Source organism: Musca domestica, unplaced genomic scaffold (assembly GCF_030504385.1).
Source record: "Musca domestica strain aabys unplaced genomic scaffold, Musca_domestica.polishedcontigs.V.1.1 272, whole genome shotgun sequence".
Classification (NCBI taxonomy): Eukaryota; Metazoa; Arthropoda; class Insecta; order Diptera; family Muscidae; genus Musca; species Musca domestica.
Genome location: NW_026712288.1, coordinates 488448 through 607361, shown reverse-complemented (window position 1 = coordinate 607361; position 118914 = coordinate 488448). Strand labels below are relative to the sequence as shown.

Below are 118914 nucleotides of genomic sequence, written 5' to 3'. Positions count from 1 at the left end.
CTAGTAAAGTCACTCGACTTCGAAAAAAAACAAGTAAATAGTATCGGTCGGCTTTGCCGACAGATGTATACCCTCAGCCCTCTTCACCCTCTATGGAGTGGGTTTTTAAAGAATGGGTCAATATTGTCAATTTCGTATCGGACCTACATAATATGATATAAATATTATTATAGCAGATGGATATAGCAATTGTAAAGAATCACTGAGTTCTTTCGCTATTTATGACAGATAAAAATATTGAAAATGTGCCTCTTTGTGGGTGATGGTACCAGAAGGTGTTCGCAGATATATAGGATCATCTTCAAAACAGATCTGGTGTTAGCAAAAATAATTTGTATGTGTGAAATTTGAAAAGAGTTGAATCCTTATTTCGCTTCCTTTGAGCGTTATGTTTTTCAAAATTAGATTATTGCTTCCTTTCTGTGCAGAAAATATATATCTCAAAATTTCGCCCATTTGTGGGGAAGGTACCATAAGATGTGGACCGATATACTTCATCTTACACCAGAGCTTGGGTTAATATAATATTGGGATGTGTAAAATTTTAAGACAATCGGACACTTACATCACATTTTATGAGAGTTGTAATTATTCAAAATTTTTACCATTTGTGGGGGAGGCACTTGATAGAGTGAACCGATATTGTCCATTTTTACATCTAACGTAGAACTGATGCAAATATTAGGATTTGCAAAGTGAGAGCAAAATCGGATTATCCTTTCTCTTTTTGTGCAAATAAATATTTTTTGCAAATTTCGACCTTTTGTGGGGGAGGTACCAGAAGGAGTGGACCGATATATTCTATCTTAACATCAGATCTTGGGTTAATGTAAATATTGGGATGTGTGAAATTTCAAGACAATCAGACTCTTACATCACATTTTATGAGAGTTGTGATTATTTAAAGTTTTGACCCTTTGTGGGGGAGGTACCAGAAGGAGTGGATCGATATTCTCCATTTTCGCACCAGACCTAGCAATGATGCAAATATTAGGATTTGCAAAGTTGGAACATAATCGGATTAGTCTTTCTCTTTCTGTGCAAAAAAATATTTTTTTTTTTGAAAATTTCGACCTTTTGTGGGGGAGGTACCAGAAGGAATGGACAGATATATTCCATCTTAACACCAGACCTTGGGTTAATATAAATATTGGGATGTGTAAAATTTTAAGACAATCGGACACTTACATCACATTTTATGAGAGTTGTAATTATTCAAAATTTTTATCATTTGTGGGGGAGGTACTTGATGGAGTGGGCCGATATTTTCCATTTTCACACCCGACCTCACACTGACGCAAATATTAGGATTTCAAAGTTGGAGCAAAATCGGACTATAATTTCTCTTTCTGTGCAAAAAATAAATTTTTTGAAAATTTCGAACTTTTGTGGGGGAGGTACCAGAAGGAGTGGACCGATATTGCCCATCTCCGAACTCGATCTAAGTTTGACAAAAATATTACGATGTACCAAGTTTGGACCAAATTGGATACTCCCTTCGAGAGTTATCGTACGCACCAGCCAGCCAGATAGACAGAGAGACAGACGGACGGACGGACATCGCTAGATCGACTCCAATGTTCTGAACGGATTTGGTCCAAAGAGACCTAGGGTCTAAAACCGTTATTTCGACTAGGCACGTTTTGACCGTATCAAATGATATATACCCTCTGTAGCCATATGGCTGAGGGTATAATTATTCACTTTTCTGCTATTTAAGTTATATGTTTTAATGTTTCATGTTTCGGATAATGTAATGTTTGATGTTTCGGATGTATAATGTTTTATGTTTCGAATAATGTAAATGTAAGCAAAGTCACTATTTCATTTTGAATTGATAAATAATAAGAAATTATAAAAATATTCAATATTTTGTATTTTGAGAGAATTGAGTGAATAGGCTTATGCTCTCTAACAGATGAGACAACTTTTTAGTCTATACATTTATTTGTCTATGATGAAACTACAAATATTACTGTTTTCTGAGAGAGAGAGCAAAAAATAGAATCAGAGAATTTCGTTTTATGAGCAAATGGTATTCATCTTCGGCAATTTCATTAAAATTTATTTTTTTCTTTTACCTATTTGTTTATGAATTTTTTATTGCAATATCAGACTTTAAACAAGTAAAAAAGCATTAAGTTCGACCGGAAACCTCTATAGACATAATTAATACTTCACAGATTGTCATCTACCAAATCCTCTTAAATACCGAATTTGAAACAATTTTGTTGGTAAATGTGACTAGGACATCAAAATACTGAATATCGGTGGGTATCGTGATATTGGGGCTATACCAAAATGTGGTTCTATATATACAATATTCCAGAGCTAGAACCCATTTTGACATGCAAATACCAATTTTTGGACAAATCTGTGGGAAAATATGGCAAAAGTCATCAAAACACCGAATATCCAAAACGTGGACCGATATATCTCATTTTCAATACCAACCATTCTAGACACAATACAAATTGTCCTCCAAATTTTTAAGATCTACGTCAAATAATGTCAACAGACAAATGGATAGACAGACGGTCATCAATAAATTGACTTAGAATTTTATGCTGATTATGAATATATATGCTTTATGGGGTCTACGACGAATATTTGGGGATGTTACAAACGGAATGACAACGTTAATATACCATCCTTTTCAAGTTGGAGGGTATAAAAATATTGGTATGGACAAAATTACAAGAAAATCGAACATTTAAATCCAATGTTACGCGAAATCATAAATTCCATATTCATCTCAGGATTCTGGTTGAGAGAAATATTTAGATATAGGAGTTGTTAAGAATTGCTAACTTGTTTCGCAAGTTATGACAGAAAAAAGTATTGGAAATTGCCACCCTTTTTTGTTGAGGCACCAGAAGAGGTTCGCAGATATATATCATCTTCATAACAGATCTTGTGTCCGCAAAAATGTTTGTGTGAAATTTGAAGAGAGTAGGATGCTTATTTCGGCTTTTAAAAGCATTTTGGTTAAATGTTTAAACTTTGTAGGGGAGGTATCTAAAGGAATGGCTCGATCTCTACCATCTTTATAACATATCTTATGTTAATGGAAATATTGAGATGTACCAAGTCTGAATGGATGTTCATTTCGCGTTATATGAGCTTCACAGATATTCAAAATTTTAACCCTTTGTGGGTGAGGTACCAGAAGGAGTGGACCGATATATCCATCTTTACAGCAGATCTTGTGTTTAATAGAAATAATGGGATGTCTGAAATATGAAGAGAAGTGTATTCTTATTTCGGATTTTATAATCGTTTTGCTTACTCAAATTTTTAACCCTATGGGGGAGGTATCTGAGGAAAGGGCTCGATCTCTACCATGTTTTTAACAGATTTTGTGTTGATGGAAATATTGAGATGTACCAAGCTGAATGGAATTGGATGTTAATTTCGCGTTTTTTAAACTTCATGAATATTGAAATTTTTGACTCTTTTGTGGGGGTGGTGCCAAAACGAGTGAACCGATAGACTCCATCTTCCACCAGACCTTGGCCTTGACCTTGGCCTTGACCTTGGCTTAATAAAAAATTGTGATGTATGTAGTTTGCATCACATTTAACATATAAGTTATACTTATTTAAAATTTTGACCCTTTGGGGAGGAAGTACTTGATGAGGTGGACCGATGCTGTCCGTTTTTGCACCTGACGTAGCACTGATGGAAATATTTACAAAGTTGGAGCAAAATCAGATCATCCTTTCTGACTCTGTGCAGTAAATATATATTTTTTGTTTGAAAATTCCGACCAGAAGGAGTGGACCGATATTGCCCATCTCTGAATTTGATCTAAGTTTGATAATAATATTACGATGTATCAAGTTTGGATCAAATTGTATGCTACCTTCGAGAGTTATCGGGCGCAACAGAAGTATGGACATCGCTAGATCGACTCCAAATGTCATTTGTTCCATATCTCAGGAAACACACTCTGTGGTACAGGTAGTTCCTTGTGCACAAAATGCGTAATATCAGTCCGAGTCAAATGAATTTTAGCACACACGGCCAGGTTCAGTCCGGAAGTATGTCTGGCAATTTGGGTAAAAATAGGCTCAGAGTACTTACCAATATTTCCTAATTTGCTGCAAATTTTCTTAAATTTAACTGTGCATCATTGATTTAATATGGATTATGTATGTCCATTTTTCCTTTGTTGTCATATTGTCCATATAATTTTGACAACTTTTTGGTGTTTTTTAATTCTAAACATAAAGAAACATTTCTTGCAGAATATTATCGATATATGTTGACGTTTTGGTATAACCCTTACATAAATATATCCAATGGTAGAAGAATACATTGATATGTCAACATTTTTTTAATTTTTTTGTCAAAAATAAGTAGATATATGTTTTTTATACGAAACCAATTAGAAGTTGTTATGGTACGCATTGTTCAACAATTTTAACGAATTTGAATATTTTTCATTCAAAATGTTCATTTTCAAAATTTCTTTGACAGTTTTTGGTCCCAGCAGCTATGTTGTATTCTTCTTCCATAATAAATCATTTAATCATGGTACCCTAATTTTAATTATTTCGAGGATCTTGGACATATTTTTCAACTGATTTGGCTGTAACATGCATTCTCAGGGCGTAGAATGCCTCTTCGATGTAAGCAATTTAAATGATTACTTTATTTCCTTTTAACTCGCTCTCTTTCTCTCTCTAAAACAAAATGCGAAACAGAACGTTTAAACACGTGATTAAGCTGGCCAATTTTTGATTATATGTCAAATAAATAACAAATCTTCTTAAAATGCGTAGCTTTGGAGTCGGGGTAAGGCAATCGTAATACCCTTTAAAAATACCAACAACCTTCCAGCACTAAAATATTAATTTTCACTCCCAAAACCTTTAATATTTGACCTAAAACTCGTATAACTACGAATTTGAGAAGCAAAATTAATTTGAACTTCAAACCTGTTTGTAAGCCATAATATTTTGTAAATAAAAAAATTAGAAGAAGCCAGCAAATGTAAGATATTAATATTACGTTTTTTATGTTTATTATTTTCACATTTACATATAAATCATTTGACAATTTAACTTATCAGATAGAGCCAGCAGCGTGTGGCCCCCTGTTTTGTCTTTATAACCCGCCTTAGAGGGCGTAGATAAATTTCCATGAAATATATAACTTTATTGGCTTGTTTGTAAACAACGGAGGCAACTTCTGTCAACGGCATTTAGTGGCAAATTAAAAAACAAAAAGGTTTTTTTTTTGGTTCCGTGTTAAATTTGCATTCATCATTTAAACATTGTCTAATTAGACTAGACAATTGTTATAGTTGCTGTAAAACTAAATATTTGCAAATTATTAAAATACAGCAAATAATAATTCCTGCAAAAACATTGCAAAGTTTATGTAATGATAAAAATATTAGGTGCGATTGTTAGAATTTGATGAAAAATTATTCTATACAGGGTGAGATGGAAAAACTGCAACCAACTTCAGTCTGCTGCCACTTCTAAGCCACTCATCCGACAGCTGTTACAATTAATACAGTGACAGCTCATTATATTGCTTACAAACGTACAAAAGCATTTTGGTTCCAGAAAAAAAGTTATTCGTGACGGAATTCAAGCGTGATAGTGTGATTTCTTTATATTTTGCTGGAAAACCACAAGTGGCTATCGTAAGATCACTCCAGCATTTAAATGTGAATAAATCTTTTGTGTCTCGTACGATCACTCGTTACTCGGTCAGTGATACTGGTAGCGTAGCCCGACGTCAAGGAAGTGAATGGAAGAAAACACCAAGATCAGCAGAAATGGTTCGTGAGTTGAACATATCGTAATACCCCATTCGGTAAATTTTGAAAAATGAGTTCGGGGTAAAGCCATTGAAATTCCAAAAAATGCAAGAACTTATACCGCAACAAAAAGTAAAAGACTTAAAAGAGCTAAAGAGTTGTTTCACTTGGCCGAAAGTGGTGAACTGCCGAATTTGAATTTGATTTCCTCCGCTCCGATGAGAAAACATTCGTTGTCCAGCAGTTTGTAAACAAACAAAATGGTAGCATTCACTTGCCAAAGAGGAAAGCTGAAAATGTGCACCTTCGGTTGGCCACCAGAACTCAAGCGCCGGCCATGGTGATGGTGTGGGCCGCCATAACAGCTGATGGTCGCTCTCTGTTCGTATTAATCGACCGTGGCATCAGAATAAATGCCGAATATTATCGCAAAAATATTGTCGAGGGTGTATTAAAGCCTTGGGCACGCAAACATTTTGGCCGCAGACCTTGGACATTCCAACAGGACTCAGCACGCCACCGCCACCCAAAAATGGTTACAAAAATAAGGTTCCTCGCTTAATTTCCAGCGCACAATGGCCACCGAAATCTCCGGATACCAATCCGTTGGACTATTTTGTCTGGAGTATTTTAAGAAAGCAAGGTTGACACTAAAAAATACCAAAGTGTCGATCACCTCAAGCAAGCGCTTCGCCGGAAATGGGCCAATGGGCCAAAATACCGCAAAGCAACATTCGGACAGCGTGTGACGATTTCATTGGTCATTTGAAGGTCATAATTCGTGCCAAAGGTGACCAATTCGAACATATCTAAACTTATTCTAAAACTTGATTATATTTCCGACATTTTTGGCTTTCATTCAATAAAATTAAAAAAAAAAATTAAAAATTATGGTGTTTGACTTTGTTGCTGTTGTTTTTATCTCACCCTGTATATGGGAGCTATATTCAAATCTCATGTGATCTCGATAAAATCTGGCAATGGTATTTCCGAGATCTACAAGATATCCGGTATCAATGTTAATGTTAATGTATATTACGAATGTGAGGGACTTAAACACCTAATCGAATGAACCACATATATGTAGCTAAAGCTATATCTGAACCGATTATCACCAAATTTGAGGTATTTGCTTCTAGACCTAATTCGGTCGAATGTACCAAAATTCCGGTCATTTGAACTTATATTGGTGGACCATTAACCCGAAATCGGTTGAAGATATCTATGGGAGCTATATCCAAATCTGAACCGATCTTGAAAAGATTTGGCAGAGTTTTCCCGAGCTCTATATAATATCTGGTATCAAATATCATTGTCCCTAAATGTTTATTAAGGATTTAAGAGACTTAAAACCCAAAATCGGATGAAACATTTATAAGGGAGCTATAGCTATATCTGAACCGATTTTCACCAAATTTTATGTAATTGCTTCTAGACTAAACTCGGTCGGATCTGCAAAAATTCAGGTAATTTGGACTGATATTGGCCATTTGGGGCACAATTAACCCGAAATCGGTTGAATATATACATATATGGGACCTATATCCAAATCTAAACCGATCTTGACAAAATTTGATACGCTTACTTCAGAGCTGTATCTGATTTCCGGTACCAAATATCATCCTTCTTGAGTGCATATTACGCATAAAAACCTCAAATCGGATAAAGTAGCTATATCTAAACCCAATTTCTACAAATTTGATTTACTCGCTTCTAGATTGAATTCGGTGGGATGTACCAAAATACAGGTTTTTTGGACTTATATTAACCATGTGGTGCACAATTAACCCGAAATCGTTTGAAATATATGGGAGCTATATATAAATCCGATCCGATTATCAGCAATTTCAATAGTGTTCGTCCTTGGGCCAAACAAATATTGTCAGGAAAATTTCAGCCCAATCGGATAATAAATGCGATCTGCATTTTATTCACAAGAATACATTGACAGACGAATGGACAGACGGACTGACATGCATAACTCAACTCAGAAAATGATTCTATGAAAATCCTCAAAAGTAACTATGGATCTATCTCGCTTCCTTCTCCATGTTACAAACAAATGCACAAAGACATAATACCCTGGTGTAGGGTATAAACAGGTATCAACAATTCTAGCATGCGTCTCCCATTTCTTTGAAATGAATTGGAAGATTGATTGCAGATTTCCTTCCATTGTGTAGCAAGTTTCAAAGTTTATTGACACCACACTGTCGGTGCTTCCTCTGGGATTTACCTTTTTATTTATTTATAATTTTGAAACACTTTCATCACTTTCAATTGCATTTTGTCTAAAACAAAGAGGAAACACCTTAATTCATTTATTTTGGAAAAATGTTTATCTTCAAAATTTCACTGGAATTTACCTGTTATTGCTCAAAATAATATGCAGTTATCTCCTTCCTTTGGATTACAGCTGAGTGTTCCATGGACATGTGTTAGCATGAACACTCATTCCATGCATTAGTTCAATGATTCATTTCCGACTATCGACCGTTATCATTTCAATGGCAATCGGTGAGAGCGCTCACTCACTATTTGTCAACATTATCGAAAGGTTAGGATTCCTAAAAAAGAGAAAAACTAATTGTGTAATTATTACTAAATTTAGTTAATTTTACTTTCAATTGATGATTGGAATAGATAACAACGAAAATGGCAGAGTGATAAACAAAAAAATAAAAAGTAAAATTTAAGGTAAAACATTTTTTAGAAAAATGCAGATATAATTCTATAGGTGGAAGTATATAAAGACCTTTGTGACTGGCACAAGTCATCGGCTGGCTTCTTCGTAGAGGACAATGAACTGTCAAACCCAATTTGGAACTGACAGTTTTGAATGAAAAATCATTCAAATTTGTAAAAAAAAAATTGAAAAACGCATATTATTGACGTCTTATAAGAAAACATATAAAAATATACTTATATTTGAGAAAACCTTTCAAAATAATTTGACATATCAATACAATGGGTGCTAGGAATCACAGATACGACTTAAAAGATCTTATTTAAATTTTAAATAATTTTATATCGATCTTTTCATAGGGGGATTATGAATTTTCTCTGAATAAGATTTGAAAAGAACCAGTGGCGTCCCCATGACCTATACAGGGTGAGATAAAAAACTGCAACAAAGTCAAACGCCATAATTTTTACATTTCTTTAGATTTTTTTGAATAAAAGCAAAAACTGTCGGAAATAGCATCAAATTTTCGAATAAGTTTGTTCGAATTGGTCACCTTTTGCACGAATTATGGAACACACGCTACCCGGTCAGTCACAAAAGATTTATTAACATTTAAATGCTGGACTACTTGTGAAACCGTCACACGATGCCCGAATGTTGCTCTGCGGTATTTTGGCCCATTACCGGCGAAGCGCTTGCTTGAGGTGATCCGCACTTTGGTATTTTTCAGTGCCAACCTTACTTTCCAAAATACTCCAGACACAATTGTCCAACGGATTGTTATCCGGAGATTTTGCTGGCCATTATGAGCTGGAAATGAAGCAAGGAGCCTCATTTTGTAACTATTCTTGGGTGGCGCGTGCTGAGTGCGATGGTGCTGAGTCCTGTTGGAATATCTAAGGTCTGCGAAAATGTTTACGTTCCCAAGGCTTTAATACACCCTCCAGAATAATATTCGGCGTTTATTTTAATGCCACGATCGATTAATACGAGCGTAGAGCGACCATCGGCTGTTATGGCGGCCTACACCATCACCATGGCCGGCTCTTGATTTCTTGTGGCCAACCGAAAGTGCACATTTTCAGCTGACCTCTTTGGCTATTAAACACGATCATTTTGTTTGTTTACAAACTGCTGGAAAACGAATGTTTTCTCATCGGAACAGAGAAAAAGAAATTCGACAGTTCACCACTTTCGGCCAAGCGAAGCAACTCTAGCTCTGTCACGGCAACGAGCGATGGTACGAGTCACAAAATATTTATTCACATTTAAATGCTGGAGTGCTCTAACGATAGCCACCACCTGTGGTTTTCCAGCCAAATATAAAAAAAATCGCAATATCACGCTTATATTCCATCACGAATAATTTTTTTTTTTGGAAAATTCTCACAAAAATGCTTTTGTACGCTTGTAAACAATATAATGAGCTGTCACTGGAATAATTTTAATAGCTGTCGGATGAGTGGCTTAGAAATGACAGCAGTCCGAAGTTGGTTGCAGTTTTTTCATCTCACCCTGTATATATGGCCATCCAATAAGACCAGCTAATTTCGTATTTGTAAACTTCATGTAATCGTTAAATAAACGTAGGGTTCTTCACGACATGTTTAATGGGCCTTGGGTGTTCCCATAGATGTCCTCTCTAAGAATAGATTACATTTCAAACATTGAACGAATAAAATTTCTCTGAGTTTAAAAGTTAACAGGAACCAGCTGTTAATCGATAAAAATAATTTCTAAAAACAACAACAACAAAAGGCGATTTAATTCATTAGTTGTTTGACAATATTTGGCATTAAAAATCCCGCAATTCACAATCAATGAAATTAATTTCTTAAACAATTAAAAAAAATCTAGCAATGATATCGGGATGGGGAAACGAACACGAAATCCACGAGATCAAATGGATGCTCAGACAGAGAGGAGAGACAAATGCAAAACAAAAACGATTTTTTTTTCAAAACGCATTTATTTGTTTCGTAATCGGTGAGAGATCCCAAACAAACACACACACACCAACGAAAATGTGCCAGACGCGTTCATTGATCGATATATTTCTAATTTATTGTGTATACAAAACAAATGCTTTATTTAGAAAATTGATTTTTTTGCCACTTACAGCCATTAGTATAACAATACGTACTCCTTGCTCTCTCTCTGTCTCTCTTTCTCTCCGCCGCTATTTAATTCAACTCCATTACAATGTAAACATGTAGTGCTTAATATGTAAGTAGCTTGGACTTAACCATTATCAGGCTTTATTTAATCATTCTGATACTATAATAAATAGTAAAAAAACTTGTGATTGAAAAACGATGCCATAACTTGGACATCATTAGGAAGCCTCACTCACACCCATTCGCACTTAGCAATTTTTTTTTTCATTGCAACAATGGACATTTTATGTTCCTTGTTTTTGTTTTTCTCATTCGCATTATTTTCATTGGGAATTTGTATTTTTCATGTACAGTGGGTGATAAAAGTGAGTTTAACTGGAAAAGCCTCATACTCTTTCAGCTCTTAAAGATAATATCCGTCAAGAATGTAAGGATCTATCGCCGGAAGTTTTGGACAAAGTGATGGAAAATGCCATAAAAAGGGCCCAAATAATAATAAACTGTGGCAGCCGCCATTAACATGACATCATAATCTCGACTTGATGAAAAAAAAAACTAAAAGACCAAATAACAAGTAAAATAGTTTTTCCGACAGACGGTATACGCAGCCTTGATCATTCAAATTTGTTGACCCTTATGGGGGAGGTTCCGAAGCAGTTGGTCAATATTGACCAATTCGTATCTGACAAAAGACTGATATAAATATTACAACGTGCCAGATTTGAGCTATATCGACTACTTCTAACACTTTATATGAGATATGTGAAAATTTTGGGGAAATGTGGAAATATGTGTGATGTAACAGATATAGCGGACCATATTAGAATGTGCAATATTTGAAAGAAATCGAACATTTATATCCAATTTTATGCGAAATCATAAATTTCGACGAATTTTATATTAGATTTGTGGTTAAGAGAAACATTTAGATATAGCAAATTATAATATAATCGCCGACTTGTTTTGCAAGTTATGACATATATAAGTATTGAAAATTGTGAACCTTTGTGGTACCAGAAGGGGTTCGCAGATATATATCATCTTCACAACAAATCTTGCGTTAGCAAAAATATTTAGATGTGTGAAATTTAAAGAGAGTTGAATGCTTATTTTCTTTGAGCGTTTTTTTCACCTTTGTGGGGGAGGTACCAGAAGGAGTTAACCGATATATTCAATCTTCACACCTGACCTTTGTTTAAAAAAATATTGTGATGTGTGAAGACAATCGAACACTTATATCACATTTTGTTTGAGTTAAAATAATTCAAAATTTTGGCCCTTTGTGGGGGAGGTACTTGATGGAGTGGACCGATATGGTCCATTTTCCCCCCTGACGTAGCACTAATGCAAATATTAGGATTCGCAAAATTGGAGCATAATCGGATTATCCTTTCTCTTTCTGTGAAGCAATTATGTTTTTTCTTTGAAAATGTTGACATTTTGTGTGGGAGGTACCAGAAGAAGTGTGCCGATATTGTTCATCTCCGTACTCGGCCTAAGCTTGATAAGTTCGTACCAAGTTTGGACCAAATCGGATACTTCCTTCGATAGTTTTCGTGCGCACCAGCCAGACAGACAGACGAACGGACATCGCTAGATCGACTCCAAATGAAACTGAAACGGATTTGGTCCAAAGAGACCTATGTTCTTACATCGTTATTTCGATGAGGCACGTTTTGGCCGTATCAAATTGTATATACCCTCTGTAGCCAAATGGCTGAGGGTATAAAAATATATGTAAAACCCTTAACATCTGATAACAGCTTTACTTGCGAATCCCCATAAAAACGACAGAAAACTCTTATGTAAACCTGCTATTAGATAAAATAAAAACATAAAGTTATTGCCGATTTTTTTATATTTTGGCCTCATAAAAATTATTATATTTTTTAAAAAACGAATTCTACTCCCTCAAGTACCCGAAAATAATACTTAGGTTATTGAAGACTGAATATTTTTCTTATCCTAAAAATGGATCGCTACGGATTTTGTCAAAAAATATATCGTCTTTCTGCCCAGAGTCTTTTCAATTAAATTAGACCCTGTAGTTATTGCGATCGACACCTCAAATCCCATCACTTGTTCTGTGTTTCGAAAGGAAAGTAGATTTTCTTAAAAAGTAAGGTAAACAAATCTAAACTTAACATAACCAGACAGGTATCCATTACTGAAACACATATTTAAAATATATTATGCAGACAGAATACGTAATGTGTTCAATGGCGTAATAAAATTGATAGTTTGTGCCCAGTGTTGTTGTATCCATGAATAAGAATTAAGAAGGTAACCTCTCTGCATTTTTTTTTTTTTTGTAATTTACCATACCAAATTAAACTGAATGGAATACAAGTTCTATATATGATAAGAGTGTATGTAAATACCAAAGGTTAAACATCTAGACGCATTAAACCCCTGTGTTAATCTTCAATAGTATAAACGCGCTATAAAACAGATGGAATAAATGGATGGAGTCGCTCCTTCACGCTATGGAATCCATCCCCTAGGAGGGCCACTATAGTTTTTCAGATTAGCAGCACTGAATGGCAGTTGCGACCATGGTAGAAGAATACAGGTAGATGCATGAAGACTTCGAAACATTGATATGCCAAAATTTTTAAGATTTTTTTTTTCAAAAATAAGTAAATTTTTATATGTTCTCTTATACGATGCCAATCGGAGGTTGTTATGACTTGTATTTTCCAAAAAAAAAAAAAAAAGAATACAAATTTGAATAATTTTTCATTCATAAATTTCAATTTAAAACTGGTTTGACAGTTCCCAGCAGCTGCGTCAATGCATTCTTCTGTATTCTTCTATCATGGTTGCGAAACAAACATTGTATACGAAAGTGTAAAATCGTCTGTAGCATCCATGCCAGAAGAATACAGGTAGATGCATCAACGCTTGGGAGCATTGATATGTCAAAAAATTTTAAATGTTTTTCTTTAAATATAAGTAGATTTTTTATATGTTTTCTTATACTACGTCATTTGGAGGCTATTATAATTTGCGTTTTTCAACAATTTTTACAAATTTAAATAATTTTTCATTCAACATTTTCAATTCCAAAATTGGTTTGACAGTTCTTTGTCCCAGCAGCTGTGTCGACGCGTCTAACCATATTCTTCTACCATGGTAGCATTTTTACCGCAGATGGACTTATTTAGACTTGGTCATTATATGGTTTAAATGAGACAGCCTCCATCTCTTGTTGCAGTGCACAATAAACGTAATAATAATCTTAGAACCACACATGCAAACTGGTAAAACTATTATAATATAATTTTAGTTATTCGAAGTCATACAAAGTTATATAGAGTCACCCTTGTGACTAATCGGAAACTTCGCGGAAATAAGTACCTACATCGTTCCAATGAATAGAGATATCTTTATATTGAACCTCATTGATCCCTCTCTTTCAATGATAAGATTTTTGCCTTATCTGAATGAATAATAAATCAACCTCATACTTATTTTTGACTCTCGCTGTATGTGGTTCAATAAATTTTTGTATTTTGTTTTTATTTTTTATGGATTAAAAATTCAAAAATATGTCAAAAAAAATCAGTTTTATTTAGTTGAGATGTAGTGGCATCTATTCCTCTCGCATTTACGCTCTCTCTTTCACTATTTCTCCGATTCTCTCAATATCACAATTTCACTGAGCTAAGACCGTTATCTGTGTTAGCATCAGGGTTACCGTTGTGCGACTAAAGTTGCAATTTGCAACCTTTTTGATGATCTGTGACTATATGTGCAACTTTTTTATTATCTTCTAATTTTGCCACTTTTTAAACTTTGTGCGACCTTTTTGCGACTTTTTTATTGCTCAACAATATAAGTTCTATTCTTTTTTATTTGGTATAGTGCATTTATATTGTACTGGATTTAGTGTACAGTATTTCACATATATGTCAAATAAATCATCATAGATGAGGTAAACCCTGTAAAAGTTCAAATGTACATGCCGTTCAAATTCAAACTAATTTCACGTCGCTATTGCTAACGCCGTACGCTGCAATTATGCGACACAGTAGTTTGATCAGTTGTTTGTGTTACCTTTTGATCATTATTCTTTGAAAAACGAAAACAACGACATTGGCGAAAGAGGAGTGCAATTAAATATATAATTAAAAATAAAGAGTACAGCATTAAATTGAATTCAGTGAAGTAAATAATTAGTATTTTGTGTTATTTTGAAAACAATATTCAGTTTTTAGACGCTTGTGCTCATTTTATATTAAAAACAAGTGTTTGTAAAAATCTTCTATGGACAGGTAAATATTTGTTTTTTTTTTTTTAATTTTTCAAATATTAATGTTTAAACTTAATAGATTTATTGTTAGATCAAAAAGAAAGGCTGACGATGAATCTCCCAACAAAGCAAGGCTGACCCTGGGCAAAGGAGCTGACACGATAATTGAAACAAGTTCAGAATCTGAAAAGAACACCGAGTCCGAATCGGAAAATGATGAAGAACCTTCATGTTCCTCCAAAAAACGCAATATTTCCCGGTATTATTCCAAGGAATGGGAGATGCAATACAGGTGGCTTAAGCAAGATGGTGAGACAAAGCGGCCCCTGTGCATTGTTTGTAAACAACTTTTGTCAAACCAAAAAAACCATCTTCGACGACATGCTGAAACAAAGAAACATCTTAGTAACATAACCAAAACATCTGAAAATGCGAAAATACAACTGACTGATTATTTGCCACATCGAAATACAGACTTACGAAAACATGTCGCTATTGCTGAAATTAAGTTGGTGTTACGTGCAATTACAAAAAACCAATCTTTCAATTCTATGGACGGACTTGGTAAATTCAATTCCATGATTTTTCCTGATTCAAATATAGCTAAATTGGTATGTAAACATATTTTGGTACCAAAAGCAATAGGTATATATATTGTTTAATTATTAAGGTATCATGTGGTCGTACAAAATCAACTGCAATTGCACAGTTTCTCGGTAAAGAAGGTCAACTCGCTATAGTCTCTAAAATGCAAAAACAACAATTTAGCCTCATTATAGACGAGACAACCGACATTTCCATCAATAAATGTCTAGTAATGGTAGTGAGGCAATTCAACAAGGACCGAGGAAAGACTGAAGATAATTTTTTTCAATTAGTACAACCAGAAAATGGAAAAGGCGAAACAATTTGTAATGCCGTTATTGAATCACTAGAAAATAATAAGATTCCCTTAGAAAATTTTATCGGGTTTGCAACTGACAACGCTTCCAGTATGGTTGGGAAAAACATTGGGGTGTCTAGTTTATTAAAAAAGAAAATCCCCCACCTGTTCCATCTTGGTTGCGTTTGTCATTCTGTAAATCTTATGAATATTTCAGCTTTGAAATGTATACCAGAAGAAGTTGAAAAGTTACCCAAGAACATTTATAATTTTTTCAAAAGTTCAAACAGGCGAGTAGATTTTTCAGAATTGCAGGATATGTTCAATGTCCCAGAACACAAGCTTTTAAGTCTTTCGGATACTAGATGGCTTTCGTTCGAGTCGGTGGCAAAACGAATTGTAGAACAATGGACGATATTACAACATTATTTCCTTCGGGCTCAATGTGAAGAAAAATGTCCAAGGACAATGGATAAAATACGTGCAATTCAAGATGGATTGTCGTCTGAAAACCTCATTTATTTAAAATTCTTGGTATATATTTTGGGTCTTATGAATAAATTTAACAAATGCTTTCAAAGCGAGTCATCACAAATAGTATACCTGATTACATATACAAAGGAAATTTTACTCCAAATTTTACAAAATTTCCTGAAGAAGGAACATATATCGGTCACAAAGCTAGAAAGTATAAATTTTAAAGATACACATAATATAAAAGATGTTTTAAATATATATATAGGTCATGAAGCTGAAACAGAAATGCAAGCTAAAAATATACTTGATGTTGAATGCATAACTATAAAAAACAATATTTTAAAATTTTACCAAAAACTTTGTGACGAGATACTGTCAAGGATAAATATAAACGATAAACAATTAAATGTTTTAAGAGTTTTGCAACCAACATTTTTTACCTCAAACGAAGACTTTAATTATATTGATCTCATATATGAATTTAATTATATTATAAGTGAACCTGAAGCTTTTATTAGCGAATTCAAACTATTAGAAAGTAAAGTTAATGATAAGTCATACAAACACATTTTTAACATTAAAAATGTTGAGATTTTTTGGCATACTATAGGTAGTTTAAAAAATGCTTTAAACGAACCTTTATATTTACACCTATACGATTTTGCCGCACATGTATTAACCCTGCCCCATAGCAGCGCTTCTGCGGAAAGAATTTTTTCTAAATTAGGACTAATGAAAACAAAATTAACTAATAGATTAAATGTAACAACTTGTGGATCCATGCTATCAGCTCTAAATTTGCTAGATGCAGGAATAGAGGAATGGAATCCCAGTGATGATCTCGTACAAAAATACAGAAACGAAGTTTCAAAAAAATGAAATTATAATTTAATTTTGTATTATTTTTTATTGAATTGTTATTTAGTTTTATGTTTTTTATGTTTTATGTTCTTTGTTTGAATAAAAATCTTCAAAATTAATCTGTGCGACTTTTTATTGAAATTCTGACTTTTCTGTGCGACTTTTTTGTATGAAAATGACTTTTTGTGCAACTTTTTCAAAATTCCCAGCGGTAACACTGGTTAGCATTCGTATTTCGAGTACTGTGAGAATGGCCGGCAAGGCGACGGGTGGCAGGTAGCATTTTTGTGGGAAACAAGAAGAGTAAAAATAAGCAGCAGAGTCATTTGTATTGTTGTTTTTGGTTTATTGGTTCTGTAAGTGTTGCTGGCTGTTTGGTTGATTGCTTGAACTGGCGGCTAGCTATTCGAAAGCGCCGAACCAACAAGCATTTCAGTCGGTGTTTTTCTTTGGTTGTGCGGACAGGCAGAAAAAAAAGATTCGAAAACAAAATTTTGAAAATAGTAAACCAAAAATAGAAATAACAAAGAAAAAATACGAATATAAAATGCTGGAGCATTGAAACGGGAGTGAAATAAAATTTGTTAACAAAAAGTGCATGTTTAATGAGAAATAAAAGAAGTAATACCAAATAAAATACGAAGTTAAAGAAACCACCAACAATGGCGGCAGTGTTGTTTATTGTTACTATACCCACTGAGGCGGAGGAACAACGTCTGAAACAGGATATTCTGGCCCACACTAAATACGATGGAAAATCGGAGAAAGCCGAAACAGCCACCCTGGCTGGTATTTCCCTAAAAAGTGCTACTGGCGTTGTGGCGGCACCAAGTATTAACAGCAGAACTCCCTCAACGGCTGTTTTGACTCAAACACCCACTGCCACAAGGAAAACAAATAGCAGTGACTCGAACACAGGGGGTGATACAGGAAGTGTTTCAATTGCATTGGAACAACAACAAACCATATCGGTAAATTCCGATAATAACACCACCACCAATGATAATAACACAACACCAAATCAATTTGGTACATTTCCCAAACGCCGAAGAAAATCGGAATATGTCATCAAAACCCATGAGGGAAGTTCACTGAAATCCAATGGCATTGGTGGCAGTTTAAAGAGTATTAATAAAATTCATACTCCTGTAAGTTAGGTCATCATCCATTTGGTAATCTCTAGCTCCGCTTATCGTGACTCTCTAAAAACTATTGCAGAATTTCCTGAAAGAAAGACTTGCCTCTGGCCAGGATGGTTCAGGAAAAACGAAATCCATCAAAAAGAAGGAGCCCACCCCCGACATGGAATTGACCTATGACACATGTATGGAGACCGTGTTGAGGGTCATACTTAAACGCTGTCAAATATCCAATGCCATGTGGGCAAAGGACGAGAATGGTCGTATGTATCAGGTAAACAAACACAAACTGCACACAATAACAAATTACAGTAGAATCCCGATAATTTGCAATTGCAACAGACTAGAAATGTATAACCTATCAAGATTTTTAACTGAGCGGGATAAATTTGTTTATTATATGTATTCATTTCTAACGACTTCTTGAGATTTCGAAAAATACAGATTCCACTGTTACTTGAAGAGCAAAGAAACATTTGTTGGGGGGTAATGTCAGACTTCATAACTTAATTACCTATTTGCGTTTTTCCATTGGTTTTTCAAATCCCCAACCAAAAATAAAGAAACCATTTACAAATGTGGCGGTTATTTATGTTGAGATTACCGCTCTGTGTGAATTAGACCAAAACAAACCGCAAACCAAAGAGGAAAATCAAAACTAATCAGTCAGTAGGTAACGACTTACATATTTTTTGCTCGTTTATTTTTGTACAAGTTTTTTTTTTTTTTTCTTTTCTGTTAGTTGTCGGTATATCCTCCCATAATTGTCCACCTCTCCTCCTACCCACATAATGATGTCATCCCAAATGTCGTCATTTTGCACAAAAATTCATCGAAAAAAGTGCGCTCCGCTGAATTGGTTTCAGGGTCATCGGCAACAAGCATGAAAAACCATTTTCCCACAAAAAGAAAACAAAAAATAAAACATAACAACAAATGGCGGGCGATAGACTATTTTGAAATTCCATAAATTTTGTCACCGTACCTACTTGTTGGTATGTTTGGATGTTATGGCTAAAAAAGAAACTACGACAACAAACAACATCGTACTGAAGATAACAAATGCAATGTTTATAATCCTCTAAAATCTTTTAATACCTATTTCTTTGAAGAACTATTAACGTTTTTAATACGTTTTTGCGCTACTATCGGAGCTTATTCAGAATATTTGAATATTTATTTGGGGGCCTACTAGATTGATAATTTTTATGGGACTTTCTGAGCTATAATAGTGGATTTTTAAGGCTATAAAAGTTGTTTTTTGAAATATATATTTCTAGGACTAAAAGTACTCCAATAGAATATTTTCAAATGAATGTTTTATAGGACGGTTAGAGCTGGAACTATAATTAGGTATATTCGAGAATTTTTTTTTAAGTAGTTATTTTACAGGACTAATAGAGCCATACTCGTGGATATGTTTAAAACTATGACAGCTATTATCGTGGAATTGGAATGCATATTCTTATAAAACTGTAAGGGCTATAATTGTGGGTGTTTAAAGAATATTTTTATAGAACAAGCTGAGAATTGTGGATTTTGTTTTAAGAATATTTTGAAAACTCTTATCGCCGAGTTCTAAATAATATTTTTAAGACTTTAATCATTAATGATCATTTTTATTAAATAAGCATAGCTTTAATCGGGGATAATTATAAAAACTGTTAGAGCTTTAAGTTTTTTTTTTTTAAAGAAAATTTTTATAAAAATATCGGAGCTATAATCGTTGATTTTTATACCCTACACCACAAGGTGGTCAGGGTATTATGTCTTTATGCATTTGTTTGTAACAGGCAGAAGAAAACGAGATAGACCCATCTTTTCTTTTGATGATATGCATAGAATCACATTCTGAGTCGATTTATGCATGCCCGATTCAGACGAAATTTTGCACAAATACTTTGTTTCACCCAAAGACGAACCCTATTGAAATTGAAGATAATCGGTCAAAATTTAGGTATAGCTCCCATATATATTTTCGTTCTATTTGCCTTATATTGTGCACCAAACTTGTAATATCAGCCCAAATAGTATGGAATTTTGCACATACGACCAAATTAGGCCTGGAAATAAGTATACCAAATTTGATCGAAATCGATTCATATATAGATATAGCTCCCATATATATTGTTCATCCGATTTGTTATTTTTGTCCTCCGCAGCTGTAATATGCACTCTGAAACAACGATATTTGGGGAAATATATGAAATACAACTCAGAAATACCCTTGCTAAATTTTATTGAGATCAGTTAATATTTGGATATAGCTCCCGTATATATCTTCGGCCGATTTGAATTTTTATTGTGCACCAAACGTGTAATATTAGTCCGAATGGAATGGAATTTCGTACTTACTACCAAAATTGAGTCTAGAAACCAGTATGTCAAATTTGATCGAAATCGATTCATATATAGATATAGCTCCCATATATATTGTTCAACCGATTTGTTATTTTTGTCCTCCGCAGCTGTAATATGCACTCTGAAACAACGATATTTGGGGAAATATATCAAATATAACTCAAAAATACCCTTGCTAAATTTTATCGAGATCGGTTAATGGATATAGCTCCGATATATATCTTCGTCGGATTTGCATTTTTATTGTGCACCAAACATGTAATTTTAGTCCAAATGGAATAGAATTTGGTACTTACGACCAAATTGAGTCTAGAAACCAGTATGTCAAATTTGGTGAGAATCGGTTCAGATATAGCTATGGCTCCCATATATATTGTTCATTCGATTTGTTATTTTTGTCCTCCGCAGCCGTAATATCCACTCTGTAACAACGATATTTGGAGAAATATATCAAATACAGCTCAGAAATACCTTTGGCAAAATTTTATCGTGATCGGCTCAGATTTAGATATAGCTCTCATATATATCTATCCGATTTCAAGTTAATTGTGCAGCATATGGATAATAAAAGCCCGAATTTAAAAGGCACAAATACATCGACAAATTTAGGGATATAGAGGATATTCCTCCCATATATTAGTTCCTTTGGACTTTTAATTATTACTATAATCATAGTTGGTATTATTTAAATCTCACAAATTACCCATTACAACTTTTATTTGTTATGTAAAGCTCTACTAAATATGTAAAGTGGTGTAGGGTATCATAAAGTCGGCCCCGCCCGACTTTAGGACTTTCTTTACTGATTTCAGCATGTTTTTATAGAACTACAAAAGCTATTATCGTAGATTATTTAAAGAATATTTTTATAAAATTCTTATAAAAGCTATCTGAGCTATTATTAAGAATTTTTTAAAGAATATTTTTATAATAGTGGATTTTTAAAGGCTACTTATATTAGATTGTAGTTATTCAACCTTGGGTTTATTAAAGCATATTTTTATAGGGCAAGCAGAGCAGGAAATTACTCGTGAGTTATTAAGGAATATTTTATGTTTCAGATCTGTAATTAAGAGATTTTTAAGATGACTTCCTTAAAGAACATGAGTTTTAATCGTGGATTTTAAAAGAATATTTCCATAATTAGAATTATAGGAGCAATGATATTGAAGTTTTAAAGAATATTTTTGAGTGATTATAGGATATGAAAGCATGAATTTTAGGTATGATGTCTTAATTATTATTATTATTTTTTTTTTTTTTTTGAATATTAGAGGTGGAATAATTGTTATTAGTATACCGATATATCACATTTTCAATACCAACCACCCTAGACAGAATACAAATTGTTCTGCCAAACTTTGAAGCACTACATCAATTGATGTGAGCTGTATCGTTATTTCAACAGACAGACGGACATCGTTAGATCGACTTAGAATAAAATGCTGATCATGAATATATACACTTTATGGGGTCTACGGCGAATGTTTAAGGATGTTACAAACGGAATGAAAAATGACAGCTAATAGACCCTCCTTTTCAAGGTGGAGGGTATAAAATATCATTAATTTTGGTTTATTGGGCCCATTTGAGCCCCGTTTTTACAAATAAAATATAATGACATACATTTCACAGTATTTAATAATATAAGCTCTAAAATGTTATAGAAAACTTTAGGTTACATCAAGAATCATTGATTTAAAATAATTGTTATAAAATTTGGAGACCCACAGAATATAAATAACCGATTTTAAAGACTTCCACTTATGGCTTCATCTATTAAAAGATTATTTATAAAAGTTGATTTGTTTGTTATCTTTTTTTGATTTTGCTCTTATTCAGAACATCATCAATTTTGGTTTATTGAACTCATTTATTTATTTCAACAAGTTTACCCCGTTTTCCAAATTCTTCCAAACCATACACAAAGCTACCTCAACATTTTGGGCTACATTTCGTAATATTTACTATGGACCTATGAAATGTTATAGAACACTTTAGTTTCAAGAATCATCCACATGACCTTCTAGCTATAGAATACGCTTAAATATCTACATCTACACATGTTAAAGGATTTTTTATAAAAGTTGATTTGTTTGTTAAATTTTTTGACGTGATTCAGACATGTTCCTGGATTTTTAAATTCGTAACACTTGAAATGAAAAAAACGCAACTTAATATGGCAACAAATTATTCGTCTATTTATGGACATATTTTTATTAATTAGCTGGCATTTGCTACATTTTTTCTAAAAACGCCAAAAACTGTCTATCTTTAAAATGTTTAGAGAACAAACCACACAATTTCTCGAGTACCTGTCACATTTCCCAGAAATAAACACACAAAAACAATAAAGAAACCCCCAAAAATATCAATACAACAAACATTGAACTTGAAATACAAAAAAATAAACTCGTTGATGTTGATTATCGCCAAATTAAAGTTTTTTTTAGTAGTAGTCAGCAATAATTGATATTTCTGTGTGTTCCATTATGTACATATGTTTGTATGTATGATTTATGTGTATGCATGTGGATCTGATTATAAAACAACCGACCTAAGGAAAAAAATCAATCAGCCAACTAACCTGTTTATCATTTCTCTGCAGAGCGTTATAACAATTTTCGATTCTCACTCGGAAACAGCAACATATTCAAATGTCTCCAAATGTTATTAACATGCATGGCCGGGATTTGTCAGACTATTTAAGTTTAAATTAACAAAAATATGTTAATTGTGGCTTTTTTATTTTTATTTTCATTTATAGTTTATTTTTTCCGTTACAATTTGTAGGTGACAAATATTTAGTTGTTTAAGAAAAAAAAACAATGTTTTCGTTTTGTTTTGCCAATGGAGCACAAATGATCTCTCCCAAGAATAAAGAGCTCTGTACTCTCTTTGCAAAATTAAGAGAACATTTGATATCATCTTCATTGTTGCAAAATTTAGTATACATTCGTTTTTATGGTGAAAGTTGGATTTTATTGTTATAACTTTTTTGTTTCTAAATAAACATCTGCCTTTTGATATGGGCCAGCAGAGCGCACAGTGCAAAGATCTCATAATAACATGGCCAAAAAAGAAGTAATAGATTGAGGTGGATAACAATTGGCCGATATGTTTCTTCGTTTTAAAGAACTTTAAATATTTCAATTCCATCAAGGGTGGCTTGGAACTATTCCTTTTAATTGGTATGACACAAATGTAGTTAGCTACGGCACTTTAAATGTATGTATATCCTGAACTGTTTTACATTAATGTCACAAGGTCGTTTGTATAAAATCATTTTGGATTCCGTATAATTTGTTTCAAATTTGGATTGGTATTTTAATTAAAATTCTGTTGAACACGATAATTGTAAAAGTGAAATGCATTTTCGCCGCCTCATTACACTGAAAACAAAATAAAAGTTGCAGTTCCTCGTTTTCCTTATTTTTTGTTGTCTTGCCTTTTTCGGCATCAGCGCAACAATTTGTGTGACCATTATGTTGCATGTCGGTCTTTGATTTGGGTTTTGTGTGATTTTAACAAAAAATAAAACTTTGGTTTACGTTTCCAATTAATGTAGTATTCAGCACGACAATGTTAAATATGAAAAATGATTTTTATGAATTACACTCAAAACAAAATGACTATTTTAATACAAATGTTTGGTCTAACTTGGGACATTATTCCAGTTTTGCATTTGACCCAGACCGATAGTCATTTCAAAACGGCTCTTTTTTGGGGGTTTGAGGAGCAAGGAAAATATATATCCAAAGTTAAAAGATTCTACATAAGAAAATCAAAGCCGAACATTTAACAAAATATAGTCCTTGATATTAAGGAGAGACTTACTTATTTATACCATCCACTATACATAGTATGGAGGGTATATTAAGTTTGTCATTCCGTTTGTAACTCATCGAAATAATATTTTTAGACCTAACAAAGTATATCATCGTAAAATTCCAAGACGATTTCGTCCTGTACGTCCGTCCGACTGTCCGCCTGTTGCAATCACGCTAGAGTCAAAACGAATTAAGATAGGAATCTAGAATATAGCACAGATCAGTCTTTTGTCTGCAGGCAGGTCAAGTTCGCTATATCGGTCCACGATATCAATAGCCCCCACATAACAGCTATTTTCGATATTTTGATGATTGTAGACACATTTTTCAATGGAATTGTCTGAAAATCCACACAAGGAGTTCCCTCTTAATACTTTAACCCCTGGAAGAGAATTGGCTATATAGATCCACGATATCGTATATCCCCCATATAACGATATCTCCCTATATTCTTGATGATTTTAGCTACATTTTTTAATGGAATTGACTGAAAATCCACACAAGGAGTTCCCTCAGAATACTTTACCCCCTGGAAGTGAATTGTTTTTATAGGACCACAATATCGTATAGCCCCCATACAACGGTATCAATCGATATTCGGTATTTTGATGATTTTACTTACATTATTCACCGGAATTGATTCAAATTTCGTATTATAACTTTATAATGGGTACTGCAGCCTAATTGCGAATGCAGGTACAGGTCTTCGTATAGCCATATATCCTATAACCATATATCTTTTCTGTACTTTGATGATTTTAGCGACATTATTCACCATTTCTAATAGGTACTACAGCCTGTGACACCATATTGTCTATGCATGTACAGGTCTTCGAATACCCCCAATTTAGCGGTATCTTCCTATATTCCGTATTATGATAATTTTAGGTACAATTTCGGATTTGCAGTTCCAAATAGGTAATGTAGCCTGTGACAGTATGTTATCAATGCAGGTTCAGGTCTTCGTACCCTAATGGCCGTTATGTACATTCTATAACAACTATATTCTGGAACATATATAAAATACCTCTGTTAAATTTTATATATAAGTTCGATTCAGATTTAATATATTTTTATACGATTTGAAGTTCATCGTGCGCTAAATGTGTGATATAAGACTGTATTGAATGCATTTTGGCACATATGACCGAATTTAGTCTGCAAGGAATTTTTTTCAAACTTGATAAAAAATCTGTTCAGGCTCCATACATATATTTCATCCAATTCTGTTTTTAAGACTCCCACGCCCGTAAAATGAACTCCACAACAACGTCATTGGGTTGGGTACAGAAATACCACTGCTATATTTATTATAGGTCGGTTCAGATTTGCATATAGTTCCCACATATATCTTCATCCGATTTATGTTTATTGTGCACCAAAAGTGTAATGTCAGCTCTAAACCGATGGATTTTTAGTAAAAATCGATTCAGATTTCAGTTCAGTTTTAATTTATGTGTTCTCAAAGTCGGGAGATACAAATGCCTTTGTAAAAATTGGAAGAGATGTGTTAAGCACTTTTAAGTATTGAGGAAATAGGATCAAAATTGCCATTTTTTGTCAATTGCATGCTTTTTATATTAAAAATAATTAAAATGTATGCATTGTTGAAGGTTTTTTTTTAACATTTTCTCATCCAGAAGACATCTGATTTTCTATCAACATATGATACTAAAATAATTCCTCCTGAGAGAATTTTCCAAATTGCTCTCTTCACTCGTTCTCATTTTAAAAATAATTATCTTAAAAATAATTTATTATCTTAAAAATAATTTAAATTTATGCATTGTCGAAGGTTTTTTTAACATTTTCTCATCCAGAAGACATCTGATTTTCTATCAACATATGATACTAAGATAATTCCTCCTGAGAGAATTTTCCAAATTGCTCTCTTCACTCGTTCTCATCGGTTGGACTGGACTTTTGGGTAACAAATCACCTAATGTCAATTGACGATAAGGGCGCTTTTAGCAATTCCATTGCGAATATCTGCCAATATAACAACACCAATTATTATCCATTATCAGTATATCGTAATCAATTTGATCGGAAACAAGAAATATCATTTGTATATGGTGTTTCATATCAAAATCCATATTTTGTGGCATTTTTTCTGTTAGCCGAGATACTTGGTGGTATCGAGATATTTAAGTGCTTGTTTTGCATGACGTATATTAAATGTCATTAATTCGCCAGATTGTCTAAAATGTTCTGGTTTTCTGGTATTTTTTTTCGGTTGAATGTCGTACGTGTGGTGTTTATCAAAGAGGCGGCTGTTGATTTATGATCTGTTAACGATTAGGGAAATATACCTACTTTTGTTTCAAGCATTTTTTGGATGTGGGGTTTGTTTTTAGCGGGAACTCAAGTGATGCTTGTTGAAAGTTGATAAAATATGAAAGTAAAAATTTTCGGCATATGAATTTAATAAATCCAAATATACATTGTTAAAAAATTTGGATACGGTTATAATTGTCGCACTGTGTGACAAAATTATTTTTTCCAGTAATTATAGAAAAAATTGCCAGGATATGAAATTAAAGCTTAAAATAAAAGACACGTATATAGGCGTTTTTAAAGTTCATATCGTAAATTGACCTCAATAAAGGGGGCAAATTCCTCCCTCTTCCACTTTTTTATAACCTTGGCTACAGAGGGTATATACCATTTAATACGGTCAAAACGTGCCTTATTAAAATAACGGTTTTGGACCCAAATCCGTTTTGGACATTTGCGCCAAATCCGATTGAGGACATTTGGAGTCGATCTAGCGATGTCCGTCCGTCCGTCAGCCAGACAGACGGCTTCAGAGCTAGGTCAGGTGATGGACAATATTGGCCCACTCCATGAAGTACCTCTCCTACAAACTTTTGAATATTATAGCTCTTATAAAATGTGAAGTAGAAGGCCGATTGTCTTCAAATTATACACATCACAATATTTTTATTTACCCAAGGTGGTGTGAAGATGGATGGTCCACTTCTCTGGTACCTCATCCATAAAGGGTCAACATTTTGAATATCCATATATCATATCATAAAACGCGAAATTTATATCCGATTCCATTCAGAATTGATGCATTTCAATATTTCCGTCAACACAATATCTGTTATAAAGATAGCAGAGATCGGACCAAAGTTTTGAATAACCATCCAAATAAGCATCCGGTTCTCTTCATATTTCATACATTTCATTATTTCTACCAACACAAGATCTCCTATGAATATGTGATATATCGATCCACTCCTTCTGGTACCTTCGCCACAAAAGCGTCAACATTTTCAATATCCATGAAGCTCATAAAACATGAGGGTATACAGGGTGAGATAAAAAACTGCAACAAAGTCAAATGCCATAATTTTTACATTTTGTTTTTTTTAAATTTTATTGAATGAAAGCAAAAAATGTCGGAAATGGCATTAAATTTTAGAATACGTTTAGATTTGTTCGAATTGGTCCCCTCTGGCACGAATTATAACCTTAAAACGGCCAATGAAACCGTCCCACACACGCTGCCCGAATGTTGCTCTGCGGTATTTTGCCCCATTCCCGTCGAAGCGATTGCTTGAGGTGATCGACACTTTGGTGTTTTTTTGTGTCAACCTTGCTTTGCAAAATACTCCAGAGACAATAGTCCAACGGATTGGTATCCGGAGATTTCGGTGGCCATTGTGCGCTGGAAATGAAGCGAGGAACCTCATTTTCTAAACATTCTTGGGTGGCGCGTGCCTGAGTGCGAAAGGTCTACGGCCAAAATGTTTGCGTGTCCAAGGCTTTAATACACCCTCCAGAATATTTTCGCGAAAATATACGGCATTTATTCTGATGACACGGTCGATTAATACGAGCTGAGAGCGACCATCGGCTGTTATAGCGGCCCACACCATCATCATGGCCGGCGCTTGAGTTCTGTTGGCCAACCGAATTTGAACATTTTCAGCTGACCTCTTTGGCAAGTAATCACGATCATTTAGTTTGTTTACAAACTGCTGGACAACGAATGTTTTCTCATCGGAGCGCAGAAAACCAAATTCGGAAGTTCACCACTTTCGGCAAAGCGAAGCAACTCTTTAGCATTTTGGAATTTATTTTCTTTACGCTACGGTGTAAGTTCTTGCACTTCTTGTAATTTCAATGGCTTTACCACGAGCTCATCTTTCAATATTTGCCGAATGGAATATTGCGATATGTTCAGCTCAAGAGCCAACGATAGCCACTTGTGGTTTTCCAGCCAAATATAAAGAAATCACACTATCACGCTTGATTTCCATCGCGAATAACTTTTTTTCTGGAAAATTCTCACCAAAATGCTTTTGTAAATAATATAATGAGTTGTCACTGGAATAATTTTAACAGCTGTCGGACGAGTGGCTTAGAAATAACAGCAGTCTGAATTTGGTTGAAGGTTTTTCATCTCACCCTGTATAACTGTCGGCTAAACCGACTTATACTTTTTAACTTGTTTTATGAATTTTAAGGATTACTATTCATTGGTATAAAGTATCTTCGGCAATATTACAGATAACAATACGAGGATGTTTTTGAACAAAAAATTTAACCCAAAAGTTACTTTTTTTAAATATGGTTTAAAACTCCCTTTGAGACCAGATCTTTTAAATTTTTTATATACGTTTTAAACTATTACAATTTAACAAATACCACATTTTCTAAATCTTTTCCAGGTATCTTTCACGGTGGAATTCAATGAAATCTATGAGAAAATATTGGACGATTTCAATGAATGGGGTATTGGTGATCGTGAAGGTTCTTCCGTTTCGGTTATGAATTGTATTGCCTCCAAGGCATTTTCAACCAAAGACGAAGATGATGAAGATAATGACGAAAATGCTGAGTAAGTCTACCAACAACAATATACCAAAGTAGATCACTAATCTTTATTCTCATTACAGCAATTACGACAAAAAACAAAGCGCCTGGGAGCGTTTTATGAACTCCGTCCGTAGTCGTTTGAATGTAACACAGATTGTGCGAAATGTACGCGAAGATGCCTCAATTACATTTGATTTTGTGGTATTATTGATCTCAGCGGCGTAAGTTTGTGGAATTGTGAACATTTTGATTTTATTTTGTGATTTAATAAAAATTCCTTTTCCAGAGTCCTAGCTGCCTTTGGTTTAATCGAGAACAGTACAATATTCTTGGCCTCCAGCATGTTGGTATCACCGCTAATGGGTCCCATTATTGCCACCATCTTTGGCACCGTAATCAAGGATAAATCCCTGTTCCGCTTGGGCATGATCAATGAATTGTTTGGCATTTGTACGGCCGTCTTAGTTGGTTTCATCTTTGGCATTGTTGTCTGCACCACCGATGAAAGGTATAGCATTGGCGAGGGTCTCACCGATGAAATCCTATCGAGATGTGAATTACATTCACTTATTGTGGGTGTATTTACGGCGATACCATCGGGTGCTGCGGCCGCTATTGGTATTTTGGGTGGCAATATTGGCTCGCTGGTTGGTGTGGCAATTTCCGCCTCGCTGTTGCCGCCGGCTGTAAACTCGGTAAGATTTAATAAATGTAAATTGAGATTACAATTCATATGTAGTTATCTAACTTCTAAAGGCCTTCTATAATCATGGGTCATCTATCCACAGGAAAGCTTATTTTTTTTAATTCCCTTTTAAGATCTTCTGCCTTTTGAAGATTCTGAATTAATAGACGATCATTTAAAAGTCTTTGGTTTAATAAAACCCTTTATATTCATAGGGCTTCTATCTATAGGAACGCTTATAAAGGTTCTCTTTTTTTTAAATCCCTTTTAAGATCTTCTGCGTTTTTAAGATTCTCAATTGATAGATGATCATTTAAAAGTCTTCGGTTTAAAGAATAGAATATGACCTTTTTTTAACACTATCCTAGAACAGACTTCATAGTTATAGTATAGATGTAATATCGAAGATTTCTGGTCCATATAATGAAGGTATTTTAATGTCCTCCATCCTCCTCCGCGGGCCTTTAGTCGGCTGACGACTTAACCGTTTTTATACTCTCCACCATAGTATGGAGGATATATTGAGTTTGTAATTCTGTTTGAAATACTTCGAAATATTAATTGTAAATTGTCGTAATGGATACTACAGCCTATGACAGAAAATTGTTTGTGTAGGTTCACATCTTCGTATAGCCCCCATATAACGGTACCTCCCGATATTCGGTATTTTGATGATTTTAGCGACATTATTCACCGGAATTGTTTCAAATTTGGTATTTGAAGTTCGTAATGGATACTGCAGCCTATGACAGAAAATTGTCTGCGCAGGTCCCCGTTTTGGTAAAGCCCCCATATAATGGTACCTCCCGATATTCGGTATTATAATGATTTTAGCGACATAATTCACAGGAATTATTTCAAAATTGGTATTTGAAGTTCGTAATGGCTACTACAGCCTATGGCAGAAAATTGTCTGTGCAGGTCCACGTCTTCGTATAGCTCCCATATAACGTTACCTCCTGATATTCGGTATTTTGATGATTTTATCGACATTATTCACCGGAATTGTTTAAAATTTGGCATTTGAAGTTCGTAATGGCTACTACAGCCGAAAAGGAAAACTGTCTGTGCAGGTCCACGTTTTGGTATAGCCTCCATATAACGTTACCTCCCGATATTTGGTATTGTAATGATTATAGCCACATAATTCACAGGAATTGCTTCAAATATGGTATTTGAAGTTCATAATGGATGCTACATCCTATGAGAGAAAATTATCTGTGCGGGTCCAAGTTTTGGTATAGCCCCCATATAATGGTACCACCCGATATTCGGCATTTTGAGTATTTTAGCGACATTATTCACCGGAATTGTTTCAAATTTCGTATTTGAAGTTCGTAATGGATACTACATTCTATGACAGAAAATTATCTGTGCGGGTCCAAGTTTTGGTATAGCCCCATGTTTGGTATTTTGCTGATTTTAGCTACATTATTCACCGATTTTTTTCAAGTTTCGCATTTGAATATTGTAATGACTTATAACAAAAGTTGCCTATGCAGGTCCACGTCATCGTATAGACCCTAATATAACGGCTACATTCGGTATTTTTGCGATTTTAACAGAATTTTTAACGGATTTATTTATTTATTTATTTATTTATTTATTTTTTTTTTTTTTTTGAAAATTGCCAAATTCATTACAATGGGTGGAGGGAATTAAAAGTTCGGCCCGGCCGAACTTACAGCTTTTTTATTTGTTATGAGTAAAAATCGTCCAAAGGTCTTTTATAAATATGACATTCCTGGGGGTCTTCAATTGATATATTACATAAATATATTTTTTGAGTAAAAATCCTCTAAAGGTTTTCCAAAAATAAAGGACCCTTGAGTGGTCTTACTAAGATCAGGAAACCTTTTTTTATGAATCAAAGTCTTTTTAACATTCTTCCTATAAATAGAAGACATTCTAAATGAAGAAAACTAAATTACAAAACTCTTTTTTTTTAGGGTCTCCTCTGGGCCATAGCATTAATTTACAAATGCTATGAAAATGATGAATCCAAGTTCCCACAAGTGGTGAAGACCACTCAATATTCCGAAAATCAAGCCAACGAATTAGCTGTCTTGGCCACAATTAGCATGTGCTTGACCATATCGAATATCCTTTGTATCTATGTTATGGGTATATTGGTATTGAAGTTGAAAGAAATCGCTCCCGTATCGGGTACTAATCGTGAATTTTGGAAACATGATATTAAAATTGCCCGTCATCTTAAGCGTCGTCGTCTCGACAGCGATAATGTTATTATGGATGAATATGCTCACCTGCCGCAAGAGGATCAAAAGGCGTTGGGTATTAATTACGACATGCTGAGAACGATACAAATGGATGATGCTGCATATCAGAATACATGGTCACCGGTGGGTACGCGGCATCCATTTGAAACGTCGTATGAACCAATGCGTGGTAACTATTCGACGGTACATCAAATTGATCAACTCTATGCTACGATAACACATCAGACAACGATGAAGGAGAAAATGTAGGAAATATTTTAATTTTTTCTTGAAAGTTGGCACAATTTATTATAATTTGTTTTTCATTCAATTTCAGGCATAGATTTGGTTTGGGACGCCGACCTACAGGGCGTATGGTGGACTTTGCTTCCTCGTATAAATTGCTAAGTGAAAACGTAAGTTGAAACGAAAAAGAGGCACAATCACAAAGTATATCTACAAATCTACGTCAGAATATACAGAGATCATAATGAACATCTACAGATTTTCTAGAAGAGGACCTACAGATCTTCTATGAGAAGATCTACGGATCTTCTATGAGGAGATCTTCAGATCTTCTAGGAGAAGATCTACAGATTTTCTTTGAAAAGATCTACAGATCTTCTATGAGAAGATCTACAGATCTTCCATGAGAAGATCTACAGATCTTCCATGAGAAGATCTACAGATCTTCTATGAGAAAATCTACGGATCTTCTATGAGATGACCTACAGATCTTCTACGAAAAGACCTACAGATCTTCTACGAAAAGACCTACAGATCTTCTATGAGAAGACCTACAGATCTTTTATGAGAAGAATGACAGATCTTCTATAAGAAAATCTACAGTTCTATGAGAAGATCTACAGATCTTCTATGAGATGTTCTACAGATCTTCTATGAGATGTTCCACAGATCTTCTATGAGAAGACCTATAGATCTTCTATGAGAAGACCTACAGATCTTTTATGAGAAGACCTATAGATCATCTATGAGAAGACCTATAGATCTTCTATGAGAAGATCTACAGATCTTCTATGAGAAGATCGACAGATCATCTATGAGAAGATCTACAGATCTTCTATGAGAACATCTTCTATGAGAAGATCTACAGATCTTCTATGAGAAGATCTACAGATCTTCTATGAGAAGATCTACAGATCTTCTATGAGAAGATCTAGAGATCTTCTATGAGAAGATCTACAGATCTTCTATGAGAAGATCTACAGATCTTCTATGAGAAGATCTACAGATCTTCTATGAGAAGATCTAAAGATCCTCTTTGAAGATCTACAGTCCTTCTATGAGAAGATCTACAGATCTCCTTTGAGAAGATCTACAGATCTTCTATGGGAAGATCTAAAGATCTTCTATGAGAAGATCTAAAGATCTTCTATGAGAAGATCTAAAGATCTTCTATGAGAAGATCTACAGATCTTCTATGAGATGTACAGATATTTTAAAGATGATCTACAGACCTTCAAAACTTTCACGACTCCTTCAAACATCCCCCCAAATTTTGTCGTAAAATTAATTGATTTTTCTCTCTTCAGCTACCCCGTTCCCGTTGCTCAACAATGCCGTCCAAGGTCAATCCGCCTACCGTCAAAATAGTCACTCCCGATTCCTCGCAATTCAACTCCTGCACGAATACACCGTCCATGGCTGCAGAGAAAAATCGACGAAAATTCATTGTGACACCAGCTGAAGATGATCCATTGCAACCATTGAATCCATCGGATGCATAAATCTATATTTATTTGTATATAGAAATATATAATTAGTAGAGTATGGGTCTAGGCGTGCGTGCGTGTGACTTACATCATCATCGATCAGTATACTTAAAGGTATCACTTTTCAACTTAGGTAGTTAATAACTAAACAAATAAATCGTTAAAAGAAAAAGAAACTAGTTTATATGTATACACACACTCACATACTCTATTTATTTATAGATATATAGAAATAACAATTTACAATTATTGTATAATTTGTATTGTTATAATTCATTTATAATGTCGTTTTTTTTTTCTAGGATATATATTAGCGAACAAACAAAACTAAAAAAAAGAACAACAAAAAAAATTAAAAGAAAACAAAACTAACAACAATTTACAAAACATAACATTTATTATTATTATTATGATAATCTTTTGTTTAAATGTTTTTTTAATATACATATCTGCCATTTTAGTTTTCCACTCGTCGTCCTCTTTTTTTCTCTCTGTGTATAGATAATTGTTGTTTGTTTAGTTAAAATTTTGTTTTATATATATATTTTTTGGCTAGTACCTATGTTGTTAGTAACTGATTCTTGTAACTTGGCTTTTTGTAACTACGCCAAAAACAAAGAAACTACACAAATAAAATATGTACTTGATTTCCCTCAGGTGTTTTCAATTGAGAATATCTCGTTGTTTTATTTTTCTTCTTCTTTTGTACAAATAACAACACGGGTTTTTAAGGATAATAACAGAAAATAATCAAATATTCATATTGCTTTATAAATCAGCTATTGAGGGTCCTTGGCGATCAGCTTTGGTCTGTGATCTTTGACGTTTTTGAAAGAGACGTTCACGGGCAGCTTTCTCTTGTCTGTAAATGGAAAAAAATGATACATGTATAAATTTCAAGAAAATAATGTACTTTGTGACAAATTCGACTTAAGACAAAATAATATCAGTATCTGAAAAATAAGATAGGAAACATAACTTGCCATCAGATGAATACACTCAGCCAATTACCGTATAAGTATTGGAATCAATAGAACAAATCTGTCAATATCTAAAAATTTTATTCAGCACAATTGATTTTTATACCCTCAGCCATATGGCTTCAGAGGGTATATATCATTTGATACGGGCAAAACGTGCCTCATCGAAATAACGGTTTTAGACCCAAGATCTCTTTGGACCAAATCTGTTTCAGGACATTTGGAGTCGATCAAGCGATGTCCGTCTGTCTGGTGTGCACGATAGCTCTCGAAGGGATTATCCGATTTGATCCAAATTTTGTACATCGTAATATTATTGTTAAACTTAGATCGAGTCCACAAATGGGCAATATCCGTCCACTCCTTTTGGTACCTCCCACACAAAATATCAACATTTTCAAATAAAATAATTTACTGCACAGAAAGAGAAAAGATAATCCGATTTTGCTCTAACTTTGTGAATCCTAATATTTGCATCATTGCTAGGTCAGGTGCGAAAATGGGCAATACCGATTCACTTCATCAAGTACCTTCCCCACAAAGGGCCAAAATTTTGAATATTTATGAAGCTCATAAAACACGAAACTAACATCCGAGTCCATGCAGACTTGGCACATCTGAATATTTCCATCAACACAAGATCTGTTATAAAGACAGTAGAGATCGGATCATTTCTTTTGGTACTTCCCCCACAAGTGGTCAAAGTTTTGAATAATCAAACCGATCATAAAATCCGTTATAAGCATCCGGTTCTCTTCCAATTGAACACATCAGAATATTTTTGTTATGGGATATATCGGACCACACCTTTCGGTACCTCACCCACAAAGGGTCACAATTTCCAATACTTACAGGGTGAGATGAAAAAACTGCAACCAATTTCAGACTGCTGTCATTTCTAAGCCACTCTTCCGTCAGCTGTTAAAATTATTCCAGCGACAACTCATTATATTGTTTACAAGCGTACAAAAGCATTTTGGTCAGAATTGTCCCGAAAAAAAGTTATTCGTGATGGAATTCAAGCGTGATAATGTGATTTCTTTATATATGGCTGGAAAACCACAAGTGGCTATCGTTAGAGCTCTCCAGAATTAAGAAATTAATTTGAATAAATTCTTTGTGTCTCATCATCGTACCATTGCTCGTTACTCGGTCGGTGATACTGGTAGCGTAGCCCTATGTCAAGGAAGTGGACGGAAGAAAACTGCAACATCAGCAGAAATGGTTCGAAATGTAAAGAAGCGATTTGATCGAAACCCGCGTCGCAGTGGCTGAAAAAATGGATGAAAATATCGCAATATTCTATTCGTCAAATATTGAAAAATGCCCCGAGCTCGGGGTAAAGCCATTAAAATTCCAAAAACTGCAAGAGCTTACACCGCAGCAGAATGAAAATAGACTCAAAAGAGCTAAAGAGTTGCTTCGCTTTGCCGAAAGTGGTGAACTGCCGAATTTGGTTTCCTCCGCTCCGATGTGAAAACATTCGTTGCCCAGCAGTTTTTAAACAAACAAAATTATCGTGTTTACTAGCCAAAGAGGTCTGCTGAAAATGTGCACCTTTTGTTGGCCACCAGAACTCAAGCACCGGTCATGGTGATGGTGTGGGCCGCCATAACAGACGATTGTCACTCTCCGCTCGTATTAATCGACCGTGGCATAAGAATAAATGCGGAATATTATCGCAAAAATATTCTGTAGCGTGTATTAAAGCCTCAGGCACGCAAACATTTTGGCTGCAGACCTTGGACATTCCAACAGGACTCAGCACCATCGCACTCAGCACCCCACCGCCACCCAAGAATGGCAAAATGAGGTTCCTCGCTTCATTTCCAGCGCACAATGGCCACCAAAAACTACGGATACCAATCCGTTGGACTATTGTGTCTGAGGTATTTTGAAAAGCAAGGTTATCACCAAAAAATACCAAAGTGTCGATCACATCAAGCCAGGCTTCGCCGGGAATGGGCCAAAATACCACAGACCAACATTCGTGCAGCGTGTGAAGGTTTCATTGGCGGTTTAAAGAAACTGATTTGTGCCAAACGTGACCATTTCGAACAAATCTAATATTGTGAGGAATGAATTGGCTGACAAACTCGAGGTGGCTCCCAGTCGATTAATCTACCGATTGATAAAACTGTCAAACTACCAATAAGCTATTCAAAAAGGCTCTCATCGAAGATGATACGTGGAAACCGGTTGCATGGTATCTAGGTCTATCTGGCCGACAATCTTGAGAAAAAGAACCTACTCCCTTCTATCAATCAAATGGTCCGATTTAAAAATCCGAGTGGGAATATTGACTGACCAGGTGGGATGGCATAACGGTGGTCCTGACTACTGCAGACTATGTGAGAGCGAAGAAGAGTTGGAGAAGTTTGAACGTATACTATGCGGATGTCGTAAATTGTCAAGCAAGAGAAATGTGGTGTTCGGTAGGTGGAAGACAGAAACTCTAATGTTCTTCTCAGATGTAGATTTTATAGTATCCAAGATATTTCTATCCCTTCCTTGTTTCTCAATTATATCTTTCTCAATTTATATTCGTATCTTGTGGGGAGCATGAACTATTTGCACACATTTTGGAACAATCTGATCTGGTTGACTCAGCACAACAGTGGCCACATATTCTTCTCAGAAAACAAAATGCTGAAATGTTTGATTTTCTTAAATCAGCGCACTTACCTTTTACGTAATTTTTCCAAAGTTTCTTCGGATGGTGGTGGAGCCTCAATTTCATATTCTCTAATTAGTGCGCGCAATTTCTCTAAGGCATCGGCCAAATTCATTTGTTGTGACCGGGTCAAATCACTCTTGACTACATAGTAACCTTCTTTGGTTATTTTATTTTGCAGCTGAAAGAAAATAAAGAATTAATGTTCAGAAATCAATAGTAAAAGGGACGTGTCCACTCAAGTTGCTATGATCACAGTGATGTAAAACACACGACTTTTATATGATATTTTTAATGAGGCTAAATCTGTACATGTTTCAGTTTTTGTCCTCCCGTTACAACTGTGATCTAAGCAAGTTCTACAAGAGTTAAGGCTCTAGAACAATTCCATTGGAGTCCTTGACTTGAAAAAGAAGTCTCTGGAACGTACCGAATTTAAAAGCTTTTGGCGTGTTTTTTCTGGAATCCAATCAGCCTCGGCCAATTTGAAGCGTACGTCAACCTTTGTGTTCACCGTATTGACATGCTGACCACCGGGACCCGAACTGCGGCTGTAGGTGATTTCCAATTTATTTATTGGTATAAAGCCGGAAAATTTGTCATCCTTGTTGGAGGGCTATTTGGGAAAAAGGGAAACGATAATATTACAATGAATATTCTAAATTTCAGAATGTGTGCTCACCGGTGGCGGCGTGTAAAGTTGCAAACGACTGTTGGGATAAAGTTTATCCAATGACAAGTCACTTCTGAATGAAAGATGTCTTCCTAAAACGGCAGCTGATGAATAGGTCTTTTCCAGGTTGCCATGGCTAAGGACCGATATGAAACTTTTGCAAATTTTATTCATTTTAGTAAATTTGAAGGAAAATTGGCCAAAAAATGAGCCTTCACTCGTTCTCTCGTAACACTTTGACAATAGGGCTGGCAAATAATAGATAACTATATCGATACTTTATTTTAGAAGAAAGTATCGACTAATATAACAATTATCGTACGAAATGCCAGCACTAACCAACAACAAAAACAATAATTTATTAACAAGGTGAACGAGGGAGGTGGGAATAAGACATGGGGTAACATAATCAGCTGGAAAATTCATTAAAGAGAGCCGTGTAACTAAAATACACCACACACATGTGCCTTTAAAACTGTAAACTGCATTATCGACACTCGAATGGGACTAGTTTAACAGACCTTGTGAGAGAAATGTCAAGATTAGTTTAAAAAGCATTACAAGAGAAACGTGGATAGTTTGTTTTGATAGATAAATTAACAAACATAATAATTAAGAACATAAAAACATTGTATTATAAAAAGGAATATGGACACAGAAAATAACAATTCCAAGGTACATAACCACAATGTATTCAGTTTCACATCCACAGGCAGAGTATTTGGCTGCAAACTATGGCCAATTGCGAAGACATGACCTGACCACCGAAGGAATGAAAAACACAATTCATGAAGATGTGGGATGTGCTTCTAGTCAAAAATTTTAAAGAACATTAGCTGCTGCCTAAAAGGAGTGCCCCTGCGCTAAAGACAGCAGATTACATTTTTATTTAGCAGAAGCTCACGCAGAAAATATCATTCCACTGCTTTCTAGTGGATAATATAAGTTCCTTTTCATAGGCTTGGATAATAATGCATGTAATTCTTTTTCCAGACAACAATTAAGAATCCCATAAACAAAATTATTCGTGAACGATCGGCTGAAATTGTATCTGGCGGCAATGTGTTCTATAATCCTGTACAAGAATTTAATCGTGACCTGAGTGTATCGGTACTCAATGTATATTTTCAACAATTGCTGAAGGAAAGGGCAGCATCTAAAAAGAATCATAAAAAGGACACCAATGGCAATAGTGATGACAAAAATGAGACAGAAGAAACATCGGAGACGACAGCTATCACTTACAAAGCTGGGCCAAAGTATAAAAATGGTCTACGTATTTTGGAAGCTCTGTCAGCAACAGGTTTGCGTAGTATACGTTATGCCAAAGAAATTGCTGGTGTTAAAGAAATCATAGCCAATGATTTGTCAAGGCAGGCGGTTGAGGCTATCAGAGAGAATGTAAAACACAATCGGGTGGAACATTTGATAGAGCCAAGTCATGCCGATGCCATGTAAGTAGAATATGTATTTCTTTAGGAAACAAAATCATTCATATTAAAATTTTTCATTGGTTTGTAGGACTCTCATGTACCTGTCAACCGCCAAGGAGAAACAATTCGACTGTGTCGATTTGGATCCATATGGCTGTCCAAATCGTTTTCTGGATGGTGCTATACAATCAATTGTGGATGGTGGTTTGCTGCTGGTCACTGCCACGGACATGGCAGTTTTGGCAGGAAATGCCCCAGAGGCATGTTATGTTAAATATGGTTCTGTACCCTTGCGTATGAAATCATGTCACGAAATGGCACTACGCATCCTACTGCATTGCATCGAGACGCATGCCAATCGTTATGGCAAATATATTGTACCTTTATTGAGCATTTCAGCTGATTTCTATGTACGTGTTTTTGTGCGTATTTTTAGTAGTCAAGCCAAGTGTAAATTTAGTATGAGTAAACAATCAATGATATATCAATGTACGGGCTGTGATACATACACTTTGTATCCACTGGGTACGATTAAGCCGAATCCAACGGCCAGCAATCCAAATCAGGTTAAATTTGGCATACCCACGGGACCACCTGTGTCAGAACAATGTGAACATTGTGGCCATAAACATCATGTAAGTATTTATGCTACTTTCTACTTATATTGCAATAACAAGTTTTCCCCCTTTTCTAGTTGGGCGGTCCCATTTGGTCTGCTCCCATACATGACAAATCCTTTGTCCAAGAACTCCTCAGTGCAATACAAAAAAGTCCCCTAGATGAATTGGGAACCCAAAAACGTTTAGTGGGCATGTTAACGGTGGTGCTAGAAGAATTGGACGATGTCCCCCTGTACTATACCTTGGATAAACTCTGCTGCGTTTTGAAATTGGAAATAGTTCCTATACTGAAATTCCGCTCTGCAATATTACATGCCGGTTATAAAGTATCATTCTCTCATGCCTATAAGAATTCTATAAAAACAAATGCTCCTGCCTCGGTGTTATGGGATATTTTACGGTGTTGGAATAAACGCCACCCGGTCAAAGAGGAACGCATGATTGACGGAACACCCATTAAGGCCATTTTAAGCAAAGAATGTACCAGAGATTATGAATTTGATAATATTCATCCCGAAGCCAATCCCAGGAGTCGGAAACAGGCATTATCAAGATTCCAGGCGAATCCAACACCCCATTGGGGACCGGGAACAAGGGCTACAATTATGTAAGTCATGCGGATTACTTTAAATACCCAGATTAAATTTCTTTTTTAATTTCCACAGGATTGGTGAGGATAAAATTGAAAAAAGTCATCGTAACCAAAATAAGAAACAAAAACACAAGGTACAAGATTCCAATGCCAATAATGATGATGATGGCAATGAGCCTGAAAACGAAGAATCCCAGAAAAGTAAACAACCCAAACTTGATACCACCAATACTACAGAAGACGCTGCTATGGAGTCATGATGATAATTTAAAAAAACTTATATATTTTTATAGGAATTTTACAATGTTGTATGAAATAAAATCATATCCAGATTTTTTGATGGTCAAATCAAATGTTTCAAAATGAATTTATTAGCGGAAGAAAGACCATGCTATAGAGTCTTGATAATCTAAAAAAAGTATATATTTTTTATAGCGATTTTACAATGTTGTATGAAATAAAATCATATCCAGATTTTTGATGGCCGAATCAAATGTTTCAAACTGCTTTTAATAACGGAAGAAATTGCCATCTGCTGGTTGGCGAGAATATCCATTGTTCACCAACTGCGTGTGAGGACCGCTGTTAATTAATTTAACACTGTGCGGTGAAAGTTTCTCCTTAATGCCACCTGACAAAATATCGAAAATTAAAAATTTCCAAATCCCAACATCTTCCATGCAACTTACCAATTTTTAATGGATGACCCATTTTATCAGGTGTTGGCACTTTTACATCTCGCGTATTTCGAAGCACCCGAAATGTTTGTGGCATTGGACAGCAAGTCTCGGTTTGCAGTACATAATCCACGGATTCTGGAAAGTTTTCTCGCGAGTGCACATAACGCGATTGCAATTGAAAATCTAACGAATCCTTAGGGATTTGTGATGTGGCCACAAAACGTTTACTACATCGCACCGATGAAAGCGTTTGGTGGTAAAATAAACGTTCATAGGGTTTTAAATTGGCATACCATTCACGGTTGGGATCAATATTGGGCGGCGATGGAAGTGGACATATTAAACGTCCCTCTCGCTCCAAATGCGGAGCATAGGAATAATTGCGTACTCTTAACATGTATTGGTGTTTTCGTGGTTTTTCTTTTATTTGGGACTTTAAATTTAATTGGGGCAATAGTGTTATTTTATTTAGGAGAAATGTCAAATGGAGTTTGTTTATGAAAAATAACAATAACATCGAATGTTGCTAAGTAACAAAAAGTAAATGTAAAGTGAAACGGCTACAACTAGAGACGTTCATTTAAAAGAGAGTTTCACGACATTTTTCTCTCAGAGCAGCACTTTTATTTAAACTACAGTTTGATTATATGTGAGCGGGAGTTACATTATGACAGTTTAGATTACTTTTAGGTTAAATCAAGTACTGCAACGGACTCCTCAAGAACCCAAGAAATGGCCAATGATACATCAAGAATTGGCCCATGGCAAAATTAAGAAGGTAAAGTAATTTAAAATAAAATGTTATGGACAAATCGGCTATAATCAAGATCCCTACAATTTGGATGTTCCGTAATATGGAGACTACAGCTAAATGACATATTTTTTGAAGAACTTGAGAACCCGAATTGTTATTTTTGAGTTGATTTTGATGAAAATTAGATCCGAAACTTTGGAAGTAGCCCAAATCATGTACCATTTTTTAGCGATCACGCAAAAAAGTGGAAGTATTTTTAGGTGAAGCAAAACTGATAATCCGTAAAATGAAAAATAAACAAATTTTTTGATAATCTTCTAAGTATTCAAAATCAAGATGTACCGTTTTATGGATGCTATACCAAAGTGGACTTGAATATATTTTTTTGCGAGAAATTAAACTATCCACTGAGAACGCGGAATATCAAATTACAGCTGATTTGATTGGATATTGTGAACGAAACTATTAAAATACCGAATACACCAAAATGTGGAACTACAATAAATATTTTTTAAATCCGTAAAACTTCCTATCGAGAATCAAAAATATCGAATAACCGTTGAAAAATGTCAACATTTTGAATAATTATAGCCACCTCTAGATGTAAGGGTCAGATTGTCTTCATATTACACACATCACAATATTTTTATTAAGCCAAAGTCTGGTTTTAAAATGGGACATAACGGCCCACTCCTTCTGGCACCTCCCCTACAATGGGTCAACATTTTGAATATCCATGAAGCTCATAAAACGCAAAATTAATATTCGATTCCATTCAGACTTGGCAAATCTCAATATTTCCATCAACACAAGATCTGTTGTGAAGATGGCAGAGATCGGACCACTCGTTCTGGCACCTCCCCCACAAAGGGTCAAAATTTTGAATATCAATGAAGCTCATAAAACACGAAATAAACATTTGATTCCACTAAGACTTGGTACATCTCAATATTACCATCAACACAAGATCTGTTGTGAAGATGAAAGAGATCGGACCATTTCCCCAGGTACCACCCCATATAGGATTCAAGATTTTGAAAAAAAAAAACGTTTAAAGAAAGCGAAATAAAAATCCAACTCTTCAAATTACACACATATAAACATTTTTGCTAACGCAAGACCTGTTGTGAAGATGATATATATCTGCGAACCATGCGAAACAAGTCTGCGATTCTTCACAACTTGCTATGTCTCAAAATTTCTCTTAACCAGATATCTGATAGGAATATGTAATTTATAGGAATTTATGATTTCTCATAAAATTGGATATAAATATTCGATCTCTTTCAAATCTCGCACATACCAATATTTTTATTTAGATGAAGTATGAAAACGGAACTCTTCGGTACGCTATATATGTTAAAAATTTGCATATATCTCATGTCAAGTCCAAATCTGGCACATTTAGTACATTTCTTAACACACATTTCCAAAACCACCTTCTTATATCGACCCTATTTTAGTGCAGCAATCCCCGAAGGTAATTAAAAGAGGCATGTTTGTGAGTTTATTTAAATAATTTTTTATTTAAGAATAAATAATCAATTGCAATGTATTTGTATTTTTAAAAAATTCTTTCATCCGCCTTGTTTGAATGACGCCCCTGTAAAAATCATGGAGGTTAGTAAAATATCATGTATACATACCTTATGTTTAAAGCAAACTGAAAAGACCTTGAGCCCCAAATTCGAAGGGGTAACTTGAAGTCCATACCTCGCCCATCTATGTCGCCACGACGGAATGTTGTTACCTTTCCTATAAGTTTTACTTTTGTGGGAGGAAAAAATTAAATCGAGAAGGATGGACCACCAACAGAAAACAGCATAACCGCCGAAGAACTGCAGCCATACAACACACTTTCATTGAAGTTATTACATAATTAAGAGATTGAGGCTGGTGGTTTTGGTGCTGCTGCTGGATGTCTTGATCTTATTAGGTATATTGAAAACTGGAAACCTGCTAACTGATCTTGCGACAACACGAAAATGTAGAAATCTGCAGCGAACTCTCTCTCTAGCTAAATACAGTTAAAGAAACACCATATATTTTGTTCTGCCATTATATAGACCAGACGACCCCAACCACCGCGCCACACCATGTTAAGGGCTTTTGTTGTTTGTACGATGAAACGCACGAAATAGAGTTATGTCGCCAAACAGCCACACACGCCAACGATTAATGTTATTTGAAAAATAGTTGAATCTGCTTGAAACTCGAAACCGAAGTTAGATTGATTATAGATAGGCGGCTCAGCAGCTGAAGAGCAGATGAGAAATCGGCAAACCACCTACTTAAACTGCTGACTACTCTCCTGCACACGCACAACGCTGGCGAGTGGGTTTTCTTTGGTAAAGCGAAAGGTAATATCAGGTTGTTAAGCAGCCAAGAGCCACTGATGTCGCTGCTGATTCTTCGCGTTCTCTTCTTAAATGAGAAGTAGAGTAAAAGCTTTTTGGCCGCCATAAACAAAACGAACAAATTTACAAACGTTTCATTTGCCATATATGGCAGAGCGGCCGGTGGAAGGAAGCAGCAACATGCAAAGTGACCGCGAAAAGAGACAGCAGCCGGTAGATCAGCAGCTTAGTTCTTAGGTGATTTCAAACACATAGGTCTATATAAAGCAGCAACAGCAGCAAACGCCACACAAAAACAGCTTGCTTCACCCACACCATTTTATTGCGGCTTATGCCCACCAACATCTCACCATACTCCTTCCTTCTCCTCCTCTCCTAATACTTATATATTTCATATTTTTTAAACATTTTTTCATTCAGCCTGCCTGTCTGCCTTTTTCACATTCTGCTCTGCTTTAAAAGAACAGCCAACATAAACCGCTTTTATATGCCTGTATTGTATATAAAATTTTGAAAATTATTAAATTGCATATTAAAAGCATAAACAAAAAAACAAAGGAGAGAAAGAGTTGTTGAAAAATAAAAAAGGGCAATAGTGTAAATAAAAAGAAAGTTATATAACACAAAAAGTTTTGAAAAAAATATTGAATTTTCTCCTTATCTTTCCCTCATTTATCTATAATGGATACATTATTTTCATTTAACCTATCATCAAGTCCTTGGGTCTTGCAATATAGTCGTATGTAGCATTATTATATTTTATTAGTTAAACATATATGTGTGTTTTTATTACAACTAATAAAAACTACAACTACCCTTAAATGCCTAATATCCTACCCATATGAACTCAAGAGAAAACTTGCTATGTGGATGGTGTAATAACAAACTCAAAATACGTTCTGTTTTTTTGAAATATGATTAATTTTATCTTAAATTGATTTTTTTTATAATGCAAATTATTATGATTTGTATGTTTATGTATTTGTATGATGGATTTTTTTTTGAGACTACTACTGTATATTGTATTGTGTTGTTTATATATATTTTGCAATTTTTATATCAAGATCAAAATGAGTTTGAAATATCAATTACATCCCAATATGGATGAATTTTCGTTATAATAATTTTGACATTGAAAATTTTGTGGATGGCGGGAATTAGTTGAAAATGAAAATATATAGAATGAGATGATGAGCGTTTTACAAAATAATAAATGTTATAAAGGAGAAATAAAAACTTCAAATAATTCATGTAGAGCAAAAAATGTTAAAAAAAAAAACAAACATACTTTTTATATGCAGTAAAATGTTGTACATGTTTTGTTTTCTTCTTGAATTATTTAGGCTATGTTTTTTCACATCATATCTTTTTCTTTCTCTATTATAAGAAAATTATTTTTCTTTTTGTTTTAAAGTTCTATTAATGTAGTTATTAAAAAACAAATTACGCTTTGTTTTCTTGATTACTATTCTGTTACCATAGTTAAAATTAAAAATATCTTGTGTTTTCTAAATTAAAGATTTGTTTTGTTATACCTGCTGATACAACAGCAACATAGTATGGAGCTAAAAGTTATTGGAAATTAGTTGTCTCCCCTTTTGCAGCCGCCAATAAATTTAGGGTTGTGGTTTAGGGATATCTGAAATCAAATAAAAGATACGTGAGGAGTAAGTATAATGGACGATTCAAAAATTATTTGTTTAAAAAAATAAAATCCGTTAAAAATTCTGTTAAAAAATCTTAAAAATACCGAATGTAACCGTTATATTAGTGTCTATACGAAAACGTGGACATGCATAGGCAACTTTTGTCATAAGCCATTAAATCCTTAAAAAAATTCTGTTAAAATTTTAAAAATACCGAATATAGCCGTTATATTGGTGTCTATACGACGTGGACCTACATGGGCATTTTTTGTCATAAGTCATTATCATATTCAAATTCGAAACTTGAAATAAACGGTGAATAATGTAGCTAAAATCATCAAAATATCGTATATAGGGAGGTAGCGTTATATCGGAGCTGTGCGAAGACCTGAACCAGCATAGACAATTTTCTGCCATAGGCTGTAGCATCCATTACGAACTTCAAACTCCAACAATTTCGGTGGGTATTGTACGTAAACTCGTCAAAATACCGAATATGGGGAGGTACTGGTATGTAGGGCCTATACGAAGACCTGGACCTGCATAGACAATTTTCTGTCACAGACTGTAGTTCCCATTACTAGCTCTAAATACGTAATTTAAAACAATTCTGGTGAATAATGTAGCTTAAATCATCAAAATACCGAATATCGGGAGGTACCATTATATGGGGGCTATACGAAGACGTGGACGTGCACATACAATTTTCTGTCTTTGGCTGTAGTATCCATTACGAACTTCAAATACCAAATTTGAAACAGTTCCGGTGAATAATTTCGCTTAAATCACCAAAATACCGAAAATAGAACAAATAAGGAGTTATTATATGGGGGTTATACCTAAACGTGGACCTACATGGCACATTTTCAAGACATAATATACATTTGAGTACAATTTTATCAACCTACTTCATTTCGTTCGAAAGCTAGAGTGATTTCCACAGACGGACAGACAGATGAATCGGACGGACATCGCAAAAATGTATATTTCGAGGTGTAACAAACGGAATGACAAACTTAATATACCCTCCATACTATGGTGGAGGGTATAAATGGAGCCCTTTTTGAAACAGGTCCTGTCAACCAACGAAATACAATTGTGGGCAAATTTTTTGACTACATTGGTGCAAGCCCTTATGAATCTTCAAATTATTTTATGCTAACCAATAAGGCCTTAATTGACACTCCATGAAGAATGGAAAATTAAGTCCATCCAATTTCGGTAGACAATTCCTGTCTACAATTGAAAAATATATCCTCGAAAACAAAACAAACATAAAATCGTTGCCTTACCTTCATTTGCACTGTTTTGTTTGTGCATTTTCATTGACACATTATTTTTCATATGTTCTACTGCGACTACGCGATAAACTACGTCCTCGATCGGCAATGCCACCCAAACCGGCACTTGATAAGCCATTACGGCTATCGCTACGGCTTAGGGAACGTCTGACGGGACTGCGAGAGAATTTAGTGCGTCTCACTGGTGATCGACTTTGTGGTGAACGCGAACGTGAATATGAACGACGACGGGGGCTGCGTGAACGGCGACGTACGGGTGAACGTGAGCGACGACGACCGCCGCCACCACCACCACCTCCACGACGACCATTGTTGCGGCGATTGTTATTGCTGGGTGATGTGGGACGACCATAACGTGCCATTTGGACACGCAACTCCCTGCCATCTAATTTACGACCATCCATAGCTTCCAAAGCTTCTTCGGCATCACGTTTGTCATAAAATCTACAATGATACAATATTTAATAGATTATTAATTGAGGGAAATTAGATTCGTTTAATTTTTAAAGTAAATAAATGAAAAATATTGTAGTTTTCGTACGTAGGTCATCTAGTAATTATTTGGTAGACAACAGTTGCAAAGTGAAAACAATTTTTATAGCACCTTTCTGCAAATGTAATCTTCACTAATAAATATAAAAGATTACAGTAGAAAAGCAGATAGTGCAAAAAATACAAATTTATGACATTTTGAGTCAATCCTTAGAATTGAATAATTCGACACCATGGCCGGTAGTACCTTCTGCCGCCTGTGTGTACAATAAGGCGGCATATATGGTATACATACACAAAACAAAGTGCAAAATTAAGGCGTAAATAAATGAGGTGGTTAGTAGCATCTACCGCTTTGGTATTATTTTCCTTCAAATTTTACATAATTTCTGCAGATATTTACTTATAATCAATCTACACAAAACACAAACAAAAAAATGTAGCACTTACCTAACAAATGCAAATCCCCGGCTTTCACGGGTGTAACGATCGCGTGGAATATAAATGTCACCAACATCGCCACAACGTTCAAAGACACGTCGCAAATCTTCTGGAGTTGTACGATATGTTAAATTATCAACCTGAAAAGGAATATTTGTAAAACAATAATTATCATCATTCGGCGACCATGTGAAAAAAAGTAATCTTATATCTGAAATGACGCCATCTTGTTTTTACACCAACAAGGCGTCGTCATCATCATCATCACCCATTATCTCAACTGATAACCCTTAAAAACTCCAAATTCGACTTACCTTTAAAGAAATCATACCATCAATACGTGGTGGTGGACGTCCTCCATTGCTGTTTCCGCTCATTCTGCTGCTACGACTGGTCATACAAATTTACCCAATAAAATTTTTTAATTGGAAATGTGGTATTCTAATAAAACCGTGGCACGGTGCTATATTAAATATGGCGGATGTGACAGCTGCCGAATGCTGACCCTACACTTCACAGAAAAACACGTCCACACGGCAAGAAAAATTAAATGCGAATGAACGATGATAGGTAACTCGACTTTCGATTAATCGTCTAATCGACTTTTAGTACTCAAAGTTCTGACAGTCATAGTCGACTTTGGAATGTGGTGAAAACCAAATAATCGACTAATAATAATCGATTGTGCGACAAATTGGTGCATTTTAAAAACAATTAATTTAAAAATGTAAAAACGATTCCATCTTTGGAATACTTCAAGAATCAGAATCGGTTCTTTGGAATTTGGGAACGTTATCAAATACTCCGTTGCTACTTATATAACATGTAAATGAATGAATTCTCTCACAACTCTGATAAATAGGGATGAGTAGATCGACTATTGAATAATAATAATGTAAAAACAATTCCATCTCCGGATTACTTCAAGAATCAGAAGAGTTTCTCTGGGATCTTAGTACATTATTAAATGATTCGCCGCTACTAATATAACATACAAATGAATGATTTCTCTCACATTCCTCATAAACACGCCAATCGGAGGTTGTTATAATATGCATTTTTTAACAATATTTACACATTTGAGTATTTTTTCATTCAACAATTTCGATTCCAAAATTGGTTTGACAGTTCAATGTCCCAGCAGCTGTGTCGAAGCGTCTACCTATATTCTTCTACCATGGATTATCGACAGTTTGCTCACCTAACCTGGCGTTTGGTATTTGGCGTTTATGCAAAGGAATAATAAAACAACGGCGGACTTAAGCTGCAAGTACATAAGAAGCTTGAAGTCATGGCTAGGCATATTTTGTAACATAAAGGGAGTAAGAGCCGCACTAAAATCCTGCCGTCGTTATCCATTATAACTTGACATTAATATGCCTAGCCGTGACTTCAAGCCTTTTATGTACTTCCATTCTTTCCGCTTGTGTTAATTTTTTGTATGTTTTTTAGGCAAAGGAGGTTAAATGTGGGTCTGTTCCAGTACCTGCTGATTCTTGCAGTTTTGCGATTTTTTTTTTGATTTTATAAAGGGAATTCGGTTATCGTAGCAAAAAACTTAACATTCTTCCAGTTCTGGAACAGAGCATATGTAAATGGCCTTAATACGGTAACCCATGGCACAATCACAGAAGGTAGAACAAAGTAGGAGGTAGCTTTGCAATGTTTTTCTTTTGGTGGCCTTATTCTTATTTTGGGATAAAAGTGTATTGCCCTACTATCTTAGATATAATATTATGGAATAGCCCCAAAATTCCATTCTTGTTACGCGGATTTCCCCCATAATAAGATTTTTGTTAAAAAATGAAAAACAAAGTCATTGAACAAAGTCACTGAAATTGCAATGAGAACATATCATAAACAGAAATATATAATCATTATTATTGATTTCATGTATAGCCTGATGACTTTACCAGTTATGACATCGGCATTTGATTATCTATAAAAAAATAGTCATCGATTGTTTTTTTTTTCAATGTGATTTCATCAAATAGTCGATTACAATTATGCCGAAACTCGATTGAAGTGTCCCTATTTCCTATCTGCGTGGCTATTGAAATTGTGCTGCTGGTGGATAATTTTGAATTGTGTTCAATACTTTTTTTTACAATAAATACCATCAGGATAGACTTTTATTCTTCAATTTTACACCCGTAACTATTCATTCAGTGAACCAGTTCGTACACATTGTGATATTTAGTCACAAAAAAGAAGCAACAGAACACGCAGTCCAAGAAGAAAATTCCTTTGTCGTCGTCAGTTGAGTGAAAAACGTGATTTTCGCGTAAACGAGACAGGGAAAAGAAAGTGTGAAATTCATAAAAAAGAAGTGTGTGAATGCAATAGAGAGGGGCCGCTTTGAAAAAGTTTGGAACGGTGTGTGGCGTGTGTTATTTTTCGCAAGTTGGGTCTGTTACAACATTTAGTTTGCGATAAAAATTACAAGCGCCCCATTGAAGGTTATATTTTTTTTGGATTGGAATTCTCACGGGGCGAGCGAGCGAGCGAGTGAACGACGAACGGACAAATCAACCGGAGAAGTAGTGTTGTGTGAGAGAACGAACTTGTGTTGTTGTTGTTGTTACGTGTGCATGTTTGAGTGCGCGTAGAGAAGTTAACTAACCGGAGTGTACCGCCTCAATCCAAGTGTCGAACGAAGTTAAAATTTGAAAACAGCAAAGAAAGCAGAAATTCGACAAAAAAAGTAAAGTAAAAAAGTTATACAAGCAAAATGGCTCAAGAAAACTCCGATATGTCCACAAAATTCTCCACACTAAATGTCAATGCTGCGGAATTTGTACCGAGCTTTGGCAGCTTCAGTGCGGCCGTTGTCAGTTCTATAAATAATGACAACAGTGCGCCGGCTGCTGCCACCATTGCTGCTCCCATGGATACAACCAGCGTGCCAGCCTCTACCAGCGGCACTCCTGCCACCACACCTAATTCGGATGCATCCGCTTCGGGTTCCCTGAATGCACTTAGCCAGGCGGCGGCCGGTGAGGTTGCACCAGCGGAATCTCCAATGCAAACGTCACCAGTGAAGGTTGCTGCACCTGTGGAAAACATCAATACAGCCGATAAAATTGCAGCTAATAATGGTAACATATTTTTTGGAATGAAATTAGATATTTAAAGCGGTGCGGGGGCTTTGTGGGGGTACTTACTGAAACCTAGTTGGGTAGTGTTGTGGGGGTAGTGCATAGGCAATGGAAAAAATGACGTCATGACCAACCAGTAATCTATTGTCACAGATGTTGGAGGTCTTCGCCTCTTTTGCATTTTTTGCATGTTGTTATTGTTTGTGTGTTACTTTTTTTTTCTTCATAGCCAGCCCCGGTGGGTTGGCCATTAGCCACTAGTTGTATGTCATTGATTCATGAGTCGGTCGGTCGGTGGTCTGGTCTACCTTTCGGCAGTCACAGATACTCTTGTGTTTTCACTTTTTCATTCAATACTTTTATTTTTTTTTGTTTTCGATATAACCTCAAAAACTACGTGCAGAGTGGCATTTAAGAAAAATACTGGCTGGCGGTGATGACTGGGGGTTTTCCATGGCTTTTGTGTAATGCAAAACAAAATTTTGTTATTAATTTATAAACGAAATCAATCTTTCTTTTTTCGAGTTTTACCTTTCCATGTGTTTTTGTTGCCCTGCTTTGTTTGTTGTTGCTCCCAAACATATTTTTGCTTGTTTTTTGTTGTTCTTTCCGAATACCCAATCAAAGTAATCTCATTTCTCTTTTGTTTGTTTCTCTCATTTCTTGAGCGAGGGGGGAGAGCTCATTTTTAGAGTCTGCTTTTGCTTTTCTTCGTCGTCTTCTTCATTTACTTGCTATTGTATTTGTTGACACGTTAACTTTTTTTGATTGCCATTGAATTTGATCCAATAATTGAATTTGTTAAATTAACAAATGGGACACTTGAGGATTACGGTGTAAATGCTGCACTGGAATATTGAAGATTTTCTTTTCTGTAAGTGAAGTGAAAATTTCTCACAGCTATGAGTTAGTAAAAGTTAAAATCTGAAGGTAGATCTTTCCCCCTGATTCGGAGAATGTAATTTCATTAGACACTGTTCCCAAATAAAAAAAAAACTGGGTTTGGAAACTGGTTTACTGAACCTGTGGCAACAAGTGGCGACGTGATTGGAGAATGTTAGTCAGGGTGTATTAAAATTGTCTTTCCGTTATTACACCTCCACACATTTTTCGGAGGTCTTATGAAGTAAATATTTGCATGATCAGAATAAAAATCTATGGATTTAACTATGTCCGCGTGTCAAACTTTCTGTCTGTTGAAATTGTGGCAGAGGTCGCACTATAATAGATGAAGTCCGAAAATTTAAAAGCCTGGAATTATCCGAGGATCTCTGTTTCTAGGTTTCGGCCAATAAAATAAATTGGAAGCAACTCTAGTTTAGTAAAAACTCTTCGATTTTTTTCGAAGAAGTTTCCAGGGGTAGATATTTTTGTATCCTAATTCCGGAAAACAATTTTTTTTCTTGGGAACAAAAGATTTTTGATCCGAAAGACCCGGTTTAAGACCATCCACTTACCTGATATAAACAATATAGGTATCTTTGGAAAGCTTATGAAATTACCTATCCAACAACTGGCCATATGACGATTCGGAAGTTATAGTCAATTTTTTGGACCCGGATTTTTATAAAACCCTCAAAAAGTCCAAAAATAGGTCCGTCAACAAAATTGTTCCTAAATTGTAGCTAACATTTCCAAAATGCGTCAAGTTGTGCTAATGGCTTTTTCGGAACCAGATTATCTAAATTTAATTCTTTTTGATTTATACCCCCAAATATTTAATAAATACCCACTTTGTGGTATTGCCCTCTTATAATTTTTCATCCTAATATTCCTTATTTCGAAGAGTTTGGAACCAATTTCCAAAACATTTAAGCTGTAATTTTGAATTTCGGTTTCTCCACAGGTTTAAAAATTCCACGCAAAAAATCAGGTTCACTGCTTGATATAGTAACTACATAAAAGTACCTCCAATATCCTACCAAATCAGCTATTATTTGATTCTTAAAGTCCTCAGTGATTAAACTCATTTCTATATTTCATTTCAATATTCCCCATAAACGGTACTTTCTGTTTTTGCTACTTTGAATGTGCCAGCCACTTCATCTAATATTTCGGAACTCCTCTAAAAATATTTAAATTCCCAAAATTGAGGTGTATTAAGGGTTATAAAAAGTCCGACCTTCAACAAATTTTAATTTGAAGAGAACTCTATACTAATAGACGGAGAAACTTAGGCCTCAACCAAAGCTTCTTGCCTCGTTTCGGATTTTGTTTGAAAGTAGAGACTTCTCTCACAAAAAACATGTGGGGGTACGGCCGCTCTATTTTTCAGTGTTTCCTACAAGAGAGACCACACAATTTAGAGTTCCTTGAAAATTATGCTAGATTTCGGATGCTTGGTTAGACCAGATGAAAGCATATATCCCGAAAAGAAACAACAAAATGCAGTTCGCATTTATTGTCCGATGAAAAGATGAGATTTTCCAAACTATTTTCCAACGTTTGACCCAAGGACAAACCCTATCGAAATCGGTGATAATCGGACCAGATTTAGATATAGCTCTCACATATCTTCATCCGATTTCGAGTTAGTTGTGCACCAAATGGCCAATATCAGTCCAAATGACCCGACCCGACCCAATTCAGTCTAGAAGCAAGTACATCAAATTTGGTGGAAATCGGTTCAGATGTAGTTATAGCTCCCATTTATATGTTTCATCCGATTTGGTGTTTAAGTCCCTCACATTAGCAATATGCATTCGACAACAATGATATTTGGTACCAGATTTAGCCCAGGCATACCCCTGTCAATTTTTATCAAGATCGGTTTAGATTTGGATATAGCTCCGATATATTTTCAACAGATTTCGTGTTAATTTTGCACAAAATGGCCAATATAAGTCCAAATGACCTTAATTTTGGCACATCCAATTGATTTCAGTCTAGAAGCAAGTACATCAAAAATCGGTTCAGATATAGCTATAGCTGCCATATATTTGTTTCCTCCGATTTGGTGTTTAAATCCCCCACATTCGCAAAATGCACCTCACAAGAATGATGTTTGGTACAAGATATTATATAGAGCTCGGAAATACCTTTGCCAAATTTTATGGAGATCGGCTAAGATTTGGATATAGATCACATATACATCTTTAATCCGATTTCAGGTTTATTGAAAAAAACCTGAAGCTAAATAATGGCTAATATCAGCCCAAATGGAGTGAATCTCGGGACGTTCTTTTCCATTTTGTGGAACTTGGCTCCGATATATATTTTTTTATTATAATTTTAATATAATCCTTCTCGAAGTGATACCATGCACTCTATAGCAATGTTATTTGGTATAAAAGATTAAAATGTCTCCGTCAAATTTAGTGAAAATCGATTCAGAATTAGATATGCCTCTCATATATTAGTTCCCTCAGAAACCAAACTATAACTGCTTTAAAGCCAAATTTTGATAGGTGATATGATCTACTTCAAACAAATTCTTTGGATAACGGAGCTCTACTAAATATGCATAGTGGTGTAGGGCATCATATAGTCCGCCCGCCCGACATTTGAATTTCCATACTGGTTACGTCCTGAAGAAAAATATCTTCCTGATCTAATCCATAGCCATTTGAGACCTTTGGGAAAAATTGACAAGGTTATAGGTTCCACGCAAGGCGTGTAAGAATGATATTGTAACACAGAAGAGTCGGTCTGTCTGAATATCGAGGATATTGAGAGATGGCAAACATTTTTTTGTATCCAAGTGACGATTGTATGCTTAAGAGAATTGAATTCCTCAAAACTAAGACAACCTGACACCTGAATATTTTCCTTATATTCAAAGAGAACTTGTGCTACTTCTTATTTAGCTAATATCGTATCAAATAAACATGCTTTTGTTTTTTGGTAGCTGCTTAACTAAATATATTTTTTTTACCAGTTTGGTGGGCATGCAACTACTACTACTACTCGGTCGGTCAATAAACATATGTGAAATGTTTGTCGATTCCACTTAAATACCACGGTACACAACCAGTCCAGTGACCATTCCACTTAATAGCATGACTAGAAGAAATGTTTACGATGAAGCCATATGGCATGTTTCCTTCAGCTCCAACTATTCTGGTGTTCAACGGATTATTACTTACTCTTCATTGCACAAATGTGTCTGCATGTTCCCATGTAAATATGTACAGTGATTGGGTAAAATTTCAATTTTATTTCAAAAGGAAATTTTAATTTTAATGGTTCAATTTGAGGTTTGAATCTTGAATTTGTGCTCGGGTTTTGCGATTATGAAACGATACTGGTTCAATATTTTCTATTAAGAAAAAAAAAATGGTTTTGAAAGGGCGAAGCAAACAATATATATCCTGAATTTTTGTCTATATAACCATTTTATATAACATATTTGTGCCCGATTTTCTGGCAGGTGAATATTTTTGAGTACTCCTGTTACAATTTGAAAAAAATATGGTTTTGGAAAGGATGTGCAATATTTGCATTCATCCTATTATTTTGCAATTTTTTTCCCCTTTTTAAGACAAAGTCCTCAATTCCTCAATTTTTAAAATAGCTTTCATAGACCTTTATAGGCCTAAAATCGTAGGGTTAAAAAATATCTCAAGTTGTGCAGTTTTGAAAACTTCTTTTCATGTTCTCCTTAAAGTCTCAGGTCGCTAATTTGTATACCCTCCACCATAGTATGGAGGGTATATTAAGTCTGTCATTTCGTTTGTAACACCTCGAAATATACGTTTTAAACCCCACAATGTATATATATATTCTTGATCAGCATACAATTCATGTTGATTTAGCGATGTCCGTCCGCCTGTGGAAATCACTCTTGCTTCCGAACGAAATGAAGTAGGTTGATAAAATTTTACTCATATATTATGTCAGGTCGTTTGGTATTTGTTATTTTGGTATAGCCCCATGCAATGGTACCTCCCGATATTCGGTATTTTGGTGATTTAAGCGAATTTAGTCACCGGAAATGTTTCAAATTTGGCATTTGAAGTTTGTAATGGATATTACAGCCTATGACAAAAGATTGTCTGTGCAGGTCCACGTTTTGGTATAGCCAACATATTATGGTACCTCCCGATATTCGGTATTTTGATGGTTTTAGCTACATTATTCACCGGAATTGTTTCAAATTTGATATTTAAAGTTGGTAATAGGTACTACAGCCTAAGACAGAAATTTGTCTGTGCAGGTCCACGTCTTCGTATAGCCCCCATTCAACGGTACCTCCCGATATTCGGTATTTTGATAATTTTAGCGACATTATTCATCGGAATTGTTTCAAATTTGATATTTAAAGTTGGTAATAGGTACTACAGCCTAAGACAGAAAATTACCAGTGCAGGCTTACGTTTTGGTGTAGCCCCCATATAATGGTACCTCCTTAAATTCAGTATTTTGGTGATTTTATCAACATTATCTACCGGAATTTTTTCGAATTTGGTATTTGAAGTTCCTAATAGATACTACAGCCTATGAGATAAAATTATCTGTGCAGGTCCACGTCTTCGTGAAGCCCGATATAACGTCTCTTCGCAATATTTAATATTTTGATGATTTTAGCGACATTATTAACCGGAATTGTTTCAAATTTGGTATTTGAACTTCGTAATGACAGCCTATGACAGAAAATTGTCTGTGCAGGTACACGTTTTCGTATAGCGCTCATATAATGGTACCTCCCTATATTCGGTATATTGATGACTTTAGCTACATTATTCACCGGAATTGTTTCAAATTTGGTATTTGAACTTCGTAATGGATACTACAGCCTATGACAGAAAATTGTCTGTGCAGGTACACGTCTTCGTATAGCGCTCATATAATGGTACCTCCCTATATTCGGTATATTGATGACTTTAGCTACATTATTCACCGAAATTGTTTCAAATTTGGTATTTAAAGTTCGTAATGTATATTTCAGCTTAAAAAAAAATTGTCTGTGAAGGTCTACGTCTTCGTATAGCCTCCATATAACGGTACCTCCCGATATTCGGTATTTTGATGATTTTAGCTACATTATTCACCGAATTTTTTTCAAGTTTAGCGTATGAATATTGTAATGGCTTATGACAAAAGTTGCCTATGCAGGTCCACGTCGTCGTATAGACCCTAATATAAATATTTCTACATTCGGCATTTTTAAGTTTTTAACAGAATTTTTAAGGGATTTTATTTTTTGAAAATTGCCAAAATCGTTCCGAATGGTGAATGGTATTCAAAGTTCGGCCCAGTCGAACTTACAGCTTGTTTACTTGTTTTTAATAAATTTTCCTTTTTTTATTTTTTTAATCTTTTTTACGGGCCCAAGTCGAGGATTTTTTAAGTATTTTCATTGTTCTTTTAAAGTTCCAAGTTATCGAAATTTATGCCCCTACTAAGGTTCCAAATACTGGGTTTTTACATTTTTTTTTAAATTGAGGTTTTAAATACGAGATTTTTTAAATATTTTCAAAATTTTCGATAATGGTTTGGTCTGTTTAAGGCCTTTTATCGTTGCGTTTTTAAAGGACTCTCAACGTCCAGTCACAGATAATATAAAATTGTCTTAGGTCGTAATTTTTTGGAGAATAAAGTATTTATTATGTCTTGGGATTTAAATGTAGACCTTTCCTAGTTTTTCGAAATCTCAAGTAAGGAATTTGTATTTTTCCTAAAATGAAAGAAATATTTGAATCTACAAGTATTAATTGCATAATATATTTTTTTTTTATAGAAAACGATCCTGCCGACAGCTGGGATGTTGAAGAGGAACCCGTCATTACACCCGATGATGAAGAAGCTGAAGATATTGAAGAAGTCGAAGGTGATGCCACACCAAAGGTGTCAAAGAAAAAGATACCAAAAGTAGAAGACACAAAGAGCAAAAAAGAACATGTCAATGTTGTTTTCATTGGTCACGTTGGTAAGTTTTAATAATAAAAAGTGAAATCCGCCAGCCAAAGTAACACTATTTATTTAATTTCCGATAGATGCTGGTAAATCAACAATTGGTGGCCAAATTATGTCCCTAACTGGCATGGTCGACAAACGTACACTGGAAAAATACGAACGTGAGGCACGTGAAAAATCTCGTGAAAGTTGGTATCTCTCATGGGCCTTGGACACAAATCAAGAGGAACGTGACAAGGGCAAAACCGTTGAAGTGGGTCGGGCATATTTCGAAACAGAACGTAAACATTTCACCATTTTGGATGCTCCTGGTCACAAAAGTTTCGTACCAAATATGATTGGTGGTGCGGCACAGGCCGATCTGGCCGTTTTGGTTATATCGGCGCGAAAAGGTGAATTTGAAACTGGTTTCGATCGTGGCGGGCAGACACGTGAACATGCTATGTTGGCCAAAACAGCTGGTGTCAAACACCTGGTTGTACTCGTCAATAAAATGGACGATCCAACAGTCAACTGGGATGAGGCACGCTACAACGAATGCAAAGACAAGATCCTACCTTACCTCAAAAAATTAGGTTTTAATCCAGCCAAGGATTTAACCTTTATGCCATGCTCAGGTTTAAGTGGAGCCGGTTTACGTGATACTATACCCGATACAATTTGTCCATGGTACAATGGCCCAGCCTTTATACCATTCATTGATCAGTTGCCTTCACTTAATCGCAAAGCCGATGGACCATTCATTATGCCCATTGTTGATAAATACAAGGATATGGGTACGGTTGTAATGGGCAAGGTTGAGTCGGGTACTGCGCGAAAGGGCCAGAATTTGTTGGTGATGCCTAATAGGGTAAGTGGGTGATTAAAATCATTTCGTTATAGAGAAGTGTTTTATAAACTTTTTTATTTTTTTATAGACACAAGTTGCTGTTGATCAACTTTGGTCTGATGATGATGAAGTCACCTCTGTGGGTCCTGGTGAAAATGTCAAAATCAAGCTGAAGGTTAGTAGCTGATTTTTTTTTGTTGGGGTTTAATTGCTAAAGATTTTTTTGTTTGATTTTTAGGGCATTGAAGAAGAAGATGTCTCACCTGGTTTTGTATTGTGCGATGCCTCTAATCCTATTAAAACTGGCAAAATATTTGATGCTCAAGTCGTTATCTTGGAGCATAAATCAATTATCTGTGCTGGTTATTCGGCCGTCATGCATATACATTGTGCAGCTGAAGAAGTTACCGTTAAAGTAAGTTTTTGAGTTATTATTCAAAGATGAACTTTCCATTTTTTTCCAAACCTATTTAATTGTTTTGTCGTATTTGGAAACCATTGTTCTCCAACAGTTATTGTCTAGAAATATATATTTGAAATTTAGATAAAATCGATTCATCTATATCTGCAGCCAATATTTATAGATGACAGAAGCTCGAAGGCTAAAATGTGCATTTCATATCAAATATCTGAAACGTTTCTCTTGAATTCGGCTCAAATTTAATTCCAGCTCCCAACAATATTCCACCGTTTTGTATACCCTCAGCCATATGGCGTGTCTAGTCGAAATAACGGTTTTAGACTCTAGGTCTCTTTGCATCAAAGTTTAGGGACATTTGGAGTCGATCTAGCGATGTCAGTCCGTCCATCCGCCCGTCTGTCTGGCTGGCTGGCTGGTGTGCACGAAAACTCTCGAAGGGAGTATCTGATTTGATCCAAACTTGGTACATCGTAATATTATTGTCCAACTTAGATCGAGTTGGGAGATGGGCAATATCGGTCCACTCCTTCTGGTACCTCCCCCAGAAAATGTCAACATTTTTAAAGAAAATAATCAACCTCTCAGAAAGAGAAAGGATAATCCGATTTTGATACAACTTTGTAAATCTCAATATTTGCATCAGTGCTAGGTCTTGTGCGAAAATGGACAATATCGGTCCACTCCATTAAGTACCTTCCCCACAAAGGGTCAAAATTTTGAATAATTATAACTCTTATAAAATGTGATGTGAGTGTTGGATTGTCTTCAAATTACACACATCACAATATTTTTATTATCCCAAGGTCCAGTGTGAAGATGGAATATATCGGTCCACACCTTCGGGGGTACCACAAAATGTCAAAATTTTCAAAGAAAATAATTTTTTGTACACAAAGAGAAAGGATAATCCGATTTTGCTCCAACTTTGCGAATCCTAATATTTTCATCAGTGCTAGGTCAGGTGCGAAATTGAACAAAATCTGTCCACTCCATCAGGCACCTCCCCCACAAAGGGTCACAATTTGGGATAATTAAAACTGTTAGAAATGTGATGTAGGTTTCCGATTGTCTTCAAAGTACACACATCACAATGCTTTTATTAACCCAAGTTCTGGTGTGAAGATAGAATATATCGGTTCAGTCCTTCCGGTACCTCCCCCACAAAGGGTCTAAGTTTTGAATATTTATGAAGCTTATAAAACACGAAATTAACATCCGATTCAATTCAGATTTGGCACATCTCAATATTTCCATAAACACAAGATCTCTTATAAAGAAGGTGAAGATCGGACTACACCTTCTGGTACCTCCCCCACAATGGGTCAAAATTTTGAATAAACAAAACGATCATAAAATCCGAAATTAGCATCCGGTTCTCTTCAAATTACACGCATCACAATATTTATATTAACCCAAGGTCTAGAGAGAAAGTGGGATATATCGGTCTACTCCTTCTGGTACCCTCCCCACATAGGGTCAACATTTTGCATATAGAAGCTTAGAAAACGCGAAATTAACATCCGATTCCATTCAGACTTGTCACATCTCAATATTTCTATCAACACAAGATATGTTATAAAGATGGTGGAGATCGGACTACACTTTCTGGTACCTCCCCCACAAAGGATTCAAAGTTTTGAATAACCAAAACTATCATAAAATCCGAAATAAGCATCCGGTTCTCTTCGTATTTCACACATCCCATCATTTCTACTAACACAAGATCTGATATGAAGATAGTAGAGGTCGGACCATTGCTTCTGGCACCTCCCCCACAAAGTGTCAATATTTTGAATAACCAAAACGATCATAAATTTCGAAATAAGCATCCGGTTCTCTTGAAATTTCGCACATTCCATTAACAATAAACAATAAATATATATATAAATATATGAGATTAGTGTGGTGCTTGAATTCCTGTTCCAAATTTATATGACGGGCTTATAGGATATACTAATGTCTCATACTTTTTGTTATTGTTTTGATATTAATTTTTGATTATTTTCATTGAAGGCCCTCATTTGCTTGGTTGACAAAAAGACCGGCGAAAAATCAAAATCACGTCCAAGATTCGTTAAGCAAGATCAAGTGGCAATTATGAGAATTGAATGTTCCGGTATGATTTGTTTAGAACAATTTAAACTATTCCCACAAATGGGAAGATTTACTCTGAGAGATGAAAGTAAGTTAACTTAAAACATTTTCCTAAAATGATCTTAAATAATTAAATAAATTATTATTTCTTTTTCCAGACAAAACAATTGCTATTGGCAAAGTGTTGAAGGTGATCGAGTAAATTGAGCCAAGCTTAATTTTTTTGTAATTTTAATTTTCTTGAGTGCTTCAAGCCCCGCCTTTTTTAAAAGAAAAAAAAAAAAACAAAATAACATGAAATTTATAAAAACAAAAATCAACATTAACATCTAATTTTAAAAAGTAGGCTTTTTAAGCCCAGCCGTCGTCGTCAACCTAGGAAAACAAAATTGAATAACGTTATGAAAATAAATTCAAAAAACTGCAAACTACCAACAACCTTTCTTTAAAAAACAAAAACCACAACAACAACAACAACAAAACGGAAATTAAGAAAACCATGAACTTTAAAGAGAAAAAAAAAAATATAAAACAAATAATAAAGGAAAACATTAAAATAAAAACGAAACAAACGAATAACAAGGATCTTTAATAAATTACAGATAATTATAAAAGTATAAAAAACAAACAAACAAAATCGTCGTATATAAAATATATATTATATTATTACTATTATTAAATATGAGATGAAAAAAGAAAAACAAATGCGAAAAAGAAACAGAATTATATATGATTATTACTATGTTTTTTTTTTTAATTTTCTTTGTTAACCTTGGAAAAAGTAACAAATTGAGAGCAGAGTGTAGAGTCATAAAAATATAGAGTATATGATATTTTTTTTGGATAGACACCGGTCTGTAACTGATCTGAAGGCAAGAATACAATATATTGGCTTGTTATAAACAATGCCTGTCTGGGGTTGATCCAGCTGTTTGCCAATCGCTGGCCGAGGAATGTAATATAAAAATAATAAAAACTTTTCAATAGAGGGAGAAGATAAAAGGGAATAAATTCAATAAAAATGAATAAATTTTCATTAGCTGATCAGTTGATAATGAAATTTGGAATGGCTGATAAGTTAGCAACCATTACTGTTTTAACAGCTGACCTATAAAAATGTAGACTAACTTGTTCTTTAATATTAAAGTTTTAGCATGATATTAATATTCGGCCCTATTACCGTTGTCGTCGCCGTTGCAAAATTAAGTCGAGGCGACAATAACGGTATTAAGGTTGTCGTTTTTTGTCGATAGCGATTAATGATTGCAAATATCATTGACGATACAACAGTCAACGTGAAGTCGTTTTTTTAGAGAATATCTGCGGCCGTAAAAATGTGTGACGACATTGTATTTTTTAGTCGACGTTGATATTTTAACCATTTTGTATTTGATATTTGACCATGAAAATAACAACAACAAAACAATTTGGAAATATTGAAGCCATTTCCGACACTGGTTTAATAAGATCCTAGCGCTAAAACCCTCAATGCTGTGGTGGGCAATTGGAACAACTCTAGTGTAATAAAAACTTCGATTTTTTCGAAATTTTTTCCAGAGCTAGTTATTTTTAGCCTGATTCCGGGAAACTGATTTGATTTGAGTGAATCGCTTACCCAATATAGGGTTTGAAAACTTATACCTATCCAACAAGTGTTCACATGACCACCGAAGGCCGGCTACTTACAACAACTGTTAAATTTAGAAATCTTTAGTTCGCGTAGCCGGTTGAACATACCCAGAAGAGAATATCTCTGACCCAGCCAGAAAAGGTATTAGCACAAATTTTATAATTTTGGTAAGGTAAGAGTGTTGATAAAAAATCCGGGTCTAAAAAAATCGATAATTTGACTATAACTTCAGAACCGATGGCCTATAAATAAGCCCATCATGTGACAAAGTGTTTAGAATTCAAAATTCAAAAAAGTTTGTATCTTTTTTGTCAATAACAAGTGAGTGTTGCCAACGTTTTTTAAGTTGTTGCCAACTTTTATTTTAAACTGTAGATGTCGCGAGGGCGAGGGCGACTTGCACATAACGTCGACGATGACTACAGAAACGACAACCATAATAGGACCGACTGTTAAATTTTTGTTACAGAATCAATGGCGAACTAAATACAAATGGTTCCCAACACACTCTATGATGATGCAACAGTTTTGTTCAATCCATACTCAGACAGATATTGTTTATAACATAAACGAAGTATCCAGGCTCCTTGGGTGGTTCGAATGAAAACTTTACTGGGCTGTATTTCTTTTTTTTCTCTTATGTATGTATGTCTCTTTTAGGCTCTATATCAAAATTCTTTCAAAATCATCAATCAAATGTAGAAAATTATTAAATGCTGTTTCTTTTAACTTTTTTTTGAAAAGATCAAGTTATTTTGCCACTTCATTTATTGTGTGAAAAAGACAAAGAAACAAATACTAAAATAATGAGCAAGGGAATCATTTTTAACGACAACACCAAGATTACAACACTTCACACTACAAAACATACCGGAAAGATAAATAACAACAACAACAACTATAGTCACTAAATTACCAATTAAGCAATTTGCAAAATGGCCTACAGTCACCGTTAAAATATACATATATTTTGTTTCTTATTTTAAGTGAAATAATATACATTTATATATATGCATATGGAGATGATGAAGCGATTCTAAATTAAATTCTTATTCCCAAAAACCAACATCTTTCCCGGCAAATGATCATTTTGATGATGCTAAGGGCAAGCAATAGACCCCTGGCTTATTACCATAAATCCCAAGTAATTGGTTGGCATTTTATTAAATAAAAACATTTCCAATGAAAAGAATCCATAATTTGTATGTGTTTAAAAAATACATTTTTAAAATATTTATATATGAAGGACTTATTGTATAAAAACATTATCAGGACAATCATGAATTGTAATTCAGTGGGTACCCACTTTTTCTGTCTCAAGTTTGAGGACCATTTATTTTCTAATATTAACTGAAAATTTGGAGCATATCAAATTAAAAACATTTTAAAAATTAAAAAAAAAATTAACAAACTAAAAGATTTTGGGATTATTCGAATTTAATTTAATTGTCAATATCACTAAATTTTCATTACAATAAGTTCTTCCTTGTCAATTTTATTTCTAATTTATTTTCCCACTCCTCCTTCTACAGATTGTCCCCCACATTGCCACCACATCAATATATAAATTTGTTATTTTCTCTTATTAAAATATTACTTATTATTGTTCATATTAAAAAAAACATTTTTAAACGAACTAAGAAGTAATTTAGCTTTTATATTTAAAAAAAAAGAAAATCAGGAAATATTGCAAATAATAATCATTATTGGAAAAAAACAACCACATTTGATTCTTTTTTTATTTTTTGCGGCATGATTTTATTTTATTTTTTTTTTATTAAAAACAAACTTAAATACCCAGGAGTTCATTTAACAAGACTACATTTTTATACCCTACAGTGGTAAGGGTATTATGTCTTTGCGCATTTGTTTGTAACATGGAGAAGGAAGCGAGATCGACCCATAGTTTCTTTTGAGGATCTTTCGACTTTCGAGTCTTTCTGAGTTGATTTATGCATGTCAGAATGCAGGTTGCATTTATTATCCGATTGAGATGAAATTTTCCAAACAATATATTTTTTTTGGCCAAGGACGAACCCTTTTGAAATTGGTGATAATCGGATCATATTTAGATATAGCTCCCATATATATCTTCAACCGATTGCGGGTTAATTGTTCACCATATGACCAATATCAGCATAAATGGGCTGAATTTTGGCACATCCGACCGAATTCAGTCTAGAAGCAAGTACATCAAATTTGGTTCAGATATAGCCATAGCTTTCATATATACAGGGTATGAAAAAAACTGCAACAAAGTCAAACGCCATAATTCTTAATTTTTTTTTAAAAATTTTATTGAATGAAAGCCAAAAATGTCGGAAATAGCATTAAATTTTAGAATAAGTTTAGATTTGTTCGAATTGGTCACCTTTGGTACGAATTATGGCCTTTAAACGGCCAATGAAACCGTCACACGCTGTCCGAATGTTGCTCTGCAGTATTTTGGCCCATTCCCGGCGAAGCGCTTGCTTGAGGTGTTCGACACTTCGGTATTTTTTAGTGCCAACCTTGCTTTCCAAAATACTCCAGACAAAATAGTCTAACGGATTGGTATTCGGAGATTTTGGTGGCCATTGTGCGATGGAAATGAAGTGAGGATCTTCATTTTGTAACCAAATTTGGTATTTGAAATTCGTAATGGATACTACAGCCTATGACAGAAAATTGTCTGTATGGGTCCACGTCTTCGTATAGCCCCCATATAACGGTACCTCCCGATATTCGGTATTTTGATGATTTTAGCGACATTATTTACCGGAATTGTTTCAAATTTGGTATTTCAAGTTCGTAATGGATACTACAGCCCATGACACAAAAAATTGTCTGTATGGGTCCACGTCTTCGTATAGCCGGTATATAGATATTCGGCATTTTTATGATTTTAGCGACATTTTTTACCGGAATTGTTTCAAATTTGGTATTTCAAGTTCGTAATGTATGCTACAGGTCATGACACAAAAAATTGTCTGTATGGGTCCACGTCTTCGCATAGCTTCCATATAAAGGTTCCTCCCAATATTCGACATTGTTATGATTTTAGCGACATTTTGATGATTTTAGCTACATTATTTACCGGATTTTTTTCAAGTTTCTTAATTGAATATTGTAATGGCTTATAACAAAATTTGTCTATGCAGGTCCACGTTGTCGTCCAACGGCTACATTCGGTATTTTTAAGACTTTAACAGAATTTTTAACGGATTTTATTTTTTTGAAAATTGCTAAATTCATTCCAAATGGTGGAGGGTATTCAAAGTTCTGCCCGGCCGTACTTACAGCTTTTTTACTTGTTCTAGGATCAAAATACAAGTGGGACGTTATTACAAACACTCCATGATACATAGGTGTATTGGGCAGCAATGTGAGCCATATCCGAATTGTATTCTTACCTTACTGGTTTTAACTAGACCTTCTGGAAATAGAACTCAAGTCTTTTTAATCGAACTCCTCAGTATTTCCATTTGCTTTCATATCCATTTTTCTTTTTCGAAACTACACTCACTCCTATGGAATTCCCCTAGATATAAAGCATTTGTTTATTTTTTGGGCATTTCTTTTTAAACAAAGTTCTATTATTATCTACAGCTTTAACAACAAATCGTTAAAATGTAACGATACAAAAAGGCATACATGAAGTAAAAACAACAACAAAACAAAATCCCATTGATAATTATGTATGTATGTACTATATATTCATAACAAAATAAAACAAAAAAAAAATACAAAAGAACCAGTACGTAATATGATGATGCATACACATACAACTTGAAAAAAAAAAAAAAACAAAAGAATTGGTTAATTAAATTAACTTTAAATACATATAAACAAACTTCTTAACCCCCATTAAAAAATTACATATTTTTCTTTTTTTTTTAATATATTTTTTTGTTTTTTGTATTTTTTTCTTTAATTTGTATCTCCCCAAGACTTGCAAAAATGAAATTCCTAGTGTTTTTTTTCATTTTTATTATAACACCTACACTCCACAACCGGAAAATTTCAAACATTTACATGACCGCCCGTCGTTTCGTTTATAAATTATAGTAATGATGACGTTAATAAAAAAAAACAAAGCGATTATTTATACACTGAAAACAAGAATGAAAAACAAATATATATTAAAACAAAAATATGCCTAAAAAAATAACGATAATAAAAAACCAAGAACAACAACAACAAACAAACATTTTTTTATTAATAATAAATAAAATGAAATGAATTATATTATGAAAATCGAAAACAAATGCAGTTTGTGATTTGGTTAGTGTTGTTATTTCTTCAAGTCAAGAGGAATGTGAAACAAGTTAAAAAGCAGTAAGTTCGGCCGGCCGAACTTTGAATACCCTCCACCATTTGGAACGAATTTGGAAATAAAATCCTTAAAAAATTCTGTTAAAATATAGCCGTGGACCCACACAGGCATTGTTTGTCATAAGCCATTACCATATTCAAGTTCGAAACCTGAAATAAACCGTGAATAATGTAGATAAATCATCAAAATATCGTGTATAGGGAGGTATCGTTATATCGGAACTGTGCGAAAACCTGGACCAGCATAGACAATTTTCTGTCACAGGCTGTAGCATTCATTACGAACTTCAAATACGACATCTCAAAGAATTTCGGTGGGTATTGTACCTAAAATCGTCAAAATACCGAATATAGGAAGGCCCCATATGGGCATATACGAAGACTTGGACCTGCATGCACAATTTTCTGTCACAGACCCATTACGAACTCTAAATACGTAATTTGAAACTACACCGGTGAATAATGACGCTAAAATCATCAAAATATCGAATATAGGGAGGTACTGTTATATGGGGGCTATACGAAGACGAGGACCTGTACAGACAATTTTCTGTCACAGACTGTAGTTCCCATTACGAACTTCAAGTACCAAATTTGAAACAATTCTGGTGAATAATGACGCTTAAATCATGAAAATACCGAATATCAGGAGGTACCGTTATATGGGGGGCTATACAAAGACGTGGGACTGCACAGACTATTTTCTGTCTTAGGCTGTAGTATCCACTACGAACTTCAAATACCAAATTTGAAACAATTCCGGTGAATAATGTCGCTAAAATCATCAAAATACCGAATATCGGGAGATACCGTTACATGGGGGCTATAAAAAGACGTGGACCTGCGTAGACAATTTTCTGTCAGAGGCTGTAGTATCCATTACGAACTTCAAATACCAAATTTGAAATAACTCCGGTAAATAATGTCGCTAAAATCATCAAAATACCGAATATCGGGAGGTACCGTTATATGGGGGCTATATGAAAACGTGAACCTACATGGCCCATTTACGAACATAACCTGCCTACTGAAAAAATAAACATGTGTGCAAAATTTTAGCCTTCTATCTCAATTCTTTCGAAAGATAGTGTGATTACAACAGTCTGGGACAACTGTCTGGGACGGACAGACAGACGGACATGGCTAGATCGACTTAGAATTTTACGCTGATCAAGAATATATATACTTTGTTGGGCCTGACATGAGTATTTCGTTGTATGGTGGTGGGTATAAAAATCTGCAATCGTTTCTAGTTCGAATTGTTCATCAGAAGATAATATTCCGTAGTCTCCGTAGTTTGTGTTTTAAAACTGACAAATAAGCCATAAGGCCTTTGCACACAAGTCATGGTTGTAGTGTGCATATTACGCTGGCGTGGTACTTTAACACCAAATCGGATGAAACATATATATGGGAGCTGTATTTGAACCGATTTTGAGAAAAATTTGAAGCACTGGCTTTTGGCTAAATTCCGTCGGAAGTGCCAAAAATCAGTTTATTTTTGATGATATTAGCCATTTGATGCAGGAAAAACCTAAAATCAGATAAAGATATATGTGGGAGCTATATCCAAATCTGAACCGATCTTGAAAATATTGCAAACTCTTATTTGTGATATATTTTTATTATATCTGGTACCAAAGATCATTCTTGTGGAGTGCATATTACGCATGTGAGGGAGTTTAACACAAAATCGGATGAAACATATATAAGGGACCTATAGCTATATCTGAAACGAGTTTCACCAATATTTGATGTACTTGATTCTAGACTGAATTCTGTCGAATGTGCCAAAAATCAGTTTATTTTTGATAATATTAGGCATTTGGTGCACAATAAAACTTATATTGGAGCTATATCTTAATCTGATAAAATTTGACAGAGGTATTTTTGAGCTCCATATATATATATATATATATATATATATATATATATATATATATATATATATATATATATATATATATATATATATATAGAGATATATAGAGATATCTAATCCGATTTTCACCAAATTTGATGTACTTGCTTCTATATTGAATTCGGTCGGAATTGCCAAAATTCAGCCCATTTGGGTTGATATTGGTCATTTGAAGAACAATTAATCCGAAATCGGTTGAAGATATACATGGTGAGATGAAAACACTGCAACCAACTTCAGACTGATGTCATTTCTAAGCCACTCGTCCGACAGCTGTTATAATTATTCCAGTGACAGCTCATTACATTGTTTACAAGTGTACAAAAGCATTTTGGTGAGAATTTTCCAAAAAAAAAAAGTTATTAGTGATGAAATTCAAGCGTGATAGTGTGATTTCTTTATGTTCGGCTGGAAAACCATAAGTGGCTATCGTTAGAGCACTTCAGCATTTAAATGTAAATAAATCGTTTGTGTCTCGTACCATCGCTCGTTACCGTGATACTGGTAGCGTAGCCCGATGTCAAGGGGTGGAAATACGGAAGAAACCAGCTACATCAGCAGAAATGCTTCGAAAAGTAAAGAAGCGACTTGATCGAAATCCGCGTCGTAGTGGCCGAAAAATGGCTCGTGTGCTGAACATATCGCAATATTCCATTCGGCAAATATTGAAAAATGAGCTCGGGGTAAAGTCATTGAAATTCCAAAAAGTGCAAGAAATTACACCGGTGAACTGCCGAATTTGGTTTTCTCCGATGAGAAAACATTCGTTGTCCAGCAGTTTGTAAACAAACAAAATGATCGTGTTCACTTGGCAAAGAGGTCAGCTGAAAATGTGCACCCTCGGTTGGCCACCAGAACTCAAGCGCTGGCCATGGTGATGGTGTGGGCCGCCATAACAATCGATGGTCGCTCTCCGCTCGTATTAATCGACCGTGGTGGCATCATAATAAATGCCGAATATTATCGCAAAAATATTCTGGGGGTGTATTAAAGCCTTGGCCACGCAAACATTTTGGCCGCAAACCTGGAACATTCCAAAAGGACTCAGCACGCGCCACCCAAGAATGGTTATAAAATGAGGTTCCTCGCTTCATTTCCAGCTCACAATGTCCACCAAAATCTCCAGATATCAATCCGTTGGCCTAGTGTGTCTAGAGTATTTTGGAAAGCAAGGTTGGCACGAAAAAATACCAAAATGTCGATTACCTCAAGCAATCGCTTCGCCGGGAATGGGCCAAAATACCGCAGAGCAACATTGGGGCAGCGTGTGACGGTTTAATTGTCCGTTTAAAGGCCATAATACGTGCCAAAGGTGACCAATTCGAACAAATCTAAACTTGTTCAAAAAATTGATGCTATTTCCGACTTATTTGCTTTCATTCAATAAAATTTAAAAAAAATGTGAAAATTATGGCATTAGATTTCGTTGCAGTTTTTTTTTTACCTCAACCTGTATAAAACGATTGCCCCCGATATTCAGTATTTTGAATATATTATTAACCAAAAGTTGCGGCCTTAATCTCCCCTTCAAAAGCCATATGTTAAGGTCCATTTGTTGATGTCATTTTACTGTTATTTGAAGTATTAATTAGAGCTCAATGGAATATTGAAAATACGTGCTGGTACTTTCCAAGAATTTATTTTTGGTGGAAGATACTATAAGTTCTAAACGAAATTAGAAGCAGTGCCAGAAGCAGGTGAAATAATTTTCAGGAAATTATAAAAAATTTATAAAGTTTATACCTTGAACTCTCCGGAAATTAACTACACATTTGTTTATTATTATAAAATCTATATATTTCTTATATAAATAAAAATATAAATACAAATTCGTACAAAAAAAATAAAACTGCAACAAATGCATGGCATTGCATTCTATTTACAAATATTATTTCCTGGACAATAGGGGTGTGATGGGTCTATTTTTACGTTGAAGTTCCTCTGAACGTTCAGCTTCGCGTTCGCCATACAAGTCTAAGTGGCGGCCATGATACCAAACGAGCACATCAAAGAATACACCAATGGCTGTGAAACCTGGAAGAGAGGAACAAAAAAGTTGACGAAGGACAATCAAAAAAAATGTTTGAATAACTTACAACACGCCACGGCATTGATATTGACACGAAACGCATCCTGATCGTATAGCTGACAATTGCCATTGCCCGTACATGTTCGAGTCCATTTCAAACATGTCGAATCGATGATACGTCCAAATATAATGGGTCCCGGTATTAGACCGAACAAACTAATCATCATTAGCATTAGGCCTTGGGCAAATGACTTATCTTCGGTGGAGACGGCACGATAGTTAACCAAAATGTTGCCAATACGACCAGAGGAACCGAACCAATTCAAAATCATTGAAACAATGGTAAATGTCCAAAAGGCTTTGGTGCAACCTTTCAGACAGACACCAGGTTTTAATATGTTCTCTTTCAAACTCTCCAAGGAACGACGGGCTCGACTTGCAAGGTTGTCTGAAACTGTTGTTGTTGTTATAGTAGGGGTTGCTGGGCTAAAGTCGTCGAAGGTGGTATCATCAAAATATGTTGTTGTATCTGCTGGAAGTGTTCTTGCACTTGATGGGCGTAATGTTGTTGTGGTTGTGAGGATGGAATTGGTTATGAGAGGTTGTAGCAAATCGGAATTGAGGGTTGAGGATTTCATAAAAGGAGTTGACGTTGTTGTTGGGATGGTAGTTGGCCATGCAGATGTTGTCGTCGTGGTATTATAGCCTCCATAGGATATACAGGAACAATTTGAGTAGTACTGGAAATGAGATTTTGTATTTAGAGATCAGGGATGAGGACATTTTTTAAATTTTGAAAATTCAAGTTTACCTTGAGATCTGAATTCCATGATTGACAGCCAGCATGACAGGGTGAGAAAAATGTCGTTTCCGTTTCCTCGTGACAAATGGGAGAATATGGAACATTTTCACAGCCGCAATTTGCATTACACGAGGAAGACAAGTTCAACCTAAGAATGGAATATTTTTTAGAAAAGAGGGAAATTAATTGACCCAGACAACTCACTTTCCATTCTGATCCAATACCACCGAATCACTGCAATACAGAAACATATAACCAATTTGTCCCAGTATGAAAACAAATCCCACAATGACATTCCACATTAGCACCTTACTGGGTGCCGGTTTCTTTTTGGTTAATATTAAACCGGATCCTACCAAGCCCACAACCATACCAAGAATGGAGATGGGACCCACAACAATTGTGGCACTTTGGGAACTTCTATGGAATTGTACTTCCATGTATTTGGTCAAAAATGTCATAATCGCCGAGGCACCCAAAATATAGAAGATACCCGAGGTGATGTTGAAGATCAGCAATTTGTTGCGTAGCAGGCGCATAAGGGCTCGCGGGAAGTCTGAAAAGGGAAAATATTGGATATTAAAAGAATATTCTATGAAGATCCGTACAAATAAATAAGGATTTTTATAGAAGTTCTCCTCTAAAGGTTATATACAAGCAGAATTCGAAAGAAGGTTGTAGAGATGCATAGCACTTAAAAGGCCTTCCATTATTGGAAGACCTGCGACTACTTAAAAAAGTTAGAATTTTGAAATTTTGGGTGAGGGTCACTCTTGATCCGAAGGGGTCAGATAAGGCAGGGCTTTTGGAAATTCTTACTAGAACGGTACGAGAAGTCCTAAAAAGTACTAAATATGATACCCTTTGTATTTGACGAGCCAGTAAAGCTAGAAATCTTAAATTTGGTATAAGGGTCACTAATGAAGTGAGTGATGGATGTACCAAAGGGATTTTGGAAATTCGCACCATAAGAGTACGACAAGTACTAAAATGTACTATTTTTTGGTACGATTTCGTATTATTTAAACCGTTAGAGCTAAAAACTTGAAATTTGGAATGGGTTTGAAGGTTGAGGGGTAGGGTCGATGTAAGCAGGTATTTTTGGAAGTGGGTACTTATTAATATGAAAAGTACTTAATAGTACTAAATTTAGTACACTTTGAATTTGGAGCAACGGATGGAGCTGGAATCCTTAAATTTGATATTAACATTACTGGCGGAGTGTAGGATTGGGGTATGGAGGTAATATTCAAAATTTGTACTTATGTGACGGAACGGTACTAAGTGGTACTAAATTTGGTAGAATTTGGATTTGGGTGAACTGATCCTGAAATTTGGAAAGAAGATTACTATTGCACTGTAGGTCTGAGGTATATAGGAAGTTTTGGAAATTTGTACTAATGTGTACTAAATGGTACTTAATTTGGTACAAAATAAATTTTTGGTGAACCGATAGAATTTGTATCCTGAAATTCTAGACAAGTAAAAAAACATTAAGTTCGGCCGGGCCAAACTTTTAATACCCTTCACCTTAGGGTAAAGGAAACATTAACAGAAATGTGGCAAAAACCATTACAATGCCGAATATCGGGAGGTACCGTTATATGGGGGCTACACCAAATCGTGGACCTACACATGCAATGTTTCGCCACCGGTGCTGGAACCCAATATGACCAACTTATACTAATTTTTAGACAAATCCGTAAAAAAATGTGGCAAAAAAAATTAAAATACCGAATACCGGGAGGTACCTTTATATGGGGGCTATACCAAAACGTGGACCGATATATCTCATTTTCAATACCAACCATCCTAGACACAATACAAATTACTCTGCTCTACGTCAAATAATACTTAAGTGTACTAAGTGGTACTAAATTTAGTACTATTTGAATATGGGTTAATCAATAGAGCTGGTATCTGAAAAATTTGAAATAAGATTACTGTGGGAGTATAGGATTGGGTTATGAAGGTAGTTTTGGAAATTTCGACTTATATGTACTAAAATGTACTAAATTTGGCACAATTTGGATTTAGGTGAACCGACAAGGAAGCAGTGTCAAACTTTGGAATTAGGATTACTGTGAGAGTGTAGAATTGTGCTATGTATATTGTATGTATGACCTTAATATCAAATTTCAGGATACAAGCTCTATCCATTCATTCAACGACAAATGTAGTACCATTCCAGTTTTATCCTAAGACTCAATACCAAGTACCAAGTTATACTACGCATGTCCAAAATGACCTCAACCCCCTTTTTCTCTCAACCACAGACGCTAATAGTGACATCCATATCAAATTTCAGGATTTCAGCTCTATTTCTTCACCCAATATCAAATTTAGTACTATTTAGTACTTTTCGTTTTATTTTAGCGTACATGTTCAAAACCACCTCCATATCTTTATTCCAGACACCAACAGAGACCTCCTACCCAATGCCAAATTTAGTACCATTTAGTACTTTTCGTACAAATATAGGACACATTTACAAACCACCGCCAAATCTTAAATCAGTAATCTAATCATTAAATTTCAGAATCTAACCCTTTACCCCATACCAAATATGGTACTATTTAGTACTTTTCCTACGATTTTAATACACATTTCGGAAACCTACTCTACATATCCAGGCCACACATGAACAACGATCCCAATACCAAATTTGAGATTTCAAGCACTATCTGTTGACCCAATACCAAATTGCACCAAATATAGTACTATTTGGTACTTTTCGTGCACTTGTAGTACACATTTCCAAAACCAACCCTCTATCACTAACCTACCACCAGCCAGTACAAAATTTCAAAATTGCAGCTTCATTCGTTTACTCTAAAGCAACCTGTTCCAAATTCCAAGTATATTACCATTTAGTATAGTTCGCAAACTTCCCCTACATGGTAAGGGTATTATGTTTTTGTGCATTTGAGGAGAAGGAAGCGATATAGACCCATAGTTCCTTTTGAGGATCTTCATAGAATCACTTTCTGAGTCGATTTATGAATGTCAGTCCGTCTTTTCGTCCGTCGGTCCATGTATGTTTGTGAACAAAATGCAGATCGCATTTATTATCCGATTCAGATGAAATTTTCCAAACAATATTTATTTGGCCCAAGGATGAACCCTATTGAAATTGGTGAGAATCGGTTCAAATTTAGATATAGCTCCCATATATATCTTCAAACGATTTCGGGTTAATTGGGCACCAAATGGCCAATATTAGTCAAAATGACCTGCATTTTGGCACATTGGACCGAATTCAGTCTAGAATCTAGTACATCAAATTTGGTGAAAATCGGTTCAGATATAACTATAGCTCCCATATATATGTTTCATCCGATTTGGTGTTTAAGTTCCTCACATTCGTAATATGCATTCGACAACAATGATATTTGGTACCAGATATCAGATACAAAAATACCTCTGCCAAATTTTATCAAGATCGGTTCAGATTTGGATAGAGCTCCAATATATATCTTCTTCCGATTTCGGGTTAATTGTGCAGCAAATGGCCAATATCAGTCCAAATGACCTGCATTTTGGCATATCGGACCGAATTCAGTCTAGAATTGTTGAAAATCGGTTCAGATATAGCTATAGTTCCCATATGTATGTTTCATCCGATTTAGGATTTTAAATCCCTCACATGCGTAATATGCACTCCACAGGAAAGATATTTGATACCAGATATCAGATACAGCCCAGAAATATTTCTCCAATAATACATCTTTATCCTTAATCCGTTCTTCTAAAAAAGATAGATTATATGAAGATAGATACTATTCTTACTACCATCTTGAATATGAAGACTGATACGATCCTCTTTATAAAGATCAATACAATTCTCTATGTAAAGATGGATACGGTCTGCTATATGATGTTCTTATAAAATCTACACACTCCATATAAAACCCGATTTACTTTTTGAGGAGGTCGGGGGAGGAGATCGATACAAACTTCTATGTGCAGATTGATGCAAATCTCTGTACGACGATTGATCTTCTTTTAAAAATATATGCATGAAAATCTGCATCACCCTCTATAAATGTCATTTGATAAAAAATCCTACCTTTAAGTTGTGGAAAATCTGGTTTATCCACAACCGGTGCATCCAGCGTGGCATTCGATGAAAAACTCCTACCCAGTGGCAAACATTCATCCATTTTCAATTCTTCATGTCTCAAGACATGCGGGACATGAGAGTTACGCAGTACTGGAGTTTTCTTTGGCAGTTCTTTGGGAAAAAGACCTATCAAACCGGAAAATACAATCATGAGGGTGCCCAATATCATCCAACCAAACCACCAGGCGCCTAACCAGCGGGGATCCTTGTTATCAATGAGAGGAGTTTTCGACGGGTCAATGAACATGTTCAACGAAACATAACCTACAAGAAAGTGGGGAAAATAAATAAAAATATTAAAATCAGATTTTGGAATTTATTTATTTTTGTTCAATCTCACCCAAAAAGAAGCCCACAATGGGTCCAACCAAACGCAGCGAGAAGGCCACCGAAAGCATTAGTGGGGTATTTGTCTTCTTCGTGTTGTCATCCAAATACGATTGACCCAATGAATAGTAGAGCGTATTACCAATACCCAGTACAAATTGGGAGAGGAAAATCAAGACTAAGGGTAGGATGGATAACAACGATTCACATTCTTGAGGGGTTTTCAGAATCCCACACAATTGTTGAGAATTTTTAATGGTGGCATTCTGGAAATGAAGATGATATTAAGCCTTAAAACCCATATGCAGGTATTTATGAATTGAAAAGTAATAGCCAGAAAGCAGGGATGGAAGATCTAAATAAGTCATTATTAAAGTACAATTTAGACGATTTTTAAATATTAAACTTCCCATCTCTGGAAAGGGTATTAGTCCCATAAGTCAGGAATAATAATATTATGTTTTTTTTTGCATTTGAAATACAGCCTCTTTAAGGGGCCCACATTTGAGTTTTCTATTTCTAAATATTATTAAAATATATTCCTCTTCGAAATTTAGATTTCCCATCCCTGGTGTTGAAAAGAATTTTTGATAATATTCAAAATAAAAAAATGCATTTTGTTCACCTACAACCAATGACATGGTACTTGTAACATTATCACCCTCCACATCATAGTACTCCTTGGTGAACTGCAGAATATCCTGACCCGCTCCGTAAATGAAGTGTGGCAATGCCAAAATATAACAGGATATGCCACAGAATACAATGCCATAGGCTATCCAGCGCGGTCGATTCCTCTGGCCACCAATGTACGAGAGTATCAGAGATAATAATATTTGAGATATCTCATTGCCGCTGAGTATGATGCCTGAGAGAGGGAGAGATAGAGAGAGAGAAAGAGAGAAAACAATCTTCAATTAAAAAGGCCATTATTAAAGTGAAAAAAGATAAATAACTAGAGAAGTAGCAGAGAGGACCTTTCTGAGGTTACTTATGGGCTTTTTAAAAATAGTATTATTAATATTATATATATTATATATATTATCGTTATTACAGGGTAAGATAAAAAACTGCAACAAAGTCAAAACGTGTTTTGATGATTTTAGCCACATTTTTCAACGGAATTGTCTGAAAATCCACACAAGGAGTACCTTGTGGGTAATTTATACCTCGGAAGAGAATTTCTTATAGGTCCACGATATCGTATGGCCCCCATATAACGGTACACCCGATATTCGGTGTTTTGATGATTTTAGCCATATTTTCCTATGGTATTGTCTGAAAATCCACACAAGGAGTTCTTTGTGAGCACTTTAACCCCTAAAAAGTAATTGTCTATATAGGTCCACAATATCGTATATCCCTCCATAAAGCACCTTCCGATATTAGATATTTTAAAGATTTTAACAGAATTTTTAATGGATTTTATTATTTTTTGTTTACAAATTGCCGGATAACGAATGTTTTCTCATCGGAGCGGGGAAAACTAAATGCGGCAGTTCACCACTTTCGGCCAAGCGAAGAAACGCTTTAGCTCTTTTGAGTCCATTTTTATACCCTACACCACATAGTGGTAAGGGTATTATGTCTTTGTGCATTTGTTTGTAACATGGAGAAGGAAACGAGATAGACCCATAGTTACTTTTGAGAACCTTCATAGAATCACTTTCTGAGTCGATTTATGCATGTCAGTCCGTCTGTCCGTCCGTCCGTCCGTCCGTCCGTCGGTCCGTCGGTCCGTCTGTCCATGTATTCTTGTGAACAAAATGCAGGTCGCATTTATAATCCGATTGAGATGAAATTTTCCAAACAATATTTTTTTGGCCCAAGGACGAACCCTATTGAATTTGGTGAGAATCGGATCAAATTTAGATATAGCTCCCATATATATCTTCATCCGATTTCGGGTTAAATGTGCACCAAATGTCCACTATCAGTCCAAATTACCTGAATTTTGACACACCCAACCGAGTTCGGCCTAGAAGCAAGTATATCAAATTTGGAGAAAATCGGTTCAGATATAGCTATAGCTCCCATATATATCTTTCATCCGATTTGATCTTGAAGTCCCTCACATTCCTACTATGCACTCCACAACCGTGATATTTGGTACCAGGTATTAGATGGAGCACAGAAATAGCTGTTTTAAATTTTATCGAAATCGGTTCAGATTTGGATATAGCTCCCATATATATCTTCATCCGATTTCGGGTTAATTGACCACCAAATGGCCAATATCAGCCCAAATGGCCCGAATTTTGGCATATGTGACCGAGATTAGCCTTAAAGCAAATACAACAAATTTGGAGAAAATCGGTTCAGAGACAGCTATAGCTCCCATATATATGTTTTATCCGATTTGGTGTTTAAGCCTCTCACATTCGTAATATGCACTCCACAAGAATGATATTTGGTACCAGATATAAGATACAGCCCAGAAATAGCTGTTTGTAATTTTATCGAAATCGGTTCAGATTTGGATATAGCTCCCATATATATCTTCATCCGATTTCGGGTTAATTGTGCACCAAATGGCCGATATAAGTCCAAATGGACTGAATTTTAGTACATCGGACCAAATTCAGCCTAGAAGCAAGTATATCAAATTTAGTGAAAATCGGTTCAGATTTAGATATAGCAACCATATATATGTTTCATCTGATTTAGTGTTTTAGACCTTTACATTCGTAATATTCACTCCACAACCGTGATATTTGGTACCAGGTATTAGATGGAGCACATGAATAGCTGTTTTAAATTTTATCGAAATCGGTTCAGATTTGGACATAGCTCCCATGTATATCTTCATCCGTTTTCGGGTTAAATGTGCACTAAATGGTCAATATCAGCCCAAATCACCTGAATTTTCGTACATAAGACCGAATTCAGTCTAGAAGCTAATACGTCAAATTTGGAGAAACCCGGTTCACAGATAGTTATAGTTCGTAAAATGCACGATAGAATTAGATAGATTTTGATTTTGTATCAAATATCTCATAGAGCTCTGAAATGCCCTGTATAAACCTTTTTACGAGAGCTCTACTAAATATGCATAGTGGTGTAGGGTATCATATAGTCGGCCCCGCCCGACTTTTGAGCTTTCCTTACTGGTTTTTTCTGTTGCGGTGTAAGTTCCTGCACTTTTTGGAATTTCAATAGCCTTACCCCGAGCTCATTTTTGAATATTTGCCGAATGGAATATTGCGATATGTGTTCAGCTCACGAGCCATTTTTCGGCCACTTCAACGCGGGTTTCGATCAAGTCGCGCTTTTTTACTTTTCGAACCATTTCTGCTGATGTTGCTGTTTTCTTCTGTCCACTTTCTTGACGTCGGGCTACGCTACCAGTATCACCGACCGAGTAACGAGCTATGGTACGAGCCACAACAGATTTATTCACATTTAAATGCTGGGGTGCTTGCCTAACGATAGCCACTTGTGGTTTTCCAGCCAAATATAAAGAAATCACACTATCGCGCTTGAATTCCATCACGAATAACTTTTTTCTGGAAAATTCTCACCAAAATGCTTTTGTACGCTTGGAAACAATATAATAAGTTGTCTCTGGAATAATTTTAACAGCTGTTGGACGAGTGGCTTATAAATGACAGCAGTCTGAAGTTGGCTGCAGTTTTTTCATCTCTCCCTGTATTATTCTTATTATTATTATTATTATTATTACTATTATTGTTGTTGTTCCAAAAATCCTTCACTCACCTGTTGTCTGACTGGGTATTTTAAAACGCTTCTCGATTGTCGTCAGCGTTACTACGAAATACATATAGGACATGGCCTGTATGGTACCCATCAGACCATAAACAGCCATAAACATTTTGGGCGTAGCATATTTCTGCATCCAGGCGGGATGCCATTTTGCCAAACCACAAAGACTTTGTTCATTGCGGGTTCGAGTTGAAGTCGCTGAAGGCATAGTGAAGGAATGGATGGAGCGGCCTTAAACGTTTTGAGATAAGTTGTCGTTTCTTCAATGCGATTACTTTAGTGTGGAAGCATTAAATCTGTAAAAAACCGAAACAAATAATAAATATTTTAAAATAATGAAACATGCAAACGTCTAAAGCTAGAATCTTGAAAGTTGGGGTGCAAGTCACTCATGGTCCGACTGTGTCAGATAATGCTGGATTTTTGAAAATTCGTACTAGAACGATGCCAAAAGTACTAAAAACCGTTCCCTTTATATTTGAAGAACAGGTAGAAACTCTTAAATTTAGAATGAAGGTCATTGATGGAGTGCGATGGATGTACTACATTTGGTACCATTTGGTTATGAGAACGGATGGAGGTAAAAACTTGAAATTTGTTATGAGAATCAAGGTTGGCAACTAAGTTTGATATATGAAGGTGGTTTTGGAAATGCGAACTAAGTGTACTAAATGGTACAAAATTTGAAATTTTTTGGTTTAGAATGAATTTTGAAAATTTTGTCTTGGGGTCTCTGTTAATGATAGGTTTGTGATAAAGAGGTGGTTTTGGAAATGTGTTCTACAAGTGTACGAAAAGTACTAAATAGTATTATATTTGGCACAATTTGGTATTGGCCGAACAGATAGTGCTTAAAATCTGAAATTTGGCATTAGAGTCACTGTTCATGTTCAGCCTGGACATATGGAGGTGGTTTCAGAAAAGTGTACAATAGTTATACGAAAAGTACTGAATGGTTCTAAACTTGGTATTTGACAAAGGGATAGAGAAAAAATCATAAATTTGATGTTTAGATGGTGTCTGTGGTTAAGATATGGAGGAGGTTTTGGAAATGCGTCCTATATTTGTACGAAAAGTACTATACGGTACTAAATGTTGCATTGGGTGAAGGGATTGTACTGGAATTTTCAAATATGATAGTCATGTCTCTGTTAGTATCTGAAATTGAGATTTGTAGATGGTTTTGAAAAGTACTAAGTGGTACCAAATTGGGTGAAGTAATATAGCTGAAATCCTGAAATATGATATAGAAGTCACTGTTGGTGTTGGTGGTTAAGATATGGAGGTGGTTTCGGAAATGTGTACATAAATTGTACTAAATGGTACAAATTTGTTAATTAAAGATCAAAAATCCTGAAATTTGCTATTAAGCTCACTGATGGTATCTGAGGTTGAGATATGGACATTGTTTTGTTAGAATAGTACAAAATGGTACTAAATTTAGTATAGAGTTAAAGTATAGAGTTGGAATTGCAAAATTTTTATTAAGATATCAGTTGGGTGTCTGGTGTTGAGTTTGGATGGTTGTTTCTGCAAATGCGTACTATAATTGTTCGAAATGTACTAAATTTGGATCTATGTTAGCGCCTACAATGGAGAGATGTATATTGTATATAGAGTCCGATCGTCTTCGAATTTCACACATCTCAGACATTTTATTAACCCAAGGTCTGGTGTAAAGGTGGAATACATTGGTCCAATCCTTCTGGTGCCTCCTCCACATTTTGAATATTCATGAAGCTCATAAAACGCGATATTAACATTCGATTCCATTTGGAATCGGCATATCTGCATATTTCTATCAACGAAGGATCTGTTATAAAAACGGTAGAGATCGGACCGTTCCTTCTAGTACCTATCCCACAAAGGGTCAAAATTTTGAATAACCAAAACGTTTAAAAAATCCGAAATAAGCATCAAGTTCTCTTTATGATTCACACATCCCATTATTTCTACAAACACAAAGTCTACTGTGAATATGGAATATATACCGGTTTACTCCTTCTGGTAACTCTCCCACAAAGGGTAAACATTTTGATTATCCATGAAACTCATAAGAAGCGAAATTAACGTCCGATTCCATTCCAGACTTGGTACATCTCAATATTTCGATCAACACAAGATCTTTTATAAAGATGGTAGAGATCGGACCATTCCTTCTCGTACCTCCCCCACAAAGGGGTCAAGGTTTTGCATAACCAAAACGATCATAAAATCCGAAATAAGCTTCCGGTTCTCCCCAAATTATACACATAACAATATTTTTATTAACCAAAGGTCTGGTGTGAAAATGGGATATATCGGTTCACTCATTCTAGTACCTCCCCCGCAAAGGGTCAAAATATACACGAAGCGCAATAAACGCGAAATTAACATCCGATTCCATTCCAGACTTGGTAGATCTCAATATTTCCATCAGCGCAAGATCTGTTATAAAGATGGTAGAGATCTTTTGGTACCAGCAAAACATAGGGTTCCAGATATTGAAAAAAAAAAACAAAGCGCTCAAAGAAATCGAAATAATCATCCAGCTTTCTTCAAAATTTCACACATACAAACATTAATACTAATACAAGATCTGCTGTGAAGATGTTATATATCTGCGAACCCCTTCTGGTACCTCACCCACAAAGGATCACAATTTCCAATACTTTTATCTGTCATCACTTGTGAAACAAGTCAGCGATTCTTTACAACTTGCTATATCCAAATATTTTTCTCAACCAGAAACCCGATATGAATATGGAATTTCTGATTTCGCATAAAATTGGAGGTAAATGTTCGATTTTTTGTAATTTTGCCCAAACCAATATTTGTATCTGTTTTAGATGAAGTGTGAAAATGGAATACTTCTGTCGACTATATCGGATACCTCACATACATTATATCTCAAATAAAGTGAAGGAAGTAACCAATATAGTCGAAATCTGGCACATCGCAATATTTATATCATATTTATTTGGGTCCGATACCAAATGGAAAATATTGGCCCATTCCTTTGGAACCCACTCCATAGAGGGTCAACAACAATCGTAACAGAAGTCAAAATATATTTTAACGTTCGAACATTGGCTGAGGGTCGGTTTTGCTACATTTCATTGTTGGCAAAAAATGCTAAAATATTTTCAATTTTTTTATCCTTGGCCGTTTTTCGAGTTGATGCATGAAAGTAACATAACATTTTAGTTGAGGATATATATTTTACATTGAATTTAAATTCTTAAAATTGTACAAAATACCAAAAATATTATCCTCTGCAAAATTTTTGGGGGTATTCAAAAAGGTACAAATGCAGCGTCCATTTTTTTATTAATTAAGACTTAGCTGATATAACAACAATAAAAACTTAATTATTGACATTGAAACTTTTTTTAAAGTTCTGATATTTTTCTAATCCCATTATATTGGTATGACACATGTCTGAAGGTGTAACATGATATAGTATTTATGCGCAGTTGTAATAATAGTGAAGGTATCTGCCCCCTCAGTCACATTATCGCGAATTATGACATAGCTATTTTTAGTGAGCATTTGCTCTCAAATGTGTATTGACCTCTCTGGTATATTTTCATTCAAATTCGTAGCTATTATTGGAATCTGCTGATACTAATATTTATGGATCTTATCAATACTGTTTTATATTCGTTATAATTCTACTTAATACTACTTTTCTTTAGTTGCACCAACAACAACACCAAATTGAATAAACATGAGACCACGTGGCGTATGAATGATTGATTCATCGGTTTGTTGTTCATACGTTGCAAAGGCTATGGACCAGGAATAGTGTATCCCATGATATCAAAATATGACAATTTTTTTAAACATTTATATGTACAATACGTGGATTTTGTGATAATAATTGTGGAATATCAATCCAAGTAGGCTAAGAAGCCATATGGTCGGAATATCAAAACATCACAAAAATTATCGCTAAGTCACTAAATTACCGAATTTCAGCGAGATGGCTAGCCACTTATAAAACAAAAACAATGACCTAGCAAAAATCATAGGCCGTTTGGAAAACAACTAGGACGAAGTGCGGATTTCTGCATGTGAAATGTGTAATTTTTGAGGTAGTTTTGGATAATATTTTAATTTATGTTAAAATGCCTGGGAGTAGTACAGGTATTTTACTCACGTAAACATATTTCCCAATAATATTGGGCAAGGTCTCTTTGTGTCGAACCCAAATGGCGATAATTCATTTTCTTTTGAATATTGGAAACAACAATGGAATTGACCAAGAGTTGAGATTAGATTGCAGAGCCTCGTTAATACTTTTAAAGCTACAATAATACCAAAAGATATGACTGGAGAAATGACACTGCTCGAAATGATAAGATATTCCCGAGTGATTAGTGCTTTAAGTGACCATTTGATAATTAATGAGAATAATTTCTTTGAATTAGAAATAAATTGGTTCATTGTTTATTTTTTCAATTTATTTACATTAAGGTATGAAAATACAAATCAACACATAACTTATAGTACAGTAGCACATAATACGCAAACACCCAGCGTCCCCAATTAGACTAAATCGAGAAAACCTGACAGAGGTTTCGCTAAACTAACTAAAATACGGCTGAGGGTTGCTTAGCTTTGAAAGCATCAGTCGGTTTGCCAACAGATATAAACCCTCAGTCCAGCGACCAACTAGAGCTAGAAATGTATTTCGAAAATATTTAGAAGAAGGGCAGAGGGAAGGGCAAAAGGCAGCGACAAATTAAAAAAACCCACGATTACTTGGAGGGAAGTTCTTAAACAATTTTTACAAAATGCTCTATGTTTGGACAGAAAAGTCTGAACAAATGTTTTTAACAGAGAAGTCCTTAAAACAAATCCACTCTTTAACAAGAACAATTTCGAAAAGGCCTTCATTTGATATTTCTCAGAATATTTTTGCAATGCCTTATTGAAACGAAATTGTGGAAAATCGCTTTAAGTATATCATTGAAAATACATTTTTTGGTTCGAAGGACATTGTAAAAATATTCAGAAAAAGATCTCCGATTTTTGTTCAGAAAAAAAATTCTGTAAAAATGTACGAACTTTTGAGAAAAGTGGCAACTAGTTTCACTGATTTTACAAAATTTGTGAATAAAAAAGGAGACACGCTTTGGTACGGATTTTTGTCCGGAGGGATAATTGGGCCATTTTACTTCGAAAATTAGCAAGGAGTGGCGAGCCTTGCAGGAATATTTTAAAAACATGTCCGAAATTTTGAAAAAAGTAGCAACTAGTTTCACTGATTTTACAAAATTTGTGGTGAATGAAAAACGAATCACGGTTTGGTTCGGATTTTGATCTATAGGGATAATTGGGTCATTTTACTTCGAAAATTAGCAAGGAGTGGCCGATACGTTATCGAGACCTGTTGGACGAGTTTTTTTTTACAAAATTTGAAGAGAAGGATATTGGCAACATTGGGTTGTAACCGGACGGACACAGCCAAAGCTACGCTAAATATTCAAAAAAAAAAAAAAAAAAAACAAGTTTAAAAAGTATCAATCGGTTTTCCCGACAGATGTATACCCTCAGCCATTGGCCCATTATTTAAATATATTTTGACTCCTGTTATGATTTTTCAAATTGTTGACCCTTATGGAATAGGTTCCGAAGAAATGGGCCAATATTGTCAATTTCGTATCGGACCTAAATAAATATGAAATAAATATTGCGACGTGCGCCAGGTTTGGCCTGTATCGTCTATTTCCTTCACTTTATATGAGATATGTGATAATTTTTGAATTTTTAAGTATTCCAAATGGTCCGATCTCTATCATCTTTATAATAGATCTTGTGTTGAGGGAAATAATGAGATGTGCCACGTATGAATGGGATCGGATGTTATTTTCGTGTTTTATGAGCTTCATGAAAATTCAAAATTTTAATCCTATGTGGGGGCGGGGGATACTTGATGGAGTGGTCCGTTATTGTCCATGTCACCTGACCTCTAGGACTGCTGCTAATATTAGGATTTGCAAAGGTGGAGCAAACTCGGATTATCCTTCCTCTTTCTATGCAGGATTTTTTTTTTGAATTTAACCTTTTGTTGGGGAGGTACCAGAAGGAGTGGTCCGATATTGCCCATCTCCGAACTCGATCTAAGTTTGATAATAATTTTACTATGTACCAAGTTTGGACCAAATCGGATACTCCTTTCGAGAGTTATCGTGCGTAACAGCCAAATAGACGGACAGACGGACGGACATCTCTAGATCCAGTCCAAATGTTCTGAAACGGATTTGGTCCAAAGAAACCCTAGGTCTTAAAACCGTTGAGGGTATAACTAGCCATATGGCTGAGGGTATAATTATAACTGTTATAATATGTATGGAGGGTATATTAAGTTTGTCATTCATCTCGAAATATACATTTTAGACCCCACAAAATATATATAGTCTTGATCAGCACAAAATTCTATGTCGATTTATCAATATCCGCCCGTCTGTGGAAATCACTCTAGCTTCCGAACGAAATGAAGTAGGTTTTACTCAAATGTGTATTATGTCTGCAGGACTTTTGGTATTGAAAATGGGCCATGTAGGTCCACGTCTTCGCATAGCCCCCATATAACGGTACCTTCCGATATTCGGTATTTGATGATTTTACCGACATTATTTACCGGAATGGTTTCAAATTTGGTATTTGAAGTTCGTAATAGATACCCCCGATATTTGGTATTTTGATAAGTTTAGCGACATTATTTACCGGAATTGTTTCAATTTTGGTATTTGAAGTTCGTAATAGATACTACATCCTAAGACAGAAAATGGGCCATGTAGGTCCACGTCTTCGTATAGCCCCCGTATAACGGTACCCCCCGATTTTCGGTATTTTTATGATTTTAGCGACATTATTTACTGGAATTGTTTAAATTTCGGTATTTGAAGTTCGTAATAGATACTACAGCTTAAAACAGAAAATTGGTCATGTAGGTCCACGTCTTCGTATAGCCCCCGTATAATGGTACCCCCCGATTTTCGGTATTTTTATGATTTTAGCGACATTATTTACTGGAATTGTTTCAATTTCGGTATTTGAAGTTCGTAATAGATACTTCATCCTAAGACAGAAAATGAGCCATGTAGGTCCAAGTCTTCGTATAGCCCCCATATAACGGTACCCTTCGATATTCGGTATTTTTATGATTTTAGAGACATTATTTACCGGAATTGTTTCGATTTTGGTATTTGAAGTTCGTAATAGATACTACATCCTAAGACAGAAAATGGGCCATGTAGGTCCACGTCTTCGTATAGCCCCCGTATAACGGTACCCCCCGATTTTCGGTATTTTTATGATTTTAGCGACATTATTTACTGGAATTGTTTCAATTTCGGTATTTGAAGTTCGTAATAGATACTTCATCCTAAGACAGAAAATGAGCCATGTAGGTCCACGTCTTCGTATAGCCCCCATATAACGGTACCTCCCGATATTCGGTATTTTGATGATTTTAGCGACATTATTTTCCGGAATTGTTTCAATTTTGTTATTTGAAGTTCGTAATGAATACTACAGCCTAGGACAGAAAATTGTCTCTGCAGGTCCACATCTTCGTATAGCCCCCACATAACGGTACCTCCCGATATTGAGTATTCTGATGATTTTAGAGACATTATTTACCGGAATTGTTTCAAATTTGGTATTTGAAGTTCATAATAGATACTGAAGCCTTTGACTGAATATTGTTTGTGCAGGTCCACGTTTTATAACCCCCATGGTACCTCCCTATATTCGGTATTCGGCTACATTATAAACTGATTTTTTTCTCATTTGAATATTGTAATAGCTTGTGACAAAGTTGCCTATGCAGGTCCACGTCGTCGTATAGACCCTAATACATTCTACATTCGGCATTTTTAAGATTTTAACAGAATTTTTAACGGATTTTATTTTTTTTTTTTGAAAATTGTTAAATTTGTATCAACTGGTGGAGGGTATTCAAAGTTTGGCCCGGCCGAAATAACAGCTCTTTTACTTGTTTTTTTTTTTAATTCTTATTTTATTAATTTCTAAAACTTTTATTTTATTCAAATTTTTTGTTTAATTAAAATCTATATATTTCTCTAACTGTAGGTTGTGGTGGAAATTTTTATTTATTTTTTTTAAATTTTCATAACATTTTTTTATCATTAAATAATTTAAATGTTTGGTTATTCACATAATTCGTACACTCATTTACACTTTAAGGATTTTCTTTTATAAATTTTATTTTTTTTGTCATTTATTTCAATATAAGGTTTTCTTATCTTGTTATTTATTGTGATTTTTTCCACTTCTTAAAAAATGTTTTTTCCACTTTTCCTTTAATTCCCACTTAATCACCTTTTCTCAGGCAAAAAAAAAAAACACCTTCTGATCACTTCTATTTCGAAAAAAATGCCTTCAATCAATTAAGAGCCATTTAACTTGGAATAAATATTTTTTTCGGTTCTGGCTTATTACGAAAGACTTCCAACATTAACGACTAGCGGCGACCTACTAACGAGGAGCGTTTTTAAAGTTTGACAATAAATTTGCACACACATACGCACTTGTGTAGCACAACAACTAAAAGGCTATCATCCTATCGACAAAAAAAAACTTGCACAATCAAACAAACCAATACACAGGTATGCACGCACACACACTCTCTCTCTCTCTCAGAACAAGACTATCCGTTATTTATCAATTATTTACAAAAAAATTTATCGCTATTTTCAAATAATCTTATCAAATTTGATTTTTCAATAAAAAATTTCTATTCACTCGGAGGTTTTCAAAATCGGCATATTTTTTTCTTAAAGAAACTTTGGTTTATGATGAGGAAGTGTTGTTTTTATAATTGAATAAAACTTATGTTTTGGTGTGTTTTTTTTTGCGTTAAAAATTTTCCTTCCTTAATTAATTATTATCACTTGAGTTTAATTGTCGTCACTTTGTTTCCAGCTTTGATTTTGTGCGAAAATTTTCGAGTGGAGGAGAACTTGACCGCTACTATTTCGATAGTGTGTGCGTTGTTTTTTTTCTTCTTTTTCCATCCAGCTCGTTGAATTTGCACTAAAATGGATACAGTACTAAAAATAATATATACGATATACATCAACACATTCTCATATTAGCTCAACTATGGATTAGAAGACCAATATGCCAGTAGTCCGTTCTCTGTGTCTGGTTCCATTAAATGTTTTATGTTTTGATTTTGTTTTTGTTTGTCGAGCTTTTGATCGGATCAAAAAAAAAAAAGTATGTGGCGAGTTGTTTAACAAAGACCCTATATACATTTTGCTTAAGATTTAAATATCCAATCTGAGTGAAATTGAATAATTTTAAGGACGAGCAAGGATATTTTGTCGAGGATTATTAGATATATAATCTTAAGCTTTTTAGGATTTTTATACCCTCCACCTTGGAAAGGAGGGTATATTAACTTTGTCATTCCTTTTGTAACATCCTTAAATATTCGTCGTAGACCCCACAAAGTATATATAATCATAATCAGCATAAAATTCTAAGTCGATTTAACCATGTCCGTCTGTCTGTCTGTTGAAATCACGATACAGCCCACATTATTAGACGTAGAGCCCCAAAATTTAGCAGAGCAATTTGTATTGTGTCTAGGATGGTTGGTATTGAAAATGAGATATATTGGTCAACGTTTTGGTATAGTTCCCACATAACGGTACCTCCCGATATTCGGTATTTTCATGATTTATGATACATTTTTTTACGGATTTGTCTGAAAATTGGTATTTGTAGGTCCTAGTTCATGCGGCGAGACATTGCATGTTTAGGTCCACGCTTTGGTATAGCTCCATATAAAGGTACCTCCCGATATTCGGCATTAGTTCGTGTGGCGGAACATTGTATGTATAGGTCCACGTTTTGGTATAGTCCCCATATAACGGTACCACTCAATATTCGGTATTTTGATTATTTTTGGCACATTTTCCCATGAATATGTCTAAAAATTGGTATATGTGGGTCATAATGGACTCTAATGTTTCCTTTACCCTAAGGTGGAGGGTATTAAAAGTTTGGCCCGGCCGAACTTAATGTTTTTTACTTGTTTTTTAATTATTTTTCGATATTCAATCTTCTTTGTCAAAACAATGTATGTAGCCCTGTCCGTCTGTTGTAATCACGGTAGAGTCAAAATGAATCAATATAAGAAGCTTAAATTTTGCACATATCAGTCTTTTGACTGCAGGCAGGACAAGTTCGAAGATGATATGTAACGGTACCTCCCGATATTTTTGGTATTTTTCATGATTTTTGCCATATTTTTCAATGGCATTGTCTCAAAATCCACACCAGGAGTTTCTTCTGAGTACTTTACCCCCTGGAGGAGAATTGTCTATATAGGTAGTATACACGATATAACGTATAACGGTAACTCCCGATATTCGGTATTTTCATGATTTTAGCCAAAATATTCAATGGAATTACCTCAAAATCCACACAAGGAGTTCCTTCTGAGTACTTTACCTCCTGGAACACATTTATCTTTATAGGTCCACGACATCGTATATCCTCTACATAACGGTACCTCCCCATATTCGGCGATTTCACGGTTTTAGCCATATTTTTCAATTAAATTACCTCAAAATCCACACAAAGAGTTCCTTCTGAGTACTTTACCCCCTGGAAAAGATTTGTCTATATAGGTCCACGAGATCGTATATCCCCAATATAACGGAATCTCCGATATTTGGTATTTTGATTATTCTAGCGACGTTTTTGACCTGAACTGTTTCAAATTCCGCATTTAATGTTTTTATGCCTGTAATAAGTATTACAACCTACTACGGAAAATTATCTATGCAGGTCCACGTCTTCGTATGGCCCACATATAACGCTACCTCCGTTATTCAACTGAATTGTTTCAAATTTCGTATGTCAGGTTCGGAATCGGTACTACAGCCTATGACAAAAAATACTTATGCAGGTCCACGTCTTCGCATAGCTTTTTTCATTTGACGTTTTTTTTTTGAATTTCTTCAAAATCCTTCGAAATAGTTGAGGGTATTAAACGATTGGCGCCTGTGAACTTAGCTGCTTTTTTACTTGTTTTTATTAAAATATATTTTCTTTTGAGGACCTTTGCAGCGGCAATGGGATAACCCGGTCTAATCTGTAAGCTCCTATTTTTATTAAAATATTTTTTAAAGGGCATTGAGAGCTTCAAACTTTGGATTTTATAAAAAAATTGAAGGACTTTAAAAACATCAAACGTGGGTTTTTATAAATTTATTTTTGGAGGACTTTTTCACTTTCATATGCGTATATTTATAAAAATATTTTTAAATTGAAAATTTTTTACAATATATGTTTTTTACTAATTTTTTAAGGACTTTCAGAGCTTTAAACCTGGATTTATATTCAAGCATCTTTGAAGAATTATCAGATCTTAGAACGTTGTTCTTTATTTAAATATTTTTTAAGGACTTTCAATAATTTAATCATGGATATCCTTCGCCAGCGAAAAGTCCACCCAAAAATTTTAGATTCGTGCCCACAGTTCGTTTCAAAACTATTTTAATGTCTCCATACGTAAACCCTAGAAAAGAAAGTCTATCCCTTTACCCAATACCAAATTTGGTAATATTTAGTACGCATATCCAAAAACAATCTGCATCTATCCATGATAGACATCAACAGTGGCCCAAAATGAATAACATTTCGTAATTTTCGTACAGTTTTACCAACAGTTACCAACAGAAAACTCAATATTAAATTTGAGCATTCCAGTCCTATCCCTTCACTCAATATCACTTGGAACTTCTTGTACAATTATAGTACACATTTCCAAAACCACCTCCACATCTTAACCACAGACGCAAACAGTGATATCCATATCAAATTTTGCTCTGTAATTTACCCCATTTCCAAATTGAGTACTATTTACATGCATTTCAAATTTTAGGATTTCAGCTCTAATACTTCACCCAATACCAAATTTAGTACTATTTAGTACTTTTCGTACAATTATGGTACAAATACAAAACCACCTCCATATCAATTTTAGTTACCAAGAGACACCTCAATATAAAATTTCAGGATTTCAGCACAATTTCTTCACTCAATACAATATTTTGTACTTTTAGTACTTTTCGTATAAGCTTTGGATTCATTAAAAACTGTTCCATATATTAACAACATGCACTAACAGTTATCGCAATATCAAATTTTAGGATTTCAGCTCTATTGCTTCACTTAATATAAAATATAGTACCATTTAGTACTTTTCATTCATTTATAGTACACATTTCCCAAACCTACCTTCATATGTCCAGGCTACACATGAACAGCGTACCTAATACGTACCTAATTTCACATTTCTGTTTACCCTATACCAAATTGGAGCAAATATAGTACTATTTAGTACTTTTCATGAACTCCTAGTATACATTTCCAAAACCACCTCTTATACAAAATTTCAAAATTCCAGCTTCATCCGACCACCCTAAACCAAACTGTTCCAAATTTAGTACCATTTAGCATATTTGTCACACTTAGTACACATTTCCAAAATTCTCATTCCACATTTCAAGTTATAGCTATATACGTACACATAATACCAAATGGTACCACTTTAGAAGTTTAGTACCATTTTGGAACTATTCCTGAGCCATGGTCTGAGGTTTAGTTCAATCTTGGTGTAGGCAAAGAAAATCTGGTGATAGCATTCCGAATATGAAAAATAAAAATGAAAAATGGTCAATCTTAGTTCGTAAAACTCTCGTAGAGTACATGTCGATTATAGCGCACATTCGGTTAATTTTAGAACAACCATCCATCATTGTTGTACTTGAATTGTAATGCTATTGTCAAACATTATTCGGTGCTATTTTTGTTGTTGTTGTTGCTGTCGTTGGGGTTTAGAGCAAACAAGCGATTTTTGGTGTGCATACGTGTGTGTGCTTTCTTCTCTGATTGAATTTGTTGAATTTGTGTTAGTGTGCGATTTGTGTGTATTCAACTAATGCTCATTTCTAACCTGTATTTGTCAGACAATTACTTAACTAATAATTGTTGGTAGTGACACAGACATTCATTCGAATCGCAGTAGGTCGTGGTTATTCGGCAGAGAGAGAGAGCAAATTGATAATTCGGATTGATGATGACGATGATGATAATAATGGTGAGAGTACAATGGATATATCTTCTCTGGGGTTTTGGAATCTGATACATATTTTATCATCAACGCATTATTGTTTTTTTTCAATATTTTATTGGGCGTGAGAAAATGGTCTCATTGTTAATTACGTTGTGACTGACTTATCTATTGAGCTATTGATAATGGCTGGAACTTGGAATTTTTTCATGTGGGTCGCTTGAGTGAATGAATAAGAACTTTTGGAAATTCGTACTTTAAGGGTACGTAAAGTACATAAAGTTACCAAATGGTAAAACAATTTTCAATAATCGATCGAAAAAATATTGGTATTGGAAATAGTGCTTTAGGCCGGCTTTCGAGCAGATGGATAAACTTTGACGTTTGGCAAAATGGTTATTCTCGGGTGATATAAGGCTGTATATTCTCGGGTGATATAAAGCCGTATTTCAAGGATATTAATGGTACAAACAGTACATATTGATGCAAAGCGATATATAACAAGTAAATTCGGCAGGGCCGAATTTTTAATACCAAAAAAAAAAAAAACAATAATGGGTAGAAGAGCACCTCTCAAATGAAACCCCGTTATAGGGTTATACGTCTTTCATAAGAAATTTTTTGTCATAGGTTGTAGCACCCATTATGAACTTCAAATACGAAATTTGAAACAACTCCGGTGAAAAATATCGGTAAAATCATCAAAATACCGAATATTGAGAGGTACCGTTACATGGGGTTTATATGAAAACGTAGACCGACGTCATCTTAACCTGTCTACAGGCAAAATACATTAGTGTGCAATATTTTAGCATTCTATCTCAATTCATTCCAATGTGATTACAATAGAAAGACAAATAGGTGGACATTGCTTAATATCTATACTTTGTTGGGTCCGACGTAAGTATTTCGAGGAGTAACAAACGGAAATTCAGAAATTCAAAATTTTGCAAGATCACTTTTTTGTGAGGTAATGCGAGATAATTCTTAATTTGTACATTGAGGAAACGAAAAGTACCAAACGATAAACAAACAAGCAGACCTTTAAAAATTACTTGGAAATCACTCTTTGTCAAGAGGTCGAAAGGCCGAATTTTTCGCTCAAAAATACGAAAAACTACAAAAATCTACGGCAGTATTATTGAGCGATCACTAATTAATAAAGCATTAAATTTGGACTCATATCGCCCTTCCTATGATGGTTTGGAAAATGGTAATTTTATTGGACACTTTTTCTTTATGGGTACTAAAAAGTACAAAATGGCATATCGGATGAACGGATAGAGTTACAAATCAGACATTTAATATGTTAATTATTGATGGAGTATCAAATGGTTGAGCAAAACTATTTTAAGAATATTTTTTCAAAATGAATATTTTTCAAAAACCAAGAATTTTTTTACCCTACACCACAAAGTGTCTGTGCATTTGTTTGTAACAAACAAAAGGAAACGATATATACCCATCTCATTCCCAGTCGATTTATGCATGTCCGTCCGTCTGTCCAGGTATTTTTTGTAAACAAAGTACGGGTCACATTTATTGCCCGAATCCTATTGAAATTGGAGATAACCGGTCAAAATTTTGTATGACAAATTCGATCGAAATCTGTTCAGATATAGCTATAGATCGCCTATATATTCTTCATCCAATTTGTTATTTTTTGTCCTCCGCAGCCGAAATATGTACATTGTAACAACGATATTTGGGTAAATATATGAAATACAGCTCAGAAATACCTTTACTAAAGTTAATCGAGATCGATTCAGATTTGGATATAGCTCCCATATATATCTTCGTCCGATTTGCCTTTTATTGTGTTATTTGGTGAAAATCGGTTCAAATATAGCTATAGCTCCCATATATACTGTTCATTCTATTTGTTATACTTGTTCTCCACAGCCGTTATATTCACTCCGTAACAACGCCTTTGCCAAATTTCATCGAGATCGGTTCAGATTTGGATATATGATATAAGTTTTACCTCCAATTTTTTATGAAAGTTTATGATTACCAATCCAGGCGTCAATTCGCACAAATTCAAGGAAAATTTGTTCAAAAATTTTTGGTAATATTTTCGTTTTTTTTTTGGAAACATTGATACAAATAATTTGTTGATATAAAATGGGTATAGAGATTTTTTTTTCAGATTATGAATTCCTGCCGTTTAGGTTAGATTTAGATTTTTAAGGTCTTCTACGACCTATAGTAGAATTTTATGACCAATAATTTTGTAGAATATCTTAACTTGCTACGATGCCATTTTAAGGGAGTTTTTAAACATATTTTAAAAAAGTAAAATAGTACCAGTCGGTTTTGATATATACCCCCAGCCTTGAGTTATAATTATTCAAACTTTTGACTCTTTATGGGTGAGGTTCCGAAGCAGTTGGACTATATCGACTACTTCCTATGCTTTATATGAGATATGTATCATTATTTCAGTTAATGTTTAATTATGCCTGAGGGGAGGTGCCAGAAGGAATGGTTCGATCTCTACCGTCTACCGTACCCAATTTGGATCAAGTCAGATACTCCCATTGAGAGTTATCGTGGGGCCTAACAAGCCAGACAGACGGACGAACGGATGGGTATCGCTAGATCGACTTCAAATGTCCTGAAACGGATTTGGACCAAAGAGACCTATGGTCCAAAACCGTTATTTCGATGAGGCACGTTTTGGCCGTACCAAATGATATATACCCTCTCTAGCCATATAAAGGACTAAGAAGACTCGCTGAGGATACAATTTTCGATAAAAATATTCCTCGTATTTTTGTTTGTAATATTGCCGAGGAAACTATATACCGAAAATTCACCGATTTCGAGGAATCTTATTCCGAACATTTCCGAAAAAAGTGTGGAGGAGGGGAGAACTTGCCCCACCTATTTTGGTTACTTTGCTATGCAAACTTTCATATCCCGATACACGTGTCTTCGGTTTTTAACTCTTCTTTCATAATATGCGGGGGGTTTTCGGTAATTATCAAATAAATTGGATTTTTCGCATATTGTTCGTTGTTGTGCTTATATAGTCCTTGAAAAATATTCTCTAAATTATTACAACTTTTTTTTTTATAACTTCTAGAAAAAAATATGAGGAATTTTTCTTATAGACCTTCGAAAATATTTTGATAATTATAAAAAAAACAGTGCTGGCTTGTTTGTTCGGGATACCATAGTATTTTGTTGTTGCAAAATGGCCAGGCTTAATCCCTTTATTGTTGTTTTTATAAGGTAAGACAGGGAATACCTAGGTTTCAGAAAGAGCCACCAATCCTCATCAGTTCCATTGTTTTTTTTGTCTGGGATATTCTCCCCAGAAGTTATTTTAAAAATAACTACTATGACAAAAAACATTTTTTACGAGATCGTAAGCTCAATAGAAGAGGTTTTTTTGTCATAGAATTAATTTTTAAAATAACTTCTGGGGAGAATATCCCAGACAAAAAACAAGGGAACAGATGAGGATTGGTGGCTCTTTCCGAAACCTAGGTATTCCTTGACTTACCCCCTGGTAAACATTACTATCGTTCTCCACTAATAAACAAACGTTGTTTTTATAAAAACAACAATAAAGGGATTAAGCCTGGCCATTTTGCAACAATGTTATACAAAAAACTAAAACTTAAAACTAAATGCAAACAATATATAATAAAAATATTGAAAACATTAAAATTTTTCTTGAAAAATCCAAAAGATTTTTCAAGATTATTTTTTTTCAAAATCAAAAAAGTATTTATTTTTAAAAAAACATCTCCAGTGCCAAAAATGTGGCGAAAAAATTGAACTACATACTACATAAACATGAGTTAATCCATATTGCCATTCAGCAGCATTTTGTTTGTGTCTGAAAATATCCGTCAACATATTCAATAGCAACATGTTGCTGCAACACGTTTTATTGCCCTTATCAAGGAAAATGTATTATCAGTTTGCTGATAAGCCAATTGTTTATCTCAATGACTGGCCGACATGATTCTAACTGTGGCAAGAAACCCCGAGCAAAAAACGCCATAACTTCACAGCAAAGCACGGCTACAGGTGTGGGGCCAACATAAAACTTTGAGAATATTAGTCATATCGTGGCCTTAATACCAACAACGACAAATTTACGAAACGATCAAATTGCGAATTCTTTCTTTTGAGTTTTCAAAGGGCTTTCTCCGGACAACGAAACGCGAAGGGTGAAAGGAAGTTTGAAAACCAATTAAAAAAAGAAGAAGAAAAAATTAAAACGATGTTCAATGAAAATTGTTTTCAAAATTTTTGAATTAATAAATAAATTAAAAAAAATAAGTTAATAAGTGAACGAAAAGAAAACCAAGCACAATGCCCGTACCGAATCGTACCTCGGATTTATCAGCTATAGCGGTGAATACAAATATTCCGGATGGTTGGTGTGACAAAATGTGGTGCTAAAAAAATTTTTTTTCATGAGTGAATTATTTTTTCTTGGTTTTGGATCATTTGCAGATAGTGTTGATTGTGGAATACGCGTTTTGGGCTGGTGTCGCGGCCCTTCGTGCCAGAAATATGCTCGCCTGCGAACTTTCGTCATTGTCTTGGCCTGTGCTGGCCTCTTACAGGGCATGTGTGAAACATATTTTCGCATATCGGCCAAACAGGCAGCATTGGATAATGATTGGAATCCCCTGATTGTGGGTGAGTTTGAAAATTTTGGATTTATCCATTCGAAGGTTGCTTGTTGTTGTTAATCCAAAGAATTGCAAAAAATTGTTCGGGTGTTTGTTGTTATTTATAATTCATATTCATAGATATCGTCAAAAAAATGTTATTAAATACCCTCGTTTCCGGGCTTATCAATTTGTCATACATTTAACTCTCGTTCAGATCGATTTTAGTTGTTGGTATGAGTAATATTTGTTTTTGGTGAAATAAATAAAAAAAATTAACAGTTTGATCAAAAATTGATTGCTGGGAGGTAAAATATTTGTAAGATTGAATTTACCTTAAGGGAGGAGGGGGCGTTTTACCTTAATTGTGAAATTATTAATAAATTTACCCTAATATGTGTAGATAATAACAAGTAAGCAAAAGCTATAGACGTGGGGGCTGACCGTGTGATACCCTACAACACTACATTATTTTAGAAGCCCCCTTATGTCCAAATCCATTTTGGCAGATTTAGCTTCTAAAATTATGTCACGGAGCACTGCAAAGATATTACCCTTAGAATTTTGACCAGGGACATTTGCCCAATATTTACGCACTCCGTCTTTTAGTTATTGTGGTCCATTTTACAGCTAAATATAATCCAATGGTCATCCAAAATGCTAGAATTCTTCCCTTTCTTTAACTCTCTTCTCAGGAGTGTCGATTGACTTCAATTGTGTGATCAGGATTTTTTCTGTTTTTGGTTTATTTGAACCACTTAATATTTTGCGATCATCTCCAAAAGCAAGAGGCCCCTCTGTATCTCCAAATCTATATGATTTGCTTGTCTACGATATTTGGCTACATTTGTCAACGAAATCAGCATAAAAAGGCCAGAAGTTCGCCATTTTTGTATTTCGGACATCGACTGTACTGTTGGTAATTTTCACACAAAAGTAGTGGTCCATTCCGCTGTCCTAAACTCAAACTTCATGCTAGATTTCGTGTCCTTTAGTTTCTATTTGTGACCTTTATAAAGGCTGCAACATTATGAAATTTTTTAGTTGTTGGCCCATTCCATCCCCTAAATATAGGCCTAGCCCTTCTGAGCCTAACCCTATTCTTGTGAAAATTTTCCTAATATTCGGACAATAATTGCAATCTGTATATAATAACTTGTGTTGTAAGGTAAAAAATATTACAAAATATACACTTCAATATTTTAAGTCAAAAAATCGCATGCGATAAAAAATATGAAAACATGGCATCTTTTTATTCGATTTTTTACATTTTTTTTATTTATGAATTGACAAAACTTGTCAAAATCGGTCCAGCCATTCTTGAGATATAAACATTCTAGCTAACATCTCCTTCCTTTGTATATATTTCCCTATATATATCCGATATATTTACTATCGGCATCTACGTAACGGTCAGAATTGACATTTTCGTCTATTTGTGATTTCGCCGGGATCTAAAATATACCCGGTTTAATGGAAAATTTGACATTTATTTGACACAAATGTTATGGTCTATTTTACCCAGTAAATATTACCCGATGACCATCAAAATTTTGCCCCATGCTAATTGCGAACTGTAGAGCAACTGCAAAATCAGGATTTTTTTTAGTTTTTGGTCCATTTTAACCCCTAAATATCTCCAAAAGCAATTCCGACTCTAGCCCCACCTCCTTTTTCAATTTCTTGAAGATCCGTCAAAAATTCTGTTAAGGCTGTCACAGGCTCTAGTACCATTTAAGAACTTCAAATACACAATTTTAAACAATGTCGGTACCTAAAATACCGAATATAGGGAGGAACTGATATATGGGGCCTATACGAAGACTATACAGGTCCAGTATAGACAATTTTTTGTCATAGACTGTAGTTCTTATTACGAACTCTAAATACGAAATTTAAACCAACTCCTGTGAATAATGTCGCTAAAATCATAAACAAACCGAATAGTGGGAGGTACCGTTATATGGAAGCTATACGAAGACGTGGCCATGTATAGGCAATTTTTTGTCATAAGCTGTAGTAGCCATTACGAATTCTAAATACGGAATTTAAAACAACTCCGGTGAATAATGTCCAAAAAATCGCCAAAATATCGAATATCGGGTGGTACCGTTGAATGTGGGCTATACGATATCGGGGACCTTTATAGAAATTCCTATCCAGGGAGTAAAGTGCTTAGAAAGAACTTTTAGATTTTATACACAATTTCATTGAAAAATGTAGCTAAAATCATCAAAATACCGAATAAAGGGAGGTGCCGTTATATGGGGGATATACGATATCGTGAACCTATCTAGACAACATTTTGCCAGGGGGTAAAGTACTCTGAAGGAATTCCTTTTGTGGATTTTCAGACAATTTCATTGAAGAATTTGCTTACAATCATCAAAATACCGAATATCGGGGGTAACGTGGTATGGGGGCTATACGATATCGTGAACCGATAAAGCCCATCTTCGAACTTGACCTGCCTGCCGACAAAAGTCTGATTTTTGCAACTTTTTAGCTTTCTATTTTCATTCGTTTTGACTGTAGTGTAATTACAACGGAAGGACGGACAGGGCTAAATCATCTTAGAATTTTACGCTGATCAAAATATATATACTTTGTTGTGCTTTAAATTATTATTTCGATGAGTTACAAACGGAATGACGAACTTAATATACCCTCCATACTATGTATTGTGGGGGTATAAAACTTTCTTTCTTCAGACATAAAAACCTGTAGTTTTCTTTTTATACCCTACACCACAAGGTGGTCAGGGTATTATGTCTTTGTGCATTTGTTTGTAACAGGCAGAAGGAAACGAGATAGACCCATAGTTCCTTTTGATGATCTGCATAGAATCATATTCTGAGTCGATTTATGCATGTCCGTCCGTCCGTCTGTCCGTCCGTCCGTCTGTCCATGTATTTTTGTAAACAAAGTACAGGTCGCATTTATTGTCTGATCCAGATGAAATTTTGCACAAATTATTTGTTTGGCCCAGGGACGAACCCTATTGAAATTGGAAATAATCGGTCAAAATTTAGATATAGCTCCCATATATATCTTCGTCCGACTTGCCTTGTATTGTGCACCAAACGTGTAATATCAGCTCGAATTGTATGGAATTTTGTATATACACCCAAATTAGGTCTGAAAATATGTATGCCAAATTTGATCGAAATCGGTTTAGATATAGCTATAGCTCCCATATATATTGTTCATCCGATTTGTTATTTTTGTCCACCGCCGCCGTAATATGCACTCTGTAACAACAATATTTGGGGAAATATATCAAATGCAGCTCAGAAATACATTTGCTAAATTTTATCGAGATCGGTTCAGATTTGGATATAGCTCCCATATATAACTTCGTCCGATTTACCATTTATTGTGCACCAAACGTCTAATATTTGTCCAAATGGGATGGAATTTGGCACTTACGACCGAATTGGGTCTAAAAGCTAGTATGTCAAATTTGGTGAAGATCGGTTCAGATATAGCTATAGCTCCCATATATATTGTTCATCCGATTTGTTGTATTTGTTACCTACCATAAAAACTTTTAATTGTTATGCCGAGCTCAACTAAATTAGCAAAGTGGTGTAGGGTATCATAAAATCGGCCCCGCCCGACTTTAGGACTTTCTTTACTGGTTTTAATTTGCAGTTTTGTCACTTCAGCAAACAATGGCCACCAAAATCTCCGGATACCAATCCGTTGGACTATTGTGTCTGGAGTTTTATTGCAGTTGCAGTTTTTTTTTTATCTCACCGAAAAGTAGTGAATGTATAATAACATTGATGGGATAGATATACAATTCTAAAATTTGATATTTAGATTACTTATAGTATCTGTGTTTGAAATTTGGCAGTGGTTTTGAAATGCATCCAATATTTGTAAGATAACTACTGAATGGTACTACATTTGCAATTGGGTGTAGGGATAGTGCTGGAATCTCCAAAATTTGATATTGAAGTCTCTGATGGTATCTGGAATTGAGATATGGAGGTGGTTTCGGAAGTGTGGACTATAATTGTACGAAGAGTACTGAATGGTACTATATTTTGAATTGGGTAAAAGAATGCAGCCGAAATCCTGAAATTTGATAATGAGGTCTCTATTAGAATTTGGTGGTGGTTTTGCAAGTGCGTACTATAATTGTTCGAAAAATACTAAATGGTACTAATTTTGCATCACTGTTGGTGTCTAGGATGGAGAAATGTAAATTGCTGTGGATATGCGTACTAAATGTTACTAAATTTGGTATTGGGTGAAAGATAGAGTTGAAATACCGATTTTTTTTATCGGGGTCGCTTTTAATTTCTACGGTTTAAATATTGCGGCGTTTAAATAGATTTGGACTTTCCTTTCTGTTTCCGTGCACCATATTTTTTTTTGTTTGAAAAATTTGACCTTTTGAAAAGAAGTAGGTTGATAAGAATTTGCTCAAATGTGTATTATTTCTGCAGGACTTTTGGTATTGAAAATGGGAATTGTTTCAAAATTGGTATTTGAAGTTCGCAACGGATACCACAGCCTAAGACAGAAAAAGGGCCATGTAGTTCCACGTCTTCGTATAGCACAATAAACCGATACCTCCCGATATTGGGTATTTTGATGATTTTGGAGACATTATTTACCGGAACTATTTCAAATATCGTATTTGAAGTTCGTAATGAATAATGAATATGAAAGAAAATTGTCTGTGCCCCCGGTACCCCCTGATACTCGGTATTTTGATATTATTGATATATTATATTATTATTATTATTATATTATTGATATTAGCGACATTATTCACCGGAATCGTTTCAAAATTGGTATTTAAAGTTCGTAATGGATACTAAAGTCTATGACAGATAGATATAACGGTATCTCCCGGTATTTTGATGATTTTAGCTACAGTATTGGCCGATTTGTTTTTTCAAGTTTGGCATTTGAATATAATAATAGCTTTTGACAAAAGTTGTCCGTGCAGGTCCACGTCGTCGTATAGACCATAATATAACGGCTACATTCGTTATTTTTAAGATTTTAATAACGGATTTTATTGGCCAAATTCGTTCCAAATGTCCACCATTCAAAGATCGGCCCGGCCGAAATTACAGATTTTTTACTTGTTTTCCCTCGTTATTTCCAAATATTTATGAAAAAAAAAAACTTTGAAGATCAGTTTCAAATACCACCCCCCCCCAAAAAAAAAAAAAAAAAACACCAGGATCACGCTGTGCATAAAATTCCCCAGAAAATTCTTGAATAATTATTTAAAACAATTGGTTATGAAATATTCTAAAAAATGTTAAAAAATCTGAGCTTAACCACGATAAAATTTCTGAAACCTATTTTTAAAAGAATCTGGCTTAATTGTTAAAAAAAATATTTTAAAGCCTTCTACTCCTAATCCCCATAAAATTGTTAATTTTTTCAATACACACTAATTCCCTTATAATTGTTGATAACATGTCTTTTTTTAAAAAAATCACTGTTAGTGGTCATAAAATTTTTGAAAAATCCACGCTTAATTCCCATAAAATTTTTTAAAGTTTTTTTTTTCAAATTCGTACTTAGTCTCCATAAATTCTTCGAAGATTTTTTTTTAAATTTTCAAAAATCCCACCTAAAAAAATAGAAAGCCATAATAACATTTTGGAAAAAGTATTTTTTTTCTAAAATATTCCCTCCAAACCCTATAAAATTTATAAAAAAATATTTTTTTATAAAAATATTTTTAAACATTTACGCTTAATACTCATAAAATTTTTGTAACACTAATATATATGAGATTATTTTAAAATATTCGTAAAATCCAAGCTATCGTTTATTTTGAGTTGATATTATGGATGTAATCTTTTCAGAATGGCTTCTGGTAAGCAGTGGTATATTTCAGGCCATATTCGCTCTGGCTTTTGCATATTGGGCCCATCGAATACATCCGATCAGTTGGTTGGGTGGTGTTATAATTTTACAAGGTTTGACCTGTATCATATCAATGCTGCCATCGATAATGAATTTGTAAGTGTAATTTATTCACTCTTTCCGAAATCTTCCCAAATAAACCTCTTTCTTAAATTTTGCAGTGCTGATGGTGTACGTTACACAGACACAGCCGAGGAGGATAGTATTTGTGCCACAACATGGCAAACGGGCAAATTGCTGTCGGTGGAGAATAGCAAGTTATTAATTTTGGCTATGCTCTTTGTTTTGCAATTCGCCCTGGGCTTGGGATCTTTGGCATTCTATACGATTGGCATAACCTACATTGATGATAATTCCGATTCCATTGATAGCCCTGCCGTTATTGCCACAGCATTTGGGGCCAAAATTGCCGGGTTGCAAACAGGTTCCATGTTGGTGCTGGGTGTGGGAGCAATTGGTCTGGGCTGGTGGTTGGGTTGGGTTATATTGGCACCTCTAGTCATTGTCACTGGCATCCTATTGGGTCTCTTTCCGAAACAATTACCCAAAACCGTAATACATCAAGCTGCTCAACGAATTATCGAAGAGAGTCGTAGTCGTCAGTTTGGTAGCCAATTCTCCACCTACATTGATGACACAGCATTTGGCCCCTCGGTGAAGAGGGTCTTTGGCAATAAGTTGTTGATGTTCAATATTCTCAGCGTTATGTTTATACAATCGGCCACAATAAATTTTTCCCTGCAAGAGGAAAATTATTTACAATCCCGGTTCTATTTGCCCTTTAGCGAGGAGGATGGCCTCGAACAGGAATGGCGTTCACGTTTCATATCGTTCTTTTTGAAACCGGCAGCTGCAGCCATAAGTATGTTTGTGGGAGGACTTGTGATATCCAAAATGAAATTGAGCGGGAGGTAAGAAATCTAAATTCAGATAATTTAATAAGTAATCATAATTTTTTGTTTTCAGAAAAATAGCCTCCATCAACATTGGCATGTGCGTCAAACTGCTGGCCATTTACATAGCCTATATATTTATTAAGTGTGAAGTTGGACCCCTTGCTGGTGTCACAAATGGCAAAATTGAACAACCTGCCTGCTCGAGAAATTGCATCTGCACTCCAACTTCATTTATGCCAGTTTGTCCGGAAAACTCCACGGTGACATATTTTGCACCCTGCTATGCGGGATGCACAAGGAAGACTGTTATTAATAGTGTTGAGGTATGTATGGACGTCATAAACAAAATGCCCTGAGCCCAATATGGTATGGACGCAGGGTATTTTGAGTAGGAGATTATAATCCTCAGTTTGTTGGTTTGTTTGGAAAAGAGGAGGAGAACATTGTGCCAAGTTTTTACATGAATATAGTCCGAGGATAATTTTTATACAAAAGAGAGAGACCTAGACAGAAACATTTCTTTGGGATTGAAAAGAGCACAATTTAACTTATATCTGCCGTTTTCAAAACCGTGTGTTAACACATCAGCCATCTCCAGAGATTATTTAAGAGAAATTGAAAACAAGTTAAAACGAATCAGTTGGTTTTTCCGACAGATGTATATCCTCAGCCAATATTCGGTTATTTAAATATAATTTGACTTCGGTTATGATCATTCGAACTTTTGACCCTATATGGAATAGGTTCCGAAGGGATGGGCCGATATTGTACATTTCGTTTCAGATCTAAATAAATATGATATAAATATTGCAACGTGTCAAGTTTGGACTATTTCGACCACTTTCTCGACTTTATATGAGATATGTGATAATTATTAAAAAACGCACATTGAGTCGAAGTACTCCAATTTCATACTTCATCTAATACAGATAAAAATATTGGCATGGGCAAAATTACAAGAAACTCTAATATTTATATTAAATTTTATGCGGAATCATAAATTCCATATTGATCTCAGGTTTATGGTTGAGAGACATATTTAAAATAAATAGAAAGTTGTTGAGAGTCGGTGACTTGATTTGCAAGTTATGACAGATGAAAGTATTGAAAATTGTGAGGTACCAGAAGGGGTTCGCAAATATCGCTCATCTTCATAACGGATCTTGTATTAGCAAAAATGTTTGTATGTGTGATATTTGATAAGAGTCGGATGCCTATTACGCTTTCCTTGAGCGTTTTATTTTTCAAAATCTTGAACCCAAGTTGGGGAGATACCAGAAGAAATGGTCCGATCTCTACCATCTTTGTAAATAATCTTGTGTTAATTTAAATATTGAGTTGTACCAAGTCTGAATGGAATCGGATGTTAATTTCATGTTTTATAAGCTTCATGAATATTCAAAATGTTGACTCTTTGTGGGGGAGGTACCTGAGGGAGTAGGCCGATATATAACACCAGATCTTGAGTTTATAAAAATATTGTGATGTGTGAAATTTTAAGACAATCGGGTTTTTACTACACATTTTATAAGAGTTATTTATTCAAAACATTGACCCTTTGTGGGGGATTATTGTTTCTCTTTCTGTACAGAAAAAAATTTTTTGTTGAATATTTCGACCTTTTTTGGGGGAGGTACCAGAAGGAGGGACCGATATTGTCCATTTTCGCACCCGACGTAGTACTGTCGCAAATATTAGAATTAGCAAAGTTGGAGCATAATCGGAACATCCATTCTCTTTTTGTGCAACAAATTTTTTTCTTTGAAAATTTCGACATTTTGTGAGGGAGGTACCAGAAGGGGTGGACCAATATTGTCCATCTCGGAACTCGGTCTAAGTTTGACAAAAATATTACGATGTAAAAAGTTTGGCCCTTCGAGATTTACAAAATACATATGTTCTTGATTATGCTAATCATCATAAATTCTATGTCGATTTAGCGATGTACGTCCGTCTATCCGTGTGTCCATCTTTCCGTCTGTGAAAATCACTCAAGCTTCCGAAGGAAATGAAGTAGGTTGATAACTTTTTACTCAAATGTATACTATGTCTGCAGGACTTTTGTTATTACAAATGGGTCATGTAGGTTCACGTTTTGGTATAGCCCACAAAATAATGGTACCACCCTATTTTCAGTATTTTGGTGATTTAAACGACATTATTCACCGGAATTTTTTCAAATTTGTTATTTAAAGTTCGTAATAGATACTACAGCATAAAACAGAAAATGGACCATGTAGGTCCACGTCTTCGTATAGCCCCAATGTAACGGTACCCCCGATATTCGGTATTTTGATGATTTTAGCGACATTATTTACCGGAACTATTTCAAATTCGGTTTTAGAAGTTCGTAATGGATACTACATCCTAAGACAGAAAATGAGCCATGTAGGTCCACGTCTTCGTATAGGCCCCATATAACAGTACCCCACGATATTCGGTATTTTGATGATTTTAGCGACATTATTTACCGGAACTATTTCAAATTCGGTTTTAGAAGTTCGTAATGGATACTACATCCTAAGACAGAAAATGAGCCATGTAGGTCCACGTCTTCGTATAGGCCCCATATAACAGTACCCCACGATATTCGGTATTTTGATGATTTTAGCGACATTATTTACCGAAATTGTTTCAAATATCGCATTTCAAGTTCGTAATGGATATTACAGCCTATGACAGAAAATTGTCTGTGCAGATCCACGTTTTATAACCACCATGGAACCTCCCGATATTCGGTATTTTGATGATTTTAGCTACATTATTAACAGATTTTCTTTTTCAAGTTTCTCATTTGAATATTGTAATAGCTTGTGACAAAAGTTGCCTATGCAGGTCCACGTCGTCGTATAGACTCTAATATACGGCTACATTAGGTATTTTTAAGATTTTAACGGAATTTTAAAGGATTTTATTTTTTTGAAAATTGTTAAATTTGTACCAATTGGTGGAGGGTATTCAAAGTTCGGCCCGGCCGAACTTACTGCTTTTTTACTTGTTTTTTTTTTTGTTTTGTTTTTTTTTTTTTTTTTTTGGAAAAGAAGAAGAGAACATCGAGCCACGTTTTTATGTAAATGTACTTCGAGGCCCGGTTTTAGGAAATTCGTAATAAAAGGGTACGGAAAGTACTAAAATGTACCGAAAACTAAATACTTTGTGTTGGAAAAACGGAATGAGTCAGAAATTTGTAACGAGAGTCACTGAAGTAGTGCAGGACAGATGTACCAAAGAGTTTTTGGAAATACGAAGGTTACGAAAAGTCCTTCGGTGAACTTCAAAATTAAGATCTCTTCCAGGTTTTTCATAGCTTCAACTAGAGAGGGCATATATATATATTGATACGGCTAAAACGTGCCTCACCGAAAAAACGGTTTTAGACCCTGGGTTTCTTTGAACCAAATCTGTTTCAGGACATTTGGGTACTGATACTTAACCCACAAAATGTCAACATTTTCAATAAAAATAATTTACTGCACAGAAAGAGAAAGGGTGATTTTGCTCCAACTTTGCAAATCTTAATATTTGCATCAGGTGTGAAAATGGACAATATCGGTCTACTCTATCAAGTACCTCCCCCAAAATATTGAATAATTATAACTCTTATAAAATATGACGTGAGAGTCCGATTGTCCTAAAATTAGACACTTCTAAATCTTTTTTTATAAATTGAAGGTCTGGTCTGAATATGGGATATATCGTTTCGTTTTCTGGTCCTTCCCCACAAAGGGTCAAAATTTTGAATATCCATGAAGCTCATAAAACACGAAATTAACATCCGATTCCATTTAGACTTGGCACATCTGAATATTTCTATCAACACAGGATCTGTTATAAAAACGGTAGAGATTGGACCCTTCCTCCTGGTACCTCCCTCACAAAGGGTCATAATTTTGAATAACCAAAACGTTTATAAAATGCGAAATATGCATTAGGCTCTCTTTATATTTCACACATCCCATTTTTTCCACTAACAAAAAATCTGTTGTGAAGATGGGATATATCGGTCCACTCCTTCTGGTGCCTACCCCACAAAGGATCAAAATTTTGAATATCTATGGAGCTCATAAAACGCGAAATTAACATCCGATTCCATTCAAACTTGGCACATCTCAATATTTCCATGAGCACAGAATCTATTATAAAGATGGTAGAGATCGAACCATTTGTTCTGGTACCTTCCCCATACACAGGGTTCAAGATTTTGAAAAACATATCAAAAACAAATCTTCAAATTTCACACATACAAACATTTTTGCTAACACAATATCTGTTGTGAAGATGATATTTATCTGCGAACCCATTCTGCTACCTCACCCACAAAGGGTCACAATATTCTAAACTTTTATCTGCCAACTTGCAATATGTGAATATTTCTCTCAATCAGGATCCTGAGATGAAATTTATAATTTTTAATAAATAATATATAATTTGTTTAAATTTTTAGTTATTTGAGGGCTGCAGTTGTGGTGGAACGGATAATTATGAAATGGATTTGACGAATAGTAAACGAGCTACGTTGGGGGCGTGCAGTGGTGAAAAATGTAGCTCAATGCTGTGGATATTCCAAATGCTAAGTATCTCTGCGGGAGTGGTTTATGGCATCACAACGATAGGAAAGATTATAATAAGTCTGAGGAGTGTTCTGCCACAAGATAAGGGCTTGGCGCTGGCAATGGAAGTGATGTTGGTGGGTTTGTTTGCCTACGTTCCGGTACATTTGGCCTATGATGTGGTGTCACGTAAGTTGTTGTCACTTTTTATATTTTTCTATATTAAATTCCGATTTTCCCTTCAGGTGCCACCTGCATTTACTGGGCTCCGCATTACACCCAATGTCTGCTGCGCGAAACTCCCAAACATGGCAATATTTTGGATATTCTATCGGCCAGTTTAATATTTGTCGGATTGATATTCGACATTTTGGTGTTTATTTACATAAAGGGTCTGAATATCTACAATTGCAAAGTTACGGATCACAATTACACACCCTCGCTGTACTCGGCTGTGCCACAAGGTGATCCCACTCATACCGCTGCAGGAGGTAGTCCGGTGACAACAATGACAACGGTATCCCGGCAAGCACCACCACCACAACCCAATAGGCCGGCTCCGAAACCAGAAATTACCGTATTTCGCCAACCCAGTACCTTGACCAATTCTTCCGGTGGTGGCAGTAGCATTGTGGAGCCACCAACCAATGGTGTAACCTATGCCCAAGTGGTATTTCCACCCGATAAACGTAAACCCAATGATGGTAGTGCCAGCCCCAAACGTATGGCTGTGAGGGCCGATGTTCCACTGCATCATTTATCGACCGATGATGTTCGAGCTCAATTGAATAATTTGAAATCATTTAATCCGCAAGTCAACGCTACTGCCACAACGGCAATGACAAACGAACAAAATAATAATAACAACAATAGCAATGGTCCAGTGTCAGCAGTAAAGAGTTCAACAGGTGCCATACCCAAGAGGCCAATGGAAACCGATTTAGATACCATTCGACCACAAAGTCCTGAAACGGATTTTTAGTTTTTAACGATTTCATGACTTAATTTAATCACTTTTTACATATTTTTTATAAATACTATTTTCTGATACATGTACAGATCTACGTTCGCGGACTCATTTCCTATGCCATAATACATACATACCTACTTATATAACAACCTATTTCGAATTCAATATTTTCAAAATAATTGGTAAGATAGCTAAGCATATTTTGTATCTACACACATTCTTAAATAAAGTATATGCCATGGAAGATAGCAAAAAATGTTATCAAAAAAAAAAAAAACAGGTAAATTTGGCAAGTCCGAACTCTTTATACTCTCCACCATTTGGACGAAACTTGAAAATTTTCAAAAAAAAATCCGTCGAAAATTTCCGCCCAAATGAAAACCTTTATATGGGGGCTATACGAAGATGTGGTTCTGGATAAGTAATTTTTTGCAATAGGCTGCAGTAACGATTCCGAATTTCAGATACGAAATTTGATGCAATTCCGGTGAAAAGGTTCGCTTAAATCATCAAAATACCGAATAATGGGGAGTACCGTTGTATGGGGCTATACGAAGGCGTGGACCTGCACAGACAATATTTGGGCATGGGCTGTAGTGTCCATTACAAACTACGAATACGAAATTTGAAACAATTCAGGTGAATAAAGTTGCTAGAATCCTCAAAATACCGAATATCGGCAGGTACCGTTATATGGGGGCCATACGAAGACGTGGACCTGCATACGAAATTTTTAGGCGTAGGCTGTAGTACCCATTACAAACTTCGAATACGAAATTTGAAACAAGTCAGGTGAATAAAGTCGCTAAAATCATCAAAATACCGAATATCGGGAGGTACCGTTATATGAGCGCTATACGAAGACGTGGATCTGAATACGAAATTTTTAGGCATAGGCTGTAGTACCCATTACAAACTTCGAATACGAAATTTAAAGAGAGGGAGCTATAATATTGCACTGATTTCTGCAGGCAGGTCAAGTTTGAAGATGGGCTATATCGGTCCACGATATACAGAAAATTGCCTATATAGATTCAGGTCTTCGTATAGGCCCCATAATCAGTACCTCTCTATATTCGGTATTTTGACGATTTACTTCTTGCATTGGTATTACGAGCAGAGCTACAATAACAAAATTTAGATATAGGGTCACTAATGACATTTTAAAGGTACGTGTACGTAAACGTACAGTGTGCGTAAAGGTACTAAGTTTGGTACATGGAAGTATGGGAAACGTGGTTAGAAAGTAAGATTGACATTAGGTTTTTGCCTATGAATTCGAGTTAATTGTAGGAATTGTACCTAGAGCTACAAAATTTGAAAACATTTGGTATCGGCTATAGCTGGAATCCTGTCATTTGATATTAGGGTCATCTCTGTTGTTTGCTGTTGAGGAAGAACTTGGTTTTGAACATTTCCGCTATGAAGACCATTAAAATTGATACTTTTTAGTATTGGACGAACGGTTTGGTATATGATTCAGAAATTCAATTTTGGGGCCACAGTTGGGGTGTAGGGTTGAGATTAGGAATTTGGTCTAAAAAAATATATACTCTCCAGGTATAGAACTTATCCGCTCCGATAGCCGTTTCAAATTATTTTTAAGAACTATCCAAGTTTTTATCGCCAAAGTAATTCAAAAAATGTTCCTTTATTTCAATTCATTGAAGAAGAAAACGGTCTTCTTTTCGGGTAATAAAAAGTTATCTCATTAAAGTCAGAATGTCGATTCAGAGAAGAGCAGAAGTTCTTCTGACAGAAGATGTGGAGGCGTTCTGACAGAAGATCAGAATGTCGTCTTCTCATAGAAGATCTGAAGGTCATCTTCTCATAGAAGAGCTGAAGGTCGTCTTCTCATAGAAAAGCTGAAGGTCGTCTTCTCATAGAAGGCCTGAAGATCTTCTAATGGAAGGCCTAAAGGGTTCTAATAGAAGAGTTCAAGGTCAGATGGTATTCTCATAGAAGACCAGAAGGTCTTCTCATAGAAGATTTCAAGGTCAGATGGTCTTTTCATAGAAGGCCGGAAGGTTTTCTCATAGAAGGCCAGATGGTCTTCTCATAGAAGGCCAAATGGTCCTCTCATAGAAGGCCAAATGGTCTTCTCATAGAAGGCCAAATGGTCTTCTCATAGAAGGCCAAATGGTCTTCTCATAGAAGGCTAAATGGTCTTCTCATAGAAGGCCAGAAGGTCTTTTTATAGAAGACCAGAAGGACTTCTCATAGAAGGCCAGAACTTCTTCTTATAGAAGGGCAGAAGGTCTTCTCATAGAAAGCCAGATGGTCTTCTTATAGAAGGCCAGATCGTCTTCTTATCGAAGGCCAGATCGTCTTCTCATAGAAGGCCAGATGGTCTTCTCATAGAAGGCCATATGGTCTTCTCATAGAAGGCCATATGGTCTTCTCATAGAAGGCCAGAAGATCTTCCCATAGAAGGCCAGAAGATCCTCTCACAGAGGAGCTGAAGGTCTTCTCACAACTAAGCAGAATATTTTCTCAAAGAAGAGCAGAGTGTCTTTTCAGAGAAGAAAATGGAGTCTTTTTAGAAAAGAGCGAATGTATTTCTCAGTTAAATGAGGAGGTTTTTTCTAATAGAAGATCAGGAGGTCTTAACGTTGAAGAGCAAATGGTCTTCTCGGAAAAGAGCAGAAGACTAGCCAAGAAGACTAAAAAAGGAATCTTTAGAATCTTTTCAGGATATTCCTAAAATCTTCATCTCGATATCTAATGATCCCTCAAAAATGTATTCAAAATGTCTACATCTTAGACTTTAAAAATCATTGAGAAGCCTTGAAAATATTCTTGGAATACCCATGGTTTAGACTTTGATAGTCCTTTGAACATTTTTCTTAAAAACTTCAAATTTTAAACCCAATAATTCTAAAAAAATCCAAACTGTGCATCGTTTGCGCCTTTAATTTATGAGAATATGAAATTTTGAAATACGAATTATTATAAAAAGGCTTTTCATGCATTTAAATGTGAATAAATCTTTTGTGTCGTACCATCGCTCGTTACAGTATTACTGGTAACGTAGCCCGGCGTCAAAGAAGTGGGCGGAAGAAAACAGCAACATCAGCAGAAATGGTTCGAAAAGTAAAGAAGCGACTTGATAGAAACCCACGTTGCAGTGCCCGAAAAATGTCTCGTGAGCTGAACATATCGCAATATTCCATTCAGCAAATATTGAAAAATGAGCTCGGTGTAAAGCCATTGAAATTCCAAAAAGTGCAAGAACTTACACCGCAACAGAAAGAAAATTAACTCAGAAGAGCTAAAGAGTTGCTTTGCTTGGCCGAAAGTGGTGAACTGCCTAATTTGGTTTTCTCCGATGATAAAACATTCGTTGTCCAGCAGTTTGCAAACAAACGAACAAATGATCGTGTTTACTTGCCAAATAGGTCAGCTGAAAATGTGCACATTCGGTTGGCCACCAGAACAGAACTCAAACACCGGCCATGGTGATGGTGTGGGCAGCCATAACAATCGATGGCCGCTCTCCGCTCGTATTAATTGACAGTGTCATCAGAATAAATGCGGAATATTCAGGCCAAAATACCGCAGAGCAACAATTGGGCAGCGTGTGACGGTTTTATTGGCCGTTTGAAGGCCATAATTCGTGCCAAAGTTGACCAATTCGAACAAATCTAAATTTATTCTAAAATTCGATGCTATTTCCGAATTTTTTGTTTTCATTTGACTTTGTTGCAGTTTTTTATCTCACCCTGTTGTTGTGATAAAAAAACCCACAAAGTACTTTTATGTTTTCTAAAAATATTGGCAAATTATTGCTCTTCCAATCCCTGAACAATTATTATAAAAAGTCAAAATTTTTATATCCTTTAAAAATAATAAAAAAAATAAAATAATAAATAAATAAATAATTGATTATTGAGTTAACAATCTTTTTAAAAATTATAATTAAATATTCACGATTATAATGCAAAATATTTTAGAATTCCCCCAAAAATCGTACAAACTATTATAAAAATATTAAAAAATGAAATTTTTTTCGCTCGGTTAGTCCTTACAAAATTATTTTGAAAATTATTTATATTTTGACTTGAGATCATTATAAAATTGACTTTCACTTTTATGGATTTTATAATCTTTAATCGTAAGAAATTCCATATTTATTGTTTTAATAAGTTGTTGATGACACTAAAAGCATTTTTGCAGAAAATTCACTTGAAAATTGTATTAAGTTATTTTCCAATATACTTACTCATATTTACCGAATATACTTACTTTTAATTTCCCTTTATATAGTCACAAGAAAAAAATATTAATAAACAAAAAAAATATTTTAAAAATTCGATTTATTTTCATTAATAAGTGTTAATAGTGTTATACATATAAAATAATAATATTACAAAACAAAAATAATATAAATAATAGTTACAAAAATATGTGGATATAAATTACGTGACAAAAATATGAAATAATTTTTATAATACATTATCATGTGAATTAAAAAATGTTAATGAATGCAACTTAAAGTATAAATAACAATGGTGAAATGCGAAAAATGCGGTGACTTAAAATTACAAATATAAAATGGTAAAATAATTAAAAATATTACATTGTTACTTAAACAAATAAAAATGATTAAATTTAAAATAAATGTATTTATAAAATTAGAAAAAAGAACATGAAACGTCTATTAGATTTAAATTAAAAAATAAATATCTAGAAATTTCGGTCTTGTTAATAGTCCCACATTATCCACACACATGGACTTAAAACCCAAATATCTAACACAAATATCAAATTATCTGAGAATATCGCCTTTTTTCATTCTACGGACTCATTTTCATAAGAAACCTGTAACGGAAGGTCAAAAGACGGGCGGGGCCGACCATATGATACCCTACACCACTATCCGTATTTAGTAGAGCTCCCGTAATCAAAAAAAGTTATGTTGGGAATTTATGTGAAGGAGATCATACCAACTATGAACCTTATTTGAATGCGTATTATGTTACAATTTGAGAACTATATCTAACGCTGAATCGATTTTCAACAAATTTGACAGAGGCTTTTGTAGTACAAAATAACATAAAAAAATATTTATTGAAGCAATAGATATACCAGACCGAGTCTCACCAAATGGGAAAATTCGGTTGTATATGAAAAAATCTATCGAATTTGGGCTGATATTACATATATGGTAGACGAAGTTATATAAAAATCTAAACAGATCTCGATAAAATTTGACAGCATTATTTTCGAGCTATATATAATGTCCGGTATCAAATATCATTGTTGTGGAGAATGCAAGGGACTTTCAAATCAGATCGGATTGAAGATATATATGGGAAATATAGCGATATCTGAACCGATTTTCACCAAATTCGATCGGAAGTGCTATATTTCACTTTATTTGGGCTGATATAAGCCATTTGGTGCACAATAAACCCAAAATCGGATATAGGTATATATGGGAGCTATTCAAATCAGAACCGATCTTGATATAATTTGGCAGAGTTATTTCTGGAATGTATCTAATATCTGGTACCAAATATCATTCTTGTGGAGTGCATATTAGGAATGTGAGTGATTTAAAACTCCAAATCGGATGAAACATATATATGGGAGCTATAGCCGATTTTGTCCAAACTTGATGTACTTGCTTTTAGACTGAATTCGGTTGGATGTGCCAAAATTCAGGTAATTTGAACTCATATTCGCCATTTGGTGCACAGTTAATCCGAAATCGTTTGAAGATATATATGGCAGCTGTATCTAAACTTGAACCGATTGTACCGACTCAAAATTTTGACCCGTTGTGAGGGAGTTCCGGAGAAGTGGGTCGATATATGGCATCTTCAGAGAAAATTTAAGACAATCGGGTTGATATTGTCCATTTTTGCATGTTTGAACAAAATCGTTTTATCTATTCTTGTTCTATTGAGGAAAACAATTTTCTCCGACAATTTTGAACTTTTATAGGTGAGCTACCAGAAGGAGTGTACCGATCTTGCCTTTCTCTGAACTCGATCTAAGTTTGCTAATACTACTACGATGTACCAAGTTTGGACGGCTGAAGCTAGAATCTTGAAACGTTGAGTAAGGGTCACTCTTGGTTCGAAGGTGTTAGATAAAGCTGAGTTTTTGGAAATGTACTACATATTGTACCCTTTGTATTTGACAAACCAATGAAGCTAGAACTCTTAAATGTGGAATGGATATCACTGTATGTACTGAAGTGATTTTGGAAATTGGCACTATAAGTGTACAAAAAGTACTACAACGCAATACATTTGAACTGTTAGGGTTAAACAACTTGAAATTTGTAATGTGAATCATTGTTGAGGAGTAGGGTCGATGTATGGAGGTAGTTTTGGAATTATGCAATTATATATACGAAAAGTACTAATTGGTACTAAATTTGGTACAATTCAAAATTTGCAAAAACGGATGGAGCTGAAATGTTTTTTGAAATTAACATTATTGGTGAAGAGTAGAATTGGGTTTTGAGGGAAGTTTTTGTACTCAAGTGCACGAAAACTACTAAATGGTCGTAAATTTGGATTTGTGTGAACAAATAGAGCTGGAATCTCGAAATTTGGAATTATGAGTACAGTTGGAGTATATGATTGGGGTATGTGGGAAGTTTTGGAAACTCGTACTTTTGTGTACTAAATTTGATATAATTTGTGAAACGATATGGCTGGAATCCCAATGGTTCGCCCCGATATTCGTTTTTTTTTTTTAAGATTTTAGGGATATTTTTATCCAGAGTTGTTTCAAATTTCGTATTTAGAATTCGTAATAGCCTCCATACTACGGTACCTCCCAATATTCGGTATTTTAATGATTTTAGCGACATTATTCACCGAAATTGTTTGAAACTTCATATTTGAAGTTCTTAATAGGTACTGTGACTTTGTCTGTGACAGAAAATTGTCTATGTAGGTCCAGGTCTTCGTACAGCTCCGCTATAACGGTACCTCCCTATATTCGTCATTTTGATGATTTTAGCTACATTATTTACAGGATTTTCTTTTCAAGTTTCATATTTGAATATTGTTGCCTATCCTTCATCTTCGTATAGACCCCAATATAACGGCTATATTCGGTATTTTTAAGATTATAACAGAATTTTTAACGGATTTTTTTTTTTAATTTCTAAATTCGTTCCAAATGGTGGAGGGTATTCAATGTTCGGCCCCGACCCGCCCGGCAATAAAAAAGTAGAAACTAAATTATGAGGCTTATTGGCTCCCAATTTCTCAAATCAGATTTGTGTTAAGAATATACAAATTTGTCCAGATTTGAAAATGTTTTATTTGTCACCCTAAATTGTTATTGTAGACCTATGACGTAATTTTCTTTCTTACCGATTCCCAATTAATTGGTATCGATTATGGAAACTATGAGAGCCAGATATAAGGAAAAGTTCGTTTATGGGGACCGAAAACTAACATTTTTTGGGTGGATGAGCCCCAATTTTAACCACTGCAAGACTACAAAATACTTTTTGTTAGACCCTCAACTTTTCAGTCCATGTGTTATTTTTATTTCCCCTCTCTTCTGTTTTCCTTGAAATAAAACATGAATTTAATTTTTTTCTTAGTTTTTTTTTTAGTATAGCGTTTTAATCTTTATTTAATGACGTTTTCTTTTTTAAATTTTATTTGTTTTGTGTTTTTTTCTTCAAATATTCATTTCTTCTTTCACATCTGTTGTTTACAATTAGTTTAAATTTTTAATTTGCATCATTTGTTGTTGTTTTAGGTTTTTTTTTTCTTTATTTTATTTAATAATTTTACACACACGAATATTGTGAAGAAATATTTATTTATAGAGAAATTACATTTGGGTGATGGTATTGCCATTCATGAAGCTTTTCAGGGATGGTGAGTTTAGGGGGGCGAGGGGGGTGTTGTGTTGGAGAAAAATAAGGAATAGTTTTCTGTTTTTTGTTTATAAATCAAAAAAATATTTTTTTTGTAATACGTATTTATTTTTTATATTTATATAGTATATATTTATATATTTGTAATTACTCGAGTGTTTGTTTTTTTGTATTTATTTTGTTGTTGGATTTTTACGTACAGACGTTAGTTTTAGTTGTGTTTGTTTGTTTGTTTCATTTTAAGGTTTAGGCTATATACACGATATCAGTTTGTTGTTGTTATTTTTTTTTTGTTATTTATATATAATTATAATTTGATCAATTTAGATTTGA

At 34.9% G+C, this 118914-nt stretch overlaps 8 protein-coding genes across 10 annotated transcripts; 4 read left to right on the top strand and 4 right to left on the bottom strand.

Annotated features, from left to right (window-relative positions):
- The first annotated feature begins 14275 nt into the window (after nucleotides 1–14275).
- LOC101897717 (protein FAM200C) lies at nucleotides 14276–34526 on the top strand. Of its 3 annotated transcripts, none has more exons than XM_059124268.1 (8): nucleotides 14323–14856; nucleotides 14914–15445; nucleotides 29068–29237; nucleotides 29296–29436; nucleotides 29502–29910; nucleotides 31850–32385; nucleotides 32457–32535; nucleotides 33673–34526. In XM_059124268.1, exons 1-8 carry the CDS (start codon nucleotides 14849–14851, stop codon nucleotides 33865–33867), a joined length of 2070 nt encoding a protein of 689 aa, XP_058980251.1. In that variant the 5' UTR covers nucleotides 14323–14848; the 3' UTR covers nucleotides 33868–34526. The 3 variants fall into 3 exon arrangements, with proteins under 3 accessions (XP_058980250.1, XP_058980251.1, XP_005174915.1); XM_005174858.4 differs by lacking the exons at nucleotides 14323–14856; nucleotides 14914–15445 and adding exons at nucleotides 17432–18203; nucleotides 18274–18468; XM_059124267.1 differs by lacking the exons at nucleotides 29068–29237; nucleotides 29296–29436; nucleotides 29502–29910; ... (1 more) ...; nucleotides 32457–32535; nucleotides 33673–34526 and adding an exon at nucleotides 15505–17174 and having other exon boundaries at nucleotides 14276–14856.
- Nucleotides 34496–38478, bottom strand: LOC101897886 (large ribosomal subunit protein mL62). Its single transcript, XM_005174859.4, has 4 exons — nucleotides 38189–38478; nucleotides 37937–38122; nucleotides 37518–37687; nucleotides 34496–34714 (listed from the first exon to the last, which is right to left on the bottom strand). The coding sequence occupies exons 1-4, from the start codon at nucleotides 38351–38353 to the stop codon at nucleotides 34621–34623; spliced, it is 615 nt and encodes a 204-aa protein (XP_005174916.1). The 5' UTR covers nucleotides 38354–38478; the 3' UTR covers nucleotides 34496–34620.
- A 202-nt stretch (nucleotides 38479–38680) lies between these two features.
- On the top strand, nucleotides 38681–41177 carry LOC131803184 (tRNA (guanine(26)-N(2))-dimethyltransferase-like). The gene is made up of 5 exons (XM_059124270.1): nucleotides 38681–38854; nucleotides 39173–39633; nucleotides 39701–40247; nucleotides 40307–40839; nucleotides 40898–41177. Exons 1-5 carry the CDS (start codon nucleotides 38828–38830, stop codon nucleotides 41082–41084), a joined length of 1755 nt encoding a protein of 584 aa, XP_058980253.1. The 5' UTR covers nucleotides 38681–38827; the 3' UTR covers nucleotides 41085–41177.
- Nucleotides 41178–41218: 41 nt separating this feature from the next.
- Nucleotides 41219–42217, bottom strand: LOC131803185 (cilia- and flagella-associated protein 276-like). Its single transcript, XM_059124271.1, has 2 exons — nucleotides 41514–42217; nucleotides 41219–41455 (listed from the first exon to the last, which is right to left on the bottom strand). The coding sequence occupies exons 1-2, from the start codon at nucleotides 42019–42021 to the stop codon at nucleotides 41334–41336; spliced, it is 630 nt and encodes a 209-aa protein (XP_058980254.1). The 5' UTR covers nucleotides 42022–42217; the 3' UTR covers nucleotides 41219–41333.
- A 3138-nt stretch (nucleotides 42218–45355) lies between these two features.
- On the bottom strand, nucleotides 45356–49044 carry LOC131803183 (serine/arginine-rich splicing factor 2-like). The gene is made up of 4 exons (XM_059124269.1): nucleotides 48810–49044; nucleotides 48505–48635; nucleotides 47554–48006; nucleotides 45356–46254 (listed from the first exon to the last, which is right to left on the bottom strand). The coding sequence occupies exons 1-3, from the start codon at nucleotides 48891–48893 to the stop codon at nucleotides 47595–47597; spliced, it is 627 nt and encodes a 208-aa protein (XP_058980252.1). The 5' UTR covers nucleotides 48894–49044; the 3' UTR covers nucleotides 45356–46254; nucleotides 47554–47594.
- Nucleotides 49045–50512: 1468 nt separating this feature from the next.
- On the top strand, nucleotides 50513–64825 carry LOC131803182 (eukaryotic peptide chain release factor GTP-binding subunit ERF3A-like). The gene is made up of 7 exons (XM_059124266.1): nucleotides 50513–51593; nucleotides 58273–58461; nucleotides 58529–59298; nucleotides 59366–59452; nucleotides 59516–59692; nucleotides 61712–61880; nucleotides 61951–64825. Exons 1-7 carry the CDS (start codon nucleotides 51227–51229, stop codon nucleotides 61992–61994), a joined length of 1803 nt encoding a protein of 600 aa, XP_058980249.1. The 5' UTR covers nucleotides 50513–51226; the 3' UTR covers nucleotides 61995–64825.
- A 6639-nt stretch (nucleotides 64826–71464) lies between these two features.
- Nucleotides 71465–80953, bottom strand: LOC131800546 (solute carrier organic anion transporter family member 74D-like). The gene is made up of 8 exons (XM_059124273.1): nucleotides 80656–80953; nucleotides 77568–77806; nucleotides 76952–77204; nucleotides 76558–76875; nucleotides 72693–73044; nucleotides 72498–72636; nucleotides 71754–72426; nucleotides 71465–71691 (listed from the first exon to the last, which is right to left on the bottom strand). The coding sequence occupies exons 1-8, from the start codon at nucleotides 80867–80869 to the stop codon at nucleotides 71546–71548; spliced, it is 2334 nt and encodes a 777-aa protein (XP_058980256.1). The 5' UTR covers nucleotides 80870–80953; the 3' UTR covers nucleotides 71465–71545.
- A 17078-nt stretch (nucleotides 80954–98031) lies between these two features.
- On the top strand, nucleotides 98032–110995 carry LOC101898579 (solute carrier organic anion transporter family member 1A1). The gene is made up of 7 exons (XM_005174863.4): nucleotides 98032–98162; nucleotides 98243–98431; nucleotides 104247–104403; nucleotides 104469–105218; nucleotides 105274–105526; nucleotides 109648–109942; nucleotides 109999–110995. Exons 1-7 carry the CDS (start codon nucleotides 98099–98101, stop codon nucleotides 110733–110735), a joined length of 2445 nt encoding a protein of 814 aa, XP_005174920.1. The 5' UTR covers nucleotides 98032–98098; the 3' UTR covers nucleotides 110736–110995.
- Nucleotides 110996–118914: the final 7919 nt, after the last annotated feature.

Coding starts and splice junctions, on each gene's coding strand:
- LOC101897717 (XM_005174858.4), top strand. CDS start 17,718: ATGGCGGCAGTGTTGTTTATTGTTACTATACCCACTGAGGCGGAGGAA. Junction 29,911..31,849: donor TGCCGCCGGCTGTAAACTCG/GTAAGATTTAAT, acceptor CTTTTTTTTTAG/GGTCTCCTCTGGGCCATAGC. Junction 32,386..32,456: donor ACAACGATGAAGGAGAAAAT/GTAGGAAATATT, acceptor ATTCAATTTCAG/GCATAGATTTGGTTTGGGAC.
- LOC101897886 (XM_005174859.4), bottom strand. CDS start 38,353: ATGAATAAAATTTGCAAAAGTTTCATATCGGTCCTTAGCCATGGCAAC. Junction 37,688..37,936: donor GCCAAAAGCTTTTAAATTCG/GTACGTTCCAGA, acceptor ATTTTCTTTCAG/CTGCAAAATAAAATAACCAA. Junction 34,715..37,517: donor TTGGAAAAATTACGTAAAAG/GTAAGTGCGCTG, acceptor TTCCATTTACAG/ACAAGAGAAAGCTGCCCGTG.
- LOC131803184 (XM_059124270.1), top strand. CDS start 38,828: ATGGACACAGAAAATAACAATTCCAAG. Junction 40,248..40,306: donor ATTGTGGCCATAAACATCAT/GTAAGTATTTAT, acceptor CCCCTTTTCTAG/TTGGGCGGTCCCATTTGGTC. Junction 40,840..40,897: donor GGAACAAGGGCTACAATTAT/GTAAGTCATGCG, acceptor TAATTTCCACAG/GATTGGTGAGGATAAAATTG.
- LOC131803185 (XM_059124271.1), bottom strand. CDS start 42,021: ATGTTATTGTTATTTTTCATAAACAAACTCCATTTGACATTTCTCCTA. Junction 41,456..41,513: donor GGGTCATCCATTAAAAATTG/GTAAGTTGCATG, acceptor ATATTTTGTCAG/GTGGCATTAAGGAGAAACTT.
- LOC131803183 (XM_059124269.1), bottom strand. CDS start 48,893: ATGACCAGTCGTAGCAGCAGAATGAGCGGAAACAGCAATGGAGGACGT. Junction 48,636..48,809: donor ATGGTATGATTTCTTTAAAG/GTAAGTCGAATT, acceptor ATTCCTTTTCAG/GTTGATAATTTAACATATCG. Junction 48,007..48,504: donor CGGGGATTTGCATTTGTTAG/GTAAGTGCTACA, acceptor GTATCATTGTAG/ATTTTATGACAAACGTGATG.
- LOC131803182 (XM_059124266.1), top strand. CDS start 51,227: ATGGCTCAAGAAAACTCCGATATGTCCACAAAATTCTCCACACTAAAT. Junction 51,594..58,272: donor TAAAATTGCAGCTAATAATG/GTAACATATTTT, acceptor TTTTTTTTATAG/AAAACGATCCTGCCGACAGC. Junction 59,453..59,515: donor ATGTCAAAATCAAGCTGAAG/GTTAGTAGCTGA, acceptor TTTGATTTTTAG/GGCATTGAAGAAGAAGATGT.
- LOC131800546 (XM_059124273.1), bottom strand. CDS start 80,869: ATGCCTTCAGCGACTTCAACTCGAACCCGCAATGAACAAAGTCTTTGT. Junction 77,807..80,655: donor AATACCCAGTCAGACAACAG/GTGAGTGAAGGA, acceptor TCCCTCTCTCAG/GCATCATACTCAGCGGCAAT. Junction 71,692..71,753: donor TATCAATGCCGTGGCGTGTT/GTAAGTTATTCA, acceptor CCTCTCTTCCAG/GTTTCACAGCCATTGGTGTA.
- LOC101898579 (XM_005174863.4), top strand. CDS start 98,099: ATGCCCGTACCGAATCGTACCTCGGATTTATCAGCTATAGCGGTGAAT. Junction 104,404..104,468: donor CTGCCATCGATAATGAATTT/GTAAGTGTAATT, acceptor TAAATTTTGCAG/TGCTGATGGTGTACGTTACA. Junction 105,219..105,273: donor AAAATGAAATTGAGCGGGAG/GTAAGAAATCTA, acceptor TTTTGTTTTCAG/AAAAATAGCCTCCATCAACA.